General features: G+C 49.7%; 4 protein-coding genes across 6 annotated transcripts; 3 read left to right on the forward strand and 1 right to left on the reverse strand.

Annotated features, from left to right (window-relative positions):
• Positions 1–6,355: 6,355 nt before the first annotated feature.
• On the forward strand, positions 6,356–76,888 carry SAE1 (SUMO1 activating enzyme subunit 1; the record flags this gene model as incomplete). Of its 3 annotated transcripts, XM_084257476.1 has the most annotated exons (9): positions 6,356–6,453; positions 23,443–23,554; positions 29,022–29,195; positions 31,309–31,451; positions 34,116–34,215; positions 44,468–44,573; positions 62,720–62,864; positions 73,302–73,371; positions 76,796–76,888. In XM_084257476.1, the coding sequence occupies 9 exons, from the start codon at positions 6,356–6,358 to the stop codon at positions 76,886–76,888; spliced, it is 1,041 nt and encodes a 346-aa protein (XP_084113602.1). The 3 variants fall into 3 exon arrangements, with proteins under 3 accessions (XP_084113602.1, XP_084113604.1, XP_084113603.1); XM_084257478.1 differs by lacking the exons at positions 62,720–62,864; positions 73,302–73,371 and having other exon boundaries at positions 76,796–76,842; XM_084257477.1 differs by lacking the exons at positions 62,720–62,864; positions 76,796–76,888 and having other exon boundaries at positions 73,302–73,369.
• Positions 76,889–85,075: 8,187 nt separating this feature from the next.
• On the reverse strand, positions 85,076–89,119 carry BBC3 (BCL2 binding component 3; the record flags this gene model as incomplete). Its single annotated transcript, XM_084257823.1, has 3 exons — positions 88,834–89,119; positions 87,177–87,367; positions 85,076–85,192 (listed from the first exon to the last, which is right to left on the reverse strand). Exons 1-3 carry the CDS (start codon positions 89,105–89,107, stop codon positions 85,076–85,078), a joined length of 582 nt encoding a protein of 193 aa, XP_084113949.1. The 5' UTR covers positions 89,108–89,119.
• A 20,443-nt stretch (positions 89,120–109,562) lies between these two features.
• On the forward strand, positions 109,563–118,971 carry CCDC9 (coiled-coil domain containing 9; the record flags this gene model as incomplete). The annotated part of the gene is given in 13 exon segments (XM_084257933.1): positions 109,563–109,649; positions 109,651–109,677; positions 111,209–111,307; positions 111,472–111,717; positions 113,012–113,095; positions 113,169–113,342; positions 113,869–114,050; positions 115,766–115,812; positions 115,973–116,105; positions 117,017–117,104; positions 117,190–117,586; positions 117,927–118,019; positions 118,868–118,971. Coding segments are annotated over 13 exon segments (1,761 nt in total).
• Positions 118,972–120,337: 1,366 nt separating this feature from the next.
• Positions 120,338–121,131, forward strand: INAFM1 (InaF motif containing 1). The gene has a single exon (XM_084256686.1). The coding sequence runs from the start codon at positions 120,412–120,414 to the stop codon at positions 120,826–120,828; it is 417 nt and encodes a 138-aa protein (XP_084112812.1). The 5' UTR covers positions 120,338–120,411; the 3' UTR covers positions 120,829–121,131.
• Positions 121,132–142,048: the final 20,917 nt, after the last annotated feature.

Consider the following 142,048-nt stretch of genomic DNA (forward strand, 5'->3'; position numbering starts at 1 on the left):
GATTGTGCTGTGCTTAACCCCTTGCACCACCAGGGAGGCCCCATCTTCTTTTTTTTTATTATTTTTTTTTTTGCATAGAGGAACTGGGGTGCAGGCCAGAGATGTGGGGAGATAGAGACAGAGTGAGGAGCAGAACATGTGGATCTGTTGAATACACTGCTGAGGGGAGAAGCGGGCAAGACAGGAGAGGTCTCCTGCACCATATGGGTCAGCTCCATGGCTGGGGATCGAATTCAGGTCATAGAGGTGATAGCGCTGAGAATTAACCTCTAGACCACCAAGGAGGCCCCTCCTATCATTTTCCTAATTTTGGAACATCATTGTTCTGGCTGAGGATTTTTTTCACTTAATTCCTGAGGTGGTTTTTGGGTGGATTCTTTACACCATGGATGAAGCTTGTATATAGTGTGGAATACTAGCAGCTGGCTCCAACCCCTGAAAACACCTGGGGAAGAAAGGAGGAAGACATTAGCTAAAAAAGAGGTGTTACTGTGTGTTGAATCCTGCTGACTGCCCAACCAATGGCTATTTCCCCTTGTTGATCCAACCCCAAATTTATTGAGGAGGTAGGGGATAATGAAGTCCAAAGTAGATGATCATGGGTCTACTTGTTTCTCAAGGACATGATGTCGCCCCCTAGAGGATATTTTGGAAATTATTGAGGTAAATTAATGAGTGTTTTGAGGTTGTCAACACGTTCTCAAGGGGAGAGCATTGCTCCCTTGGGGACGCTTTGGAAATTTGCAGGGACTTTTTTGAGCATCACAATAATGAGGAGGTTGTTACTGGCACTAAGGGACAGGAAACAGGGATGATAGAATGTCCTGCAATATGATATGGGTAACGATCACCAAATGAATGAAGTTACTTATTGTTCTTCTTTTTTTTTTTAATAGAGGCATTTTTTTTAATTAATTTATTTGTTTGTTTGTTTGTTTTGTTTATACATGCACTGGGTACAGTCAGAAGCGCGGGAGGGTGAGAGAATTCACCAGAGCCAGAGCGGGGAGCAGAGCAGGCAGAAGGACCGAAGTACACTGCTGAGGGGAGCAGCGGGCGGCAGGAGAGGTCTGCGCGCCATGTGGGATCCTCCTCCGCTGGCCGGGGAGCAGCCGGGGATCGAACCGGCGCCGCAGAGGCCGCGGGCAGCTTCGCAACCCAGTGCTCAACCGCTGCGCCACCGGGGAGGCCCACTTATTGTTCTTAAGTAATGGAAAGAAAGAAAGATTTACACTCAAGTATATTCAGCTTTATGGTTGAACTTCCCTAGTTCTTTTTGGAATTGCGTGCATAAAGTCATGGAAGACTTGGGAATCTGCTAATATCTGCTACCACATTTGGGGTAATGAAAGTGTTTTGGAATTAGACTGAAGTGGTGTTTGCACAACATGGTGAATGTACTAGGTACCACTGAGCTGTTCACTTTTGAAATGGATAATTTTATATTCTGTGAATTTCATTTTTTTGAAAGATTTTATTTATTTATACATATAAGAGCTGGAGTACAGACCAGAGGTGTGGGGGGTGAGAGGACTCACCAGAGACAGAATGGGGACCAGAACAGGCAGATTGACCCAAGTACACTGCTGAGGGGAGCAGCAGGGTGAGTCAGGAGAGGTCTCCTGCACCATGCAGGTTGCTCCCTGGTGGCTGGCCGGGGATTGAACTCTTGCTGCAGAGGCTGCGGATTGCTTCATAGTGCAGCGCTTAACCCCTTGTGCCACCAGGGAGGCCCTGATTCCAGCCTTTTGAGTCTGCCCCCCACTCTCTGGCTTACACCCCAGTTCTTGTATGCATAAATAAATCAATCTTTCTTTAAAAAAAGAACGAGAGAGCAAAAAAGGAAGAGGGCAAACAGCTTAATAAAGTACAACTCTATTATACTGCTTTGCAGTGTTATCATAATGAATAAAGATAAGTATTCCTCTTGTGAGCAGCTACCCACCAGGGATATACCTCCAGTCACACACTGAAAGGATATTTTGGTAAATGACAAACCCTATATCTTTTGGGGGGGGGCACACAGTTCCACCCATAATACCTTCTAGAGTAAAAATCCACCCATGTGCATAATTAAATTAAATCTATTTTACTATGGGTAATTATACTTGTATTATATTGCATTAGTTTTTATTTTATTTTTTGTGGGACCCTCACCGGTGGCCGGGGATCGAACTGGCACTGCAGAGGCTGCGGGCAGTCTTGCAACCCAGCGCTCAACTGCTAAGCCACCAGGGAATACAGGGGAGGCCCTGTATTCGTTTTTAAATTCCCACTTATCATGACACCCATCAGCTTTAAGCAGTCATCAATGTTGACAGAATGACTTAGAAAATGTGATTAAGGGCCTCCTGTAGTGCAAGGGGTTAAGCCACAGCACTATGAAGCTGTCTGCAGCCACTGCAGCATGAATTCAATCCTCAGCTAGAGAACTAATCTACATAGCACAACAGACCTCTCCTGTCTTGCCCGCCGCTCCACTTAGCAGTGTATTTCAGTCAATCTGCCTGTTCTGTTCCCATTCTGTCTCTGGTGAATCCTCTCACCCCTTGCACTTCTGGCCTGTACCCCAGTTCTTGCATGCATGCATAAATAAATCTTTTAAAAAAGAAAATGTGGAGCACTGTTCGTGACACATCAGCCTGGCTGTGGCTGGCGGGTTCCATTCCAGTGCCAGAGTAACCCCCAGGACTCGTGACTGGCTGCCTGGCTGGTGGCGCTCGGTCTCAGGTACTGGAGACAGCTCCCGTGGGGCTGCAGGGTGAGGGGGGGAAAAAGAAAAAAAAAAATTGCAGCTATCATAGTAAAGCAATACAAAAGAAAATTAAGTAAAAAAATAAATAAATAAAAATAAAAGAAAAAAGAAAATGTGATTAAAAGCTGTACAGAGGGCCTCCCTGGTGGCCTAGGGGTTAAGTCTCGGTGCTGTTACCACTATGGCCTGAGTTCAATCCCGGGCCAGGGAATTGACCCACATATGGCACAGGAGACCTCTCCTGTCTCACCTGCTGCTCGCCTTAGTGGTGTATTTCAGTCAGTCTGCCTGTTCAGCTCCCCACTTTGTCTCTGGTGAATCATCTCATTCCCCTACACCTCTGGCTTATCCCCCAGTTCTTCTTTAAATAAATTAATAAATCTTTAAAGAAAAAAAAAAAAAGGCTGTACAGAGTGACCAAAGTTACCCAGAGCACAATCCAGTGTCTTTGAGATTTAAGGGTAATGTGGGCCTAAAAGGAAGAGCAGGGAAATAATTAAAACTAGAATGAACCAACATACTGATCTTTGTTCTGTGTATCTCCACCCTAACCACCTTTTAGAATTATCTGGGGAGCATTTTGTAAAAACCCCAATGTCTCAGCTTTACCCCAGACCAATTAATTAGAGTCTCTGAAGGTGGGGCCTGGGCATTGTATTTGCTGCAAAGCTCCCCAGATAATCCTAATGGGCAGGTGGGGTTGAGAACCACTGCCTGGCAAACAGTCACCTGGGGGGAGGTAATTATGTAATCCTGAGAGCCTGAACCACTGAATGCCTGCTCTCCACCCCTTGGCAGTAACAAAGTCTCTGTTTGGGCAGCTGTTCTGGTTAGCTGTTACCCAAAAGCAGACAGCCCCAGGGGTTTAAGCCAAGACAGTTAAGAAAGGGGTCTCTAGTATTTGTACACCCGTGATCATGTCAGCATTACTTACCACAGTCAAAAGATAGATTGAAGCAACCAAAAACTCTCTAATTGGATGAATGGATAAATGAGATGTGGCAGTACTTACAGCGGAATATATATTCATCCTTAAAAAGGAAGGAAATTCTGATATGTGGAATTTAGGGATGAATCTCATGGACATTACACTAAATGACTCGCCCCCAACCCCACCCCATATCAGTTAAAAATGTCAAAGCAGGGTTTCCCTGGTGGTGAAAGGGGTTAAGATGCAACCTATGAAGCTATCCACAAGTTTTCGAGCCCCAGCCAGGGAGCTACCCACATGGCACAGCAGACCTCTCCTGCCTGGCCTGCTGCTCCCCTCAGCAGTGTATTTCAGTCAGTCTGCCTGTTCTGTTCCTCACTGTCTCTGGTGAATCCTCTCACCCCCCCCCCACAACTCTGGTCTGTACCCCAGTTCTTATATGCATAAATAAATAAAAAATCTTTAAAAAAAAAGTCAAAGGATTTTTGGACATGTTTTAAACTTCCTACAGTGTCTGGGGGTGACAGGATGAGGGGCTAGGCAGACAGTCTCAAGAAAAGTCAGAGAATAAACTTAAACTCTGGCTCTTGGCAGTTGCCATCCTCTCCTCCTGGGGTTCTCCTCTTACTTTGTTAGTTTTAACCTTTCTTTACTCTGCAAAGTTTAGCTGAAAGTTTACAATCTCAGAATGTCCTGTCCCAATCCCTACACTAAGTCAGATACCTATAGCTCCCTCCTCTCCCCCATAGCACTTCAACTTTCTATTTGTTCACATTTGTGCCATAATTTTCTCTCTCCCACTGGACTGGGACTGCCTCTATAGCAGGCGTGTGCCTGTTTTAATCATATAAAAAAAAAGATTGAGGGCCTCCCTGGTGGCGCAGCGGTCGAGCACTGGGTTGCGAAGCTGCCCACAGCCTCTGCAGTGCCGGTTCTATCCCCGGCTGCTCTCCGGCCACCGGAGGAGGGTCCCACATGGCGCGCAGACCTCTCCTGCCGCCTGCTGCTCCCCTCAGCAGTGTACTTCGGTCCTTCTGCCTGCTCTGCTCTTCGCTCTGGCTCTGGTGAATTCTCTCACCCTCCCGCGCTTCTGACTGTACCCAGTGCTTGTATAAATAAATAAATAAATCTTTAAAAAAAATTTATGCATACGAGAACTGGGGTACAGGAGGGGGGGCGAGAAGATCCACCAGAGACAGAATGGGGAACAGAAGAGGAAGATTGACTGAAATACACTGCTGAGGGGAGCAGCAGGTGAGACAGGAGGTCAGCTCCCTGGGGGTCAGCTCCCTGGCCGGGGATTTTTTTTTTTTTTAAGATTTATTTATTTATTTATTTATACAAGCACTGGGTACAGTCAGAAGCGCGGGAGGGGTGAGAGAATTCACCAGAGCCAGAGCGGGGAACAGAACAGGCAGATGGACCGAATTGCACTGCTGAGGGGAGCAGCGGGCGTGGCAGAAGAGGTCTGCGCGCCATGTGGGACCCTCACCGGTGGCCGGGGTTCAAACCGGCGCTGCAGATGCTGTGGGCAGCTTCGCAGCCCAGTGCTCAACTGCTGCGCAAACAGGGGAGGCACCCTGGCCGGGGATTGAACTCCTGCTGCAGGCAGCGGATTGCTTCATAGTGCTGTGACTTAAGCCCGTGTTTTGATTATTATTGTAGCCCCAGAGACCTGGCACAAAATCAAACGATAGGAAGAATGTAATAAATATTTGTTAAACACATGAATTAGTGAACAATTTTTTGAGTGATAAAGTAATGCCTGCCTCCTCTACTACACTGTCCCCTCACACAGGGTTTTCTTTTTGTTCACCTTATTTTCACAGGGCCTAGTGCAGAGTATGATAACCAGACTCCAAGATGACTCCCAAATGATCCTGGCCCCCTTGTGGGGTACAGGCCAGTGGTGCGTGTGTGTGAAAGGATTTATCAGAGACAGAGGGGTGAACGGAACAGGTGGATTGATTGAGACATACTGCAGAGGGGAGAAGCAGGCCAGTCAGGAGAAGTCTGCTGCACCATGTGGGTAGAGCCCTGGCCTGCGGGGATCGAACTCATGCTGCAGAGGCTGCAGATAGCTCTATAGCACTGAGACTTTAACCCTTGAGCCAGCAGGGAGGCCCCGACTTTTAGGCTTTAGATAAATCAAGAAGTTTAAAGTTTACAACAGGGGCCTCCCTGGGAACTAATCCACATGGTGCAGCAGACCTCTGCTGACTCCCCTGCTGTTCTCCTCAGCAGTGTATTTCAATAGATCTGCCTGTTCTGCTCCCCACTCGCTCTCTGGTGAGTCCTCTCACCATCACCCCCACCTCTGGCCTACACCCAGTCCTTCTATGCGTAAATTAAAAAAAAATAGCCGGCCCACAGGACCACTTGGGCATCACCTACGGGCCACATGCCGGGCAATTCCGGGCCAGGACTGGCTGGCGCCTGTCACGTGACCGTCAGTAGTCAGCCCGCCTTTGAGGCGCCGGAGGTCCACGTGGTCCCAGGCAGCTCAGACTGGCCGGGTCGCAGGGAATGGACTGCGCAGGCGCGGATCCTGGCGCAGGCGCAGGCGCAGACGCGGCCACGGGCGCGGGGCCGGCGGCGGTTGGCGGCGCGCAGCGCGGCAGTTCGGTTGGCTGAGCGGGATCAGAGCGGGGATTGCGAGAGCCGGCGCCATGGTGGAGAAGGAGGAGGCCGGCGGCGGCATCAGCGAGGAGGAGGCGGCGCAGTATGACCGGCAGATCCGTCTCTGGGGATTGGAGGCCCAGAAACGGTCAGGGCCAGAGCGGCTTGTGGGGCGGCGGGGCCGCCGCGGGCGCCTGGCCTGAGGCGTCCGCGGCCTCGGGGCGGGAGCGTCTCATCTGAGAGGCGAGGCGGGAATGTTGCGCCGGGGCCGGGAGCCCTTCGGCGAGGACTGCAGGGGGTGATTGGGGATGCTTCTGGAAGATTTCAGAGGCAGAGACGTGCCCCAGGGTGGTTCCGAGGGTCGTTCCCGGGGCTCGGAGGCTTCTGGAAAGGGGGCGGGAGCCGCGGGTCCTGAGGAGTCGGCAGGACGCTGACGCGGAGTCGGACGCCCGCGCGGAGCGGCGTCGGCGTTCGGGTCGGCGGGGGGGCTTGCATTCAGGGAAGGGGAGGGGCCGGGGGTGCGCGGAAAGGATGCAGGGCGGGGGGCGTCGTTCATTCATTCCGAGGTACTGGGGGTTGTTTTCTAGGCTGGACAGTGGGGAAGACTGGCGACCCTCACCGACGCGAGGTTCCATACCTGTGGCTTCTGAGGGGTGGGCCACGCTGAAAGAATGAGGGCTTTTGAAACGTTCTGGAGCAAGTTATTTCAAGTATGAGTCTCGAGAGGCTGGGGCGGGGAGCTCCTGAAGAGGTTGCTAGCGTCTAGCTGTGGGGGTGTGTTTAGAGAGGCCGGGAGACAGGTTGGGCGTACCCAACCTTGAATAGTTGCAGAGACTAAGTTTGTTTTTTTTTTTTTAATTTAAAAAAATATTTATTTGTGCATAGAAGAGCTGGGGTGTAGGTTAGAGGTGCGGGGTGGGTGGTGAGAGTATTCACCGGAGACAGTGGAGAGCAGAACTGAGGGGAGCAGCTGCCGAGTGGGGAGCAGTCATGAGGGTCAGCTCTGTGACCAGGGATGCGCTCATGTTGTAGTGGCTGCCGATGGCTTCATAGGGTTGAGGGTTAACCCCTTGCACCACCAGGGAGGCCCCTGAGACTGAGTTCTTTGAACGAGGCGATTGACTTGATCCAATGTTTACTGAGCACCTGTCTTAGCACTGTTCTGGGCCCTGAGCATGTAATACCAGGAACTAATAGACTCCTTGCCCATAGGGAGCTTACGTTCTCCTGGGGAAGACAATAAGCACCGAGAAACATGATGTTAGGTAATGCAAGTGCTAGGGAGAAAAATAAAGTAGGATAAGATTATCATTATAAAGGATGGTGAGGTGGTAGAGTTATTTCCATAGGGTGGCCAGGAAACGCCTCTGAGGGCATACTTGGAGCCTCAGACCTCCTTGAAGGGAGAAGAACCTTGTCACCACCTGGAAGAAACTTCCCAGCCCAGAGAAGAGCCAAGTGTAAAATCATGGAGGCCAGAGCCTGCTTTACAAATTAGCGAAAGGGTGGCTGGAGCCGAGTGAGTTAAGTTTTACATTTTAAATGTGCTGGAAAAGTCGATGATGGAGCATAAGAGTAACATGATCTAATTTGTGTTTTATTTTTAAATTTTTCCTTTTAAATTAAAAAAAAAATTATGCATACAAGAGCTGGGGTACAGGCCAGAGGTGTGGGGGTGAGAGGATTCACCAGAGACAGAGTGAGGAACAGAACAGGCAGACTGACGCTGAGGAGAACAGCGGGCGAGTCAGGAGTAGTTTGCTGTGCCATGTGGGTTGCTCCCTGGCCAGCCAGGGGATTGAACTTGTGCTTCAGTGGCTGCGAACAGCTTCATAGGTTGCGTCTTAACCCCTTGCACCACCAGGGAGGCCCTGATTTGTGTTTTATTTTATTTTTTTTTAAAGATTTATTTATTTATGCATACAAGAGTAGGGGTACAGGCCAGAGGTGTGGGGGGAATTGTCTGGTGAGAGGATTCACCAGAGACAGAGTATGGAATAGAACAGGCAGATCAACCGAAATACACTGCTGAGGGGAGCAGCGGGGAGACAGGAGAGGTCTGCTGCGCCATGTGGGTTGCTCCCTGGCTGGGGATTGAACTTGTGCTGCAGAGGCTGCGGACAGCTTCATAGTTGCATCTATGTTTTGTGTTTTATTTTATTTATTTATTTTTTAAGACTTATTTATTTATACAAGCACTGGGTACAGTCAGAAGCGCAGGAGGGTGAGAGAATTCACCAGAGCCAGAGCGGGGAACAGAACAGGCCGACTGACGAAATACAGGAGCAGTGGGCACGGCAGGAGAGGTCTGTCATGCCATGTGGGACCCTCGCTGGCGGCTGGGGATCGAAACGGCGCTGCAGAGGCTCAGCAGCTGCACCACCAGGGGCGGCCCTGTTTTGTGTTTTAAAAGGCACATTCTTGCTTGTGGAAAATAGGGTGAAGTTGGGCAGAAGTGGAAAGGAGTTCCAGCGAGGACACTGTTGGAATAATCCACTTGAGACATAAGTGGTCAAGTATGTATTCTGGATTTATTTGAAGGTAATGGGGACAGGATTTGCTGAAGGAATCAGTGTTGAATTTAATTTTAGATGTTTATTGAGATGTATGTTTATTATTATAGTTCCTCTAAGGGAACTCCAAGTGGGGTAGGGAAGATAACTGAGGACTGTGGTTCCTTTGTGAAGGGGAAGGCAGCCAGCCACTGGCAGAGAATGCTAACAAAAGTTTTTTTTTTTTTTTTTTTTTTTTTGGTCTCTGACTCTTTGTAATGTTGGACCAAATTGTCAGAACTGGGATGGAGAATAATAATAATAAAAGGGCCTTCAAGGGAACTTATGCAGTCTAGAGGTTAAAAACTGGGCTGAGGGCCTCCCCGGTGGCGCAGCGGTTGAGCGCTGGGTTGCGAAGCTGCCCGCGGCCTCTGCGGCGCCGGTTCCAACCCCGGCTGCTCCCCGGCCGCCGGCGAGGGTCCCACATGGTGCGCAGACCTCTCCTGCCGCCCGCTGCTCCCCTCAGCAGTGTACTTCGGTCCTTCTGCCTGCTCTGCTCCCCGCTCTGGCTCTGGTGAATTCTCTCACCCTCCCGTGCTTCTGACTGTACCCAGTGCATGTATAAACAAAACAAACAAACAAACCAGCAAAACAAATAAATAAAGCATGCCTCTATAAAAAAAAAAAAAAAAACAAAAAACTGGGCTGATCTCTTTACATGGTTTTAACTTTTTGAAATGAATTGCTAACACTTAAAAATCTAGAGAATTGGCCAGGTTTGGAACAATTTGAGCATCAGAAAGAAAGCCTTATTTAGAAATATTTAATAACATGAAATTCTCCCAAAATAACTTGGAATTCACAAGGCCAAGATAATATTCAAACAAGAGGTAATTATCAAGAATATGCCTTCTGAGCCTCCCTGGTGGTGCAGGATGTTAAGACTCAGCATCATGAAGCTATCCGCAGCCACTGCAGCACGAGTTTGATCCCTGGCCAGGGAGCTACCCATATGGTGCAACAGACCTCTTCTGTCTACCCCCTGCTCCCCTCTGCAGTGTATTTCATTGGATCTTCCTGTTCTGCTCCCCACTCTGTCTCTGGTGGATCCCCCACACCTCTGACCTACACCCCAGCTCTTGTATGCATAAATAAATAAATTTTAAAAAATGTCTTCTGATATGATGAAATAGGAACTTTAGTGCATCACCTTTGAAGTTTTCCTGCCTAATATCTTTTACCCTAAGCATGCTTTTACTTTTTTTTAAGATTAACCCATTTATGCATACAAGAATGGGAACACATGCCAGATGTGCAGGGGGTGAGAGGATTCACCAGAGACAGAATGGGGAGCAGAACAGGCAGATTGACTGAAACACACTGCTGAGGGGAGCAGCGGGTGAGCCAGGAGAGGTCTGCTGTGCCATGTGGGTTGCTCCCTGGCCGGGGATCGAACTTGCGCTTCAGAGGCTGCAGTTAGCTTCATAGATTGCATCTTAACCCCTTGTGCCACTAGGGAGGCCCCCTAAGCATGCTTTTAGAGAACAGGAATAAATTGAAGGACATCAGTGAAGTAATGATAAGCTGTGCAGAATGTCGGGACATTTTATAAGACAGCTGCATTGGTTCTCTTCCAAAAGTTAATGTCTTGGAAAAACGAAATCTAGATTAGGGGCCTTCCTGGTGGCACAAGGGGTTAAGCACTGCACTATGAAGCAATCTGCAGCTTCTGCAGCATGAGCTCGATCCCCGGCCAGGGAGCTACCCACATGATGCAGCAGACCTGTCTCTCCCACTGCTCCCCTCAGCGGTGTACTTCGGTCAGTCTGCCTGTTCTGTTCCCCACTCTGTCTCTGGTGAATCCTCTCATCCCCCGCATCTCTGGCCTGTACCCCAGCTCTTGTATGCATAAGTAAATAAATCTTTAAAAAAAAAAACCCTATAGATTAAAACAGTACAGAAAAAACAAACAAACAAAACAGCAGTACAGAAGGGAATCCAAAAGCAATGTATGAACTTTGACTGGATCCTGGTTCAAAAAGAACACTTTTAGGTACGTTAGGGGATATCTGAATACATGGTGCTATTAAATGTTACTTAGGGGTGATTTGTTATGGTTTGTTAGATGTGATTTTTTTTTTTTTTTTTTTTTTTGTGGGACCCTCGCCTGTGGCCGGGGAATGAACCAGTGCTGCAGAGGCTGCAGGCAGCCTCGCAGCCCAGGGCTCAACCACTGTGCCACCAGGGGAGGCCCATAGATATGATTTGTTATGGTTATGAAGGACAATGTCATTTTTTTTTAAATAGAGGCATGTTTTATTTATTTATTTGTTTGTTTTGTTTATACATGCACTGGGTACAGTCAGAAGCGCGGGAGGGTGAGAGAATTCACCAGAGCCAGATCTGGGAGCAGAGCAGGCAGAAGGACTGAAGTACACTGCTGAGGGGAGCAGCAGGTGGCAGGAGAGGTCTGATGCGCGCCATGTGGGCCCCTCCTCTGGTGGCCGGGGAGCAACCAGGGATCGAACCGGCGCAGCAGCTTCACAACCCAGCGCTCAACCGCTGCGCCACCGGGGAGGCCTGACAATGTTGTTTTTTTAGAAATGTGCTAAAGGTGTGGTGTGCCATGATGTAGCCGTATGGTTAGTGCCAATACGGCAAAATGCTTACTGTTTTTTCCTACCTTTATTTATGTTTGTTTTTTTTCCTTCATGAGAATTGGGGCGGAGAGGAGGATGCATCTGTCTCTTCCCCACTCCCCACACATACACCCAAATCTGGTAATTTCACATAGTTTCTGTTTTTTGTCTTAAAAAAAGACCTGAGATCTCACATTGGTTGGGGCTAAGTAGAGGCTACCTCTATAGAGTCTGGGTCCTCTAATTTACTGTTGTTTCTGTCAGCTCCACTAAGCTCATCCACAGAATTTTCTGGCCCCTGTGAGCGTGTGAGTTTGCTTATCTTGCTGCCTAGCCCGTTACATGGATGAAGTTCAAGAAGGGACCCCAAAGAAGGGACTCCAAGGTCACCCCAGTAGAAAAAGGACTTGATTCATTAACTTAGGGTTCCCTGCTGTTACTATGACAGTCCATTTTCCATCGTTGTTCATTGTTTCAGTCAAATTAACATAAAGACAAGCACTGAACCTGGTTCCTATGTGCGTTCTCAAAATGTGTGCTTCAGCATGCTTTTCACAACAAATACATGTCTTACTTTCCTCCACTCAGCAATAATTTCTCCCATGTCTAAAATTGAGGTAGGGGCCTCCCCGGTGGCGCAGCGGTTGAGCACTGGGTTGGGAAGCTGCCCGCAGCCTCTGCAGCGCCGGTTCGATCCCCGGCTGCTCCCCGGCCACCGGAGGAGGGGCCCACATGGCGCACAGACCTCTCCTGCCGCCCGCTGCTCCCCTCAGCAGTGTACTTCAGTCCTTCTGCCTGCTCTGCTCCCAGATCTGGCTCTGGTGAATTCTCTCACCCTCCTGCACTTCTGACTGTACCCAGTGCTTTTTGAATAAATAAATAAATCTTTAAAAAAAAAAATAGATGTAGGAAGAGCGACTAGAAAGAGGAGAGTAGATTATAAGCTCCCTGAGGGCAAACCTTTTTAAATGCCCGGTAATTAAGATCTGGGGTTTGACTAGTCTCTCTAATGTCCAGAGTTTGCCATTGTATAGACATTCAGGTTTTTGTTGAGTGAATGAAGTGACTGTACAATGTGAAGACCTAGAAAATCATGAAACCAGCATCCAATTCCTAGCTCTGCTAACTAGCTTTCTGATTTTGGGTGAGTCACACAGTTTCTTGGCCTTAGTTTCTACATCTGCATAAAAGAGTGATGAATGTGTCTAAATCTTTGAGGTCTCTTTCAGTTCTGAAATTTTGATTTTCAAAAAAGGGACTACAACTATTTTCCTATTTTAGACACTTCCCAGCACTGCACTGTTCAAAAGAACTTCATTTGCTTCTGTAGATACAAATTTGCCATAAAAGTACCACATACTAGAAGGGAGTCTTGGTTGTTTCATATTGGGGCCAATTTTATTGCAATGATTGTTAGTTATATATGACTTTCAGCTCCAGAACTTCTGAGTTATTTAACCCTGGGTACATTTCTTAACTTCTCTGTGCTTTAGTTTTGTCATTTATCAAGTGGAGGAATAGAAACTATTTTATAAGGTAATGGATGAACAGTGTCTGCACACAGAAAGTGTTCAGTAAATTATAGTTAGTTACTGACAAATATAAATCACCAGCAATAAAAGAAGGGAAACTGTAGGAAATAGGAGCTGCCAGAAGGCACACGTAAAGCAGGAGTCCAGATGGGTGAGGAAGACTGTAGGAAGAGCAGGTTTTCCCCAAGTAGATCACGCAGGGGCAGCAGCCGTAAGTTCTGTTTTGGATTCTGACAAGACATTACATAAGTAAATGGGCTGTTGGATGGGGCAAGATTGTATTTTGTATGGAAAGTACTGGACTAGTAGTTACAAGAGTGTTTCTAGAAGGAGAAAACAGTTAAATCTGACAAGTGGTGATGCTCCCACTGTTAATTGGGTTGAAAACACTAGAAACCTAGTTCTTTATTTGTCTCTGTCCCTTTGTCCACAAGTTGTGTCAGCTCCACTTACAACTCATCTGTCATCCACACTAAATATCAATTTGCCCTGTTTTTCACACTTTCATCCACCTTTCTATCTACATTTCTCACTTGAAGCCATACCCATCACATCTCATATGCCCTCAACAGTCTCTTTATTGATCTCTCCTGTTCCATTCTTTTTTTTTTTAAATGATGGGAAATAAATGATTCTTTTTTTTTATAATAGAGGCATGTTTATTTATTTGTTTGTTTGTTTTGTTTATACATGCACTGGGTACAGTCAGAAGCGCGGGGAGGGTGAGAGAATTCACCAGAGCGGGGAGCAGAGCAGGCAGAAGGACCGAAGTACACTGCTGAGGGGAGCAGCGGGCGGCAGGAGAGGTCTGTGCGCCATGTGGGCCCCTCCTCCGGTGGCCGGGGAGCAGCCGGGGATCGAACCAGCGCCGCAGAGGCCGCGGGCAGCCTCGCAACCCAGCGCTCAACCGCTGCGCCACCGGGGAGGCCCTCTTTTTTTTTTTTTAAAAAAAAGATTTATTTATTTATTTATGCAAGCACTGGGTACAGTCAGAAGCGCAGGAGGGTGAGAGAATTCACCAGAGCCAGAGCGGGGAGCAGAACAGGCAGAGGGACCGAGGTACACTGCTGAGGGGAGCAGCGGGTGGCAGGAGAGGTCTGCGCACCATGTGGGACCCTCGCCTGGTGGACGGGGATCGAACCGGCGCTGCAGAGGCTGTGGGCAGCTTCGCAACCCAAAGCTCAACCACTACCACGAGGGGAGGCCCTCCTGCTCCACTCTTGACTCCATTATGTATCATCCTCCACGAGGAGGCACGCTGACTAAAACAAGTATCATATGCTCTCTGCTTCAAGGGGTGTTTCCTGTTATACTCAGAATAAAAATCCATAGCCTTTTATGTCCTGCCTTTTCTGGCCTTGCCTGAATCTCTTCTGTTTCTCAAATCTGCTAAAGCGTCCTCGCTCCGGCCTTGGGGACTTTGTGCTTACCCTAGACCAGGTTTTTGCATGACTTATGCTCCACATTAGACTCTCGATAAGTGTGAATTGAATGTGAATGTGGTCGTCTTAAGAATTTTTAACCAGGAAAGGAATACACTGGCGTGGCTGATTTTACTGTGTATTGTCAATTCAAAGGTATGTGAAGGCAGGCCTCCCTGGTGGCCTAGGGATTAAGTCTCAGTGCTATCACTGTGACGCCCCACCACAGCGGCCTGAGTTTGATCCCCAGCCAGGGAGCTAACCCACATGGCACGGCGGACCTCTCCTATTTCTTGCCCATTGCTTCCCTCAGCGGTGTATTTTAGTAAATCTGCCTGCTTTGCTCCCACTATGTCTCTGGGGAATCCTCTCACCCCCCCGCACCTCTGGCCTGTACCCCAGTTCTACACAAAAATAAAATTTAAAAAAAGGGAAAATTGTAACAAAACAAAACCAAAGATGTGTGAACGCTCTGGTTCCTTCCTTCCCAGAGATTAAAAAGGTATTCTGCAGCGGAAGGTAAAGATAGGAGAGCAAGTCAGCAAAAATTTAGAATTGACTGTGTACAGGTAACATGGGGGAGGAAAAGTCATCATTTGTGGTCAGAACTGAATTATCATCCCAACTTTGGCTGCTCACGAGTTGTGAGAACTTGGCTGGATGCTTTTTTGAGCCTTTTCTTTTATCAAGGCAGGCATGGCCCCACCCAGCGTCTGTGGAGGCCCTTGGACTTTAGGGGGAGAACTGTGCAATGTAGAGAGTGTGTATGCTTTTTTTTTCTGAGAAAGAAACATGGCAAAGAACCATAATCAAGGATTCCATGAGGTGCTGCAGCTGTGTCATTACCTAGCTTTCTACCCTGGTACTCAGGGAGCCCTCTGAGGGGTAACTTTGCTACTGTTGTTACCCGTGGACTCTGTGTCCATACATCCTAATTCCTGGGACCTGTGAGTAAATCACCATACATGACAAAATGTACCTTTGCAGATTTGATTAAATTGAGGATTGTGCAAAGATGAGGGGTGTGATAGGGAGATTACCGTAGATTATCTGGGCGGGTCTAATAATCAGAAGGCCCCTTTTAAGAGGAGGGCAGAAGGGTCACAGTGTCATCTTATGATTATTTGTGATATTGAGGGACAGGTAACCACTTTGGAAAAGTCTTGTCTGGACGTATAATTTTTTTTAATGTGGTTTTTTTTTTTTTAAAGATTGATTTATTTGTACAAGAACTGGGGTACAGGTCAGAGGCGCGGGAGGGTGAAGGGATCCACCAAAGACAGAGTGGGGAACAGAACAGGCAGACTGACTGAAATACACTGCTGAAAAGAGCAGCAGGCAAGATAGGAGAGGTCTGCTGTGCCATGTGGGTTTCTCCCTGGTCGGCCAGGAATCGAACCTGTGTTGCAGAAGCTGCAGACAACTTCACAGTGTGGCGCTCAACCCTCTGCGCCACCGGGGAGGCCCTTTTTTTTTTTTTTTTAAAGATTTATTTATGCATACAAGAGCAGGTGTACAGGCCAGGGTTGTATGTGTGTGTGTGTGTGTTCACCAGAAACAGTGGGGAACAACAGGCAGATCGACTGAAGTACACTGCTGAGGGGAGCAGCAGGCGAGTCAGGTTAGGTCTGCTGTGCCATGTGGGTTGCTCCCCAGCCGACCAGGGATCGAACTTGTACTGCAGTGGCTGCGGACAGCTTCACAGGCTGCGTCTTAACCCCTTGCACCACCAGGGAGGCCTAAAAAAAGTGTTTTTTTTTTTTTTTTTAATAAAGTCTGAAGTCAGTTTCACTGAACTACAAGGTGTTGGTAGAGCTCTGCTCCCTGTGGAGACTCTAGGGAAGAATGTTTGCTTGGCCTTTGTAGTGTCTAGATGTCACCTGCCTTCCTTGTCATGGGGCCCTTTCTGTCATCCCCACAGTCAGCAGCGTAGCACCTTCAAGTCTGTCTTCTCAGACTCTGACCCTTCTGTCTCCCCTTTAGGACATTTGTGATTATTGGACCCACCAAGGTAATCAGGGTAATCTCCCTATCTCTTCTTCCATCTTTGGCAAAATCCTTAATTTAATCTAATCTGCAAAGGTCCCTTTTGTCGTGTACGATGATTTATTCACGGGTCCCAGGGGATAGTGCATGGAAATCTGGTGGTAGTGGCAGCATTTTTTATTTATTTATTTATTTATTTATTTTTATTTTTTTTTAGAGACGGGGTCTCGCTATGTTGCCCAGGCTGGAGTGCAGTGGCTATTCACAGGCCACTACTGATCAGCATGGGAGTTTTGACTTGCTCCGTTTCCGACCTGGGCCGGTTCACCCCTCCTTAGGCAACCTGGTGGTCCCCCGCTCCCGGGAGGTCACCATATTGATGCCGAACTTAGTGCGGACACCCGATCGGCATAGCGCACTGCAGCCCAGAACTCCTGGGCTCAAGCGATCCTCCAGCCTCAGCCTCCCGAGTAGCTGGGACTACAGGCGCGCGCAGTGGCAGCATTTTTTGTCTACCCCACTTAACTTCCTTATCTGTGAAATGAGACTACTAATAGTACTCCACAGTTAATACATATAAATTGCTTAGAACAGTGCTTGGCAAACAGCTATTGTTTAAAGTGTTAACTGTTATTTAGCCGCTATTATCTATTCTTTTTAATGGCTGCCTAGTTTTCTATAGTGTGTTTACCACGGCAGTGTGGCCTCAGAGCCTGTCATTGTAACCGCCCTACCTTATTGTTGCCCTTATATTCTTGCTGATTATCAGTTACTTTCTAGTTGTATATCCTGGAGCAAGGTTTCTTTTTTTAAATTTTATTTTATATATTTTTTACATCATTCCTCATTTTTTTTTTTTAATTTCATTTATTTATGCATAGGGCACAGGCCAGAGATGTGGGGGGGGGGGTGAGAGAATTCACCAGAGGCAGAGTGGGGAACAGAACAGGCAGATTGACCCAAGTACACTGCTGAGGGGAGCAGCGGGCAAGTCAGGAGAGGTCAGCTGCACCTTGTGAGTTGCTCCCTGGCCAGGGATTGAACTTGTGCTGCAGAGGTTGTGGATTGCTTCATAGTGCTGTGCTTAACCCCTTGTGCCACCAGGGAGGCCCCTCCTCATTTGTTTTTTTTAAATGTATGCTTTCTCATCTCGGTAGTTAACTTCTTGAGCCTTTTTTCTCAGCTGCAAAATTGGGATAGCAAGGTAATCATAGATTATCGTGAGCACCAAATGACATAATACAGTACAGAGCTTAGAGCTTGCTTGCCACATGGTGTTCAGTGTTAGCTGTTATTATTTTATGACATACCAGATTTGCATAATTCTGCTGAAAGACACTGGGTTTCTTCTGGTGTATCTATTAACTCAACTGCTATTTGAGCAACAGTATACTAAGTGTCACACGCAGTCATAGATGCTAGGGAAACAGTGGTTTTTGGAGCTTACATTGTAGTGGAGGACAGGGACGTGAACATATAAACAAGTAGCATGATTCCAGATAGAAGAGGGTGTCCTGGACCTACTTTGGATGAGGCAACCAGTGTGGACTTAAAAGGAGGGGAGAGTTGAGGGATTTCCTGGTGGCTAAGGGGTTGTCCCAACACTATGAAGTTATCCACAGCCACTGCAACACTAGTTCCATCCCCGGCCAGGGAGCTGACCCACATGGCGCAGCAGACCTCTCCTGTCTTGCCCCCTGCTCCCCTCAGCAGTGTATTTCAGTTGATCCGCCTGTTCTGCTCCCCACTCTGTCTCTGGTGAATCCACCACCGCCCTGCACCTCTGGTCTGCACCCCAGCTCTTGTATGCATAAATAAATAGATTTTTTTTTGAAGGAGGGGACACTTGAGATATACAGAATGGATTATGTGAAAAGTTGGGGAAAGAAGTAGAAAACAGCTAGTGCCAGTGTCCTGAGGCAGGATTGAATATGCTGTTTTCTGTGGGCAAGTTACCAAGGAAGACAGTAGATGAGATGGGAGTGGTACATAGATCTTTCAGGAAGAAACTTGCATAGGGAGCAATTGAAGATCTGAGGAGAGTGCTGTAATCTTTTTAAAAAGGTCTCTCTGCCTGAGGTGGGGACAGTGGGTTGTAGGGGGCAAGAATGAAAACAGGGACACCAGGCTGTTGTAATTTTGTGGGTGAGAAATGATGGTGACTCAGACTAGGGTGGTGTCTGTGGAGGAGGATGGAAATAGATGGACGATGCTGTCATGAATGTGTGTAGGTGGATTTTTGTGCCCACTCGAGTCTTCCTGTAGGGTTGATTCCTAGAAAGGGAATTGCTGCACCAGAGAATGAATAATAATAGCTGGCATTCATTAACTGTTGACTATGTGCCAGGTACTATTTTAAGTGCTTTTCATGTAATTGAGTCATAAATAAGCTTGTAGTCTTAGGGCCCCTAGCATGGCTAAGGATTTAAAAACTTAAATTTGATATTCAGTGTTGATGGCAGTTGAATAAAAACCTCTCAAGCTGTCTGAGCCTGTAGAGCTCTGTAGGAATGTAGGTATCGTGGAGTAGCCACATGGCTAGCTTTGACTTATGTCGGTGGCGTTGAATGTGCAGTTGCACTAAGAGTTCAGAGGATGGAGTGCTTCCTTGCATCTGCCCTGATAAAGGATTTTCTGAGAAAATCGCACTGGGGGGAGATTTTGAAGTCTGGGACAAAGCCTGGCTGGGGGTCGGGGGGGCAGTGGTGCTTTCAGGTGTGCAGAACGTTGCAATTTGGAGTTTGCAGGTGGGCAGATGAAGCTTTTGGGAGTGAGTGTTCTGGCAGTAGTGGGAGTTCAGGCTGGTGATGTAGCATAGAGCCAGTATTGAATGGCCTTAAATGCCAGTGATAGATTTTTTTTTTTTCCACTGTTGGGTTTTTTAAAAATCAGAATCAAATTGCTGAACCCCCCCCCCTTTTTTTAAAAAAACCGATTTATTTATTTATTTATACAAGCACTGGGTACAGTCAGAAGTGTGGGTGGGTGAGAGAATTCACCAGAGCCAGAGCTGGGAACAGAACAGGCAGACCAATGAAATACACTGCTGAGGGGAGCATTGGGTGGCAGGAGAGGTCTGTGCGCCATGTAGGACCCTCGCCCGGCGGCCGGGGATCGAACCGGGGCTACAGAGGCTGCAGGCAGCTTTGCAGCCCAGCGCTCAACCGCTGCGCCACCGTGGAGTCCCTGAACCCTTTTTATATTTAAGTAATGGGGATTGAAGAGTTTAGTAAGCTCAAGTAACTGTTGTCTGTTATAGGCCAGCATTATGCTAGATGGTTTTGCACACACATTTTACCAGGTTCCAATGGGGTTAAATGGCGTGAAGTCAGAACTGGTACCTCCTTTTTAATCATAGATAAACTGAGGTTTAGAGAGATTATGCAGTTTGTCCGGTTCACCCACTTAGAAGTAATAGAGTCAGGTTTCAAACTCAGGAGTCAAACCTAGAAGGCATTTATTAGTGATCGCAAGTGCCCATTACTGAAGGAAATTCAAGGAGAACAGAGCCTGAGAAGTTAGTGGGGTTGGACATTAAGAGACCATTGGTAATGTTTGAAGAGGCAGGTTTGCAGAAGAGAGCTGGGCCTTTCTAGCTGTGTCCTCCAGGTACTTGCGTAGCCAAAAGGAAAAGACCCACCCGTTCCGAACAAAAGAGAACTTGGAAGTGTTAGGGCCAGGTGAAGGGAGAGCTTGTAGACCGAAAGTGGCAGCAGACCTCTGGCATCAGGGCACTCAACCTTTCTGATGTCAAAAGTTTAATATGCGTGCTACATTCTCTTTGGAAACACTGCTTATTATATGTGCTGTTTCAAGGAATCCTAGCCTGGGCAAAGCAGCATACTTTCCTCCTCTTACTTGCTGATACAATATTACAAATCTGATAAGAAACCTGCTGTTCCTTATCTCTGTTCCTTACCTTGCCTGTGTGGGGTAAGCCCTGTCTCTCCTGTTCTAGCAGGGTTGTCACGGGAGGGAAAAAAGGAAGACTTGAGTCTGCTTGCCTGTGGTTGGCAGGGGGAGGGCCCCCTAGAAGAGTAGCAGTAATGGAGAAGCTGAGATCAGATGTAATGCCTTTGAGGGAAATACTGTCGGTCTTCTCCCCCTCTCTCCAGGTTACCCGTTGGTGGTATCAGTGCAGGACATTCCAAATCTGCTAGTATCAAGCAGTGTGGGGTTCTGTTTTATCAGTCAGCATTCTCATTAAAGACTTCTGGTCTAATTACAGGCAAGTGTCCATAATTACTCGAACCATTTTTGGAAGAGAGTTTCTCCATGTTCTCCCTGTTACTGGTACTGGTTGAGATAGACTTATTTTATAATGAGCAAATAAGTAACAAACTTATTGGTCAGCGGAACTTGAATTTATGTGAGACTATTCTTAGTTCTTACTAATTCTTTTCACTGTGAATAATAATACATTTGCTGCAGAAATATTAATGGGTTTGATTATAGGGTACTGTAGCCTATGATCCTGATGCAGTCTCCTGACATACAATGCAAATGCTTTATTTCCATTTGCAATTCTGAAGCATTCTGACTCTGAAACACTTCTGATACAGAGGATTTCAGACAAGATAGTTGTGGACCTGTACTGCCGCTCACTGACCTCAGAATTAAGTCCAAGCTTCTTGGGATAGCCCAGCTTCTAACTGCCTCATCCACTGCCACATTCTAGACATAACAAACATTTCCTAGCTAGACCCTTTTTTTTTTTTTTAAGCAGTAATGATGCTCTTTTTTTTTTTTTTTTTTTTATAGAGGCATGCTTTATTTATTTGTTTGCTGGTTTGTTTGTTTGTTTTGTTTATACAAGCACTGGGTACAGTCAGAAGCGCGGGAGGGTGAGAGAATTCACCAGAGCCAGAGCGGGGAGCAGAGCAGGCAGAAGGACTGAAGTACACTGCTGAGGGGAGCAGCGGGCGGCAGGAGAGGTCTGCACGCCATGTGGGACCCTCCTCTGGTGGCCGGGGAGCAGCCGGGGATCGAACCGGCGCCGCAGAGGCCGCGCGCAGTTTCGCAACCCAGCGCTCAACCGCTGCGCCACCGGGGAGGCCCAACTAGACCCTTTTTTGTGCTGCCATTTCCCCTTACATATTGTAGCCTAAAAAGTATCCTCCTCACCACCTCTTCGCTTATCACACTTATCCAGTTCATCATCATCTCATCTTACTTGACTCCCACCCACCCGGTTGCACTCCCTTCCCCACGCCTTTCAGGCACACTTAGAATAAAATCCAGACTATTCACAAGGTCAGGGAGCCACTTTATGATGTGAGCCCTGATCTGTCTGCAAGTCTCCTTGCTGTTTTGCCCTTTGCTGACTGTTCCTCAGCTACTCTGTCCTCCACGTGCCTGCAACTTGCCTGATGTGCCTCTGCTTCAGGGCTTTTGCACTGGCTGTTTTCTCTGGAATACTTGTCTTCCGAATATATACGTTAGTACTTCATTTCATTTTGATTTCTGCCCAGCACCTCCTCAGTAAGACCATTTTGATCGGGCATCCCTGGTGGCGCAAGGGGTTAAGACGCAACCTATGAAGCTGTCTGCAGTCACTGCAGCACAAGTTCGATCCCCAGCCAGGGAGCTACCCACATGGCACATCAGACCTCTCCTGACTCGCCTGCTGCTCCCCTCAGCCGTGTGTTTCAGTCGAAATGCCTGTTTTGTTCCCCACTCTGTCTCTGGTGAATCCTCTTACACACTCACCCCCACCTCTGGCCTGTACCCGAGTTCTTGTGTGCATAAATAAATAAATCTTTAAAAAAAAAGAAAAGACCATTTTGATTGTCCTGACTAGAGTAGCATCCTCCATCATCTCTATCCTTATGCTTCATTTACATCACTTCTTCGCATGCTTTTGCAACAGGGTGGTCCCCAGGAAAGGGGGAGGTTCCCTGCCCCACCCAAGGGAGGGTGGAGCTGAGCAGGAAGAGGAGAAGCTGCAGAAGAGACTGAGGAAGGAAACAGGGTGGAGCCAGGAGACCTGGAGGAGGCACATGGAGCCTAGAGACACGTGAAGAAACTGCGCTTCGGGCCTCCCCGGTGGCGCAGCGGTTGAGCGCTGGGTTGCGAAGCTGCCCGCGGCCTCTGCGGCGCCGGTTCGATCCCCGGCTGCTCCCCGGCCACCAGAGGAGGGTCCCACATGGCGCGCAGACCTCTCCTGCCGCCCGCTGCTCCCCTCAGCAGTGTACTTCGGTCCTTCTGCCTGCTCTGCTCCCCGCTCTGGCTCTGGTGAATTCTCTCACCCTCCCGCGCTTCTGACTGTACCCAGTGCATGTATAAACAAAAAACAAACAAACAAACCAGCAAACAAATAAATAAAGCATGCCTCTATTAAAAAAAAAAAAAAAAAGAAACTGCGCTTGTCTTTTGGTTGTGGACTGGGTGACACAGATGTGGGTGAGACCCATGGGGAGGGGACAGTGGCAGCTTTTATCTTGATGTTGATTTTGCTCCTTTCCTTCCGGGCTTGTCTGGTTGTTTCTGGCCCTTTTCTGTGGGTCCCCACTGGAAGATGCTTTAGACTTGTGGCAGGCTTTGGGGCCTTGCTCTGGGCCAGTCCCATTTGGATGGACTTTTACCCACGAGGGGACGGGTAACTTTGGGTGCTTTATTTAGAAACTAGACTCTGCCTTACCTGTATTGTTTCCTAGTTTTATTAAAGTTCCTTCCCCTTAAAGTCTCCTATGTTTTCTGTTGATGCGGCGGATGGCAGAACCCATTTAGAATAGGCAGGTTTGCGGGGTTTGGGCTGCCCCTCTCCCTGTCCTATAACACTTTCTTGTCTCTCTGTTTCCTTCACAAAGTGTGACCCTGGGAGGGCAGGGATTGTGTCCATACTGTACAGGGTGCCTGGCACCATAGGTGCTCAATAAATATTTGTTGAATGACTGGTTCTCTGCTGGAAGGACTGGGGCCTGTCTCCTAGATTTGTGGCCATGGTGCTTCAGGGCTCTTTGTGAAAACCAAAAGTATTTCCCAGTTACTTTATCTTATTCTGTTTTTCAGTGATTCAGTAAACTTCCTCTGTTTCTGTTTAATTGACACTACTATCTGCCTTACAGGTTGCGGGCCTCCCGGGTACTTCTTGTTGGCATGAAAGGACTCGGGGCTGAAATTGCCAAGAATCTCATCCTGGCGGGAGTGAAGGGACTGACCATGCTGGATCATGAACAGGTTAGATATTCAGCCACCTCATCAGTCCCCTTCGATCTCTCCTCTTCAGTATAAACATGTGGTGATTGTGTGAGTTCTGCTTGAACTGTTGGAGCCTCTGAGAGGAAGGGTGGCTTTGATGGAGAATGACAGTGTGTGGATTGGGCTTGAGTCCCAGTTCCTCTGCATCCTAGGTGGCTGGCCATTGGCGATGCCTGTCATCCTGTTGAGCTTGCCTACCTGTGTAGAGGGTGTTTGTGAGGACTAGAGGAGTGATTTTCCAATTCGTGCCAATAAATCGCCTGAATAATTTTTTTTAAAAGATTTATTTATGCATACAAGAACTGGGGTGCAGGCCAGAGGTGCAGGGGGTGAGAGGATTCACCAGAGACAGAGTGAGGAACAGAATAAGCAGGCAGCTTGAAATACACTGCTGCGGGGAGCAGCAGTCAAGTCAGGAGAGGCCTGTTGTGCCATGTGCGTCAGCTCTCTGGCCGGGGATCGAATTCATGCTGCAGTGGTTGCCGATAGCTTCATAGTGCTGAGACTTAACCCCTTGCGCCACCAGGGAGGCCCCCTGGACCGTACTTTAAAATAAAGTCTAGAAATCTTTTTTTAGGTAAAATACTTCAGAGATTGGCATGTGACATATTAATGATGTCTGTTTGACAGTGAACAAGGTCCTCACTGAGTAGAGCACTGAGTGAGGTGTAGATTGAACAAAAGTAAACGATAATGAAATTATAACAGTGTACCTTAAGTTCCACTGCAAGATGAGGAGAATCATTGGTGGTTCACTTAATATCACAGTTACAAGTTGAGCTTTGATATGAATTTGAAACTTCCGAGGAAAAAATTCCTGCAAGCTAGCTGCCCTGTTAACAGCCTAAGCGCTGCCTGCTTTGACATCTCCCTAGCCACACTGCCCCCTAGAGGCAGGAACACTACACAGGAGGGAGAATTTGTAGTGTAAACTGGGAAAGAGCAAGACCTAAGCAAGAAAGGTTCCTAAACTTGGAGACATTTGGCTGGAAAATGAAACCACATGGGGGCTGGGATGTCCCAGCTGGTTGGGGGAGTCTGAGAATGGGGAATGGCCAAGTAGCAACCTCGAGGGCTGTGTGAGGCCTTTCTCCCACTGCACCAGTACAGCGATAATTGCCACTCAGGGTTGTGTGAATGGACACCTTGAGGACTTAGTGTGCCTTCTTCTGTGAGGCCTAACTTGTTCTCAATCCCTCCTGCATTTTTTTTTATTTTTAAAAAAATATTTATACAAGAACTGGGGTACAGGCCAGATGCATGGGAGGGTGAGAAGTTCCACCAGAGACAGAGCGGGGAACAGAACAGGCAGACTGATGAAATACACTGCTGAGGGAAGCAGCGGGCGAGACAGTAGAGGTCTGCCTTACCATGTGAGACCCTTGTGGGCCGGCCGGGATCAAACCGGCACTCCAGAGGCTGCAGACAGCTTCACAGTGCTGCGCTCAATCGCCTGCGCTACCAGGGGAGGCCCCCACTCCTGAAATTTAGTTTTTTTGGGGAATTATTTGAAAAAAAAAAAAAAAAAAGTTTTCCAGGTGTATCTAATAGGGAGGGTTAGGGCCTCCCCAGTGGCGCAGCGGTTGAGCTCCGGGTTGTGAAGCTGCCCGCAGCTTCTTCAGTGCCGGTTCAATCCCCGGCTGCTCCCTGGCCACCGGAGGAGGGTCCCGCATGGCGCGCAGACCTCTCCTGCCGCCCGCTGCTCCCCTCAGCAGTGTCCTTTGGTCCTTCTGCCTGCTCTGCTCCCTGCTCTGGCTCTGGTGGATTCTCTCACCCTCCCGCGCTTCTGACTGTACCCAGTGCTTGTATAAATAAATAAAAATAAATCTTAAAAAAAAAAAAGCAAACATTGTACAAAAACAAAACAAAAAAATAATAGGGAGGGTTAGAACCACTGTTTTCATGTAACCTGGTCTAGTCATTACTCAGCCTGACTCCCTTCTCATAAATTGACTAGTTCATCAGCACTTGTGGCTGCTCTGCCCTTTGCAGTTTGCTTGTACTTTCCCCCCTGACTGGAAACATTCCAGGGAGACAACGCTTCCTTATTGCAGAGGCTTTGGAATCATGCAGGCTTGTGCTTAAATTGCGTCTCCTCAAACTGGGCAAAGGACTTTACCTCTTAGAGACTGTTTGTTCATCTGTAAAATGAGGATGTTGATAGCTTGCCCCACCTTTAGAGTTTTTCATTTTGTCTACATCAACAAGTGTCTGAGAGCATATTCTGCCGGCTACCCTGCAGTATGCTAGGTATTGGTGATGCAAAGTTATACAAGATTTGGTTCCCGTCCTCAAGTGTTTTTCAGAAACTAGTACAGCCCCCCGATTCAGATTTTGGCAGGGAGACAGGAAAGGCATCCTGGAGTTCTGACCTGAGCTGAGTCTTAAAGAACAAGGAGAGATTGGGCCTTACTGGTGGTGCGAGGGGTTAAGTCTCAGCACTATGAAGCTATCCGTAGCCACTGCAGCATGAGTTCAATCCCCAGCCAGGGAGCTGACCCACAGGCACAGCACACCTCTCTTATCTTCCCTGATGCTCCCCTCAGCAGTGTATTTCAGTCAGTCTGCCTGTTCTGCTCCCATTCCCCTGTTCTGGTGAATACGCCCCCACCCCCCCACCTTCCCACCTCCCCACCCCCCCACCTCTGGCCTACACCCCAGCTCTTGTATGTATAAATAAATATTTTAAAAAAAAAGAACAAGAAGAGGTTTATCAAGTTGAGGGGCTGTTTTAGGCAGGGGGCATTAATACAAATAGCATGGCAGATATAATAATTAAGAAGCAGTTTGGTGTTTTTAGAGGTTGAAATCCAGAGCATTGGGGTGGGGCGGCTTGTGGGTAAGAGCCAAGTCATGAAGGGCTTGCTGGTAAGCTCTGCCATAAGTTTTTACTTAATCCTACGGGTGGTGAACATTCATTGACCAGAGTCAAGTGGTGGCCTGGTTAGCTTTGTCTTTATGTAGGTCACTAGTTATTGTGTAAACTATGGTTGGTGCCAGATACATGGTAGAAGACCACGTGGATGGTTGCTTTGGTGACTTCACTGAAGTCATGGTCTTTGGTGATAGAGCTAGACATGTACTGAGGTGAGAAAAACTTAGGTGGGTACAGTTGTTATGTGGGCATAAGGAAAGTGAGGGAATAAGGACAGTAGCTGATGCTTACTGCTGGGTGCAGAGCAAGGTTCTAAGAACTGTAGTCGTAGTGACTCCTTTTGTCCTCACAACAAAAGGTGTAGGGATTGTCCTCCCTGTTTTACAGATAAGAAGATGGGAAAAGTAAAGTGCTGACTCTCCCGATGTCTCCATAGTTACATGGTACAGACAGGCCCAGGTCGTCTGACTTCTGGCAGTCACCTGCTATGGAGGAAATAGCAAAGATTTGAAGACCAGGTTTTTGGGATAGGTGATGGAATGGGTGGTGGATGGCCTCAGCAGTGGACAGCAAAAGTTGGAGACCTGTGGGGACCCAGAGGAAATGTCTATAGGCAGGTTGATATAAGACACAGATGGGTCAGAAAGCAGCCCATCCGTGCCAGTCTGAGTAATTAGAAAAACAGCAGATTTTGGTCGAAACTAAAAGTGCTTGTGTGTGGGGTGTGTGTGTGTGTGTGTGTTAATAGGAGCTGTACATATTGGTACACAAACTGGTAAAAAGGAGTGATTCTGAGCTGGAATCTTGGGGATAGCTGTACCTCGTGGGGCTCATATAGAGAGTGGAATGTCCAGCGAGGGAGGAGGAGAGGCAGGAACTAAGAGGCAGGGGAGCAGATAGTAATAGTCAACACTGACAAGAGTGAAGTACATTGTTTTAACATCCTCATTCTACATGTGACCCCCGACCTCGCTCAAGGTCACGCGGTAAGTGATTGAGCCAGGATTGGAGTCAAAGATTTGAATCTAGCCTGAATCAAGTCTGAATTGTCCTTAACCACTGTGATATACAGCCTTTTGCTGTATATACAGCCTTTTGCTACGTAATAGGATCCCTGAAGAAGCGGGACAGGACAGGTCGAGGTTGGCCTTGAATGGGAGCAGAACCCGTTCATTTTCTTGGAGACAGGTTACTAAGGATATGTGTGTTGTCAGTAGTGGGCAGGAGAGAGGGGAGATTCCTTCTGTTGAACAGTTTTATTTATTTTTTTTAAGATTTACCCATCTATGCATACAAGAACTGGGTATAGGCCAGAGGCGCGGGGGGTGGGAGGATCCACCAGAGACAGAGTGGGGAACAGAACAGGCAGATTGACCAAAGTACACTGTTGAGGGGAGCAGCGGGGGAGTCAGGAAAGGTCTGCTGTGCCATGTGGGTTGCTCCTTGGCCAGGGATCGAACTCGTGCTGCAGTGGCTGCGGATTGCTTCATAGGTTGCATCTTAACCTCTTGTGCCACCAGGGAGGCCCATCCTGTTGAACAGTCTTAGTGAAGGTGGTGAGGTCATAGGTAGAGATGAGTGGTTCAATTTGACAGTTTTAGTGTGTGAAGAGATACTTCATCTGTGTGGGATCTGTAATCCTACTGGTTGGTCAAGTGATTCTTACTTTTTTTTTTAAAGATTTATTTATTTATTTATACAAGCACTGCAGTCAGAAGCGCGGGAGGATGAGAGAATTCACCAGAGCCGAAGTGGGGAGCAGAGCAGGCAGAAGGACCGAAGTACATGCTGAGGGGAGCAGTGGGCAGCAGGAGAGGTCTGCGCGTCATGTGGGACCCTCCTCCAGTGGCCGGGGAGCAGCCGGGGATCGAATCGGGCGCTGCAGAGGCTGCGGGCAGCTTCGCAACCCAGCGCTCAACTGCTGCGCCACTGGGGAGGCCCGTGATTCTTATTTTTGGGGTTCTGCGCTGCTGACAATCTGTTGTTAACATCATGCCCCATTCATCTCAGAGGAGAGGCCTGCTGAGCCATATGTGGGTAGCTCCCTGGCCACGAATCAAACTCAGGCAGTAGTGGTGACAGCACTGAGACTTAACCCCTATGCCACCAGGGAGACCCTGTGTTTAATTTTTTGCATTGGTCTGATTTTAAATCACTGGAAGGCCAGAGGGCTACATTCTTTTAAATTATGTGTGTTTTCCTCTGAATGCTTAAGACACATAGTAGATGTGTTGGACACATAGTGGATATCACTGATGGTTACCAGTCACCTTGTCAGCCTTTACAAATTTAAGTGAAAGAAGAAAACATGAACTTTTCTCTTTAGAATGCATTTTCTTTATAAACACAAGGGGGTGCTCTTTCACCATCAATGCCCAGGAACATGAAATAGTTTATCTCTATTGTAAAGCCTCAGAAAGGAAGCATATAGGCAGTCTGCATTAGGCAGATTCCTGCAGCAATAAATTAGGTTACAGGTAACTTAGTAACCTTTTGAAATGGAAAAGCTTGTCGTTGTTAACAATTGTTTTCCCCAAAATTCAAGTATTGAAAAAAAAAAATTATCCGTAGGTATCTCCAGAAGATCCCGGAGCTCAGTTCCTCATCCGTACTGGATCTGTTGGCAGAAACAGAGCTGAAGCCTCTTTGGAGAGAGCCCAGAATCTCAACCCCATGGTGGATGTGAAGGTGGACACTGAGAATATAGAAAAGAAACCTGAATCGTTTTTCACTCAGTTTGACGCAGTAAGTTTCACAAAGAGTGTAAAATCTACTGTGGGAATTAAGTAAACCAAAGCATTAGTTTTGTGTATATTAGGTGCATTTGAAAGCTCATATTCTAAACTTTATTCCACACAAGTTTATAAACGGTTCTGTTCTGTAGGCTTAGAATATTGCCTTAGTAGATTGAAATATATATTGCCGTCGTATGTTGTGTTGGTCTGTAGATCCAGTCTGTTGGATCCGCTGTATCTGTTTGTGACTTGCTGCCTGTCTGCTGGTTTCCTTTGGGCATATGTTCCCCAAGCAGGTTTCATCATTGATGTCTTTGCCTTCCTTCCAGAACCTTTGCACATAGCCTTGATGCATTTTTATTGCAAATGTTTTCTCCCCAAACTTAACAAGTTGGTGATTAATTTCTGTAGCAGAGACTTTTTTTTGGTTAGAAATATCAAACTACAGCTTGTGTTTTGTCTTAAAAAAGAGCACACCTGATCTTAGTCTGTCTCTGTCTCTTTCACACAGCCACTTTGACCATGTTGCCATGGATAACTAGACAGAATCACTGTAGTCATAAGCCAAATGAGGCATATCCAACCTCATTTGGTTTCACTGCCAAATCTATGCAGAGGTGAAAGGATAAGTTAAATTCTATTTCAATGTCTGTGACCTTTCAGACATGGTTCCCTGTACCCTGGAAAAGCTTAACAAATGTTGGATAACCGTGAAACAATCACAGATGATATACTTGTTTTTTAAATGAAAGGCCCATTACATGAGAGGTTAGAATTTGGGCTGGGTAGTTTGTTTTTCACACTGTTATATTTCATATGTGCATCTGTTCAAAATGGGTTGGTAATGATGAATCGTCTGTGCATTTTGTCTTCTTCTTTTTTTTTTTTTTCTTTCCCTTAAGTCTGTTTTGTAATTCCAGGTATTGGAACATTTTCGATTTGGATATAAGTCTTCATTTCTTTATCCATAGTAACTACATTTGGTTTATTTTAGGTGTCCCTTGAACGTCTAGCAATTAGAGAGAAGGCTGAGAGAAGTGGGAATTGGGGCTTATATAATGCATGTGCACAGGCCACAATGATGGCTCCTGTTTGACTGGTGCTTGTAGGTTTTACTCTCACTTTTGACTCTACAGGGCTCCACTGGTGAGTTGGTGGTGTGTTCAACTGTGACTTTCTTGCCCTTTAGATTTGATGTTTCCTTGGGTGGCTGCATCATTTGAATGACAGCAGGGGCACACATACTCTGCTAGTGTTAGTTCAACGTTCAGGATGCCAGATGAGCAAAGAGGTTCTATCAAATGAAAAAATCCTTTTGTGATTTCTTTTCCAACTCTATGTTCAGAAGAAAACATATTCTGTTTAGAAGTTGTCTTCTTGGCCCCGATCACAAACCCTTTCTCAAAAAGATGGTGTTTTGTGAGCAAAACGTAACCATTTCAATACCTCTCTACTTACTGGGAGACAACCTAGAGGCCCCAGAGAAACATCGATAAGTCCACTGAGTGAATCACGGGTTCATTGTCTCAGTCTCAATGGAAGGTCACTGGTCTGTAACCTTTTCTTTTGTCCTTAAACTCAGATAAAGTTTCACATTGAAAACTGTGGGAAAATAATCTCAACAGGACTTGTTTATCATCTTTATCTTAACGTATCAATCAAAAGAAGGGGGAAATACCCCCTTAAAAAGATGTGACGTTTGGATAAATTTAAAAAAGTTTGCTTCTCACCATGGCTTATTCAGAATTTAATAGGTTTAATAATTTAGAAATAACTTCTACTAAGTTATAGCTGTTTTTTCCTTTTCATGAAAAGTATGAAATGTGTTTTTTTGGTATGTTCATGCGTTAGGAGAAACAAATTCAGTGAATGACTTTTACTTTCCAGCTAAATATAGTTCGTTTTGTTTGCGGGATGTGGCGGTCTCATGATTTACATCTTCTGCACACTGAGACCTCTAAGTTTTCCTTTGTCTTCCAACCATAGGATCCAAAGAACCTGTTGTACCAGTTTGAAACTGGCTTTAGACATGCCCAGAGTGACTTTTCATTAAGATTTATTTAGACATCAGGGCAGTGATTCACAGTTTGCAAAACTCACACCCAGCCAATTTCTTTCTGCAGGTATGTCTGACTTGCTGTTCCAGAGATGTCATAATTAAAGTTGACCAGATCTGTCACAAAAACAGCATCAAGTTCTTTACAGGAGATGTTTTTGGCTACCATGGATACACATTTGCCAATCTTGGAGAGCATGAATTTGTAGAGTAAGTGTTGGGAGAGGCTGGAGAAGAGAACATTTCAAAATACAGTTTTTTCACTGGTAGGAAATGAATCTTTTTTTAAAAAAGATTTATTTTTATTTACGCATGCAAGAACAGGGGTTCAGGCCAGAGGTGTGGGGAGGATTCACCAGAGACAGATTTGGGAGCAGAACAGATGAATTGACTGAAATACCCTGAAGAGGGGAGCAGTGGGGAGACAGGAGAGGTCTGCTGCGCCATGTGGGTCACCTCCCTGCCCGCGGATCGAACTCATACTGCAGTGGCTGGTGATAGCTTGATAGCACTGAGACTTTACCCCTGCACCACCTGGGAGGCCCAGAAATGAACCATTTAAAGGAGGCATTTTATTGCAATACTTAGAACATTCAGAAGCCAGTTCATTAATAGATTACTGTCTATCATGTGTTTAGAATTGGAGGGTATTTGATCAGTTTGGACTTCAGGTGAAGCCTCACTCTCTGTTTAGGGGGATATCTTGCTTGGGTTTTAAAAATGTGTTACCCGTTTGGGCTTGCATGTTTCAGGTCAATAGATAGTAAAATGAGTACAAAAGTTTAGCAGTTAGCTCTGGAGCACAGTGAGCCAGAGTCTACCCTGGAAAGGTTCCAAGGTCCGGAGACTGCTCTGATGGAACAAACAGACCGTGTCTTCTCATTTTGAACACTGGGGTTGCAGACCTTGGTGATTCTCACATGATGGGACCTGCAGTGGTTTGAACTTGTAGCTTCTAGATGATAGATGTCAGATTATCCCAGTATTGTAAAACTATATGGGTTGGTATTTTTGGCTGTATTTTCTGACCACCCTTATTGCTAATGAAAAATCGAGACCCTTTGTGGTAGGTGACTCTTCCTACTAAGAGTCAAGAACTGCTTGTTTTGTTTAGCTTCTCAGGCAAGTAACTGATATTTCCCTGGTCTGCAAGAGTTTTGCCTATAAAGTCAAGATGGGGGCAGGACAAACATGTTCAAGATCTCTAGTAATACTAGCGTGTTGGGTTTTTTTTTTTTTTTTGTTTGTTTTTGCTTAGAAGAACTGGGGTGTGTGATGGTGGTAGGGTTTGAGAGGATTCAATAGAGATAGAGTGGGGAGCAGAACAGGTGGATCTACTGAAATACACTGCTGAGGGGAGCAGTGGGCAAGACAGGAGAGGTCTGCTTTGCCAGATGTGGGTTAGCTCCCTGGCCAGGGATCCAACTCAGGCCCCAGCAATAATAGCACTGAGACTTAATCCCTAGGACACCAGGGATGCCCAACACAAGTGTTTTATGGGCAGATTATTTTATTTTTTTTTATTATTTAAAAAAAATTTATTTATCAACACAAGAGCTGGGTTACAGGCCAGAGATGTGGGGGATGAGAGGATCCACCAGAGACTGAGTGGGGAGCAGAACAGGCAGAGCGACTGAAACACATAGCTGAGGGGAGCAGCGGGTGAGACAGGAGAGGTCTGCTTCACCATTTGGGTTTCTCCCTGGCCGGCTGGGGATCGAACTTGTGCTGTAGCGGGCTTCATAGTACGTTGCTTAACCCCTTGCGCCACCAGGGAGGCCGTGGGCATATTATTTTAATGTGAACTCCCCGTGGCAGTGGAATTGAATTTGACTATTTCCTGATTCCAGTGAAAAAAACAAGGTTTGTGGAGCGCTTACTTTATGCTTGTTAGTGTGCTAAGTCATTTATTTATTTTAAAAGATTTTATTTTTGTGTAGAAGAACTGGAGTGCAGTTCAGAGGTGCAGGGGTGGTGAGAGGATTCCCCAGAGACAGTGGGGAGCAGAGCAAGCGGATCTACTGAACCACACTGCTGAGGGGAGAGGTGGGGGAGACAGGAGAGGTCTGCTGCACCATGTGGGTCAGTTCCCTGGCCTGGGATCCAACTCAGGCCATCGTGGTGGGCCTGTTCGGTGGTAGTGTTAGGGGGAAAGGATGTCCTAAAGCTAATTCCATACAGGCTTTGTGGACTCCACCCCCACCCCAGGCCGAAGCCAAAGACACTGGGAACTCCAAATCCCATCGCCACCAAAGGAAAGGTGGCTGGGACCTGAGGGTGGAGTTAAGCAGCCAGGTTGGTATAAAGCCAGACACGTGGGCTTTGGAGGGGTTCCCCCATTTTGGCTCTCCGCCAGCTCGCAGCATCCGGCCAGCTCTGAGAGTGCCTTTGGGTTTCCAGGTCGGCGGATCGGGTAGGACGCATTAAAGACTTTATTTCCCTATTTTCTCCCTGAGTTGTACATTTTCCTTATTTCCTTTTCCCTTGTAAATAAACCTTTTATTAACCTTTTGTGTGTGCCTGTAGTGGAGTATTAATAAGTCCCTTTTAAGCGCGCGGGTAAGGACCCACAGCCAGGCACCCCATTCAGTATCGGGGCTGCCCTATAACAGCAGCACTGAGACTTAACCCCCGGGCCACTAGGGAGGAACCTGTGCTAAGCCATATATGTTATTTCTTTTGTAATAGTGCTGTCAGTGTTATTCCTACATTGTGGGTAACTGCCTCATCAGGTGATCAGTGATGGAGGTGGGATTTGAATCCAGATCTGTCTGACTGCAAAGCTTTTGCTCTTAATCATCACCTTGTACGGTGAGCTGGTGATGGTCTTTGTGTTAGGGTAGAACTCGATTTCCTTCCATTGTTATCTTCTAGGGAGAAAACCAAAGTTGCCAAAGTTAGCCAAGGAGTAGAAGATGGGCCTGATACCAAGAGAGCAAAACTTGATTCACCTGAGACAACCATGGTCAAAAAGGTATGTATGCAGTGTGCGTGCAGGCATGCGTGCTTGAGTGCACACAGAAGTAATACACGTGAGACCTGTGAGTTTACAGGCAATCCCAAGGGCAAAGGATAGAAGATAGTTCCTTTTGAAAGGAGGGACCTCAGCAGACTGGGCCAGCCTTGTCCCATTAAAGGGGGGTGGAGGGGCAGCTGCTGCTTAGTGCCAGCCAGCTGTTGCCAGGAAGGCATGTGGACCCAGATGCCAGATGTGATTTTTCAAGATAATCTGATATGTAGGCTTTTTTTATATACTCGGTCCCAAATTTTTAACTCCCTTGGTTTTCCTGCTTGCCTTGGTTTGAATGCTGTTCTTGGCAACACTGTGAGGGTTAAAAAGAATTGGCCTGTGGGACTCAACTCGTGGCCACCCTTGGACCTCCTGTATAGGGAGCAGAGTCAGACTGACAGTTTATCAGCATTGTACAAAAGGCCATTACTTTTTGTACAAAAAAATTTTCATTTCTGATTGATAGACCGTTTATGAAGGTCTTTAGGGGGCAAGAGAGAGTCCAACTTGAATTGCTTTTGTTCTGCTTTTTTTCAAAAAGTTTTTTCCTCCCCACCAAGAAGGCCTTGATGTTGACCAGTCTTGTCAGGTGTGTATTTTTTTTCCCCCCAATAGTTTTTATCTGGGGCTTAGACTATATTCCGATTCAGTGCAGTAGTTTCAAGTTATTCTGTAGAACGGAGTGGAAGGGAATTGACAAGACTCCTGATTTCGTAGCTGGCCAGAATCAGTGTTGTTGAACTGAAAGGAGAGACATGACCAAGCCCTATTTACTCTCTGCTTTGTAGATTTAATTGTTGAGAAAGAAAAACAGCTGGTCAGAGCTTGGAGTTAAAATGGCTCTAAAGGGGGGATTCTAAGAGTGCAGAAACCACAAAAGAGACTGCAGAAACCACAAAAGTGGAACTCTTCAAGTTTCCAGCAAGGCTGCTTGGAGATTTTCTTTTTATGTTTGTATTGGAACAGTTCGATGCTGTGAGTGTGATACAGAGGAATTATTAAACCCTAATTTTAGTGTCTATTCACAGGACCATAATTATCCAGAGTGAACATTGGTGTTTTGGCCAAAACTTGGGTCCTTTTCTTTTTTCCTTCCTTTCTTTCTTTTTGAGGCCCAGTCAAGCTTTATCTGAATAGCTCCGTGAGTTTGGTGGTGGGGTGGGGGTGGGGGGGGTGATAAATTGTTAACTGAGGAGGAGTACAAAAGCAGCTTTGTGGGTGCTGTCAATTTATAAATCACACCCTCTTACAAGTGTGACACTTGGCCTTGGTGTGAAGGGTTTTATGGCTTAAGGGCCTTCTCTGATTGAGGCGGGTCTTTCACATTCAAATAGAGAGAGCCCTAGCTTTGTTAGCCCTTCACAGCTGGAAGTTTCCCTTGGAGTCAGTTCTGATGGTGCTCACTGGGGTGGATCTGGAAACCTCTTTGGGGAGCCACTTTATCTAGCTATGAGGAGAATGTGGGCAGCCCGGCAGGCACTTGCGTACCATTCCTAGGGCTCTCCAGGCACAGAGCTCTTTGTGCAGCCTCTTCCTACATGGGCCCCGATAGGAAGGTATCAAAATATTCCCCAGCTGACATTGTTAGTCAGCTGTTTCCCCTGGACAATTCAGGCTTGGATTCCAACCCCCAGCCCTTAAAGTTGTGAGGCATTCAGTGCATTCCTGATGACAATCTGTGGGATTCCAAACCTTGTCTTTGTGCGGCCTCACCAAGAGCTCTGTGGAGGGACTAGACTGAACTGGGTTGGGCCATAGCTTGGCCACCTTGTGACAAAGCACCTCCATTTTGCCAGAGACTGCACCATGATTCCAGAATTTCCTTCCAATTCAAAAAATCCTTGATTCAGATTCTGTCCTTTGACCTAAATTGTACAGAATAACTTCATGGGCTATGCTCAGCGTGCAGGATGGGGGTGGGGAAGCAGCCACTTCCTGTTTCCTGTGAAGGTTTCTGGTGAGGGTTCCCTTCCCCTCCCCCTTTCCTTAGGTTCAACCAAATGTTGTAAAGCCACTTTTGCTTCAAGGTACACATTGTGCTCCTAAATTAGAAACGTTAAAAAACAAAGAGGAAAAACAGAGCTGTGGTTTTCACACCGTCTAGGAAGACACCGGCCTTTCTAGCACAGGTGCCATCGTGATAAATAAAGCAGTGGGAAGAGGCCTAGCCCAGAGACAGAGGCTCAGCAGCGGTTTGTTTGCTTCCTTTGGAGCCCAGGCGAAGTCATGAGACAGATTTCATCAGAATGAAGTCTTGGGCACAAATCTCATACAGACACTAATGCACAGTAGATACAGGAGGGAGCGGTGGTTTTGTGGTGAGGAAGTATCCAAAACAATTTCCCAAAGGAAGGATTGTTGAGAGTTGTCAGGTAAAGGACAGTTTATTAAGCGCCCAAGCCCTGACCAGCATTTGGTCACAGGAACTAGGGTTAACTGAAAGCACAAATGTTAAGGATAGAGTGATTCTGGCTGTGGCACCCCCCACTTAAGACGGCCAGTTCTTTCTACATCTACAATTTGCAAAATGCCTACTGTGTATAAGGCGCCGTATTTAGTGCAGGGGAGCTCTTCCAGTCCTGGTGTCTCTATTTACGGCTAATGCTGAAACTAAGAAGTTAAATGACCTGCTCAAGATCACGCAGTTGCATAAAAGAAAGTAAACAGGAGGGCAGAGACCTTGCACCTGGCTAACAGCACAGACTCACACCATGGCTTTCAGAGTGAATCCTCTTGGAGTTTCTAGAATGATTTGAAGTGTTATGAGGCTGGTGGGATGAAATATGTGAAAATTGGGATCATTTTGGGAAAACCTTCAGAATAAAAGGCCAACAACGTGCTCACATGTGGTTATTGCTCGTGTTTCATAGATGTTAGGGTTCCAGACAAGGATAGGTGCCTGGTGAGGGTTGCTCCCTGTAATAGCTCTTGAAAAATGAAACAAAAAGTATTTGTTCGTGATGTGCTAAGAAATAGATTTACTTTTTTTTTTAGAAATAGATTTACTTTTACCTCTGCTTCTGAAATACTAGGTGGCTAATTTGGGCTCTCGTAATAACTTTTCATGAATTAGTTGTGAAATTCCACAGTTGGGTAGTGATTCATTATTTTGATTTCCCCCCTTCTAAGCAAGTTGTTAACATTTTTATCCTCTCACTCCTATCCTTGAAGACACATTCCTGATGACTAGTTTTTCTTTTACATGGTACCTTGACTTAAAACACTGATTGCCTTTGAGGTTACTTGTCAGTGTCTCCCATTAGAGTTTAAGCTTCATGAGGGCAGGGCAGCTTTGTTTCTGTATTCCCAGCACAGTGCCCAGCACAGTCATATTCAAGAAATGCTAATTTGGTGTAGTTGTGGCTATTCCTGCAGCATAATGTGACAACTCTGCAGGTTCTGAGGGGAGAAGGGGGTGGGACAGGAGAGGTCTGCTGTGCTCTGTAGGTATCTCCCTGGCCTGCTGGGGTCGAACTGGCACTGCAGAGGCTGCAGACAGCTTCCCAGCACTGCGCTTAACTGCCTGTGCCACCAGGGAGGCCCTGTAGTTCAGGCGTTTGAGCTGAGCTAAGAACAGTTCCAGAGAGGATGAGGGGCTTGCTGGGGAGTACTTAGAATTGAGGTATCAAATTACTCATTGAGTCTAGACCATATCCTTCAGGCCAGAGAGGTTCAAAACCCTGCAAATTGTCAGGATCACTTGATTTGGGGGAGGGGTGCAAATCGAGGAGAGCTTGGAATGCTAATAGCATGTTTTCTAGATAGATAGAGGTGGGGTTTGGAGTGGGTGCTGTTGGTGCCTTGCCTCACAGTGAACAAGTTCTGAGCTCTTGGGATGAGGGAAGGGGAGTCCCTCTCTGCATCTCAGCACTGTCCTGTCTGTATTTTTTTACTGTGATATCTGCTATGTTAAGAACAAATTATGGAACATAATATTAAAACCAGCATCATCCAAATGAAAAACAAAGGCATTCCAAGCATTGAACCAGTCTGTTCTGTGCCTTCACCCCTGGGCTTCAGGTATAGCTGAGTGAATTTAAATAGGGTACCTTGAAGGGGCAGATACAGCCCTGCTTGGCTTAGTGTTTTATAATGTGTTGGTAAATCCAAACAGTGAAATAAAGCTTCTGTGATGTTGCAGGTATTCAGTATGATAGTGGTCACCACCGTGGACCTGCCACCGAATTGAAAACATGAAATAACACTGGTGTGGTGGAGACCCCTAGGCTACCCATCCCCAGCATAAGCACCAGTATCCTTAATTGAGGTTCTCCTTCCACACATTTCTTCTTATTACATATGTCCGTATTTCCAAGTAATATATGGAATTGTTCTGTATGATTTTTAACTGCTTAAAAATTGATTTCATATTGTATGTGTGCTGCCACCTGTTCTTTAAGAACAATATTCTCTTTGTGAGACCATCTATGCTTGTATATAGTTCTAGAGCTTTGCTGTCCGTTTTGGTAGCCATTATCCACATGTGGCCATTAAAATGAAAATTAAATAGAAATACAAAAATTCACTTCTTCTCAATAGCCTCAATGTGGTCTCAATAGCCACATTTCAAATACCACATGTGGCTATTGGCACAGGTATCGCCAAGCGCGGACACAGCGTTTCCATCATCACAGCAAGTTCTCTTGAACATCTCTGCAGGACCTCCTTTCTGTGTGAATACATTACTGTTTATTTATCCATTTTTGTATTGATGGCATTCAGGTATGTAAGTTTTTGCTATCAACACATTGTGCTGTGGTCAGTGTGTTTTCTGTGTGTGTGTTGGTATAATATCTCCTTGGGTAAAGTGTGATTTCTCTAGGCTACATGCTCAGGAGGAAAACTAGGGTATGTGTATCCTCAGCTTTACCAGACCCTGCTAAATACTCCCAAGTAGTTTGTCAACTTACGTTCCAAAACCAGCAGCAGTATGTGTTAGCAGCAACATTTGGTAACTTGGGGCTCACTTGCCACTCTGCTGAGTGTGAAAACCGCCCGGGATTGTGGTTGTCATTGTTAGAATGCTTTTGAAGACTATAGCCTCCTATGAATTGGTGTGGAAATTAGGACGAGAAATCTGTAGTTATGAAATTTCTTTCAATTTTGATTTCCATTCAGTTTTCCATCCAGAACTATATCTTTTGGGTTTTTTTTTTTTTTTAAGATTTATTTTTATTTATTTATTTGTGCATACAAGAGCTGGGATGTAGGCCAGAGGTGGGAGAGGGGGTTGGTGAGAGGAGTCACCAGAGACAGAAAGGGGAGCAGAACAGGTGGATCTACTGAAATACACTGCTGAGGGGAGCAGCAGGCGAGGCAGGAGAGGTCTGCTGTGCTATGTGGGTCAGTTTCCTGGCTGGGCATCGAACTTGTGCTGTAATGGCTGTTGATAGCCTCATGGTGCTGAGACTTAACCCCTGTGCCACCAGGGAGGCACAGAACTATATCCCTTGTTACAGATGTTAAGGCTGATTTAAAAAATGAAACATGTTCACAGTCCCAAATGTGGAAAATACAGAGCCCAGCGCTCAACCGCTGCGCCACCGGGGAGGCCCTGAAAGACCCTTCTTTCCCTGAGAGCTGTGTCAAGTGCTTTTTCTTCCTAAATCCAGTGCTAACGAGGTGGGTAAGGCAAGTACCTTTCTTACTAATTGCATCTGATTAGGTGACTTGATTGTAATTTTATTTTTAATTGTTGAATGACAAGTCACTCACAGTTTGAGGGAAAAAAAAGACATTAATTGGAGGTAAACTGGACTAGTACAGGAAGCATCGAATAACTGCTGCGATCTGAGAAGGGTAAAGACTACAGCAGTTGGGGAGCCTTAGAAGTCATAGGACTTGGACTTTACTGTTACTGTGTCTTCCTTTTCACTAATCTGGAATTTCCAGGAAGAATAATCCGGTTGGTCTGGGGCTCTCCTCTGTCCCCTGTGACTGGAGATGCTAGAACACATTGTAGCCAAGGTCACTGAGGCTTCCTGACCTTGAAAGTTGGCTGCTACACACAGGCTTCAGAGAGAAAAAGTCATTTGCTTAGGGTTATAAGTTAGTGGCAAGACAGTCAATCGTTACTTGGGGTGGAAAAAGGACTAAAAACTTTGACCTTCTTCCAAGTTAGTCTCCTCGAAGGGTGAGGACTCCATGGGATCAGTGAAATGTAGCTGCCTAGTCTTTCCGCCCAGTTCTAAACCACATTTTGGATACCTGGGATGCCTGTATTCCCGTGCCTGGACACCTCTCAGCCTCCTTGGGCTTCTTCCCTGATCTGCCTCGAGAGTGTGGACCTCGCCACAGCACCTGCACGCCTAGGCCGGAGGGGTAGATGTGGCGGTGGCGAAGGAAGGAATGGTGGCCTCACTCAATTGCAAAGCCTTGTGCTTAATAGGACAGCCAGAGAGGGGAAAGGTGGGGGCCTGCTTTCCCAGTACACCTCATTGTGGCACAGAACTCTCCAGGACTCTCACAGAACCATCAAGATTTGAACCTGGCCTTCCAGGTGGTGCTGAAGAAAGGTGTATTTGTCAAGGCGGAGAATACTTCAAGGCAGGAATATACTTTATTAAATAACTTGCTAGTATGATTTATAACTGAATATGTAGACTTGATTTATGAGTTTTCAATTGTGCTCTTGCCCCAGGCCTTGAAAGTATTCAAGGCTGGGCCTCCCCGGTGGTGCAGCGGTTGAGCGCTGGGTTGCGAAACTGCCCGCAGCCTCTGCAGCTCCGGTTTGATCCCCGGCTGCTCCCCGGCCACCGGAGGAGGGTCCCACATGGCGCGCAGACCTCTCCTGCCGCCCACTGCTCCCCTCAGCAGTGTACCTCAGTCCTTCTGCCTGCTCTGATCCCCGCTTTGTCTCTGGTGAATTCTCTCGCCCTCCCGCACTTCTGACTGTACCCACTGCTTGCATAAATAAATAAAATAAATCTTAAATAAATAAATAAATAAATAAATTAAATAAATCTTTAAAAAAAAAAGAAAGTATTCGAGGCAGACCTGCCTGGGATGGAAAGTCTGAAACACAACTTCTTCATTTGCTCTTCATTTGTTTTCTGATGGTCTAACAAATTAGTACATTCTTAGCATGACACTTAGCCTGACAAACTACAAAAACTCTGAATTAAGATATTGGTAGTTTTTTAAATCTGATAAGATTTTGTTTGCTCACTCTGATGTGTTCTTCCCTACACTGTTAATGCATTGATCTGTATTGTAAGTCTTGTTCAGAAAAGGGGACCTGGCAGTATGTTACCAGGCGTTAATGGCACTAGGATGTCTAAATAACTTATCTTTTGAGGTCAAACAGACCCCTTGGCCAGAAGGTTTGAGGGCAATAGAAACGTCTTGTATACTAGCTTTTACAGTGGACCCCAATCCCAAGGGGATAATTATGTGGAGGCAGACGGCCACCTCAAAAACCGTGACTGTTTCAGCTTTCGCTGGCAATTTATGTTTTCATTTTTCAGATCCATTTCAGTTTGTAGCAAGCTATGTAAGCTGCCTGGTAGCTGATAGAGCTTGGTTCAGTTAACCTCCTAGATGATACCATTGTCGTCTTTCTTTTTCAAATACCTGTTTGTGTGGTCTGAGTGTAGAGTGAGAGAAGAAAGGAAGAGGCACACCTTTGTTAGTTTGAAATTATGTGTGCACACACACCATTTTAAACTTAGCAAAAGTAGCTAATACTGAGAACCATTTTTTCCTGAACCATTTGAGAGTAAGAGGCCAACCCATGCCCTGTCACTCCTAAGTTCTTTCAGTCTGTGTTTTCTTAAGGCTTTCTGCATAAAACACACCAGCCCTCAAAATCAAGAAATTCACATCGCTGTACCAAGCCTTCCAAGTCCTCACTTCCCTTTCAGGTATTAGCATTTGTTCCAATCATGCTCTTGATGGCAAAAGGTATCTAGTGTATCATGATTTCTGTGTATCATGATTTCCGTGACACTTTTAAGGATTATTAGCCAGTTATTTTGTAAACTGTCCCTCAGCTTGGATCCTCCGATGTTCTCTCATGATTAGATCCCAGCTACACATCTTTGGCAGAAATATCAAGGCATGCCTGCTGCTCATCACATCCTGGGGTCTGGTATGTGGCTTCCACATGCCCCTTTGATCACTTGAGTAAAATTTCTGTCTGACTCCTTGGATAACAGTCCCTTTTTTCCCTGTGTGAAACTATAACATTTTGTGGAGAAGTATTTTTAAGATGTGTAAATATCTCTCATTCCTCATCAAATTTCATTAGTTAATTCTCACTGCCCCAGCTTTGAAATCTGCTATTTCTGCAAGGAGAAACATTTCTCTTAGTGAGGAATGGTGATTAGAAACCAAGGTAGAGGTGTTAGGTGTGCTCGTTGATACCAGACTATCACGCTCAGATCTTCTCAGTGGATTTAGCTAAAGTTTGTGTGCACACACCTACACACACAACTATACTTACTACTTTCCTTTTTTTTTTTTTTTTAGATTTATTTTATTTTTTATGCATAAAAGAGCTGGAGTATAGGGTAGAGGTGTGGGGCAGTGAGAGGATTCACTAGAGACAGAGTGGGGAGCAGAACAGGCAGAACTGATAGAAACAGCAGAACTGATAGAAATACACTGCTGAGGGGACCTCCCCGGTGGTGCAGCAGTTGAGCGCTGGGTTGCAAAGCTGCCCGCAGCCTCTGCAGCGCTGGTTCGATCCCTGGCTGCTCCCTGGCCACCGGAGGAGGGTCCCACATGGTGCGCAGACCTCTCCTGCTGCCCGCTGCTCCCCTCAGCAGTGTACTGCGTTCCTTCTGCCTGCTCTGCTCCCCGCTCTGGCTCTGGTGAATTCTCTCAACCTCCCGCGCTTCTGACTGTACCCAGTGCTTGCATAAATAAACAAACAAACAAATAAATAAATCTTAAAAAAAAAAAAAATACACTGCTGAGGGGGTGTAGCAGGTGAGACAGGAGAGGTCTCCTGCGCCATGTGGGTCAGCTCCCTGACCGGGATTGAACTCGTGCTGCTGTGGCTGCAGATAGCTTCATAGTGCTGCTAAACCCCTTGTGCCACCAGGGAGGCCCTACACTTATTTCTTAAGCTGTCTGATGTACTACTGAAAATTGAGCTCAGTTCTTTTCACATTTTGAATTCGATTCTTGTCTCATTGCAAGGGACTCGATTCTTCCTGAGCCTCAATTTATTTACTTCTTTCAAGCCTATAGCTGTTAGCACTATCCCATTGCTACTCCCTGGGGATGCCCTTTGTACCTTGTCTACTCTCTCCTCCAACCAGGCTGCCCAGCTCACATCCTTCTCTTCCCTTCCTCAGTCCCAGCAAATGGCTTTTGAACTGAATTATCTAGAACAGGGAATGGCAAGCCATTTTCATAGTTATATTCAGTTATTAATATTTGCAAATACATGGGCCTCTCCTGGTGGCGCAGCGGTCGAGCGCTGGGCTGTGAAGCTGCCCACAACCTCTGCAGCGCCAGTTCAATCCCTGGCCACTGGCGAGGGTCCCAGATGGTACGCAGACCTCTCCTGCTGCGCCTGCTGCTCCCCTCAGCAGTGCATTTCGTCAGTCTGCCTGTTCTGTTCACCGCTCTGGCTCTGGTAAATTCTCTCACCCTCCTGCACTTCTGATGTACCCAGTGCTTGTATAAATAAATAAATCTCAAAAAAAAAAAAAAATATTTGCAAGTACAAAGGTGTCATGGCAATTTTCAGGATAATTTTTCGATTTAACTTAATGGTTTTAGTCATACTTCCTCCTACCATAGGACATTTGTGAACACTCATTTCCACAGCCTGGAACTTTCATTCCATCCCCGTTTACTTATTGTTTTTCTTGCTATTTTTTGGTATTGCCCATCATCATCACCAAACCATTGCTTTTTCCCCCTACTGTTACAAAAAATATTTCATTGAATATGTTTAGACACACTCTTGCTCACTCGCCTGGGTATTTCTGGAGAGTACATACAGCCAGGATAGAACTAGGTCTTTGGAGGCTATACTCTGTCTTCTTCAGCGCAGGGAGGATGTGTCCTGCCTTGCTATGTCTCCAGTGGTGCCCATAGTAAGTACATAATAGGTGTTTATTGCATTTGAATGGGCCTCCGTTTACATTTATTTTAATGAACAATAAACCTTAAATCATGACATCTGCTCTGCCTTGTGATTTCAAGCCATTGTGTTTTATCGCTGCTAAGCACTTTTGTCTGTGTCTCCTTTTTGAAACAGAAGGTGGTCTTCTGCTCTGTTAAAGAAGCCCTGGAAGTGGACTGGAGCAGCGATAAGGCAAAGGCAGCTCTGAAGCGCACAACTTCGGATTACTTTCTCCTTCAAGGTGAGCAGCACCTGAAGCAGAACCCCCTAGTGAGGTCTTTGTCTGTGATGCTGTGAATGTGGCTGCAGAGTCCATAGGCTTCTAGACATTTGCCCTGAGTTGAGTCCCGCATTAGCTATTCTAGTGGCCAGCAAAGTGGGTGGCTATGAGACTCATCCTTGAACTCTGTTTTTTGTTTTTTTTTTTAAAAAAAAGATTTATTTATTTATGCATGCAAGAATTGGGGTATAGACCAGAGGTGCAGGAGGTGAGAAGATTCACCAAACAGAGTAGGGAGCAGAACAGGTGGATCGACTGAAATACACTGCTGAGGGGAACAGCGAGCAACACAGGTGAGGTCTGCTGCGACATGTCAGTCAGCTCCCTGGCCGGAAATTGAATCCATGCCGCAGCGGCTGGCGATAGCTTGATAGTGCTGAGACTTTAACCCTGCGCCACCAGGGAGGCCCTAGGTACTGTTATTATCCATGTTTTACAAACAAGGTACTGAAAGTTTATTTACTCATGTTCTCAAAGTTACATGGCAAGTGAGTATAAAATTAATACTGGTTTGCTAATTAGTGTAAAAATAAGCCATGTTTGTTACAGAAAATACCAGAAAAGCTCAAAGAAAAAATTGTGGCATTTTTGTGCCTCTAGATGTGTGCTTTCCAACTTCCCCTGCATCACAGTGCATGTAGCACAGTGTTTGTACCAAATACTGGGTTTACTTACCCACCTGTCCCCAGTGTCTGTTTCATCACCTGGTTAACTCAGAATCTCTGCACAACTATATCCATCCTCAGGGAAACTTAGAGAAAGAGTGATTTTTTAAAAAAAATATTTATTTATGCATATAAGAGCTGGGGCACAGGCAGGAGATGCAGGGGGTGAGAGGATTCACCAGAGACAGAGTGGGGAACAGAACAGGCAGACTGACTGAAATACACTGCTGCGGGGAGCAGCGGGCAAGACAGGAGAGGTCTGCCTCGCCATGTGGGTTTCTCCCTGGCCGGCCGGGGATTGAACTCGTGCCGCAGAGGCTGTGGATTACTTCATAGTTCAGTGCTTAACCCCTTGCGCCACCAGGGAGGCCTTGTTTTTTGTAAAATTTGCAAAGCACTTTTGGGTCGCATTTGGCCTTCTTGAGCTGTCCTTTCCCCAGGGCTGAATTGAAGCTGCATCCCCAACTCCTTTCTTCCCTTTGTGCAGACTCCAACCCACATCCTTGCAAGTGTAACCCTCAACCCCCTTCCATCCTTCTCCACCCCTAACCCCTCAGTTCGGACAAATGGTAAGTACTCTGGTAGTTTTGAAAATATTCTCCCTCTCCAGACCTTTTATATATCAATTCAAAGGGCAATACATAAAACTGTATAAGATTTCTTTATTAATTAGTCAGAAGCTCAGTGAAAGTTAAAGTTTATGCTCTATGAATAAAGATTTTCCCAGATAAGTATTGTTAACCAGACTGAGGACAGAGAAAGGAACAACTTTAAAGCTCTCCGTTTGTTAGAAATAATGAAGTGGGTCAAATAGAACTGAGTCTAGTGATGCTCAGAAACACCTCCTTGAGGGCTTCCCCGGTGGCGCAGCAGTTGAGTGCTGGGTTGCGAGGCTGCTTGTAGCCTCTGCAGTGCCGGTTTGAGCCACCGGCTGAGGGTCCCACATGGCGTGCAGACCTCTTCTGCCGCCCGCTGCTCCCCTCAGCAGTGTACTTCATCAGTCTGCCTGCTGTATTCTCCCCTCTGGCTCTGGTGAATTCTCTCACCCTCCCGCTCTTCTGACTGTACCCAGTGCTTGTATAAATAGATAGAAAGAAAGAGAGAGAGCGAGAGAGAAAGAGAGAAGAAACACCTCCTTGATGGACTAGGCCGGGACAACCAGGCAGTGCCTGCTGGTGTTAGAGCAGCTCCCCATGCCGTGAGGGTTCAGTGTGAGCAGGGGACCTGGGCCACTGGGGGAAGCTAATGGCTCAGCGCCTGTCACTTAGAGAGCCCTTAGTGAGAAGTAGACAAGTAGACATTAATTTGCAAACGTGTTGTGTATGACCTGAGAATTTCTAGGTACTGTGTGTTAAAGAAGTTGACTGACTTTTAAGTTTAACAGAATTCCATGTTCTCAACAAGGGGCAGTTTTTCCCTCCTGGCACACTGACAGTGTCTGGAGAGATTTGGGGTTGTTGATAGTTGGAGATGAGGTAAGGAGAGGTGTTCTGGCTTTTAATGGAAGAGGTCAGAGACTTCACTGAGTATTGCATGGCACATGGCACTGGACAGGGGCCCTCCCCCTATGATGGAGTTATCTGCCCCCAATATTAGTGGGGCTATGGTTGAGAAACCCTGATAACCCTTTGTAATTTCCAGAGTATTTTCTTGTCACATCACTCTTAAAGAGGTGTTTGGGTAGGAATTATTATTTCCAGTTTGGTCTCCTGAGATGAGAAAAAAATAGACCCAGAGAGACTTGGGATTTTGTTTTGTTTTAAAGATATATGCATATAAGAACTGAGGTGTAGGCCAGAGGCATGGGGCAGGTGAGAGGATTCGCCAGAGACAGAATGGGGAGCAGAACAGGCAGATCTACTGAAATACACTGCTGAGGGGAGCAGTGGGGAGACAGGAGATGTCTGCTGCGCCATGTGGGTCAGCTCCCTGGCTGGGGATTGAACTCATGTTGCAGTGGCTGCCTATAGCTTGATAGTGCTGTGTCTTTAACCCCTGTGCCACCACGGAGGCCCAAGGCTCTGTGTTTTGTCCAAGAGGACACAGGTTATAGATGGGGAAGGAGGTTGGGCCTCAACCGCTCAGGTCATTGAAGTCTATAATCAGTGAAACGCTGTGAGAAATGCCAGGCAGTTATAGCATCAAGGCTCTGTTTCCTCAGCACAGGGTGGATAGTAGCACGTTGGATCCTTACCTGTTCATAGAACTAGCTAGTAAAAAACAAAAAGAAGACTATAAAGAAAAATTAAGAAAAAGACCAAAGGGGTGTGTGCATGTGTGTGTGTGTGTATGTGTGTATGTAAAGCAGCAGCAAAAGAAGTAGCTGCTGTTCCCCATTTTTAGGTATTTTAAAAGGCACAGACTGGTGCCCCAGGCCTGTGGCTGTCCCTGCCCTCAGGATCCCATCCTTGAGATGAGAGTCAAAAGCCACTACTTTGGAAACAGTGTTGGGAAAAGTGTATTTAATCCGGATGTCTCTGGTACCATCAAGTTACCGGGGTCAGGGGCTCATGGTCGTGAGGAAGGTGCAGTAACTATAATGTTGTGACTTGTGTGACAGGCAGTGGTACACAGTTCTTTAGAACAGGAGCTTTAGAATCAAAACAGATTTGGCCTTCAGTGCTGCCTCTGCCGTGTTCTGAGATAGAGGCTGAGCCACTAGCATGAGCTCCTCGACACCATCACATCCCCACCTGCCGGGCTGTTAACAGCACTTGCCTCAGAGGGCTTTTGTGAGGCCTGCGTGGTACAGATGCACAGTGCTCGCACACAGCACATCCTGCAGACCTGTGTTCTTCACCACGTTGTGTTTGGGGGTTTGGCAATGAGTGTGTACTTGGTAACTATAGAAGTTACAAGATTGGCCCAATTTCCCCTAAATTCCATACTTGAGTAGGTGTTATCATAGCAGCAACAGTCCTGTTGGGCTTTCATTCTCTGCCTGCAACAGTTTGTTGATAGTACAGCATATGTTTACTTCTCTCTTCTATGTGGTACTAATTATCTTTCAGTTTCAAGTTTCAGAGCTTTCGATTCGGTGATTAAAGCTGTATGTTCATTAGTTAACAGTCATGGACTTTTTTTTTTTTTTTTTTTGATAAAAGCCACATACCATAAAATGTACCATCTCAGCCCTTTTTACACATATAGTTAGTTCTGTAATAGTCTCACACACACATCCTCCAGCCAAGGAGGACAGATAAGTGCTTCCTACTCTTCCTCCAGTCCTCGCCTGTGGCAGACGTGGCTGAAGGAGCCTTATTGTTGGCTGGCACGCCTGAACCATCAGGCCACTTTCCCCAGAGCCTCGAAATCCTTTGAACAGCGCTGCCTGTGGTCACTCTGACTTGGCTCGCAAAAGGAGCCCACTTCTTATTGTAATTAGACTTTATGATAAGAATGAGGCCTAGAAGGGAAGTGACTCACCACGACTATACAACATATGGTTTTAGGTCTAAACCCAAGTCTCCTACTTAAAGTTCTTTTATACCACATTCAGTGCTCATCCCTGATTTTTTGGTAAGCAATATAACCTTCCCTCAACCTTTCTCTGCAGCAGAGGACAAATCCTAAACTCTCTTGTGTGTTGCCACATGCACAGTCCTGATGATTTTTGTGCTCCCTTCTGAGCTCTGCTGTCTTTCCAGAGGTGCTGCAACTAGAACCCCAAGGAGTGTTCCAAATGCAGTGAGCTTGGGAGGGTTGCTTCTGGGAATTTCTCTCTTGAATTTAGGGTTGTGCTGTCTGCGGGACTAAGATTCTGAGGCAGAGAGAAATGGTTCTTGTGACCTCTGTCCCTGGTTATTGGGTCCTCAGAAACCCTTGCTTGTATTAAGCTAACTCTTTGTAGGTGTAGCATCTTGTTCTTTTATTTTTTTTTTTTAATTTTTAAAAAAATTTTTATATTCCCCATACAATTGCGACCCCCTTATTTTGACCCAATCCCTCCCCTTCACGCCCCCCACCCCCCATAGAGTGTCTCTGGTTCATAGTTGTTTGTTGATTTTGATTTTTTCTTTCTTATATTCTTTTTCCTGGTCCCTTATTTAAGTTTTCTAGATTCATGCTATGAGTGAGACCATTGGTATTTTTCTTTTTCTTTCTGTGTAGCATCTTGTTCTTGAATATACCCAGAGGAATACTTGTTTCAATTTTCTGCTTGGCCATTCATATAAATTGAATTTTTTTTTTATAATTTGACATCATTGGATTTTTCCAGGAGAGATAGTGGCTTCCACATGTGAAGTTGCCTTCTGTCCACTGTACTGACTCTCACATGTCTTTGTGACCTGGGACAAATAAATAAGTCAACTTGCCTCTCTCAGATTTTGTTTTCACACCTATAAAGTACTAAGACTAAGCTGTTTTTAAAATCTCTTCTCATTGTTAATCATGAATCTAAAAGAATACCATTTCTTTCTTGTGTCTTCTGATTCTGATTTTTGCTTTTATATATACTTTTTTATTGAAATATGATTTGTACCCAACAAGCCGCCCATTGTATTTCTATTAAAGTTATGGAAATTATTTCATTAATTATTATTATTTAATGAATTATATCATTAATTCATTTCATTAATTCAATATCCTTCAATTAGTCCTGAGGTTTGATATTAAACTTTCTTTTTGGGCAGTCTGCCATACCAGTCAGTGTGCGATCTGACTGGAGCAGTGGACAGTTTCATGACACAGAAAAAGCACCTCTCTGATGGCGCAAGGGATTAAGTCTCAGCACTATAAAATTTGATTTAGATCATAAGGTATGTTTGACCCATGGACTGTGCTCTATAAGACACCCCTCTAAACTAGGGGGTGTTGTTCAATTTCAGATCAGGAAACCAGCACATCAGCACCGCTATGCAGAAACCCTGCTTTGAGGCTGTCACGAAGGGCATCTGAATTCTGACCCAGACAGTCATCTTTTTCCTCCCTAAGAAACATTTGAATTTTTTTACTGAAAAAATACCATAGTAAAAATTTTCAAATGGTTCACAAGGATGTAAAAAATTTTTTTCTTCATTAAATCCTTCCCATTTTCCCCTCTTCGAGTTTTCCAGGAAACTACATTAAGAATTTCTTGAGTATATTCTTGAACCATGACTAGCAGTTATAATCATGCTTGCGTGTGTGTAACTGAACTGATGGTATTTTTTTTTTTTCCATTTGATGGCCGAAAGTGATGTGGAAAGATTTGGGGCATGTATAGTGTGACCTCATCTGTCTTGTTGGCTGTGTGCTGTCATCTTCCTTGGGGTGTACATTATCTGTGGCCAGCCGCATCTTGAAAAGAATGCCAGGTGCTTTCCGTTTTTCCCAGTCCTTGCTTGGCCCTCAGAGCCTTTCTAGGAACATGACTAATGCCAGACGATGCCTTTGGAGCCTAGTGGGACAGGGTGCCTGGCTGTGGTGCCTGCCTGAGAAGGCCTGCGCAAACCGGGCTGTGTCTTGCCATGCCTGATAGAGTACATGGAAGGTGCTCAGTAAATAAATACCGAACATGTGTGACCAGTGGATGCTTGTCTGCGTCTTTGCTCCACTTTAGAGGATAGCCACATGCCCGCTGGCGACCCCTGCAAGTCTTGCCTACGTGCTCCCAGGGCACCCACCAGGCTTTATGCCAACTTTCCCTGTTCCTCACATGCGGGTGTTCCTTGCTGCCGCATTCCCAGTTCTGCCTCCTGTGAAGCAGCTGCCTTACCGGTCAGTGCGTGTTTGCCTTGTTGGGGTGTTGAGTGTTTTTCCAGTTTACTTAATAAGATAGTGGCCAGACTGAATGTTTCCTGCTGCATTTTTCCACTATCTTGAGAGCTGGCCTTGCCATGTGTGAGCAAAAGGTCTCATCTTTTTATTATTCTCCCATGGCATGTTGCAAAACATTAAGTGTGAGCTGATTTCCTGTGGCAAAAAGTTGACTTTGATTTGTTCTTTTTGAGGTTACAGTGAGTTTATCATAACAGGAGTGCTAAAAATAATCTGGTCGAGTATGGAAACAGCATTCAGTCACCAGCCTGAACAATAACATGCAGGTTTAGTCCAGAGCAGGAAGAAACGGACTTCATCTCAAAATGAGAGTTGCTTAGCAGAGAACCCTTGGCAATCTTCATTTGTCAGTTGCTGTTCTGATAAGTGGTGGAAAAGTACTTGGGTCATTTTTGAGCTGCGGATTAAAGCTGAAATTATCTCTGTCCAAACACTTTTTGAGCACCTGCTATGTGCCACATCCCATGCCTGGGATCCTCAGAGGATTTTTCATTTGCCAATGAAAAATACAAGCAAATAATTCTGCTCGTTGTGAGGAGAGCTATAACAGAGGGGCATTGAGAAAGCTGTCATATCGATTGAGCTGGTTTTCAGTTTGTGTGATTCCATAATAATCAAAAGCAAACTTACAGAAGCTTAGGGAACAAGGGCCATCTCTTGGGAGTTGGGAAGAGGAGACAAAAAGGAAGAGACACCCAAGATAGATTTGGAAGGGCAGGTATCTGCTCGATGGTAAAGAGATAAGACATTTGCAGGCAGAGGAGAAGCGTGTACATGGAGCCAGCAGAGCACACACGGCGCAGACCATGTCACAGCCAGACAGGTGTGGGGGCCGACCTGCCGTAGCATATCCAGGGCCCTGACTTTTAGGCTTTTATTCTTCCAGTCAGTGCTTCCCTAACTGGTAGACTAGCAGAATCACTCAGGGAGCCTTTGAAAAATATAGATTCCCTGGGTCTAGCCCAAATTTATTGAATCAAAATAACTACATGTGTCTCTGTGGGAGTGGATCAACCAGATGCCTCCTCTCTGACCATGAGTTCCGCTGTATTTCTCTCCCACAGCCATCCCTCATCCCTCGCTTAGCCCCTTTGCCAGCTTCTGCTGGTCTTTTCCTTTTTTTAAATTTATGCATTCAAGAACTGGGGTACAGTTTAAAGGTGCGGAGGGGTGTGTGTGAGGAGATTCACCAGAGACAGAGTAGGGAACAGAACAGGCGGATTGACTGAAATACACTGCTGAGAGGAGCAGCAGGAGACAGGAGAGGTCTGCTGTACCATGTGGGTCAGCTCCCTGGCCGGGGATTGAACTCATGCTGCAGTGGCTGCGGATAGCTTTATAGTGCTGCGACTTAACTCCTGCACCACCCTTTTCCTTCTTTTAATCTATATTCAATTACCAGGCTGATCTGTCAAAAAGCTAAAATCCTCCTGTGATTCTCTCATCTTCAGGGGACAATTTACATTTCTGGATTGGTGTTCAGACCTACAGCCTGCAGATTGCCTTTACTCCTTCCTGCCTCTGTCTACTCTCCTAGAGCCCTACATTTATATTGAACTACTTGCTGTCCACCAAATATCTGTCACCCCAGTCTTTTCTACACATTTCTGTTCCTTTCACTTGGAATATCCTGCTTCAACCATTTCCACTTGCCTTCACTGCTCGCTCAGCTCCACTGTCCGCTCCAGGAATCCAACTCCCCATATCTGAATCGGCTTTCTTTCCTCTGTAACACCAAACTATCTTCGGGGCAATGGAACTGACTAGAGGGCAGGAGCCCCTGCCTCCTCCTGACGGTTAGCATAGGCCTGGTGCAGAGCAAGGGTTTTGGCAAATGTGGGTTAATTGATTGCTACAGCCACCTACCCCATCTTTGAAGCATCTTGAAGTTCTCACCTGCACCTTCATTCATTTCTTTCTTTCTTTTTTTTTTTTTTTAAATAGAGGCATGTTTTATTTATTTATTTATTTGTTTGTTTGTTTTTTTGTTTATACATGCACTGGGTACAGTCAGAAGCACGGAGGGTGAGAGAATTCACCAGATCCAGAGCGGGGAGCAGAGCAGGCAGAAGGACCGAAGTACACTGCTGAGGGGAGCAGCGGGCGGCAGGAGAGGTCTGCGCGCCATGTGGGACCCTCCTCCGGTGGCCGATGAGCAGCCGGGGATCGAACCGGCGCCGCAGAGGCCGCGGGCAGCTTCGCAACCCAGCGCTCAACCGCTGCGCTACTGGGGAGGCCCTTCATTCATTTCTTTAGACCTATGTAAAGCCATTGAGGTGGTACTGATTTGGATAGCTGGCCTACGCCTTTTCCCATTGTGCCACAAGACAGCCCCAGACTAGCCTGCATCACTGTGCCGAAATCATACAAAAGATCGGGGCGTGCACCCACTTTTGACTACCGAGTCTGGGGCACAAGGGCTTATTAATAACCAGTTGCTAAAATCTCTGTTAGGACCTGGTGAGGTCAGACATAGGACCCTCCATGGGGGAATTAGTCATTTTCCTAAGGTGGCTAGTCTTGTTTCAGAAATCTGGCCACATGTGTCTGGTGTTCATATCTGCTTTATCCCACCGTCAGTCTCTCCCAAGCCTTGATTCGGATTTAGAAGAAAGAAGTTTTAGGTTTATTCTCTGCCATATATTTCTGGCCTTGTGAGTTCCCTTCCCTGTGTGACCTCTGTGTTCTCACTTTGAAATGGAGGAGGTAGTGGTTGTCTTCCACTCCAGTGGTCATGTAGAGGACAGCAGTGCTTTAGGGGTAGTTGTCTTTTCCCTTTTTTAACTGTACAGCATCTTCTTGGAACGTTGGTCAGATGCCTCGGAAAAAACTGCCATTTCATGTGTTCTTCCAGAATTTTCTAGTATTTTTATACCTCTTCTTTCCTTATTACTACGTGGAATCTTTTGTAAGGTTCCTTAACGATGGACACATTTTTTTTACTGTTAAAGAAAGATTGTAGAAAACTTTGTTCCCTTGATTCCGCCTTCCTCTATCATATCCCAACCACTGTGTTCTTACTACTTTTAGAGGACTTTGTCTCTAGACTTCAGCGGGACTTGGTGATCTGTTGTCTTCAGAAGGAACGTCTAATTTTAGAACTTGTAACCTTTGCCAACCAGACTGGAGGCAGCCGTTGCTGTTTGGGCAAGGTGTCCCCAGTGGGTGTTTGGTGTCTTGCAGTGACAGGAACTACCAAGGAGGCTACAGCCACGGGGCAGTATGTTCTGATAATGGTCAGTAGCCAAGAGCATGTTGATTTGCTGCTGTCATGACCACAAATGTTTAAAAATAATTCATGGGGAGGGAGAAAGCAAAAACCAGTGGGTTTTGTTTTTCTTTGTTGTTGTTATTTGGGGGTTTTTGGGTGCCACTGCCTTATCAGTGGTAGAGAATACAGACCACAGTCATTCAGAAAGGAAGAAGCTCTGCCATGCAGCAGGGAGGAGGTGAGGGGAAGGGCAGGGGTGACCCATAAGTGCAGTCAGCAGAGTCAGCTGTCAGCAGAGTCTGGTGAGAGAGCAGACTTTGCTTAGGCCTCTGTTCCCCTTCTCAGTCTGAACAGTTGACCTCCCCCATAGGCTCTTGAGGCCTAGGCGGGGGCCTGGTGCACGTTGTGCTTTAGTGATTGTTGAGTGGATATTTCCATGCATCACAGTCACATCAGATGTCCACAGCACCCCCAGGAAAGCAGTTCTTACTACAATCATCCTATTTTCATCCCAAATTGAGTCTTGGAGAGACTAAGTCCTTTGTCCAGAGTTGCCAAACCTAGTAAGTGTGTCAGCATCCCCCAACACTGCATTTCTCAAAGTGCTCAGACTCTGATTATTAGCATTACCAATAATAGCATTATGTCCCCTTTCTAAATCTGAACTCACAAGAGCCCCGTGACACTTTCTTAACTCCATCCTTGCAGATGGGGAACTGAGGCCCACCGAGACCACATTGCAATAATGGACAACATTGTCAGCAACCTGCCTTGTTTTTTTCTTTGCAGACCCACATCTCCCCACCCCCGGTTTTTAGCCTGTGTTTGAGCTGCTCTCGGGCCCCAAGCCCAGCTGCAATTCTTGTTTAAAGCCTCACATCTTTTCTCTGACTGTCAGACAACAGTCACGGGGATGTCCTGTGCCATCTTCTCTGGGGAAGAGCGGTTGGCAGAGAGCAGCAGATGCCCAGAGTCAAGGTCATGTGCCACTCAAGTGCTAGGCTGGAGAAAAGACCCTCTCTCCCTGCTGCTGGTGACAGGGCACGGTGGGTCTGAATGGAGAGGGCTCTGTCAGAACAGCTCTGTGAGTCGGGGCTGCGGTTGACTGGGCTGCTAATAAGTGGCCATGCAGAAGTCTCTGGAGCTCTATCCTTGTCCTCTCCTTCTGCATTTTAGAATTGTTTTGTCCCTACCTTTTTGTAAATTACAGTCTTTCCATCTGTTCAGAACGTTCCACTTTAAAGGTGAGAGTCAGGCTCAGGAATGAATCGACATTTTTGAGAGGAGATGCTGAATATTTTGCTGGGCAGTCTAAGTGAGTGGTTTGCATTATTCTAAAGTGGTGGGCTCTGGAATGGGGAGCCAGATCTGTCAGACTTTTCTTTTTTTTTAAAAAAAGATTTATGTATTTATTTATTTATTTAATTTTATTCTTGGTACAGTCAGAAGCGCAGGAGGGTAAGAGAATTCACCAGAGCCAGAGCGGAGAGTAGACCAGGCAGAGTGACGAAGTACACTGCTGAGGGGAGCAGTGGGCGGCAGGAGAGGTCTGCGCGCCAGGCGGGACCCCTCGCCGGTGGCCAGGGATCGAACCGGCGCTGCAGAGGCTGTGGGCAGCTTCGCAGCCCAGAGCTCAACCGCTGTGTCACCGGGGAGGCCCTCCATTGTGATTCTTAACCTTGTTCTGTTGTATTTGATTTTTACATAGTAAAGCTCATTCTAAATAGTGGATATTATATACCCTTTTTTGAAATCTCAGTGTTGAAAAAACATGATTAAGGTCTACTAAAGCATAATTTCAATATTCCACTTGTAGTACATATCATACTTTATGTAGTCACCCTGTTACTGGGTGAGATTATTTTCAGGTTTTCTGTGATATAAATAATACAATAGTGACCTTTTATATCTGTACCACTGGTTAGGGGTCAGGGCCTTGTGTAAAGGTCCTTGATACCACATTTCACATGGTTACTGAGCGCTCGCGCCTCCTCAGGGCTGATTGGTGCCGGTGCTTCTGCCTTTTTGCTGAGGTTGAGTCATCTGGCTGGGTCTTGAATTTGTTAGGCAGAAAAAAATGGCATTTCATTTTCAGAGCAATTCTGAGAAATGATCCTCTCGTTCCTCCCCCATCAACAGCTTTTATCTGGCTGCCTAAAAATCTTTCCAAAAGAGTATGAGGTGAAAATAACCAGAGATAGTTTTTCCCTCTGTTTTCAGCTGTTATGTGCTGAGGTCATCGAATAGATTTCATGGGGGAGGTTAAAGGGTAGCTCAGAAAGACACCTTTCAGCCTAAGTGTTCAGGGGAGGCCACTCTTGAGGTGAGGCTCTCTGGGAAGAGATCAAAGCTATGTGTCGCTGTGGTGACAAGCAGGGGCTTATGCATGTGCCCTCTGGATCGTGAGGGGGCTGTCTGGGTCACTGGGTACCCAACACAGCTCAGCAGGGGGTAGGGATAGAGAGAAGGTGCTCAGAAAATGTTTGTGGGTGAAAAGAAAGAGTGAATGAGCACATGCACATACATGCTTTTAAGTATCTGGGTTACGGAGAAAAACTAAGAGCGAGGTGAGTGCAGGCAGGGAGGGGAGTGGTGTGGAGCTGCTTTAAGGGACATCTGACCAGGTATCATGAAAGGCCAGAAGCTGGTGGTGCTAAAATCCAAGTGGCTCCCTGAAGAGACTGCGCCTTCCCCAGCCCAGCTCTTCCTCTTTCAGTTGTACCTCCGGCTGCTTGTTCTGCACCTCCGTCCTCAGGTATGGGCTTGAAATCAAACTTCTGTCTTGTTTCTCTCATGACAGCAGGCACGGTGTGATGTTTTTGTTTGTTTCTTGCTCCATGTTCTGTGTGTAGTATGTTTGTAAATACTTGATAAGAAACAGATCCATTCTGGGTATCTTGAAAACAGTATATAATTCAGTTAGTAAAAGAGCAGGCTTGCTTGGGATCTGTGATAGGAGGATCTCTTGTCACTTTGTTGTGAAAATTCTTCCTCTCATGCAACTTTTCCTTCTTTCCCAAACATTGAGGGTTCCCATGGAATGGATATTTTCTCAGTGTCTACGGTGGAGCAAGCTCTGTGTTAGGCATTAAACAGGTAGTAATGAACATAGGGTCTCTGCCCATGGAGCTTAAAATCTAGCAGTGACAGTCAGTCCTGGTACAGATGAATTTTCACAGATGCCGGTGAAATCACAAACTGAGATTTAAGAGCCATGAACAGAAAGAGCAGGGAGCAGAGAATTAGGGAGACTGTGCAGTCTCCAGAGCTTACAACAGAATTAGTTGTGGTAACACAGTAAAATATGGAATTCCAGTATGAGTTGTTGCAGGACACACAGGTCACCAGAGCAAGTATGTCAACCTCTCTAGGGGACGTGTGTGCCGGGTTTATGGCAACCGGGAGAAAGGGTGACTGTTCTGGGGTGCCATCATTCCCCTAGCACTTATGCTGTGCCCGGCGCTGTCCTAGGTGCTTCCCTTAAACACCCCTGTAGGTGCTCTAATGAGCCCCGTTTAACAGAGGAGGCTACAGTCTGTTGGCACTTGCCCAAGGTCACAGTAGGTGGCAAAAGGGCCACAGCCCAGGCAGTCTGACTTAGAGCCAGGCTCCTCATTGCCAACTTTGAAACTGCCCAGGACCAGCAAGGGCTTTGCAGAGGGGACGGTCTAATTAGCCCTAGAGAGCTGCTGTCCATGTGCTGTGCTGAGGGCCAGTTGTTTGGGACTGGCGTACCAGTGACAGTGAGGCAGCTCCACCTGATGGTGGGGAACTGTCTGATGGGCCACCCCATTCCTTCCTCCCCCATAATTCTCTCCCAGCGTTTTTTTTGTAGTTCACTCTCCCTGTTAACTCGTTTGTGAATTTCTTCATGGCTCTCACTAACTGCCCTTGAGAGGGCAAAGTGTCCATTTTGTTCTCCCCTGCCCAGCTAAGGGCCTGGCACAAAGTCAGCGGTCAGCTTATAGTTACAGAATGAGCTGTGCATTGAAAGTGAGACCCTAGTGCTTTGCCTTGGAAGCTGGGCTATTACTAAGAGAATAACTAACTGTACTGTTGGTTTTTCTGGACGTTCAAGTAATCCAGGAGTGGAACCAAATTCCAGGTCATTCCAAGAGTTAATCATAACATTTAAATGTAACAAGTTAGTAGAAAGAAACACAGTTGATTAATAATACTGTTTTATAAACTTGTAACACTAATCTGATACTGATTCGGATTGAATTTGGGTTTTAATTTTTTTCCCCAAAAGTAGCATGTTCAGTTGTGCAGTTTTTCTTTTAACATATGAAAAACTGTTTTTCTTTTTCAATTTGCTTTTCTGTTAACATGGGCAATTCTTTAACTCAAGCAGAAATACCAACTGGCCGTCGTCTCTGGAGATGAATGTCATCCCCCTGGACTGAGCAGCCAGAGTTAATGCAAAGGTTCCGATGGAGGTGATCAAGCCAGGGCTCTGCTCTGTGCGGCGTTCTGATGCGATTCCATGAGTCATCCTGCCAGAGCAGTTCTCCTTCCTTGACAGTGTTGGGTCTTAGCAGGGCAGTTTTAGACTCCGGAGCTGGTGGGAGTGCTTTTCAGAAGTGCCGAGTTAACAGTGATGTGTGTGTGTCTGGCTATTTGGAAAGGGCAGAAAGCACAACAAAGAAGAGAATTTAATAAGCAAGAAGTTGTCAGGGGCTAGGTCAGTTCTGAAGCTGCGGCCTGTCTAGAACACAGGCTTCCTGCTGCCCCTCCACCCCTGCGAACTGGAGTGCTGACATTAGAAGAGGAGTGAAAAATACAGCTTCTGTTTGCTTTTCTGCAAATGAGTGGCCGGACTGACTGGCCCCCTTCCCAGAGGCCCTGAGAGGACTTCAGATGTGGTCAGCGAGGTATCTGGACGGTGCCAGCCTGCCGGCCCTCATCCAGGCGGCCTGTACCAGGAGTAGGCAAGGGACCCAAAGAAACATCAGGGCCAGCTGCTGGCAGCCTTTGTGCTTGCGCTTAGTGCCATCTTATTTCTGCGATGAAACTGGTCTTAGTATCTGAAGATGGATGGCGTGGTTTTCTGTGGCCTCCGCCTCTGCTTCTTATCCATTGATCTCCTTAAGAGAAGGGAGGCCCATCTGGAAAATGCATCTCACAAAAGTGTGGTTGAATGCAAGTCTTCCTGAGGTTGAGGCAAGATGCCAGGCCACTTACAATCCTTGGGACTGCGTTCCTGATGGGCTTGCCATTTTTTTTGCATTTGATGAAGGTTAAGAAGCAATGATTATGAAGCCAGATTTAAGTGGCATTTCCATCCCACTCCTTCTTGGCAGTTACATTAAATAAGCCACTAATCTCTCTGAATTTCAGTTTCTTCACACAGTAGAAGACTAATAGTACCCAGCGACCTTGCCAGGTTACTGTAGAGATCGATGAGTGATGATGTGTGTAAAAATGTTTCAAACCGTGCCTGACACATAGTAGGCAGTTTCTTTTGCTGTTACTAATAATGGTTTGAGAATTGCTCCAAGAATTGTATTTTCTAATCAAGAGTTGAAAAACTTGGTGGTGAGGACTGGGAAAACTATCCTCTCTTCTACATCCCTCATGACAGTTGGTACTTCTGTCCCACTGACACAGAAATGAGAGGACTGCACAAGAGACAGCCAGCATGGGCCCCCGCTGCTGTCCACCAGCTCCGTGGCTGGAAGTCAAGCTTCCTGGCTCACATTCCACATGGTAGCCACTAGGCCTTGGCCTGTGCGGGAGTGGCTTGTACTTGGCATCGCCTCTGTCATCTGTTCAGGCAACACTGATACTCAGTACTGTTGGTCTGGAGTAGCCTCTGCTTCAGTTGGACTAGCAGATTTCCAGATCTCTTTGTCTTCACAGGACAGTGTTAGAAAAGAGGCTTGCTCTGCACAGGGATTAACGATTCCTTCTGCATCTTGCCCCCAAAGGCTTATTTGATTGCCTTTATTTACTGCAAGTTGGGATTCCAGCAACATATATGCAAAGTTAGAAGTTAGGCCTAGGTGGTGTGATGGCAGATTATTGTCAGCCAGGTCCGGACTGCCATTGGCTTTGAGCTGCCTGCCAAGTGGTCACATAGATTGAGGGTCCCAGGAGTTGTGCTCGTGACGGGAAGCAGAAGAAAAGTTCTCAGCAGAAAAGAATATTCAAGCAGGTGTTCTGAGGATTTCTTTGTGTGTTTGCTTGTTTGTTTAAAGGCTTCCAATGTGTGGAGCCCTGTCCTGGGAATGTGAAAGTTACCTGAGAACTACAGACCATGGGCCTCTCCCTGACGCTGGCAGTGAGGAAAGCACAGCTCAGAAACAGACCATGTCTTCTTTAACCTGGCCTCTGTGGTTTGTCCTCTTCTTGGGTCACTTGATAACTCACTCACAAGCTTCTCCTGGGCTTTGCTGGAACCATCTGTCATGGCTCCTTGTGTCCCCCCAAAACCTTTATGCTCAAAAGACCAAGATTCGTTTGCTCACCTGCCATCATGCTTTAGCACCTGGGTCTGCTAGGCACCCAGCAAGTGCTGGGTCAGCTGGTTGAAGAGGGAATTTGAGATACTTGTTGGAGAGTGGGCTGTTCATCGCCTGAACTGTGTGTAAGAATTTTAAAAAAGCAAGTAGAGGGCCTCCCAGGTGGCGCAGGTGTTAAGACACAGTACTATCAAGCTATCACCAGCCACTGAGGCATGAGTTCAATCCCTGGCCAGGGAGCTGACCCACGTGGCACAGCAGACCTCTCCTGTCTCACCTGCTGCTCCCCTCAGCAGTGTATTCCAGTCAGTTCTCCTGTTCTGCTGCCCATACTGTCTCTGGTAACTCCTTCCGCCGCCGCCCCCCCCCCCCCACCTCTGACCTACCCCTAGTTCTTGTATGCATAAGTAAATAAATCTTTCAAAAAGATAAGCAAGTAGAGGGCCTCTCCAGTGGCACAGTGGTTGAGCACTGGGTTGCGAAGCTGCCCGCGGCCTCTGCGGCGCCGGTTCGATCCCCGGCTGCTCCCCGGCCACCGGAGGAGGGTCCCGCATGGCGTGCAGACCTCTCCTGCCGCCCGCTGCTCCCCTCAGCAGTGTACTTCGGTCCTTCTGCCTGCTCTGCTCCCCGCTCTGGCTCTGGTGAATTCTCTCACCCTCCCGCGCTTCTGACTGTACCCAGTGCATGCGTAACTAACAAACAAAACAAAACAAATAAATAAATAAAACATGCCTCTATTTAAAAAAAAAAAAGATAAGCAAGTAGAAAGTCTGAGGGGTTTTCAGCTACTTGCCTTTTTAAAATTTATTTGTGCATACAAGAACTGGGGTGTAGGCCAGAGGTGTGGGGGGTGACATGATTCACCAGAGAAAGAGTGGGGAGCAGAACAAGCAGACCAACTGAAATACACTGCTGAGGGGAGCAGGGGCGAGACAGGAGAGGTCTGCTGCGTCATGTGGGTCAGCTCCCTGGCCTGGGATCGAACTCGTGCTGCAGTGGCTGCTGGTAGCTTCTTAGTGCTGAGACTTATCCCCTTGCACCATCAGGGAGGCCCCCAACTACTTGCCTTTTTAAAACTCAGTGCTGTCCTGAGTTTTCAGTTCACCTTAATTTTCAGGGATGGCTCCCTTGTACTGGTAGAATGTCATTTGCAGAGTCAGTTCACTTTTTCAATCAGCAGAGACTGAAGAGACTTAAATGGAAGCATTTGGTAAACTGTAAAGCCCCTTCCAGGTGTAAAGTTCTGCCCCAGAGCTCCCTGGGATTGATGTGTCTCCTCTCTGTTGGGAAGCAGTTTGTGATATGGGAGGAGTATTGCCTCTACTCGTGCAGGGGAACCTGTGGGGAACAAGAGTGCCACCTATCCAGCACAGGGAACATCGGGGAAAGTGTGTCGCGGTCGCCGAAAGGGCTTGTGCTTGGCCCACCATTCGCACTGTGTTTTTGGTTGGCAAACAACTGAAACCTTGTTATAAGGGTCTCCTTATCCAGTGGCTCTAATTTGCTGCCATATCTGAACCAAAATTCAATATCCGTTTCTGCACATAATTGTACTAAGGGAGGTTTCCTTTGTGAGTGTTTGGCTGACCTTCCTGCATTGCTGCCGAGAATGCAGCCTCCCACTGCTGACCTCCCTTCTGGGTCCTTGCAGGGCCTTCGTCCTCTGTTTGAAGCCCTTCCCACCCCCTCCAGACTCACACACTCTTCATTCAGTTGTTATTTCTTCAGGGAAGCCTTAGCTGACACCATACTACAGGGGACGTCAGGTCTTCTGTGATGTGTTCATGGCACTCATTGCAATAATTTTAGTCGTTTTTCTAATTGTTTGATTGCCTTTCTGACTATATTTGTTGAATAAATGAAAAGTGTATTCACTTTTTACTTGATCCACATTTTAATTAATGCACTATTTTCTGTAGAGTGAAAAGAAAATTTAGATGCTACAAACATCACTAAGCATCTATTACTATGAGATTTGCCTTTTAATGTGACCTCTTTCCTTTCCAGTGCTCCTAAAGTTCCGCACAGATAAAGGAAGAGATCCGGCTTCTGATACCTTTGGGGAAGATTCGGAGCTGTTGCTCCAGATTCGGAATGATGTGCTCGATTCCCTGGGTGTTAGTCCTGATCTGCTCCCGGAAGACTTCGTCAGGTTGGTCTCAGTATTCATCAGTTAGGCCTGGCTTGATAAATAGCTGTTTTTAGTATTCACCTTAATTTGGGAATCTCTTTATTAAGACCCAAAGCTCTGAGGATAGCTGCCTTTGTCTCATGCTGCTAAGTCTCCTAGGCCTCTGCTTCTCCCTGGTATAGTAACAGTATATGAAAAATAGAGAGGGGGGCTTCCCTGGTACCTAGGGGTTAAGTTGCAGTGCGACCACTGCAACAGCCTGAGTTGGATCCTTGCCAGGGAGCTGGCCAACATGGCGCAGCAGACCTCTCCTGTCTCTTCCACTGCTCCCCTCAGCAGTGCATTTCAGCAGTGTATTTCAGCTGCCTGTTCTGCACCCCACTTGGTCTTTGGTGAATCCTGTCACTCCCCGCACCTCTCTACTCCAGTTCTTCTATGCATAAATAAATAAAATCTTTACAGAAAAGAAAGGAAACTTCTGCATGGCTCTTTAAAGAAAAAGAGGGGGAGGTTCTGCATTTTATAGTCACATTGCTTAAAATTCAAGGCCATATGAAGTTTGTATGCTATTCTGTACTTTTTTTCACTTTACATTATCTTTTGGGAACACGGGCAGATCTGTAGTCTCCTCCCTCCCTTCCGCATCTCTGTTGTATTCCATCCCAAAGCGGTAGAGGTTATCGGACCTGCTGACTTGAGTGCTGGTCAGGCTTGTGTTTGCACCTTCGGCTGTTGTATTTGACCTCACGTGTGACTCAGTGAGTGGCAGGTTAGAAGAGCAGGGTTTGTCTCTTGTAGACACCGCCCAACTGCCCTCTGTTAATGGCTCCTCATCTTACACCCTCAGCAGTAGAAGCATCTCTTGTTCCCGCATGCTCGCCCTCCGGAACGGTCTTTTGCTCTTTTTTTCTTTTTTCTTTCTTTCTTTTTTTTTTTTTTTTTTTTTGATGTTGAACATTTTTTCATATGCCTATTTGCCATTCATATATTTTCTTTGGTGAAGTATCTAGTCAACTCCTTTGTCTATATTTCTTTTGGTTTTTTTTTGTTTGTTTGTTTTCTTTTTTTTTTTTTTTTAATTTATTTATACATACAAGAGCTGGGGTACAGGCCAGAGGTGCGGGAGGGTGAGAGGATTCACCGGCGACAAAGCAGGGAGCAGAGCAGGCAGATTGACTGAAATATACTGCTGAGGGGAGCAGCAGACGAGACAGGAGAGGTTTGCTGGGCCATGCGGGTATCTCCCTGGCCAGCCGGAGATCGAACTTGTGCTGCAGAGGCTGCGGATTGCTTCATAGTGCTGTGTTTAACCCCTTGCGCCACCAGGGAGGCCCACCGGTCTTTTGCTCTTAAGCACGTAATCAGGTTTTGGATTTGATGGGATCCCCGTGCACATTTGCCATTCATTTCATTGTCTTTGGGCAACTCCAGACTGCTTTGCTGTGCCATCAGCTTGTAGCAGTAATGATGATGGCTGTGTTTATTGAGCAGCTACTGTGTGGTGGTAGTTGCTTTACATACATGGTCTCTTCACAGCTCCCTTTTTATAGATGAGGGAAAGTTAAGTTTAAGCTTGGTCAAATTAAATGACTAGCCCAAGGCCCAAACAATCACACAGTTTGTGGAAAACTTCTTGTGCTTGATGTCCACTCGCACATTTAAATGTCACAACCATCCCTTCAAGTGTGTATTATTATTTTCCCTTTTTTTTAAAGATTTATTTATTTATGCATACAAGAGCTGGGGTACAGGCCAGAGGTGTGTGGGGTGGGTGTGTGTGTGGGGGGGGGGTGAGTGGATTCACCAGAGACAGAGCGGGAAACAGAACAGGCAGATTGACCAAAGTACACTGCTGAGGGGAGCAGTGGATGAGTCAGGAGAGGTCTGCTGCGCCATGTGGGTAGCTCCCTGACTGGCCGGGAATTGAACTCGTGCTGCAGTGGCTGCAGATTGCTTCATAGTTTGCGTCTTAACCCTTGTACCACCAGGAAGGCTCCTATTTTCCCATTATTTAAATGAAGAAACTGAGGCTCAGAAAGTTGCCGTCATATTGTCCAGGTTTTGGCCTCAGTGCACTGCTACTCTCTGGTTCTCACAGTACCTTAGGTTCTCTTCAGCATCTAGTGACTCCCAGCCCCTTCCTCCCCTAATTCCGTCTGCACTGTGGCTGAGGCCCTCTTTAGACACAGGGTCAGCACTGGTCTTTGAATTGTCTACTGAACATTCAGCGAGAAGCAGGCAGTGGTCTTCAATTTGCTTTTGCAAGCTGCCCCAGTGACGCCTCTGGCTAAGGACAGTGCAGGCTGGGGCGGGGTACCTGCTAACATCCAGGCATGCCTCTCTTGGTGGAGGGGGCATACCAGCGGAGCCTGCTCTTGCCTCCCTGCTCTTGCTCTGCAGCAGGAGGAGAGGCTGACCCTGCTGGGCTCAGATTTCAGCAGCCCCTGCCAGGCATACCTGGTGCTCGGTGCCAGGCCTGCCAGGCCGTGGGTATGCAACCGAGTGGCTAATTTGGGCATTTAGAGTTTAGGGTGATGAACAGCCTGCCTCTGCCTTGTCGGCAGTGGCGGAGGCCTGGCTTCCCAGAAGGAGAAAGCCACAGCTTGACTGCTAACAGCCTAACTAGTGCTGCCTGATTTTCTCTCCAGTGTTTTTCTTCCCTTCTTTGCAGAAACCACGTTCTCATATCTAAGTCCTCGTGTGCTTAGGCGCTCCCACTGTATTGCCCTTTAAGTAAGAGGTGTCCGGTGGCCTCTTGAAGTCAGTCTGTGCATAGGTGGAGATGAGACTGGGTTGGGATAGGGGTGCCGGTGAGGAAATGAGCTGCCGTCTGGCAGCTGAGCTACCCTCACAAATTGCCCGCTGCCAGCTCCACGCGGAGTGTGCTCACTTGAGAGGAGCTGTGCACAAGTCTCCGTCTCCCTCATCTGTGATCGGCCTGCACTGTCCTTATGTTATGTTATTTACTCTCTTTTCAGAGAGCTTTATTGCTTTTCTGATTATGAAAGTAACAGACGCTGTTGCCAGGAAGTGTAAAAGAGAAGAAAAGGATCATCACCCACAGTCTCAGATTGAGAAGTAGCCATGGCTAGCATGGCAGGGTCTAGCCTTCCCAGACTTCTCTGTGTATATTTACTTGTATTTTTTCTCTTTAAAAACATGAAAATGAGATCATACTTTCCATATGAGAGCCTTCTTTTTTCAGCGTACCGTGGATCTGTTTGTGTCAAAAAAACATGGGTCCAAATCCTCACTCAGACTTGTTTCATTTTCTGATAGTTGTTTATTTATTTTACTATTACCTTATTGGTGGGTATTCAAATTGTTTATAGTTTTTCACAATTAGAAAACATTTATGATGAACATTTTGTAACCATTTTTTAAAAAGATTTATTTATTTATGCATACAAGAACTGGGGTATAGGCCAGAGGTGAGGGGGGTGAGAGGATTCACCAGACTGAGTGGGGAGCAGAACAGGCAGACCTACTGAAATACACTGCTGAGGGGAGCAGGAGGTGAGATAGGAGAGGTCTGCTGAACCATGTGGGTCACCTCCCTGGCCGAGAATCGAACTTGAGGTGAGTAGTGGCAGATTGCTTCGTAGTGTTGACACTTAATCTCTCGTGCCACCAGGAAGGCCCCCCATTTTAACCATTCTTAATGTATACTTTTGGGGCATTAAGTACATTCACATTGTTGTGCATCCATCACTGCATCCCTCTCCACAGCTTTTGTGTTATTTCAAACTGAAAACCTGTCCCTGTTAAACATGTTTCCCTTTCTGCCTTCCCTAGCTCCTGGTAACCTCTACTGTATTTTCTGTCTCTAAATTTGATTGTTATATTAACCCCATATAAGTGGAATCATAGAATATTTGTCCTTTTGTTTTTTAATTACAGAAACAATATATGTGCAATGCAAAATTCAGAGCACAGAATAAATTTGAGTATGAAAATTAAAATCATTTATAATTCCATTACCTGGAGAATACCACTGGCCATTTGGTATTATATCATCTTCTATGTTTTCTGTCATGGCAGATGTAAAATCAATAAAATCCTTTGTAGATTTTTGGAAAATACAATATTTAATATTTGATGTTAGCAAGGATGTTGGAAAAAGGTACAATCTTTTTAGGAAGCGGTTTAGAAATGTGTATCAAGAGTATTTAAATTCCCTCTTTGGCCCCATAATAAACAAATATTGTGTGCAGGGCCTCCCCTCAGCAGTGTATTTCAGTAAAATCTGCCTCTTCTGCTTCCCACTCTGTCTCTGATGAATCCTCTCACCTTGCACACCTCTGGCCTATACCCCAGTTCTTATATGCATAAATAAATAAAAATAAATCTTTTTTTAAAGAAGAAATATTGTGTGCAAAACCTATGTACAGGAAATGCTCATTATCATATTTATGAGAAAGAGATTGGAAAGGCATTAAAGAGTTAATGATATATAGGGCCTCCCCATTGGCGCAGCGGTTGAGCGCGCTGGGTTGCGAGGCTGCCTGCAGCGACTGCAGTGCTGGTTTGATCCCCGGCAGCCCGGCGAAGGTCCACATAGGGCGCACATCTCTCCTGCTGCCCGCCTCTCCCCTCAGCAGTGTATTTCGTCAGTCTGCCTGCTCTGTTCCCTGCTCTGGCTCTGGTGGATTCTCTCACCCTCCCGCGCTTCTGACTGTGCCCAGTGCTTATATAAATAAATAAATCTTTTTTTTAAAAAAAGTTAATGATATAGTACAACGCAGTATGATACATAGGTTAAAAATGTTTATTAAGAAAAATGTCAAGCACAGAAAAATGGAAAGAAGACTATAGAAGTGACCGCCTTTAAACCACTCAGATTCAGTTAATACTTCACTGTTTGTTTGGGGGGAGGGACATAATGATGACATGATGCTTCAGAATGCATCTGAGTTCATCTGTTGCATTTGGTTCTTGCATCTTTTAAAATCTAGAATAGGAGTTGACAAACTGGCTTGCCACCTGTTTTTGTAAATAAAGTTTTATTCCACACCTACTCATTTATGTATTATCTGTGACAGCTTTTGTAGAATTTTTACAACTGTATGACAGCAGACTTGAATCGTTGAAACAGACCATATGGACTATAAAGCCAAAAGCATTTACTTTGTGGGTCTTTACAGAAAAAGGTTTTCTGTTTCCTGATCTAGAACAATTTACCACTTCTTTAAGAGTCCAAACCTCTTGTATTGTAGAATATCTCATATTCTTGATTTGTCTGGCTGTTTCTAGGGGTGATGTTTGTCTTGTCTTATTCAATTTTTTTTAAAGATTTATTTATTTATGCATACAAGCGCTGGGATACGGGCCAGAGATGCGGGGGGTGAGAGAAGTCACCAGAGACAGACTGGGGAACAGAACAGGCAGACTGACCGAAGTACACCGCTGAGGGGAGCAGTGGGCAAGTCAGGAGAGGTCTGCTGCGCCATGTGGGTTGCTTCCTGGCCAGCCGGGATCGAACTTGTGCTGCAGAGGCTGCGGACAGTTTCATAGGTTGCGTCTTAACCCCTTGCGCCACCAGGAAGGCCCTTGTCTTGTTTAATTTTTATTATTTAGATTTGAATAACATAAAATTCATTCTTGAAATATTTCCTCAAGGTGTATATTTTTAAAATAAAAAGTAAAATGTAGTCCTTCTTGTTATACAGTTTGGTGAGGGTATATTTTGTTTATGCTTTAAAGCTCCATGAATTTTTATGACACGGAGTCATGTGATCCCTACCACAACTAAGATATGATAATTTCATCACCCAAAAAAATCCCTTCATGACGCCTTGTTGTAGTCAGTCCCTTCCCCACACACAAGCAAGCATTACCAGTTCTTTCTCTCTACTTCTGCCTTTTCCAGTAACGTAATGTGAATGGGTTCATCCAGCCTGTGTGCTCTATTGAGGCTGGCTTTTTTCACTTAGTGTATTTAAGACTCCTCCCTGTTGTGTGAATCCACAGCTCTGCTCTTATTGTTGAGTCGTATTCCGTTGTATGGATGCACCACAGTCAGCAGACGGATATTTGTGGTGTTCCCAGTTTTTGACAGTTATGACTGAAAGCCACTCTAAACATTAATTGTGTGTTTCTGCGTGAACTTGTGTTTTCATTGCTTTTGGGTGAGTATACATGAGTGGAGTTGATGGTTCATACAGTGACTCTGGGTGAACATTTTGAGGAAATGCCAAGCTGTCTTCTACGGTGGCCTCACCACTTTACTGCTCCACTAGCACTTTATGTGGTTCCAGTTTTTCCACATCCTTGTTTTTGCCTCAGTGGGCAATAACTTATATCTCATTGTGGTTTTGATTTGCATGGCTCTAGTGACTAAGGACATCCAGCCTCTCCTCCTGTGCTTACTGGCCGTTTGTATGTGTTCTTTAGAGAAATGTCTGATTTGATCATTTGACAATTTTAATTTGGATTATCTTTTTGTTCTTAAATTGTAAGAGTTCGCTATATATTCTGGATACAAGAATATTTGCAATTTTTTTCTCCCATTCTATGGGTTGCCATATCACTTTCTTGATGGTATAGCCTTTGAAGTTCAATTTTTTAGTTTTTATGAACTTTCATTGTCACATCTAGCAGGCCATTGCTTCATCCAAGGTCATAAAGATTTATTTTCATTTTAAAACTGGTTTTGATTTCTATACTTAGGTCTCTGATCTATTTTTTGGTTAACTTTTGCACCTGGTATAGGATAGGTGTCCATGTTAATTCTTTGTGTGTGGAGATTTAGTTGTTCTGGCACCACTTATTGAAAAGACTTTTTCTTTCCTCATTGAATGGTCTTGGCACCCTTGTCAAAAATCAAATGACTGTATATGTAAGGTTTTATTTCTGCACTCTGTTTGGTCTATGTATCTGTCCTTAATCCAAGACTACACTCTCTTGCTACTATAGCTTTTACTAGTAAGCTTTTTTTTTTTTTTTTTTAAGATTTATTTATATAAGAACAGGTTACAGGCCAGATTTGTGGGAGGGTGAGAGGACTCACCAGAGACACAGCGGGGAACAGAACAGGCAGACTGACAAAATACACTGCTGAGGGGAGCAGCGGGCGAGGCAGGAGAGGTCTGCCGTGCCATGTGGGACCCTCACGGGCAGGCGGGGATCGAACCGGCACTGCAGAGACTGCAGATAGCTTCACAGCGCTGCGCTCAACCGCCTGTGCCACCAGGGGAGGCCCTATTAGTAAGTTTTGAAAGTAGAATATGTGAGTTTTCCAACTTGTTCTTTTTTCAGGGTTGTTTTTGTAATTCAGTTTCTTTTCATGCACATACGGCTTTTAGAATTTTTCCATTTCTTGGGCCTCCCTAGTGGCGTGGGGGGGGGGTGGTTTAAGACACAACCTATGAAGCTATCTGCAACCACCGCAGCATGAGTTTGATCCCCGGCCAGGGAGCAACCCACATGGCGCAGCAGACCTCTCCCACCTTGCCTACTGCTCCCCTCAGCAGTGTATTTCCATCGATCTGCCTATTCTGTTCCCCACTCTGTCTCTGGTGAATCCTCTCACCCACCACACCTCTGGCCTGTACCCTAGTTCTTGTATGCATAAATAAATAAATATTTAGAATTTTTCCATTTCTATAAAAAAAGGCAGCTGGAAGGGCTCCCTGGTGGCGCAAGGGGTTAATTAAGTTCGGCACTATGAAGCTGTCAGCAGCCACTGCAATATGAGTTCGATCCCCAGCCGGGGAGCTGACCCACATGGCGCAGCAGACCTCTCCTGTCTTGCCCACTACTCCCAACTCTGTCTCCAGTGAATTCTCTCACCGCACCTCCCCTACCCCCCACCCCCAGTCTATACCCCAGCTCTTGAATGCATAAATAAGTAAAATAAATCTTAAAAAAAAAAAGGGCAGCTGGAATTTTGATACAGTGATGATTGCAGATTAGTTTTCGAAGTATTACCATCTTGACAATATTAAGATCTGACACATCAACATGGGCTATCATTCTGTTTATTTAGGTCTTTCATTTCTTTCAGCAGTGATCTTCAGAGTATAAATTTTACACATCTGCTGTTAAATTTATTCCTAGATGTTTTATTCTTTTGGATGCTATTGTAAATGAAACTCCTGATTTTTGTTTTAAAATGTTCATGACTATGGAAAGAAATAGAATGGATTTTTTAAAAAGACTTAATTTATTCATGCATACAAGAGCTGGGGTGCAGGCCAGAAATGCAGGGGTGGGGGTGTGTGTGAAAGGATTTACCAGAGATGGAATGGGGAGCAGAGCAGGCCAATTGACTGAAATACACTGCTGAGGGGAGCAGTTGGGAGACAGGAGAAGTCTGCTGCGCCATGTGGGTTAGCTCCCTGGCTGGGGAGTGAACTCATGCTGCAGTGGCTACGGATAGCTTCATAGGTTGCATCTTAACCCCTTGTACCACCAGGGAGGCCCACATGATTGTAATCTTAAATAGGATTTATTGAACCTCCCCTGGTGGCGCAGGCGGTTAGCAGCGCACTGTGAAGCTGTCTGCAGCCTCTGCAGCGCCGGTTTGATCCCGGCCAGCCAGCGAGGGTCCCACATCGCACGGCAGACCTCTCCTGTCGTGCCTGCTGCTCCCCTCAACAGTGTATTTCGTCATTCTGCCTGTTCTGTTCCCTGCTCTGTCTCTGGTGAATCCTCTCACCCTCCTGCGCATCTGGCCTGTACCCTGTTCTTGTATAAAAATAAATAAATAAAAATAAATAAATAAGATTTATTTAAATATCTAGCTTAGGTTAATATCCATCAGTAGGTTACAAAGCAGAATGAGTAATAGTTAATATTACTTGTGTTAAAAATCATATATGTTTAGGGCCTCCCCTGGTGGCGCAGGCGTTTGAGCGCAGCGCTGTGAAGCTGTCCGCAGCCTCTGCATCGCTGGTTTGATCCCGGCTGGTCAGCGAGGGTCCCCCATGGCGCTGCAGACCTCGCCTGTCTCTCCCGCTGCTGCTTCCTCAGCAGTGTATTTTGTCAGTCTGCCTGTTCTGTTCCCCGCTCTGTCTCTGGTGAATCCTCTCGCCCTCCTGTGCATCTGGCCTGTACCCCGGTTCTTGTATAAATAATAAGTCTTTTAAAAAATCATCTATGTTTAGATATATGTACTTTTAAAAATTTACAGGCATCTGCCCATCTGGGAAGATTGGGGGCAGTGTCCTGGTGTGTAGGGTTCCATGTCCCACTTTGCTTTCTTAAAAAAAACACCTTTGTCTTCAGGGGTGGGAACTGGCAGCAGAGAACACTTCCACTTGAGGAAGAAAGTCTTTTGTTCCCCAGAATTGTCCATTTCAAGGGCCTGGTGACAGTATCAGCTAAAATTTGCCCTCTGGATACCCTACCCTTACCAAGAAGGACTGGTATCTGTGGGTAACAGACCTTTTCTCCCCCATGCTTTGATTTTAGGCCCCAATTTCCCATGCCTCCTACATGTTAACACAGGCCTTCTGCTTGGCTTTTGTCTAGGAATAGCATATAGAACCCACTGCCCATTATGAGTAAAAAGAGAATTGAGAGAATGTGACCGGGGCACTGTAACACATCTGGTATTTGTAGGACCTTTGCTGCACCTCCCCCTGCAGTGACCTTTAGGGTTAACCGTCCCTAGGTCCGGCTGGGCAACCAGCGCGCAGGGGGAGAACAGCAAAACCCTACCTGCTGCACCTCCCCCCGCAGTGATCTTTAGGAATGGCTTTCGCTACGGTCCCTAGATCCGGCTGGGCAATCAGCGCGGGGGGGGGGGGGGGGGGAAGGAGAGAAACCAGCCTGAAAGCAGCGGAAGTTCCCTGAAAAGGCAGAAGCTTATCAAAAGATAACGACCACCACCAAGAACCACTACAAGAATGCTAAAAATCTTGTCCCTCTTCCTAGAACTACAAACTTTAATCCCTTATTTGTCTTTCTAAACTTCCTTCTTTCTTCTATAATGGTCATTGCTTGTTATGTAGATCACCTCCCTGATAGTGATAGACTGAGCCCATGAGCAAGCTGATTTCCTTGATATTCATTCCTGTGCTTTTAGAAAACATATATATACTAGTCACAAACTTAAATTACACTCAGATTTTCACTCTTGAAGTGTGTCTGTGTGTCATTTCTTTCGCCGACGCCCTGACCACCCTGCACGCTTCTCTCAACCCTGAGGTGGCCTCATCGTTTACTGCTGTGCTGGTCCGCGGCAGACCTTATTTTTAGGAAGCACAGATTTAGTCTTTCCTTAAACTTAAAAAAAAAGTGAGAATTCCTGGCTACCTCGGTTCAGAGGTCTTTCCCAGCCACCTACTAACGCCAGGATCAGATTTACTGCTCACACCTGGGTTAGTGTGGCTATCTGAACTGACTTCTCCTGGTAGAAGATGTTTTCATTTGGCCCAGCCTGCTGCTGCCCTTTTCCAGATGTCCTGCCGATTCTTGGTGTTCCAGCTCCATCTCGCTTGTCTTCTCTTGCAGGTACTGCTTCTCTGAGATGGTCCCAGTGTGTGCCGTGGTTGGAGGGATACTGGCCCAGGAAATTGTGAAGGTAAAAGTTACTGAGGAATATAGAAGAGAGCCGGCCTACTCTGTCTTAACCTTGTAGTTGTGCTCACAGGCAGAACCCAGAAAGCTGCCTGCTTCCTCTGGTCCCACTCATCTTTGTTTATGCCCCGCCCTTCTCCTACCTTCGTCCCATCCAGGGTGGGCATCTGGTGATCCCAGAGATGGGCACAGTGCCCCACAGGCACTATGTTGCTTGTGCTGTTGGCCAGGTAGTCTCCTCACAGCGCTGGGGTACAAGTCCTAGCCCTGCGCCCATCTAAAGGGAGGACACTGAGGCACTGAGAAGGAACTGCAGAACCTGGGCTATTGTCCTCAACTTGCGCAGTTCTCTCCATGGCCATGATGGCAGAACTCCCTCCTGTAAGTGCACCCATTGTGGCTTTATAGAGGAGGAGGAGGAAAGGCAGTGCCCTCAGATCCTGTGCTCTCTGCTAGGAGCCCAGAAGGTTCTATGCACTGTGCCCTATGACCGAGTTAGGTAGGATCGCTGTTCCTCTCAGAAGGGGAAGTGTCTCACCAGGCGTCACTCAGCCAATAACTAGCACAGCCTTGTGAGTCTCTCCGAGAAGAACGTGCAGGTTGCTAAAACTAGAACATAGCCCCAAATATATTTTACTTTCTTGGGGGCGCTTTGGTATTTGCCCCAAGCGTGTTCAATTCGCCTTTCACACATGCTTAACTGCTTTGGCGGGCTTACAGTGATGGTTTGTCCCCTTCCTTCATGGGGCAGAGTTCATTGGTTTTCCATGTCCATTTGCACATCAATGTCGAGCTTAGGAGGATAATTTGGAGACCAAGTGCTCACTCCTTTGTTTTCTGGATCTGTAATTTGCTCTCTAGACATATGACCCAATTTGATAGTTCCTCCACATGAAGGCTCCTTTTTTTCTTTCTTCCTCTTTCCTGATCCTCTCTGGACCAAATTCTTCTTTCCCCAAACCTACCCGTCTGTGTCATGACTGTAGGGTGCCCCAAGGAGATAGGAAAGGGAGAGGAAGAAACACACACGAGGGCTACATATTCCTTGCTTCCATCTTCTGCTTATCTCAGAGTGATGTGAAAGTTTCTGTTCGTGTATGCCCAATCTGAGAAGCTGGTAGTGGCTGCCATGGGACTTGAGAAGGATTCTGAGACCGCCTGCAGACGGACTTGGCAGGAGAGAGTGCCAGGAAGGAAAAGCTCTAAGCCTTCGCGGGAGCAAGTGTCGTGCCCTAGAATGACAGCAGCAACCGTGGTCAGGGCACTGTCCTTGCCCACTGTGTACCACACGGAGGTCATGATTCCTGCGTGGATAAACTCAGCTTTATTCTCACAACTATTGGAAGTGGGAGCTCTTGGAACTCTTAATTTATCAAGGAGGAACTGAGGTGCAGGAAGTGGCAGAGACAGGATTTGAGCCCAAGTGGTCTGGTTTCTGAGCCTGCGATTGTCGCCATGAGGCCTCGGGGCCTCAGGTGCTGCTCCTTGACGGCATCCCCACCCCTGTCCAGCAGCTCTGTCTCTGCACACTTGCGGACACTGTCCCTGCACCCTTGACCTCCCTTTTGTGCATCCCACAGAGAAGCTGCTCTCTGGGTTCATGGAGAATGGAGTTGGGGTTGGGGGCAGGTGGCCTTAACCTCATTGTTTGTAGTGGGTCCTCTGCGTCCCAGTTCTGACCCTAATGCAGCCCCCTCCTTCCTGCCTGCTGGACGCAGCTGTTGCCCCGCATCTTGTTTCTGTTTGTCCCAGATAGCCAGAGTACTCTGCATTCTTGGTTGCTGGGTGTGTTTGGAATCTCCTCATCCCCATCTTGCTTGGGAAGCACTTTACCTTTTACCCCCAGCTCACCCCGCGCCCTGCTATCTTGTCCCTACCACTCCCCTTGCTTAACACAGTTCCACGCTTCAGCCAGCTGGCAGTAGGGTCCCTAATCTGAGGCCACAGACCTCCCTCTGCTCCCCAGGGAGGCCATCTGACCACCCTTGGAAAGTAAACATTGGAGATGGAGGGCTCACGTGGAAGTGTGTTCCCTTGGAATCATCTTTGTTTCCTTCTTTTTGTCATTCTGGACACCACACGTTATAGCTGTCTCCTGTCGCATCCTGCTTCCTTAAGTTGAAACCATCCTCTCTACAGACCCTCCCCGCCTACAGTATTAGATGTAACAGTAACAGCCACACCTCTGCTGAGAAAATGTGTTAAAACACATTTTTGTAACTTGGGGTCTAGGTTCTAGGAGTATATGGATCGGCTCTTTGGCCCTTTCACCTGAGTGGTTGGAATTCTCAGTTATTGGTAAGGGACCCCTGCCTCTGTCACCGGTAGCACTCACTTTCTGTGTTCCCTGCACATGATAAGCTTGATTGCAGTTCATTTTCACCAAAACTTGTAGCAGACACATGCTGTTTATGTGTAACCTCACACACATTCCCAGGGGGACAAACCTCTGCTCCACACTCCACATGGCAGGAACCTGCGAATCCTTAGTACAGCATGATGTCTGCCTGGTTCCCGAAGATGCTCACTACTTGTCCCTTGGGCGAATGAGTGAGTGACAGTCACTCAGAGTAGGTATGATTGTCTCCATTGTACAGGTGAGGACCTGGATGGCGTCAGTGCGCCCCTCACGAGGAGAGGTTCAGGGTGTTTAGAGCACATTCCTAATCTTGCAGCAGGGGTCCTTCCTGAAGATGACACACCTTCAGGGAACATGTGATCCCTGCCAGCAGCCTGCTTAGGTGATGGCCTCCTCTTCAGTGGTAACCCTTTTTGGACTAAGAGCCCTGTGGGGAACTCACTGGCATCTCTGAAGCCTTCCCCCAGATGACTTAGCATGGGATTTCAGGGAGTCTGACCCCCATCTCTAAATGTGCTGAACCCACAAGACAATCTCCATTTCCATGGCTCAGTAGCATGTCCCAGGTCCTCTGGCGCCCACCTTGGCCTGTCCGTGGAAGGCAGGCTGAATCCTCCCCTGCAGGAGAGTGTCTTCTGCATCCCCGTGTGCCCCTCAGGTGACAAAGGACTGGCTCGCTGCCTTTGTCAGTTGAACAGTCATTTGCTGAGCAGTGCTCCTCCCCGCTGGTGCTGGTGTAGGTATAGATAGCTGAGGCATGTCGCCTCCTGATGCCTAGGATGATACAGCTGTTAGTTTTGTTTTACCCGGGGAGGACAGAAGTTGAATAATGTGCCCAAGGACACACACACCTGGTACAGGGCAGAGCAAAGAGACATGGCTTCATTTTAAAATTATCTGTAGACAGAGCCAGACTAGCCCAGCGGAGCAGAATCAACCTCAGTTGAGAACCACTGTCCACACAGCTTTCAAGGAGCTGGTTTTGGGATGTTGTGTTTCATTTCTCTTTTTCTCTATTTTATCCCTTTTAAAGCACTTGAGCTGAACCCTCTTCTTGTTTTTCTCCCAGGCCCTGTCTCAAAGGGACCCTCCTCACAACAATTTCTTCTTCTTTGATGGCATGAAGGGGAATGGCATTGTCGAGTGCCTTGGCCCCAAGTGAACCCAAGACCTGGCAACCGGATGCGACCCGCCGTGTGCCCACGTGTTCCCTGTCCCCTTCTAGCCCCATAGGCATCTCCAGGCGAGGGAAAATTGAATATAGACCATTTCCTGCAAGCAGTGAGGTGTGCGGGGTTCTACTTCTAGCACTAGCGGCTGCTAAGCCTGGATGTGGCCACTGTTCCAGCCACTGAGTTCCAGCCAGGACTTGCCCACTCCACTCTGCTCCCCTCAGTGGCAGTCACCTGAAATGAAAGTCCCTGATGCCTCCCTCTGGTTCCTTCACTGTTGGGGCCGCCCCCAGGAGCAGCATGCGTGCTGCCCAGGGGCCTCTGCCACCTCCTAGGCTTTATTCTCCGCCTACTGTCAGGTAGAGGAGCTTGACTACAGGTGGGGACCAAGGCCCGGGCTGAGGAAACACTAGTGCGTGCAGTTCCAAGCACAGACAGGTGTTCTTAGAGAGGGAAAACAGTGGAATGTATTTCCTCCGAAGTCTGAAGTCCTGAAAAACAACAGGTGGCATCTGGTGCGCTGCTCTTGAGTTTTAGTTTAGGATTAGTTGAGTTCCAGCCTGGATTTTGGAAGAGAGGAAATGTTAGCAAGTCCCTTTGGGTATTAGGGCGAGACCTTGCAAATCGAGTATTAGTTGAAAACTTGTTTAAAAAGGCAGATTCCAGGGCCCGCCCCCGGCATGCTGATTCTTTGGGGCCCAGATAGGAAGGAGGAGCCTGGCCTTAGTTAGCAGAGCCCCTTAGCCATTGCGCCCAGACCGCTGTGGGAGGCTGTCACTTTAAGGGCTGTGTGGGTCTTTCATTTGTCCCCTGAATCGCAGATGTTTGTGTTTTTTAGATGTTTTAGATTTCCTTGGCTGTTTAAAAAGGAATAATAGAAATAAAGTTATTTGCTTTGGGATTTGTTTGTTTTTCTTTATGCTAGAAACCTCTTCCTCTGATAGGGTGTGATCCTACCAGATGCCCTTTTAAACCTGAAGAAATATCACGGACTGCTTTAACATGACTCAAATCTTCCTCCCCTCCGTCATCTTTGCCACCACTTTTCTGGGTGTTGCAGCAAGTTAGATTGCTCAAATTCTAGAATGTGTTGAAGTTTCTGGTTCCAATTGTTGACTAATTCAGTCCAATAATACCTGTCCTCAATGACAGGCATAATAATATTGGAAAAGTCGTGAATCAGGTGATGCTGATGCTGCCATCTATTTAACTAGGCAGGTTCCGCGTGAAAGTGGGTGATGGCCTCATTATAAAGTCATATGACACTTAAGTAACATCCTTCGAGTCCACAGTTGGTAGGGGTCAGATAAACACCAGATTTTCCTCCACTCGGTGGCCTGCGTGTGTCCCAGTTCTCCCCACCCTTGCTTGTTTCTCCTTGAAGTCTGGTCGTGTGTGCTTTGGCGCTGACCTATTGGTATGGATAAAGCAGCTTCTTTCTGTTTTAATCCTGCTACTGTCAGTGTGGAGGAACAAAAGGATTCCACTGGGAATAGGTGCTCCATTCCCCAATTCTCGGTCACCTTCACCTCTGCTCCTTCCCTAGGTGAAGCTAGACCTGCATTGCTGGAGGCCCTTTGTAGGCCCTGTTGGTGTGGAATCAGGGACACCAAAGTCAGCAGTTACCTGAATCTTACAGGGTCTTTGAAATTTTGTGCTAGTTGCATTGCAGTGAGCGGCCTTGGTCACAAGGGGGAGCAGGTGGGTCCGGATGGATAAAAACAATATTGTCAATACAGAGTCTTCGCTGAAGCTTTTCAAACTTTTCCACCCTGTTCCTCTAATGGCAGAGATTGAGTCATCCCGACAGGACCCCTTGGGAATCGGGGGTGGAGCTGGAAACTGCCAGCCGCAGGCAAGAAATGTCTTTATTCTCTTTTCTTCAGATTTCATATTCTCCCATATTGCATGTTGGTATTATCATAAAAATGGATTTCCCTAAGTCTTCAGGAAGTGTGCAGTGATAATCCTGTCATTTCTAGTACCTCCTTGGGAAGGAGGCGCTGATCTGTGCAGATAAGAAAAACGTTTGGGATGCTTGCTTTTACCCATTGGAGAAGGCACCGTCTCTGGGAATGTTAGGTCTCTCCCCCTCCAAACCCTGCTCTTGCTGTCTCTGGTATGTGTAGTAGGCAAACTTCATTAAGTGCTTAATGTGTTGAAGGCTCAGACCGAACATTTTATTGGAGCAGGTGCTACTCCCAAAAAAAGAAAAATACATGCAAAGGCAAAAAATTAAAACACATTTAAAAGTTCTGGGGCCCCTCTTAGCCCCACATTCTGCCATTTGCCTTTGCAGTGCAGACCATTCTTGCCAGATTCTTGCATATTTTTTTGTAAATATAAATGTGTGTGTTAAGCTGTGTCATATTGGTTCTGTGCAGGTGGGGCACTAGAGGCTTAGGTTCTCCTTGGCTAGTCAAAAGGATTTAACAATAATAGTAACATGCTACACTGCCTGCCTCTAGTACCTTTCAGAATGCTTATATTTTAGGTTATTTTAACTCTCATAGCAACTCCACGCGAGTAGATATCGCCGTACCCGATTGTATCTGAGCAAACAGCCTGACTGAGGAAGTCAGGGATGCAGTATAGGCCGAGGGGGAACTTCTAGGTGGGGCACTTAGTAGACATTCATTTAGTGGCACTGCAGCTTGTCTCAGTGCTGGGGGTGGGGGGGGGCGTCTTCTGCTGGCTCCAAGAGGGCAGGTGCATTTGATTTCTTAAGCTCGTAGTAAAACATTCAAGCAATACATCAGTGTAAGAGCGAAATGATTCCTCCTGCTTATCATATGGAATGGCAGCTCAGTGTTGGCAGTATAACCTGAGTAGCTGACTTCACAATTAAACTTGGGATTTTGGAGAGAAACAGGAGATGCTTTTTGTATGTTTTTAGTTGTCTCTACTTTCACATAGCCTCGTAGAGGTCATTCCTGGCTGCCATTGAGAGTAAATCCGCCAGGCTGTCAGATTCGAACCCAGACGCTATCACATAGCTAAGTGACCTTTTGTGCCTCAGTTACCCCATGTGGAAAATGGAGATAATCATAGTATATTACTGATATGTGGAGATTAATTGATTGAATACGTTCTGTGAGTTGAAATTGCTCAACCTTACCTACTATGATAGTCATAAATAACTATTTGTACACAACTTGCCTTTTCTCACTATGTCTTGGAGACTCTCATCAGTGCATCAAATTCCAAAACTACAGCCGGACCATAAATTGTCTGATCAGTCCACTGTTGAGTGATGTTGAGCTTGTTTCCTTTGTGCGCACTGGGAAAAACTCCCCCAAGCTTGATGCCAGGGTTGTATTTTGAGTATGCAGGTGAATTTTGAGCTGTTGATCCTTTCCAAAAAGCTGTAGGGTGGGAGCATTTCATGTTTCATTTGTTGTTTGGATAGATAATACATGCTTGTATTACAAAGTTGAAGTTTACAAAGATACGCAGTCCTGTTTTTTAAGGAAGGAAAAAACTACATAAACAATGGAAAGTAAGTCTTCCCTTTCCAGAAGCAACCATTGCAGGATGGGAGCATTGAAGGTGGGTGGGAATGCTGGTCAAGTTTGGGATTTGCTTGCTACAAGTTGTGTTTGCAAATGATGGTGGTTTAGCGGAGGCTTTGTTGTCAGGTCCTCTGAGTCCCCAAGAGTCACCACTCTGCCAAGTGGTGGGCCATCTTGGCACCTTGGTTCCAAGAGCGAAGGCCACAGAGATGACTTTAGGCGTTTCCTTTCCTTCTGGAACAAGAAGTTCCTTTTGTTCTTCTCAGAGCCCTTTGGACATTGCTAACAGAATGTGACCTTCACTAGACTTGACTGTCACTGAGTCTCTGCCTCTGTTCATGTAGAGGCAGTGGCGTAGGATTCCATACTTTAAGCACTAAAAAAAAAAAAAAAAAAAAAAAAATGGGTTTAGTTCTATGAGAAAGTCAGAAGTTCTGTTTCTATTCTGGCATACATTCCTGATAGCTACCCCGAAGCCCTAAGTAACTAAGTTCTAGACAAAATGGGCCGGGGAATTGGGGGGGAAGCTACATTGAGGCCCTGGAGAGTGAACAGAAGCTGATAGGTTTTAGAGGGGCATGGAGGATGCAAGTGGAGCCCCCCCATAAGGTGAGTTCTCTGGTGTTTGGTTTTTCCATGGCTTTAACTAGAGCATGGGCTCTTACCCCTAGCACTGCATCTGGCAGCTAACACTCAAGAGCCAGAGGACAGAGTCCAGAAATCTGGCAGCCTAATCTGGAAAGGACAGCTCCAGGGAAGGGAAACCCCAAGTTGTGTGTGTGAGTTCAGACCAAAGGCTCCTGATGACCCTTGGACTATGAGTGTGTGGGGCAGACCCAAAGCAGGACTGAAGTGAACTGGATCCAGGCTGTCCACCCAGTGAGACAGTTAGAGTTTATGAGTTTGAGTCATTGTCCTCTGAAGCAAATACATTCACACCCTTTGGAGGAAAGTAACTGAATCCAGAGGGTCTACAACATGATGTTCTTATATCTAGGACATGATCCATGATTACCTAATATACATAGAATCAGGAAAATGTGACCCATTTCAAGGAAAAAAGACAAGATGCACTGGTATACCTAATGCAGATATGACAGAGAAAGGATCCAGTGAAGAGGGAGTAGATTGATGGAAATTATCCAGTCCAAGAAATGAGGGACTTTTTCTTTTTTTAAAATAATGGAACTTGTGGAACACTGTCAAAATCTACTCATATACAAGTAATGGGAGTCCCAGGAGATGAGAGAATGGGGAACAAAAAAATATTTGAGTAAATAGTGACCTGAAACATTGAAATTTGATGAAAGATAATTTAAGGTTCAAAAATGCAGCAAATCCAAAAGGGATACCTGTGAAGAAAGTTGCCTAGATGTAATCAATATGAAAATGAGACATGAAAAATCTTGAAAGCAGCCTGACAAAAACAATACATTACAAACAGGGGAAAATGCTTCAAATGACACCCTGGATTTCTCATCAGGAAGGACAGAGGCCACCAGTCAACCAATATCTTTAAACTGTCAACCCAATGCTCATAATCAATGAAAGTAGCCTTCAAGATGTTAAAATAGATCTTTTCAGATAAAAGGAAATGAAGAATTTGTCACTGGCGGAAATAACACTAAGAAATGCTGATGGAAGTTCTTCCGACTTTAGAGGGAATTATCCCAGGACAAACTTGGAACCTCTGATACACTGGAAAACTCGAAATGGTAACTAAGTGGGAAGGCTTTTCTAAAAGGTTATTTTTTCCTCTTAATTTCCTTAAAATAGATAATGACTGTTTAAAGCTAAAGTCATGACATTGCCTTGTGGAATTTATGATGTATATAGATGTGACCCAGATGACAGCTACAGCCATACCTAGCAGATACTGAGGGTTTAGTTCTAGGCTATCCCTATAAAGTGAATATCGCCATGAAGTGTGTCCTGTGAATGTTTCAGTTTGCATATAAAAGTTCCATTTATGGGGGCCTCCCTGGTGGTGCAGAGGTTGAAGTCTTATTGCTATCAAGCTATTGCCAGCCACTGCAGCACAAGTTCGGTCCCCAGCCAGGAAGATGACCCATATGGCGCAGCAGACCTCTCCTGTCTCCCCGCTGCTACCCTCAGCAGTGTATTTCAGTGGATCTGCCTGTTCTGCTCCCCACTGTGTCTCTGGTGAATCCTCTCACCCCTGCACCTCTGGCCTGTATCCCAGTTATTGTATGCCTAAGTAAATGAAAATAAATTTTAAAAAAAGTTCCACTTTCACTATGGTGTAGCCTAATGAGTGTGCAGTAGCCTCTGTCTAAACAACCTCCTACCTTAACAAAGGCAATAAGTGCGAGACACATAAGCATGCACTGTTGGAAAATAGCACTGATAGGCTTGCTCCATGCAAGTTGCCACAAACCTGCAATGTGAAGAAAGCACAGCCTCTGCGAAGTGCAGTAAAATAAGATGGGCCTATACAGTGCAGGGCCACACAGCTGCAGTTCCCTATGGCAAGTGAAGCAGTCCAGCGCTAACTTACAGAACCTTCGAGGAGTTGTGTGTGTGTAAGCTGGTGCTAACAAAGTCCTGAAATACCAAAAGACAAACTAAAATGGAATTCTAAAAAGTACTCAAATCTGAGAAGCCAGGAGAGGGGAAACGGGAGCTAACAGGGCACCAGTGGAAGACAGCAGACCTGATTCCTCTAGGAAAGGGACAAGCTTGTTCTAGGAGGCATCCCGGACCACAGTGAGAACCAGAGCTCTGCTGGCAGACAGCTGGTGTGAACACACCCCGGGAGGCCTTGGACCCAAGTACAAGCAATTAAGTGTGAAGAAAAAGACAGAAAATAATACCACAACACCCAGTCACCCCATCATTTTACCACTTACTCACCATTCCCTGTTCTTTGTTCAGATCAATACAGTTCTAGTTCATTCCAGGGAACTGCTATTATCCTGTTGTGTGGCTGGAGTAGATCAACCCTTTCCACTGCCATGGGGGTGGGGGGGCAGGTAGTGTTCTGTGTGTTACCAAATACAAGACATTTATGCACCTCTGCTCCCAAGGGAGGCCCTTGGGCCGGCCTGTGCTGGCATCAGGTCTGAGGACTTTGTGTCTTCCGCTTGACACAGTTTTTGCCAAATACCAAATGCCTCTCCAAAGTGGGGATTCCATTTTAGGATAAGGGCCATTTCCCAGTGAGGACAGCCAGGAAAGGGCAATGCTGGGATCTGAACCTGTGTCCCCAGCAGTCCTGTTTGGAGGAGTGCACCAGGCAGTTGCCCTTTGTGAGAAAGGGTAGCAGCAACACCCTGTTACATTGATCCAACATAGACTTTCTGTGTGCCCGGGCAATAAGCTAGGCCTTAGGGAGCCTTCCTAGTCTCTGTTCCAGGTTCTCTCCCTATGTACATGCCCCTCTGCCTGAATAAGCTAGAGGTCATTCATGAGTTAATATCAAGCCTCCAGGATGTGCTTTATCTGGTGGGAATAAATTCCACATGGAGCACCACAAACCCTTTACTTTGGATGGGTGTTGCATTGGGATGTGTGAAACTGGGCACGGTGGTGTCACCACACCCCCTAGCCTTCCTGGAGGGCATAGTTCTGCCACCCAGAGGTGCTCTATATATCAAAATAGGATCACAGAGGCTCACACCAGGGCCCACAGCGGAAAGGGAGAGCAGAAAGAGTATCCACTGTTCCAATCTGATTTTATTGAAAAGGAAACATACAAAAATCATGTACAAAAAAAATTAACCAAACATGTACAGAAAATTCATTCCGGTATCTACAGCAGCGCATATACAGTATTTTACAGGCTGGGCCATCCCTCCCCGCTCCCAGACTCCTCCCTCTTCTGAGATCCCCCCTCCCTGACTCCCCGACTTGCCCCCAGCACTTTGTCCTGGGGACTAAGGCTGGGGTGGCTTCCGCCAAAATATCCCACCCCCCAAATGAATGCCAGTGGTCACGCGTGCTCTCTCTAAACCTATGAATGGGATTGATGGGGGCGAGGGGTGGTCGCGGGCAGAGCACAGGATTCACAGTCTGGGCCCCTCCTGGCCACCCCCAGATGAAGGTGAGACAGGCATGCCCACCACCTGCCAGCTGGCTCAGGGAAGATGGCTGGGCGCTGGGCTGGGGCAGCCATCAGACGCACCCCATTCTCTGGCTCCAGGAGGCTAGTGGTCACGTTTGGCTCATTTGCTCTTCACGGGCCCCCTCCCGGGAGGAGGGGGGGAAGCACCAGGGGCCTGTGGCCAGGCCCAAAGTGAAGGAGCACCCAGAGGGAGACCCCCCGGGTGTCACCTGCAGCTGGAACGGCCAGCCAGCACCAGCAGCCTTTCCTGAGATGGTGGTGGGCGGCAGAGGCAGGCGGCTCAGTCCCCACCCCCTCGGTCACCGCTGCCTTCAGACGCCAAGTCCAAGGCTGAGTCCGTCAGCCCTCTCTCCCCTGGCTTTTCGGCCAGGGACCCAGGAGTCCACATCTCTGTCCGTGCCCCCAGGCTAGGCCAGGGCTGGGTCTGGAGTGGCTGCACTGGCCCGCCCCTGGGACGGGCAGGGCTGGTCGTCCAGTATGCTACATGGTGCAGAAAATGCCCCCCGCGCTGGCCAGGGCGTCAGGAGGTGGAAGGGTCCTGCCCCCCAAGTCCCCAACGTCCACTGGGTGGGTGCAGGCACCTAATTGGGTTCCATCTCAGGGACTCCGTGGCCCCTGGGTAAGGGCAGGAGTCCCATGATGAGATTGTACAGGACCCTCCAGGGTGAGGGGCGGTGTCGCTGCTGCTCCTCTTGTCTCTGGGGAAAGAGAGAGAGAGGAGGGAGTTAGAGTGGGTTTGTGGCCCAGGTGTACAGTCCTGAGGGCCAGCTACAGCTACACCCTCTGCCAGCCCTGTGGTTAGGTACCACTAATGGGAATTGGGTCGGAATCCCAGTTCCTCCACCATGCTGGGCCAGTGACCTCACTTCTCTGGAGGTCAGCATCCTCCTCAGGAACCGGAAGATAGGATGAGAAGGTGTGGACAGACAGGGCCCGGGTACAGAAAGATGCTCAGCGCATGAGCTACGTTCTCCTCTCCCTGCTTTCTCGAACAGTCAACCGAAGTCACAGGGCAAATGACTCGGGCTGGTCGTCCTTCCTATCCTCCTCTAAAAGGCAGTTGAAGGGGAGAGAAGAGAGCAGGGAGTCCAGTCTTAGCCATTCTGGAACAATCTGTGGAAGGGGAACTTGGAAGTTCACCCTCTACGTGTTGGCTTTAGGGAAGTATGTCCCAGCCAAGGCAGGTTCAGTGTGACCTCAGTGAAATCCTGCCCTCTCCTAGAGGCAGAAGGAAAGCTAAGGGAGGCCTCTTGGACCTCTCTGCTCCAAAATACTGGGAAAAGTGGGAAGGAAGAAAGCTAGATACCATTAAAGTCCTCCTACCAGTAAAAATTAAAGGCAACACTAAAAAAATTGTGAATAGCGATTGCCCTCTGCTGCCTCTATGCTGAGGGCAAGGGCTGGCCCTGTGCTAATAAGCAGGGTCTGCCTAATCTTGTCCCCATAAAATGGGAAAGAAGAAATTCAGAGACCAAGGAAGTCTGATAAACGATTCCCCCAGTGATCCCAAATGTGGGGGGCTCCTTATTACTCCCCATCAGCTCTTACAGCCAGGAGATGTGGGCACAGCAGACTAGCCTAAATTCAAAAGGCGGCCACCACCACCAATGCAGTGGGGGACGGCTGGGCCCAGCCACCGTGGTGAGCAAGCTAGCAACTTCCTAGGAAGGCTCAGGGATGGATTCTGGAGACACACAGGCTGGGCACCTGCACATGTGCATCCTTTGGAAGCAGAAAAAGTCAGTCTATAAAACTGAAGACATTAAAAAAAATAAAAACTTCACTCTCCAGGGAAAGGGCCCAGGGATGCTATGTTGATCATGGTGGGTGGAGTGAAAATAAAGCTCCTTTCTCCACGTGGATAAATCTCAAGCCTGATACCGAGAGGGGGGAATCTGGAGAGGAACACACTACATGTCACTGAGAAGCTACATATGCCCGCGAGCCCAAGGATCGTTTAGGGCCTGGCAAATGCACAGTAAACTAATCTACACCCGCAGAGGAACGGACAGGCCAGCGTGAGGTTTCCTTGGGAAGAGGGCAAAAGCGAAGGGGCAGGGAGGGAAGCAAGGGGCTTCACAACTTCCGGTTTTTGTTTTTCTTTTGAAAAAGCCAGCAACGCGGTGTAATGTGCAGATTGGACAGCGCCGGGTGGTCGGTGCCCGCATTTTGCGATGCTCTAGTCTCCGCTGTAGGCTTCAAGTATTTTGTTTCCACCAGCGGGCGAGCGGCGGGGCGCGGGGCGGGGCCTGGCGCGGGGCGGGGCTCCCGGCCCCGCCCCTCCGGCCCCGCCCCTCCCGGCCCCGCCCGGGAAGCCGTGTGGCGCGCGGCGGCCGCGCGGGCGGCTGGGAGGGGCGGGCGCGGCCGCGCCGCCGCTGCTGACTCACCGGCTATAAATAGCCGGGGATATATGAGCCGCTCCGCCGAGCACCGCCCTCAGTCCCCGCGGCCGCGGGCCGGGCGCGCCGCTGCCTTCCCCGCCGCCCTGGAGCTCGGCCGGCCCGCGCCAGCACCGCTGCGGGCCCTTCGGCGGCTCCGCGGGCACGCCGTCCCCCACCTGCCTGTCCCCAGCGCGACCCCGCCGCGCAGGACAGCAGCTGCCGCACATCTGGCGGGGCCGCCCGCAGCCCCCCCCCACCCCGGCGGGAAGTCCCACCTGCCGTCTACTCCCCCAGCACTCACCCGCCGCTCGTACAGCGCGTTGAGGTCGTCCGCCATCCGCCGCAGCTGGGCCCCGATCTCTCGGGCCCACTGCTCCTCCTCCCCCCGGACTCCCGGGGCGGCTTGGGTCGGGCCGCCCGCCAGGGCCCCTGGGGCGCTGGGCACCGGCGACTCCAGGTGCTGCTCGGCGAGCGACAGTGAGGGCTGAGGACCTGAGAAAAGCCAGGGGCGTGGTCAGCACCCCAGCCCTGCAGACCCAGAGGTGTCCCCGAGGAACCACTAGCCTAGCCCTGCTTCTCCCCTTTCCAGGCGCCTGATTTCTCTTCTCTGCCCCCTCCCCTCATTTCCAAGGATTGTTTTCCCCTCTTAGAGCCAGATTTTTCAGCTCCTGCCGCCCCAGGCACTAGAAAATGAAAAGTGGTCCTGGGGAGCCTCTCTGGGCTCATGTATCTAGCCACTCCAGTCCCCACTTAGTCTAGAGGTCCTTCCTCTTTATCTGACTTGTGTCCCTCTATGCAAAAACCGGGCCAAAGTTTGCCTGCTCCATTTGACAGATGCAGATAGTGAGGCCCATACTAAGTAATGTCCAAGGTCACATAGGGATACAGCAACGGACTACACTAGAGTCACAAGCCTCAGGTCTCCTCAGGTCTCGTGTCCAACCACAGTGAAGCCACACCTCCGGATGTGGCAGGGGCCTGGAGACAAGAAGGCCAGACTGGCTGCCTCTGAGCCCTTGCCTGGGGGGGCTGGGATGCCTGAGATGCCCGGTTAGCCCCCACCCCCTCCTGAGCGCCTGAACTCTCTGCAGCTCTCCCATCATACCAGGTCCTGGCTGGAGGGTGCCCTAAGGTCTACAATCAGGGCCTCAGTTTCCACACCTGTGACTCTGGTCTTGAGATGGGGTCCCCTCTTCCCAGGCTGCAAGGAAACTGAGCCAGGGAAGTTTTCTCTCTCCCCACCTCCTGGGCTGCAGGGACAGGATGGGGGCGGGGTGGAGAGGGAAGCCAGGACTATCCTTCCCAATCCACCAAAGGGCTAGCCAGGCACCACAGGGTTAACAGTCCATCGGGCAGGGGACCTTTAACCCTTCCCTCCCCAAGACTCACCCCCCCACACACTTTCCCAACACAAAGGCCCCTCCCCCCTCCTTCCCCCTCCTAGGACTGCAAAGTGGGCGGCTCAGGCCTAAGAGATGCAGATAAAGGCAAAAGGCCACCCCCATCTCTCCCCCAAAGTCCCTAGGTGACTGTGCGCCTGCTCTGCCCACTTCTTCTCTGACTGCAATCTTCAGGGGGCTCCAGGGGACCCAGACTGGGTATGGAGGGGGGTTGTCTGGGAAACAGCTGTTGCTCCAGGCCCGGAAAAGGCTGTGGGCTGCAGCTGGGGGACTGCAGTCAGATTCCAGGAGGGACTTCCCACTCGGCCTCCCCCCACCCCCAGCCTCCCACTCCGTCTTCCTGCCTCTTGCAACACAAAGACCACACTGGCCACACCCTCCCAGTGGCCCGGCCCGGCCGGCCATTTCCCCCCCACACACACCACACACACACACACACACACACTCATATTCTCTCTCTCTCTCTCTCTCTCTCTCTCTCCCCCCCCCCCTGGCTCCCACTTCTCCAGCTCCTCTGGGTCGGGGCATCCATGATCCCTGGTTCCTAGTGGCACTCACCGTTGGGGCGCGGGCCTCGGGGCCGGCTGCGGGGACCCCCAGGCCAGCGGGGGCCCCCCAGGGTGGCGGTGACAGCGGGTGGGGCAGTGGGGGCACAGAGGTAGGCGGCTGGCAGCAGGGCTGGGGCAGCGGGGGCTGCCGGGAGGCCAGGCTCACAGAGGCCACAGGACACGGCCGAGGGCACAAGGCGGCTGAGAGGGAAGGGTCGTGGACTATCGCGGGCCAAGCCCTCTACGGGCTCCGGGGAGCTGCCCTCCTGGCGTGCTCGGGCCATGGTGCTCCCTGAGGCCTGCAAGACAGGGGAGAGGGCTGCGGTCAGCCAAGTGCCCCAATACACAACCCTCCCCGGGTCCCCATGCTTGCACCCAGCCATGAGCACACATGGGGGGGAGGGAGCCCAGGATGGCGCCCACAATACACCCAGATGGCCCCATAAGACACACACCCAACCAGGGGCTGGCCCTTGGGTCAGCCTTCCCTGAACATGGTGATGGGCACAAGGAGGACAGGGAAGCCACCAGAGTTCTCACAGCAAGTACAGGGCTCCACGGGACCCAGGTGGAGGGGTGTGCCTGCTGTGTGTGGGTATGACAGCCTCCATCACAAACCAGACTTGACGGACTCACACAGGGCAGGGGCTGGTGGGGTTAACTTCGAAAACAGTGAGAGACGGCAGCCAGGCACACTGACCACCGCACAACTCACACAGCACCCAGATGGAGAAGACTGGGGAAGGGGTGTGAAGGGGACACAATACACACTCATAAGGGACTCATACAGGACTGGCCAACCCATCACTCATTTGCACACAAACACTGAGCTGGGTCCCGTCTTGGACACTGCCACTCAGTTCACAGGACACACACACACACTTTGACCAAAACATGGACATACACATACACACAGCCCATCAAAGGAGCTCAACACACAACATATACTGGCTGACAACCTACCCCCTCCAATCCCGCACACACACACCATGTCAGAATCTCACACCCTGACCCACAAATGATGTAGTCCCCCCATACACACACACAGGACAGCCATTAAAAGCACAAACACACAAAATGGGCACTGCCACACTTCTCAGACACGTGCCCCTCCCCCCCACATACACACCCCCACGAGATGAGATCCACACACTTTTCAACACAAATCCAGCCATCTGTGGACATCCACCCACCCATGCAACCGGAACACACCTACTTGTCACCAACTCTCAGACCCAGGACATGGATATCACGCACGCAGGGACCCATGTCATCAGACCCAGATGCATCAGCACCCATGGCAGCAGTGACACAGACACAGCAGCAGACAGCACCCAACCTCCCCCACCCCAAAACACCATCACCAACTGTCAGTCCCAGAGCGCACACGCACACACCCTGCACCGCTAACTAATCCCACACAGCCCCGGCAGCACGCACACCTAAAGCACCCACAGAAAACACTGGTCTCACGTGACTGACATAAACACTACACACACGCAGCCCACATGACACACATGAGCCAGCCGATGACAGAGACGAGCCCCTCAGACCTAACACACACACACACACACACACACACACACAGAGGCTCAGACACAGCCGCATGCAGGAGGCTGCCAGCAACATCCACCGAATGCACTGCACAGACCCCGCGGAGCCCGGTCCTCCATTCCCAGACAGCGAAGCCAGACACACAAGCCAAACACAGACTGAGCCAGCCCCTTACCACACACACACACACACACACACACACACACATGCTGAACTCACACAGACACCTGGACAGAAAACAAATCCGGGCATCCAAGCAGGCACACCAACACAAACGCTTCCTGAGACACATGCCCTGGAGATAAACACAGACAGTCGCAGCCAGTCTACACTGGCAACACACACGGGATTACACTCAGACCGCACATCGGGCAACACACGCAGATAAACACACAAACACAGCTCACTCAAGCAACACACAAGCCCACTACAACCACACACTCCTTCAGGCAGGCAAAACAGACCCAATGGATCACCCCCCAAACAGCACACACGGACAACTCTCACAGAGAACCTGCGCGTGCGCACACAAACAACTACACACACACACACACACACACACAGGTACACCACACATAAACAGCACCCACCCCTCAGGCTTGGCATCCCCAACCAGAGCCCCACACAAACACAAGGGGGGACTCACGAACACACCCCGACGGGCCACAGCCCCAACATTCCCCTGGACTGGCACCACCTCTCCCTGCAGACCCCAGCACAAACTCGGAGGCAGACACACGCACACACCCAGGCGAGACACCTGCAGATCCACCACCCCGCACACGCGCGCTCCCACGGCGGGCCCAGACGCCCCCCTCCGCTGTCACAGCCCCCCCTACCCCGCCGCCGCCACGTGCGTCCGCCCCGCCCGCCAGGCGAGCGCGGGGCCAATAACCGGCTGTTGCTGGGGCGCAGCCCCCGCCCGCAGGAGCCGCAGACTCCACGGCCCGCGAGCCGCCCCCTGTCGCCGCCCCCAGCGGGCGCGCGCCCGGGGTGTGGCCGCCCCTCCACGCCGTGACCCCCCCCCGCCCCTCCCGGACTGCCCCGGCCAGGGCAGCCTGGGTCGCCTCTCTTCCCCGGGGCCGCACTGGCCGCCAGGGGGCGCTGCTGAGTCCTCACCCCATTGTTTGTAAACAAACCCGCCAGACCGCTGAGGCACCTGCGCTCCCGGACCCCGCGATGGCCGCCTTAGTGCCCCCCCAGTCCAGCAACCCCAATCCAAAGCCCCTCAAGGGGGTGAAGGGACAGAGGAAGGGAGGCCCTGATTGGGAGGCAGCGCGCCTCCACAGTTCTCCGAGAGCACTCCCGCCACCTCCTCCAGGGAGCCCACCCGGCCTGGCCAATCACCGCGGGCGGGAATTGGGGGTGCGCACACTCACCCCGGGGGCATGAACACGCCAGAGGGGGCGGTGAAGGGGGCGGGCGGCTTCCTTCAGGAGGGCGCGCCCGCCGAGCGCCGCTCGCTGCGGCGTCTGCTGTTGTGGCTGCTGCTGCTGCTGCTGCTGCTGCTCTAACTGCAGTGGCGGCTGCTGTGGCGGCGGCGGTTGCTGCTGCTGCTGCTGCTCGGGCCGCAGGCGCGTCCGCCTCTTGGCCGCCGCTGCTGATTTTGGTACCGCCGCCGCCAGGCGCCCGCTTGCATGTGGCTCGCGCAGCGTCTCAGGCCGCCCCGCGGATCCCGGCCGCTTGGCGGCCGCCCCGCCCCGCCCCCGCCCGGCGGGTCCCACGCCCCGCCCCCGCGTGACGCCGCCGCCCCGCCCGCCGCGGACAAGTCAGGACTTGCAGGCGCGCGCCGCGCCCCCTACCTCCGCGCGGGGGGTTTCCCTGCAGCCCGGGCGGGGCGGGGCCTGGCCCCCGGCGCGGAGCACCAGGCGCGCAGGGGGCCGTCCGGAGCGCGGGACAGCCGGACACGCTCCGTGACACACTGACACACTGACTGGGGCCCGCGCGCACACCCCGGGATCGGAGTGCGGACTGACCGAGTGGCGCTCCCGGGGACACAGAGTCACGTGCTGACAGGGCCACGGGGACCAGGCGACACACTGACACAAGGACACAGTGGCCAGATGCACACCCTGGACAGGGGCGTGGACACGTCAACTCACACACTGATGGGACATGCACACCCCCCCATACGCCCCCAAACCTCGATACAAGCACAGAACTTGCTCACTGGGTCACCGGACACACAGACTGACTGACACAATGACACACACACACACATACACACGAGCGCACACACCCCTACACTGATGAGTACACGTGGACCCACAAGCCCAATAAGTATTTCTTTCCATCCACACCACACACCCAGTGACAGGCACCCCCAGAGAGAGGCTGAAGGCATCTCACAAAATACAAACTTCCTGATAGCAGACACACACACACTCACACTCACACGTCACAGGGACATCTGGACACGCTGCTTTGTCTAGATGCACTCCCAGAGGCACACAAACACACCCGGGCCAACTCACAGCCGGCGCCTTCAAAAAGTCCAAAATTGACTTCACAGACAAGGATCACATCAGATAAAAGAGAAACTGACCCCTACACACAGCCACGAAGTCACACCTGTGACAAGTTCTGGTGGTTAGCTGGCTCCCTGTCTGGACACACTCCGGAGCATCCACAACTGACCACAGGCGCCACCAATCTGGTGGGGGACTTGGAGCGAGAAGGAACCCCCAGCACCTGGCACGGACATGCCCGGGCAGCCCCTGCACACAAGCTCACCCTGGCTTCTTGCTTTCAGTTCCCTTCCTCTTCTCAGGGTCCCAATGTCCCTCCCTCCTCCTCACTGACAGGGTGACCCTGGGGTCCTTCCTTCCCTCAGGCGCCTGGGGCTGTGTCCCTTCACCTTCCCTCTCCGCTGTCACACGCCACACCTGACCCTGTCACCTGAGTGCCTGACCCTGAGTGCTGGGAAAGTAGTCTGGACAGAACCAAGGGGAGATTCTCAAACTCTGCTCCCTACTTTAAATACTGATGACTAATACAACCTCCTTCCTTCCTTCCTTTCATTCATTCATTCCTTGATTCATTCATTCCCAGTCCTTCCAGGGTTTTCGAGCTGTGGTTCATGAGCAAACCATTGGATTTGAAATCACTTTCATGGGTCTTACTGTTTTTATTCAACTTTATTGAGATATATTTACACTTTATACAGTCCACTCTGAGACCTCCCTGGTGGCACAGGGGTTAAAGTCTCAGCACTATCAAGCTATCACCAGCCACTGCAGCATGAGCTCAATTCCTGGCAAGGGAGCTGACCCACATGGCGTAGCAGACCTCTCCTGTCTCCCTGCTGCGCTTCTCAGCAGTGTATTTCAGTCAGTCTGCCTGTTCTACTCCCTGCTCTGTCTCTGGTGGAATCCTCTCACCCGCCACACCTCTGGCCTAGACCCTAGGTTTTGTATGCATAAATAAATAAAAATAAATCTAAAAAACAATACAGTCCACTCATTTTAGTTGTAGAGTTTTGTAGACAACTGTAGGCAATCTGGGACACCACCATAGTGGAGATTTGGCACACTTCTATCACCCGAATTTCTTCCCACAGATTTCTTTATTGTCTATTTCCACTACTTGCAACTTGAGTGGCTCTTGACCAGACTTAAAAAAGAGAGAGTGCATCATTTTATTCATTTATTTTTAAAGATTTATTATATTTATTTTTGCACACAAGAGCTGGGATGTAGGTGAGAATTGTGGGGGTGGGGTGAGTGGACTCACCAAAGACAGCGTGGAGAACAGAACAGGCAGATGTAGTGAAATACACTGCTGAGGGGAGCAGCAGGGAGACAGGAGAGGTCTGCTGCACCATGTGGGTCAGCACCCTGGCCAGGGATCAAACTTGTGCTGCAGTGGCTGCCCATAGCTTCATAGTGCTGAGACTTAACCCCTTGAGCCACCAGGGAGGCCTGAGAGCATCATTTTCAGAAATTCATGAAGTCCATGGGAAGTGCTATTTTGTGAAAATTTTGTTTATATATTGTGAATATATGCCAAGTCACAAAGAGTGTATTTTGTATCAAATCATCTAGTATGGTATTACGTGTTGATTATACCTCCGTTTTGAAAATGTATATTTCTGATTGTCAACTGAATGTAAAGATGTTTGCAAAATGCTTTTTTTCCTAATTTTATTTATATTTTATTATTATTATTTTAATTTTATATATTTTTACATCATTTTTCATTTTTGCACAATATATGCATTTTCATCTTGGTTATAGTCCCCATACAATTCCCACCCCCCCCCGCCCCCTTTCTTTGAGAGAAATGCTGTTTTACACATTTATTAAAGGTGATTGTGCATGGAAACCATTGAGTGCCAAGTCTGGGATATAGTATGTGCCTAATAAATGTTAGCTGTTATAACTAGGATAACCCATTATTGTCAGTGTTTGCTCTATGTTGACAGTGATGAAGTTGGAGAAGAGATCATGGTCTAGCCTGTGCCCCTTAAATCACGGATCAGGGACCTCAAGTTACCCCATGTAGGATTGTACACCAGAGGCCAGCTGTGCTGGAATGTTCTGAGAAGACAATGAGTGCAAAGGTCAGCAGGAATTTGGCTTCCTGCGTAGTGGTGGGGGAGGGTTAATAGTCTACCAGGTCCTAAACATTGTCACCAGTCAAGATCCTTCCCTCTGCCTAGTTGAGATCTATCATCCCAGATTAGGAGTCTCAAACTCAAGAGCCATTATTAAATATATCAGAGAAATTAATCCACTGAGAGACAACAGGGAGAGGTGTGGACTGTGGCTAATGGAAAGTTTGTTTCTTCTAGAGGCAAATCAAAATTAAAAACTGTGGGAAAAGAAAAAGAAAGTTTGTGCCTTTTTGAGACCTATCCTGGTGGCATAAGGAGAAAGTCCTATCTCCATCTTCCAAATTACATCCTTCCTCACCCTCCCACCCCCAATAAGTTTAATCAAGGGATGCCCTCCCCTAAGTTCCTGGAACAGCATTGTGGGCATCCCTCCAATCCTGCCTCTGGCCCCTGCTTCCTGGAGGGGGAAGGGACTCTGAAACTTTGTAGGGTCAAGATACCTCTGATAGAGGGTGAGAAGCAGAGGTCAACAGAGATGCAGAAAAACTGGGAGACTCATATCAGGGAAGTGGAAGGGGTCTGAGAGAGACTGAGGGAGAGACCAGACAGAGAGCAAATGAGAGGAGTTGGTGGGGTGATTGAGAGGAGGGGTCAGGCTTGGTTTAGAGGAGGTGATTCTGAATCTCTGCTCTTTTGGGGGCCAGATCATCCCTTGTTTTGGGGAGGGGCTGTCTTGTACTTTGTGGGATGATTGGCAGCACCTTGGATCTCTACCCATTAGATACGGTAGCATCCCCTCCTATTGTGACAACCCAAAATCATCTCCAAACATTGCCACATGCTCTCTGGGGGAGGCAAAATACTCCCTCCCCCTTTTGAGAACCACTGGCTAAGTGAAATCAGGGCCCCCTACGGCAGTGGCTGATCCTCCCAAAGTCTGCATGCCCCCCCCCCCCCCAGAGAGCATGGACTATGGGTCTAGATGGCCTGAGATAGAACCCCTAGCTTGACCACCTGGCTGTGTGTCCTTGGGCACTTGTCTCAGTTTTCTCTTCTGTGAGTCGGGACAGTAAAGGTCGCTGTTTCATAAGAATTGGCAGTGAGGTCCATAAAACCAAAGCATGGGGCCTAAGAGGTGACTAACTCATACCCCCCGCCCCCCATCACTAACTCAGAATCCAAACAAGGACATCCAGTTAAGACTTTCAGGTGGAGGCAGAAGTCTCAAACCCCAGCCCTGGGTCCATGCACTAAAATGTTTTGTTTGATCTGCAGTTTCTCATTTTGAATGTGAAAGTCTCTCAAATGGACATTGGCAGTGAAATGATAAAGCAGCCAGACCCGGGAAAGGGGCGTGTGTGTGTGTGTGTGTGTGTGTGTGTGTGTGTGTGAGAGAGAGAGAGAGAGAGAGAGAGAGAGAGAGAGAGAAAGGATGACCTTGCCCAAGTGGCTTCCTCTCTCTGTGCCTCAGTTTCCTCATTGGTGCAAAGGACCGAGTATATGGGGAGTCAACATAATGAGTGAACACTGATAACGCGCTTAGGACAGTGCCCGGCTGATGGAGGCTCCGCGTGAAGTGCTGGGGAGAGAAAAGAAACGTCCCGGCTACTTTCCTGCAGACCCACACCTTCCCTATAGCCTTCTGCCATTCTGGGGAAGTCGATTTCTCAGCTCGCAGGCAGGGAGTTGGGAAGGACTTAACTTTTCACTGCAGGGCCTGAGTCCTGGATTTCCGCGGTGGGGAAGGGGCCTCCTGTGTCCCCTCGGTGCAGCGGGCCTTTCAGCCCCGGCGGCTGGACCGGAGCCGGGTGGGGGCTGGGCGGGGGCGCCGGCGTCCGCAGGGTCCGAGCGGCCGGCGCGTGTGAAGGTTAGGCTCCCCGGCGGGGCGGGGGCCGCGCGCTGTTGCTGGGGTCTGCGGGGCCTGCCTGCGCCCACGCCCCCCCTCCTTCCCGGCCAGCCAGTGAGCGGTACCCGCCGCCGTTGCCAGGGGAAACTCGCCGCCCCGTTACCCAGCAACAAGCCTGGCCCAACCAGGCGCGAGGACCCCCCAGGCCCCGCCCGCCGCTGCCCACCGCGTGCCCAATGCCAGGCGGGCAGAGCCGGCCCGGCTCCCGGAGACGGCGAGCGCGCTCATTGGTCGCCGCCGCGCCTGCCCGCCCGCCCGGATCTGGGGGAGCCCTCGGCGCGGGGGGCGGGGAGCCGGGCCCCGGGGAGCTGCCGGGCGCGCGGCCGGCGAGCGTGCGGCCAGCTGGGGTGAGGCCGGGGCTGGGCAACGACCTTCCCCTCCTCTCCGCCCCGCTTGGTACTCGGGCAAGGATGGGCACTTGGGGATGGGCTGGAAACCCGGGCGGCTCATCCCGTCCCTTCCCCCAGGACGGAACGCTGCAGTTGGCCTGATGAAAACAGGGACCAAGCGTTCCCCTCCCAGAAAGAGACCTGGACGACCTGACCACATGAAGACGGGCTGGCTGGCCACTCCTCGATTCCGGCATAGTGGTTTCTAAGCAGGATCCACTCCCCCCGACCAAGGGTCCGCGTCCTCATTCCAAAAAATAGGGGTGTCCCTGCCCCTCCCCAAAAGACCTAGGCATGCCCAGTTCTGTGACTGCAGTATACAAGCTCCCTCCCCCAGGGGGCTTCAGTTTCCCAACTTCAGGAAACAAGGGTTGAGGGTGCCCCCAGATCCTGGAAAGTTAGGAAACAGGAACAAGGTTCTTTGGGCGCCCAGGCCTGGAGATGCCTCAGCGCCCCTGGGTTACGCTCACTCGCCCCAGCGAGACTGGAAGGCCCTGCCCTCAACAGTCATCATCGACCTGCAAATGTTCAGTTTATCCAGAGGGTCACTACCTACCTGGCCCGGGGGTGCAGCACTGCCAGGTTCCCTCCCCTCCCAGTCCTTTTCCCCAGGGTCCAGCTGGGTATCTGCCAGGACCCAGGCATCTGATGCCACGCCAGGGCCCCCGGGTCTCACAGTGCCAAGGATCCTGGAGTCTCTCTCCAGTCTCTCAGACACCCTCCCCAAGACACCTGGCAAGCGGCCCCAGCCCCTCAGAGTGATGCAGGGGTTCTGGAGTCCCTTGGATGCCCTGCCCCCCGCGTCTGGAAGACCAGCCTCCCAGAGCCTTCAGTTGGCCACCAGAGATCCAGGGCTGTGGGGTCCCAGAATCAGGGGTTCTTGTGTAAGCTCCCAGGCCACGCCAGAGAGGCTCAGATTCCTCAGTCCCCTCCCCGCTGGGAGACCAAGGCAGCTGAGCCCCCAGATCCGGACCCCTGCGAGCCCAGGTGCGGCCCACCCCTACCCTGGTACCTGGGGGGGGGGGGGCGGAGTCGAGGATTACTCAGCCTCCAGAATGAGGCGATGACATCATCCTGGGGGGGGTTGACTAATGGCCGCGGTGGGGGGGTGGGGAAGTTTACCCGGTAACAGCCGCTGCCGCGCGGCCCCGCCCCTGGGTAGTACCGGGAGGGGGAGAGGCATAAGCACACACACACACATACACAAACACAAACACACACACACAAACCCATTCAGCATCTCTTCCCAGCATCCCACATGGCACCTCTTTCTGGGTTAAGGACAGGGATGGGTGTGTGTTTGCTGTGTGTGTGTGTGCTTGTGCTGTGTGTCCAGGGGTCAGCATGTAAGGGTGGTAGTTGTGTTAAAGTGCACTGTGTGTGGTGGTGTCAATGTGCTGTTGTGAGTGTGGGTGTCAGTGTGATGGGGTTGTGGCACCAAGCCACACTATCAGAGATTCCATGTGACTGTGTATTGGGCTGTCTGTTGTGTGATGTTGTGGCCGAGTGAGTGTGATAGCATATCTATGTTGTTTGTGACCATGTGCTGTTGGGGGCAGGGGATGGTGTGTATCTGTGTGATTGTGTTTGTGTGACACTGGGATCGCATGTGTCAGAATGTTGTGTGTTAGCAGGTGGGTTTGTGAACACACTCTCATTGTCCTGTTACAATAGTGTTGTGGGTATCAGTGTCATGCTGTGTGCCCATGTGGTTGTGTCTGTGGTTGTGTGTCTGGGCTGTGGTGGTTGTATCCCTGGGCTTGCATATGCCCTTGTGTGTCATTGTAATTGGGTGTTGCTGTTGTCAGTGTGCTTTTGTGTATACATGGAGCTGTATGTATACGAATGAGATTTTGTGCGTGCAATGGTGTGTGTCACTGGGATGTGTCCTTGTTGTGGTGTGCCACTGTGATAGTGTGTCAGGACCCATCAGCTGTGGGTAATGTAGGTGTCACTGTGACTGTGGGTGTCACTGACATTGTGTGTCCTAGGGACTAAGCCGTGCACATCGCATGTGGCAGGGCAATGCTGGGCGTCAGTGTGGCCGCGTTTTCGGGTAGTGCCAGGGCTCCCCGTGCAGGCGGTTCGCGCAGGGTTGTGTGTCCCGGGACTGTGTCTGTGTCCCTGAGATCTTGCGTGTCCGCGTGCTCCTGGGCGCCGTGGGTGTTTGTCACTGTGTATTGCACTGGAGGTGTGTGTGTGTGTTGGGGGGGCTGCCGTGCGTCCCTGGGCCCGCGCGTGTGAGCCGCTGTGATTGTGTGTCAGCCTCCTCGCTGGGTGTCGGGGGAAGGTGCGCGCGGCTCTGCGCCTCCTGCCCGAGAACAGCGGCGCTGCGCGCTGATTGGCCGCCGCCTCGCCAGTGAGAAGCTCGCGAATCCTGCGGTAACTTGGTAACTCGGGAACCGACCGCCGCCGCCGCGGGGCTGGGAGCTGGGAGGGCCCCGCCCGCCTCCCGCAGGGCCCGCCCCGGCAGGCCGCCCCGACCCCAGTGCCGCTCTTGGCTCCCCTCTGCCACTGACTCCCGCACCTCGTCTCCACAGCTTTGTCCCCTTAGCCCCAGCTCCTTCACTTCTGCCTCTGTGCCTCAGTTTCCCCCATGTCTCCGCCTCTATCTCCCCCGAACTTGTCTCTCCCTATCTCTGTCCCTGTCTCCATCTCTCCCGTCTGTCTCTTCCCGTCTCTGCCCCTCCATGTGACTTCCCTGGGTTGTCTCTCCTGGTCTCTGTCTCCTCGTCCTCAGTCTCTGTCACCCCATCTTTGTCTCTCCTGCCTCTAGTCTCTGTCTGTCTCCCTACCCCCCCTTCTCCACTGTCATGCTCAGAATGCACTTTGCATTCTGCTGAGACTATCGGGGACCATTTGCTGCTTCATCGCGCCCCTCCCCGCGGGCTCGGGCCTCTGGCAGCAGGCCCCACGCAGGGCAGACTTCAGGAAGGACTTCCCGCCTTGGTTTAGCACCGGAGCTTTATCGCTCTGGCCAGGCGGAGGCCGGACGGCCCTGCGGCTTCCGGAGGCGCCCGGGCTGGATGAGCTCACTGCAAGTTGGCTAGGATTTCATCAGCTTCCTCCGCCGGAGTTGCCCCCGCTGCTCGTCCCGCGCGGGCTGGGCAGGCAAATCCTCCGGGCGCCTGCTGCCCCCGGGCGGCCAAAGGCGGAAGCGCAGGCGCCGCGCAAAAAACCCACCTTGGATATTGACGATGTCACCAGCTCGCGAAGGCTGCAAATAGGAATGCGTGTAAACCTCACAACAACCCCATGAGACACAGACTATTTTAAATCCCATTTAAAACTGGGAAACTGAAGCCAGAGACTTGAAGTCGGCCTCCTAAGGTCGCATAACCGGTGAATGGAGTCCTTCCGGACTTCGTGGAGAGAAACGGAGGCTTTTAACCATCAAGACGGCTGAGGTCATTTATTTTCGTATTCATTCATCCATCCATCCAGGCAACCATCCATCCGTCCATTCAAGCACCAGAGACTTCCCGAAGTCCTCTTCTGTGCCGGGCAATGTTGCTGGCACTGGGTATAGAGTAGTGAACAAAACAAACAGAAATCCCTGCCCTTGGCTGTTGATACTCTGGACAATGGACATAAATAACACTGTACTTAAGTTAAAAGGTGCGAGGGGGGCGCGAGGGTGTTGACAGTAGCCCTGATCACTGGGGCGACCAGGGAAGGTCTTCCTGGGAAAATGATAGCTGAGTAAGAAGGGCAGGTGGAAGATTCTGAGGTCAGAATGGGTGTGTCCAGGAGGAGCTGAATTGCACACAGGAAGGACTGGAAGAGAGTGAGCAAGAGAAAAGGGGTGGGAAGTAAGGCTCGAAAGGGTTTTAGATCCTGGTGAGGACTTCAGTTTTGGTTCTGAATGAGATGGAGCCACAGGAGTGTTCTGAGCAGTAGGGAGCTGTGAACTGACTTAATTCTCACAGGCGTCCTCTGGCGGTCAAATAGGAAGCAGGCTGAGAGTAGAGTGCAGGGTGTTTAGGAAGAGGTGGAGAAAAGATAACTTCCTAAGAGCATAGGGGCAGGCAGGGGGGCAATCCGCAAGTCCTGCCTGGAGGAGATGGCTCAAGACCTAAGAATAAGACTGTAATAACTCAGGGTGGGGGTGCTGATAACTGGACCAGAGTGGGGGCTTTGGGATCTTATTGAAGTTGGAACTGATTGGACGGAAGAGGAATCTAGGGGGCCCCACGTTTTGGCATGAGCGGCTGCAAGAATGAAGGAAGCAGAAACACATCATCATCATCATCCTGGCAGTCTCGCATACCCCATCCTACTGTGTGCCAAGCTCTGTGCCTCTTTCCATATCTAACCCTGTTGAATATGGAAAGGACCATCCCGAGAGAGAGGAGCTGGAGGTGAGAGATGTGGTAGGAATTTGAACTTAAATACAGTACTTGAAAAAATAGATTTACTTCTTTTGAAAGCACAATCTGCATCATTTGCTCAGGAGCTCTTTGTGGATTCGGTGATACCAGCAGACACATGTAGTGTGCCTGGCATTGTTCTCCGCACATATTTGATCCTCATAATTAGCACCATATTACATATGGGGAAACTGAGGCACAGAAAGTGAAAGGTTAGGTGCCTTGCCTCACCATAGCATTGCTAACAATTAATTACAGAAGTGGTCTAGTGGGCTCTGGGTGTCCAAAAGATCTTTCAGAATTTAAATCGTGACTGGAAAGGTGACTTGAGGTAACTCACTTAACATCTCTGGTGTCATACATTGTAAAACGGAGGTTTTAAGAGTCCCATTGGTGGTACAAGGTTAAGTCGCAGCACTGTGAAGCTATCAGCAGCCACTGCAACATGAGTTCGATCCCCGGCCAGGGAGCTGACCCAAATGGTGCAGCAGACCTCTCCTGTCTCGCCCGCTGCTCCCCTCCACAGTGTATTTCAGTAGATCTGCCTGTTCTGCTCCCCACTCTGTCACTGGTGAATCCTCTCACACCCTCACCCCACCTCTGGCATACACCCTAGCTCTTGTATGCATAAAGAAATAAAAATAAATCTTTAAAGTTTTTTTTTTAAATTTATTTATTTATTTATTTATTTATACAGGCACTGGGTACAGTCAGAAGCATGGGAAGGTGAGAGAATTCACCAGAGCCAGAGCGGGGAGCAGAGCAGGCAGAAGGACCAAAGTACACTGCTGAGGGGAGCAGCGGGCGTCAGGAGAGGTCTGCGCGCCATGTGGGACCCTCCTCCGGTGGCCGGGGAACAGCCGGGGATCGAACCGGTGCTGCAGAGGCTGCGGGCAGCTTCGCAACCCAGAGCTCAACCGCTGCGCCACCGGGGAGGCCCATAAAAATAAATCTTAAAAAAATAAAAGGTTATGACAAAACAAATATTCATTCAATCACCAAGAGAGACTTTTAAGCTTTCAGTCTTGTGTTACCTCCTCCAGGCAGGACCCAATGATTGCCTCCCTGCCTGCCATAGGAACTCATTTTGTCTCTACCTCAGTCTGAGCTGCTTGTGTCACAGAATGTGCTGCCTTTTGCCTCCTATCCAAACTGGCTGGGCCTGGGACATTACAGCTGGTAAATGCAGTCATTATTTTTTCTTTCTTCACCTAGAACACCCCCTTATTCACTTGAATTGCCCCAATCTTTCCTCTGATCTCATTTTATGTAATTTATTTTAAAAAAAGATTTATTTATTTATTTATTTATGCACACAAGAACTGGGGTTCAGCCTAGAGGTGCAGGGGGTGAGTGGAAAGAAAAAATAATGACTACATTCACCAGCTGTAATGTCCCAGGCCCAGCCAGGTTGGATAGGAGGCAAAGTGCAGCACATTCTGTGACACAAGCAGAGACAGAGTGGAGAATAGAACAGACTGACTGAAATGCAGTGTTGATGGAAGCTGCGGAGGCGACAGGAGAAGTCTGCTGTGCCACGTGGGTCAGCTCACTGGCCGGGGATTGAACTCGTGCTGCAGTGGCAGCTGATAGCTTCATAGTGCTGCGACTTAACTTAACCCTGTGCCAACAGGGAGGCCCCTCTGGTCTCAGTTTAAATGTCACCTCCTCAGAGAAGCCTTCCTGGACTGTCTGTATCTGTCCCTTCACATGGCCTCATTTGTTTAGCTACTTTTTGGTCTCTCCTTGGAGAAAGTGAGCTGCATCGCAGCAGGGACATGCTTGCAGCACAGCTGTACATTCCAATCCCCATTTCGCAGAGTGGAAAACTAGCAGTTGGCCCCTACAATTTTGCTTGTTCAAGGACTAACTGTTCAATGAGCGCTTATCCAGCGTCGGAGCGGCAGGAGTGCGCCACACCGCCCTCTGATGGCTGGTGTGAAACACGCAGCGCGAAAGGCCGCCCGCTTGGCTGTCAAATTTCTTACCAATCTGATAATTACGGAATAAAGGCAGAACTTAACTCCATATCACATATAAGCTCAAAGTGCTTTTAAGATTACTTTTTAAACTTTTAAATTTTTTTTTTATAGAGGCATGCTTTATTTATTTGTTTGCTGGTTTGTTTGTTTGTTTTGTTTATACATGCACTGGGTACAGTCAGAAGCACGGGAGGGTGAGAGAATTCACCAGAGCCAGAGCGGGGAGCAGAGCAGGCAGAAGGACCGAAGTACACTGCTGAGGGGAGCAGCGGGCGGCAGGAGAGGTCTGCACGCCATGTGGGACCCTCCTCTGGTGGCCGGGGAGCAGCCGGGGATCGAACCGGCGCCGCAGAGGCCGCGCGCAGTTTCGCAACCCAGCGCTCAACCGCTGCGCCACCGGGGAGGCCCTAAACTTTTAAATTTTGGTTTCTAAAATCCCTTCAAACATTGTTTAACTAGAGGCATCACTTACATACTTTGGTAAAACTCACGAAGCCCAACGAGAAGGCAGGATGGAGTCTAACTCCCTGGAAAGAGATGGATGGACTATTGCAAGCCCCCCCACCCCCCACCCCAGGAGCTCCCTTCAGGCCCCTTTCGGGTCACTTCTCTTTGGATAATCATTATCCTGAATTCTAACAGCAGCAAGTCTTCTTACTTGTTGTGGAACTTCGAATATATGTTTCTTTGTGTCTGTCCGCTTTGATGACTCAGCATAAAGTCTGAGATTCCTGCACATGGGTGGTGAAGGGAGAGGCCCTTCATTTTCATGGCTCTCTAGTATTCCTCCATAGGAAGGAAACACCACGTGAGTCTGCCTGTTGACATGCATTTGGAAGTTTCTGATTTGGGCTGTTATTGTTGGCCATGGCTTCCAGAACACAGTAGCACCGACGGGGTTGGCTTCAACAACAGAAATTATTTTTTTAATAATTCCAGAGACCGGAAGTCTGAGATCAAGGATCAGTAGGGTTGGTTTCTCTGCCATCTCTCTCTCTCTCTCTCTCTGGCTTGTAGATGGCCCGAAGCCATCCTGTTTGGGGAAGTGCCAATGGGCACAATTTCCGTGCTGAGCTAGTGCCTTCAGGGAAGCATTAGGGGAAGCCGATGGCATAGAAGCCTGGGCCCCTCGCTTCCAAGGTGTTATCCCCATTTGGCACCCTGAGACTACTCTTGGAGTCTGTTCTCTTATTTATTTATTTTTTAGAGGGTTTCCATCTTTGTATAAACTTCAGGCCTGTTGGACTTAAGTCTGTTAGGGCAAGGAGTTTATTAAAGAATTAAGATTGAGCCTTTGGAGAGCTCTGGGAAAGCTCCTTGAACTCTGAGCTTCTCAAGGAGGATATTATATGATTTGCAAGACAATCATTTCAATGATGGGCAGGTATGGGTTATTGTATCTATTTGATGTCTTTTATGCCTGAGAAAAAGGAGAGTTGCTGAAAATTACCCTATATATTGGTGGGAGCCCTATCTTCAGGGAGCTGGGAGTTTTAGCAATGCCATAAACCTTGAAGATTGTCTTTCTTGGAAGTTCCTGATTTACCCAGAGGGTACTTCTTGTTGTGGATGCCTCTTTGCCCGGCCAGTCCAGCTGTGTCTTGACTGTTGGCTTGAGCCCCTTAATTGGAGCCGGAAGAGGGTTTCCCACTTCACTGTTTGCTTTGGTCAACAGGCCCAACACAAGCTGGGTACCCCTTGGTTTCTTTTTTTTTAAGATTTATTTTATTTATTTATGTACACAAGAGCTGGGGTACAAGCCAGAGGTGCAGGGGTTTGAGAGGATTCACCACAGACAGAGGGGAGAGCACAACTGGCAGACTGACTGAAATACACTGCTGAGGGGAGCAGCGGGGAGATAGGAGAGGTCTGCTGTGCCATGTGGGTTAGCTCCCTGGCCAGGGATCGAACTCATGCTGCAGTGGCTGCCGATAGCTTGATAGTGTGAGACTTAACCCCTTGTGCCACCAGGGAGGCCTCCCTCGGTTCCTTTTGACTGTAATTAAAATTGTGAATTAACCTTTGGTCTTGCAATATTTCTTGGAAAAGTCATACTAATAGTCTTTTTATTTTTTGCATAGAACTGGGGTGCAGACCAGAGGTGTGAGGGGGGTGAGAGGATTCACCAGAGACAGAGAGGGGAGCAGAACAGGCAGATCTACTGAAATACACTACTGAAGGGAGCAGCAGAGAGATAGGAGAAGTATGCTGTGCCTTGTGTGTCAGCTCCCTGGCTGGGGATTGAACTCGTGCTGCAGTGGGTGCAGATTGCTTCTTAGTGCTGAGACTTAACCCTTTGCACCACCAGGGAGGCCCCCCCACCCCGGCATTTTTTATGGTCTCCACTGCTATCTCCATGCTGAAGAGATCATAGACACTTAGGACTACAACTCCCAGCGTGCTGGGAGCCTGACTTCTTGATTTGCGGTCCTTGGGAATTAGGGGTAGAATTTAGCAACCATCCTTGCCTTATAACTGAATACATGAAAGCGTGGGGTTCTCCTGATTTTCTGGATTCAGCTTGCACTCTGGTATTGCTGAGAGGAGACATTTGGAAAGAGAAAAATGTAGAGATATTGGGAGGAGAGACTTGAAAAAGAGACATGTGGGTGAGAGACATGTGGAGAGGCTGCTCCTGGTCCTTGACAGAGACAATAATCTGAAGCTGTTATCTTGACCTCTATTGTGGGTTATGTGGTATATTTCAAATTTTGACTTTCTTCTTCTGTCCCAGCTTTCTGGGACCCGACTAACCCCTTTCTTGTGGTTCTTTGCCAGAAGTTACTTTAGACTTGTGGCAAGCTTTCAGATTGCCGCAGCTCTGCTTCAGACTGAGCCTGTTAGGCTTGGCGTTTGCCCACAAGGGGACGGGTAATTTTTGGAGTTTGCTGTAATTTGAAATCCCTTTTTCTTCTCTTTTCTTTCTCTTTCTCCTCCTCCTCCCCCTCCTCCTTCTCCTCCTCTCCTCCATCCTCCTATCCTCTCTGCACACCAATTCTATTAGAAATCTTTCACTGAGGGGCCTCCCTGGTGGTACAGGGGTTAGATTCTCAGCTCTATCAAGCAATCACCAGCCACTGCAGCACGAGTTCAATCCCTGGCCAGAGAGATGAACCACATGGGCAGCAGACCTCTCCTGTCTTGCCTGTTGCTCCCCTCAGCAGTGTATTTCAGTGGATCTATCTGCCTGCTGTGCTCCCCACCATGTCTCTGGTGAATCCTCTCACCTCCTACACCTCTGGGCTACACCCCAGTTATTGTATGCATACATAAAAATAAATCTTAAAAAAAAATCTTTCCTGAGAGTCTGCTTCCTTTGCCTTTGTGCATGTTGAGGCCAGATCCCTTTTAGAGCATGTACCCCTTAACGGGCATCTGGAATGTACCAAGTCCACTCACCACAGGACCTTTGCACCAGCCATCTGTCTTTTTCCTGATCAGCTGCCTCCTCTCACCTTCAGGCCTCTTCATACCCTCTCCCAAGGCATCTCTCACATTTCTGTTATTTCACGTTCATTTGTTTTCCCTCTTGAGGACAGGGACAGGGTCTGCTTTGCCATGGCTCTGACAAGCCTCCCCTTCATCATCCCCCTCAGCGCAGAGCCTAGCATTTAGAGAATGAAGGAACCATTTTAGTGGTCGAAAAATTTAACCTTCTAAAAGTAACTGCAGGTTTCATTGGCTGGTGTGTTGTGTGTGGCTGAGAGAGAGAGAAAGAGAGAGAGAGAAACCAAGTCAGACTTCCAGGAGTCATTGCCCCAGAACCTGACACCTATTTATTGGAAGCAGGTAGAGAGCAGAGTGCCATGGTGTGTCTCTTCCCTGGAAAGCAGCATTCCAGGTGCATTCCAGCAATTCAGGAACACCCTAGGGGACCTGCGGGACCCATTCCCGCCTCCGCCCGTGGGGTGCGGCCCCTTTAAGGCTTCCGGAAACGGGTGGGCAGGACCGGAAGTGACCCTCTCTATTTCCCCTCTTCACGTGGTGCGGGCGGGAAGTGACGCGCGCGGCCCGGGAGCTGTGGACGCGGAGGCCGAGAGAGCTGGAGTCGCGGACGCCGCGGGGTCCCCGGGACAGGTGACCGGGGGAGAGGGACGGGAGCGCGCCCGGAGAGGGCGGGGCCTGACGCTTCACGTAGGGGGAGCGGGAGCAGGCGCGGGCGGGGTGCGAGCAGCCCGCGGGGGCGGGGTCAGAGTACTCTGCGGGGGGCGGGGACAGGACGCCCACATGGGAAGCTGGAGCGGCGCTGGCGGGGCGGGCCGTCGGCGGGTGGGCAGAGCCCGAGCGGGCCGGGCCGCGGGAGGAGCCGGAACGAGACTGGACGGCTGGGGGCGGAGCCGAAAAGTTGCCTTGGGGCAATGGGCGGGGCCAAAAGACTGCCCGGCGGGCCAGGGGCGGGGCCGGGATTGGGCTGAAAACGTTAGGGGCGGGGCCAGAAAGTTTCGCCTAAGCTGGAAATTGGTCCAGGTCGTAGGCTGGGAAGTCAGGGGCGGGGCCAGGGGCCGACGCGACGGCGGGGGCGGGGCCAGAGTGGCACCAGGGGCGGGCGTGAGGCTTGGCGGGAAAAGCTGGGCGTGGTACCAGAAAGTTTTGCTGGAGCCCCAGGTGCAGCCCAGAGCGTTGCTGGGGAAACCGGCTGCGGAGTCCGAAAGCGCGAGACTCCAGAAGCGGGGCCAGAAAATGGACACGATGAGGCGGGGTGGGGCGGGAATCAGGGGGCGTGACTAGAAGATGGGCCTGGGCACGTAGGGGCGGGGCCAGAAACTTTACCGGCGAGCCCGGGGCGTGGCCGTATAGCCACGAGAGGAGGGGGCGGGTCCTGCTGTTGCCTGGATCCCGGAGGTGGGGCTGATGGTTGGCCGGGAAACTAGGAAGCGGCCAGATGAATGACGCGAGAAGTCTAGCGGGAAAGGCGGGACTTGAAAGTTTGCCCTGGCCGGGGGCGGGGCCGTGGCCTTCACTGCCGGACGGAAGCTGGACATCTTCCCTGGAAAGCGGCGGGCCGGCCTGGAAGTTTCGTCCGCGCAGGGGAGGCTATCCACTGGGGACGTGGAGCTGGGCCCTGGAAGCCTCGCCAGTGGGTTCCGGTTCTGGGTTCGGAATCTTTGGAGGTGGGGGGAGACTGTGGGGAGGCACTGGTTCCTTTCTCGGGAAGTTGGGGGCCGGCCTAGGACGTCTCTGAGGGAAGCTTAAGCTTAGAATGTTCTGTGAGTGTTAAGACAGCAAAAGGAGTGCAATACAAACTTTTTTCTTTTGCATGTGTAGTTGTGGGATGTTTCTGAAACTTTCCTGGAAAAGAGGCGGGTTTTAGAACGTTCAAGGGGATGTGAGGGACGGCAGAATGGGCCCTGGGAGTTGAATCTAGAATTTTCCTGTAGCAGTGTGGGGAGGGGATGTATCTAAACTCCAAGTACATGCGTGTGGAGGTGGGCCCAGTCTTCCTTTGAGCACAGTTCAATGTTTCCTTCAGTGGTGGGGCAGGCCCAGAACTTTCCCATGGTTGCTGTGACTCCAGTGTCTACCTGGGAAATAGGTGAGTCTTACTAGTCCAGGAGCAGGTGGAATCTAAGTTTTTTCTGTCTAGGGTGACACTAGCATTTCCAGAGGGGGAGTGAGTGAAGACCAGAATTCTCTTAAGGTGCATGTGTTTGTGTATATGGGAGAGGAGGAAGCAGATTGCTGGTGGTGGAGGGATGTTGTTGTTAGTCCTTCTGTTTCCTCTGCCCTTAGGAAGCCCCAGTGTGAATCCAGATTCTGCTGGGGAGATTTGCTGGGGTCCTGACCCCACCCACCCAGTGAAATGGTGAGATGGAAAGTGGGGGGGTCTCTGGAAACCTGAGCTTTGGGGCAGGGGACTTGGGAGGAGGACTTGCCGGACACTCAGACCCTGGATTGAATGGGTCTGAGGTGGGTAGAGGATTCCCCTCAGTTGTTTCTCCATCCCAGGCAGCCACGCTGGATCTGAAATCGAAGGAGGAGAAGGATGCTGAGTTGGACAAGAGGATCGAGGCTCTTCGTCGGAAGAATGAGGCTCTCATCCGGCGCTACCAGGTGCCCTAGCCCTGCCCTGGGAGACCCCATCCCCTCTCTTCCCCGCAGTGAGTTTCCCTCACCTCTGCCTTCCTTAAAACTTTTTCATGGCTCCCCATCATTATCAGGATAATAAGCCAAAGGCCGTAGCCTGGCAGTCCTTCATTCCCTCATTCCATCATCCATTCGCAAATACACGGTGTTCACTGTACCAAGCCTTGTGCTGAGTGATACTGGGGAGACACCATGACCGAGCAGCCTTGGGCCTGCTTGGCCAGAACTGCAGCCCGGTGGGGCCCACACTTGTCAGCACTTGTCATCGATGACCCAGAGAGGTTGTGATGGGAGACTTCAGGGTACTGTGGGAGCCCCGAGGGGGCTCTTGACCCAACCTGGGAGATAGTACATATCTGCTCGGAGCGGGGGATTCTGAGAGCTGAAGAGTAAATAGATGTTGGTCAATGAAAGTGAGAGCAGAACGTGTTTCAGGCCGAGGGAACAGTTGGTACCAAAACTCAGAGCTTAAAGTTGAAGGGTCAGTGGGGGAGACAGACCTGGAGAGGTCAGCAGGTGTCTGGACACGCAGGGCCCAGAATGCCACCACCAGACTGAGTTTGGATGTTCTCCTGAGGGAACTGGGGAGTTGTTCAGAGCTTTGAGTTGGAGTGGACCCAGGTCAGAGCAGCGGTTTAGGAAGAACCCTCATGGATGTATGTGGTGGGTGGGAGGACACAGTACTGGAGACCAGAGACCAAGGAAGGGCTGAGCGGGGACAGTGTACCAAGTGACTGATGGGCAGTGGTGGGTGGTAGGTAGGGGGAGGGAGGGCCCAGGCTGAGGCCCAGGTCCCCCTGTCAAAGATGGCAGGGTCGGTGGTGGGACTGACTCTGAGATAGAACCCGGGAGGAGGAGTTGGCGTCATTTATTCATCTTTCATGCATTCATTCATCATAAAAAATAATTTTATTGAGTTTCTTTTGTGTGTCAGGTAGTGTTGGGCTCTGGGTATATATCAGTGAGCAAAGCAGACACATATTCCTGCCAGATACCCAGATTCTGGTGTGTGTGTGGGGAGACAGACAATAAAATATATGTAATGTCAGGTAGTGAGGAGGGGTGAGGGAGTGGCAGGGTAGCCGGTTGCTGTCAGCTGGTTAGGCAGGCCTCACTGAGAAGAGGCAGCTGAGCAGAGCCCTGAGGAGGGACTGAAGGATCACTGGGGGAAGGGTGTTCTCTGCAGCGGGAACAAGTGCAAAGTCCTGGAGGTTGGTCTGAGGCTGGTATGTACTGGGAACAGTGAGGAGGTCAGGTGAGCAAGGGGTACTTGGTGGGAGTGGGGTCAGGCTGGTAATGAGGCCAGGCCCTTAGGCCCCAAAGGCTGAGGGGAAACCCTTGGCTTTTCCATGGAGATGGGCCCCTCAAGAGGGTCCTGAGCACAGGACCCCATGGCATAGCACTTCAGATGCTGAGTGACCAGCTCTCTGGTCTTAGAGTGCAGAGGAGGGGCCTGGGCAGGGCCGGATGAGGGAGAAACTGGCTGTGGGACTCCAGCTGGCAGATGGGACCCCCTGACGTGCCTCTCCCACTGTTTGCTCCCAGGAGATTGAGGAAGACCGCAAAAAGGCTGAGCTTGAGGGAGTAGCAGTGACCGCTCCCAGGAAGGGCCGCATGGTGGAGAAGGAGAATGTAGCTGTCGAGGTGGTGAGCTCGACCCCGGGCTGGGGATGCATGCTGATGGGGTGGGCGGGGACATGGAGGCCTGAGAGCCCTCCTGGCTGCCCCAAATCTGTGGGTGGCTCAGGCTGGGCAGCTGTCCTCTCTGGGCCTCCCCACCCCGGTGACTGTACTTTCTCCCTTTTCAGGATAGGAACCTCGGTCCCTCCCGGAGGTCTCCTGGGACACCTCGGCCCCCTGGGCCCAGCAAAGGAAGCCGACCTCCCCCTCAGCTGGGAGGCAGGGCAGGCATGGGCCGGGCATCCCGAAGTTGGGAGGACAGTCCTGGGGAGCATTCTCGAGGATCTGGGGGCCGCGGCCGGAGGGGCCGGGGCAGAGGGTCCCCTCATCTCTCTGGAGCTGGAGATGCCGCCACTGCTGACCGGAAATCCAAGGTAGGAGAGGTGAAGGGGCTGGAGTCTCCTGGCTGAGATGCTTGTTGTCTGGACTGTTCCCACTCTCAAGTGGGTTGTTTTGCACTTAGCTGTTGGTCCTGTTTTTCAGATTTCCCCCCATCCGTGCGTTTCTTTCCTTCTCTTCCCCGCTGACCAGGGCTTGGATGTGCTCGCCCTGCTGCCTTTTACCTTGTCTGTGTGGTACCTGCTTGTCCACTCTCTCCCCAGCTTTCTCTTCTGTTCCTGGCTCTCTGTCTGTCTGTCTGGCACATTTTGTCCAGTGCATGGGCTCTGTCCCCATCCCTGGGTTTTTGGGGTGCAGTGACAGTTTTATGGTGTGTGCTGCCACTGTCCTGGTCACCCCTTCAGCAGGGTGGGGGGGCTTCCTAGCATAATGGCTTAGAGGGCACTGTAATTTGCTGTCAACCTGGCTCTGTCAGTTCCCTGACCTTTGGCAGCTTGGTCTCCTCTGAAAGCTTTTGGGTTCTCCCTCTTAGTGGGGAATGCTAATCAGATTTAAAGGTGACTGTGTGACTTCTGGGACATCAGGCATCCATCGAGCCCTAATGTTTATTTGTACATTTTGAGGCTGCTGTAACAAAAAGACCCCAAACCCATGGCCGAAATCTAGTGGAAGTTTATTTCTCTCGTATGCTGTGCCCTGGGAGTGAAAAGTGAAGCCGTCACTTACGGCCGCTTGGCCGCGTACACGTCTAAACCCCTGTCTCCATGGGGGCAGTAGGAACAGCTCGTGGGCTCACCCAGCCCCCGGCCACATTGCCTGCTTCTGTTGTGGTTACTGCTGGGGCAGTCATGGTGTGTCGGGGGCCAAGCCCCACTCAGGTTCAGGGTTTTGCTAGAAAGATTCGTACCTGAAGAGACACAGTGAAACCAACAGAGGGGTGAGGGGCATGGAGTGAATCCAGGAGTCCTTCCCCTCTGGAGTTGGGCGCTCACCTCCTCAGTACGAGTCCTGACCACCTGTTGAGGGTTCCGACCAGGACTGCTCCCTTGGGACCCGTATCCAGGTGGTGGCGGGTCCCCTCAGCCCCCTCTGTCTAGTGCACACCCAGAGTCTGGATTTCAGGGGGATGAAGGCACTCAGCATCTAACTGTAGAGTTGGGGAGTCGAGATGTGACCTTGGTCCCTTGCTCCCCTCATCAATTAACTGTCCGCTGGGGACACCCAGAGTCGAATTCCCAGATGTCAGCCAAGGCCCGAGGAGAGCAGTCTCCGGCCTGTGTGTCAGAGCTACCACAGGGTTGGCTGATGCCTGTGTGTCTGTCTCCCCAGGAGTGGGAGGAGCGGCGCAGGCAGAACATTGAGAAGATGAATGAGGAGATGGAGAAGATTGCCGAGTATGAACGCCACCAGCGGGTCAGTGCCTGGGCGGCCCTGCCCTCCCCAGAGTAGGGGGTAGAACCCCTGACCCACCAACCCTTGCCCGCAGGAAGGTGTGCTGGAGCCTAACCCTGTGCGCAACTTCCTGGATGACCCCCGGCGGCGTGGTGGGCCCCTGGAGGAACCAGAGCGTGACCGCCGGGAGGGCAGCCGCCGGCATGGGCGCAACTGGGGGGGCTCCGACTTTGAGCGGGTGCGCTCTGGTCTTGAGCAGGAGCGGCAGGTAGGTATGGGCAGGGGGTGTCTCCTTTCACCAGCCAGAGACAGGAGGGAGAGGCAGTGTCCCTGCTTACAGCCCTTCACCCCCAAATTGTCTGTGGGTTTTGTGCCCCTGCCACACCACTATCGCTTTCATACCTGTAGGGTCTGTTCTGATGTTGTCTGTTGTCCCTGACCTTAGTAATAGGGATGCCTGTGGGTGCTGGGTACTGTCTTAGCTGCTGTGGGGATCAGAGCTGTGAATGAGGCAGGTGCCTGCCCTGACTGCGTCCTGCTGTGGGGCCGTGAGAAGTGCATATGTGCTGTGATAATATGGCAGGCGATAGTGAAGGTGAAGAAGGCCCCAGCCGGGAGAGCCAATCAGAGCCCAGACAGCTGCTTAGGAGAGGGCGCTTGCGCCGACCTGGTTCTCATCTCCACGCTGCCCTTTCTTCGTGTGTGTGGCCTTGAGCAGGCGGTGCCTCCTCTGAGCTGATGCTGGAGGGGGTGGGGCTTGGACAGGGCCCTGACTACCTGTCTGCTGTGGGCAGGGCCGCCGGGCCGGCCTGGGCGGTGCCGGGGACATGACACTCTCCATGACGGGCCGGGAGCGGTCGGAGTACCTGCGCTGGAAGCAGGAGAGAGAGAAGATCGACCAGGAGCGGCTGCAGAGACACCGCAAACCCACTGGCCAGTGGCGGCGGGAGTGGGATGCTGAGAAGACCGATGGGATGTGAGCCTTCTCTCCTTTGATCTTTTTTTTTTAAAGATTTATTTATTTATGCATACAAGAACTGGGATACAGGCCAGAGATGCTGGGGTGAGAAGATCCACCAGAGAGAGTGGGGAACAGAACAGGCAGAGCGACCGAAGCGCACCACTGAGGGGAGCAGAGGGCGAGTCAGGAGAGGTCTGTTGCGCCATGTGGGCTGCTTCCTGGCCGGCTGGGGATCGAACTCATGCTGCAGAGGCTGTGGACTGCTCCACAGTGCGGTGCTCAACCCCTTGCACCACCAGGGAGGCCCTCCTTTGACCTCTTGACCTTAGCCCTGACGTCTGATTCCTTGACGTTGGTGCCCCTGTGTCTCTGATCGCTGTGGTAAGGTTGCATGAATCCAGCACCAAGTGTAGTGTGTCGCAGGTCGGCCTGGCTCACTGACCCAGGCTGGAATTTAAGCTGGGGTTTCAGCTGGGCTTGAGTCCCCCATGTGTGTTTGTTCTGGGGTCCAGACTGAAGGGCAGCAGCTACTGGGGAAGCCCTGATCATGGCATTGGCAGAGATGGAGGGTGAGCGGAAATGCTTCCCGTTGAGTTAGGCTGCAGCCCTCTTGCTGGGGTGGCAGTGACTGCGAGCTTCAGCGGGTGGTGCATCCTCATGCGGGGCAACACAGGCACTGCCAGTGGCCATTAGACCTTTGTTTCTGCCTTTACTCCTCTCACCTGTCCAGGTGGCACTGTCATCTGAAGTCTGCCTTTTTTTCCCTGGTAACAGCCCATCAGACCTAAAGCAGAAGCCTCCGGTGTCCTTGATGGGCTGCCAGTTTCCTCAGCAGACAGTCCGTTCTGAGAGTCGAGGAGGGAAACTCAGTTTTTCATGCCACCTCTGTCCTCGGCGGCGTGGGGAGCTTTCTCACGCCTTGACTTTGACCATTGGCTCTGGCTAGAGAGTAGGGATGGGTCTGTGTGCCTGGTGGTTGCAGTGTGAGCTGAGCCCAGGGAGCATGAGGAATATTTCACGCAGATGTGGTAGCTGCTCTCGGTGTGCGGACCGCTGGGCTTTGGGGGAGATGTTTTCAGGGTGAAGAACGATGGAGTGATCGCCTGCACTGTCCGTGTCTGATTAGCACATGTCTGTGTTGGTTTATCAGTAGACACTGATTGACTCCCTCCTGTGAGTCCTGGAAGCTTCTAGGTGATGGGGATACAGCAGAGTGTGCCTTCAGGGACCTCAGAGATTCAGTGGGAAGGATGGGTGGTGAAAAGAGCTCACGTCTGCGGTGGTGAACACCTAGCAGCGTGCAGGGCAGTTGTTGGGAGATGATACGGCTAAGGCGTGACTGTTTCACTTGGGGGTTTAGGAAAGAGCTTGGAGCTGAGGCCTTAAGGAGGTGGGGGAAGAAGCCACTGGAAGCTCTGAGGAGCAGTGTTTCAGGGGTTGCCAGCCAGGTGCAAAGGCCGTGAGGCCAGAGCTGGGTAGAAGAACCCACCTAGTTGGGGAGGTGAGAAAGACTGATAGGCAGGGAGTTGTTTTGGGGCTCAAATACTGAGTTTGCTGTGATTTTTACTACCATGTGAAATTTACTCTCACCCATCCCCCAGTCCTGCTGTTCTTCTAATCAGTGGCAACATTCTGATCAGACACAGTTGTCAGTGATCTTCATTCTGACCCTGCTTCTTCCTCTCCTCATGCTCCCCCAGCCACCTGCTTACTCTTTTTCCCTTTCCCAGGTTCAAGGATGGCCCAGCCACTGCCCTGGAACCATCACACCGCTATGGTGAGTGGGGAGACCTAGGGTGGGGTGAGCAGCTGCCTGCAACAGCATGGGGTGCGGTTCCCCAGTGCCTGCTGGTCACCCACACTCCCCTCCACGCCTCTCCTTCTCCTCCCAGTTGGTCATTCCCCCCAACTCTGACTCTTCCTGGGTTCTGTTGCAGATGATCAGGCCTGGGCTCGACCTCCCAAACCCCCTACTTTTGGGGAGTTCCTGTCCCAGCACAAAGCTGAGGTCAGCCGCAGGAGGAGGAAGAACAGCCGACCCCAGGCCAAGGCAGTCCCCCGTGCCTACAGGTGCTGTTGTGACTCTGTCACTGGTAGTTCTCTGATGCGCGTGCGCGCGCTTGCGTGTGTGTGTTCCATCTGTCCCACCTTGGCCCTGTCTGCCTCCGGTACTTGTGGCTCAGGCACTTGGTTGGGAGGCTTGGGACCTGGTTCTCTGCTTTTCTTTCTTTCTTTCTTTCTTTCTTTCTTTCTTTCTTTCTTTCTTCCTTCCTTCCTTCCTTCCTTCCTTCCTTCCTTCCTTCCTTCCTTTCCTCCTTCCTTTCCTCCTTCCTTTCCTCCTTCCTTTCCTCCTTCCTTTCCTCCTTCCTTTCCTCCTTTCCCTTTCCTTTCCCTTTCCTCCTTTCCCTTTCCTTTCCCTTTCCTTTCCCTTTCCTTTCCCTTTCCTTTCCCTTTCCTTTCCCTTTCCTTTCCCTTTCCTTTCCCTTTCCTTTCCCTTTCCTTTCCCTTTCCTTTCCCTTTCCTTTCCCTTTCCTTTCCCTTTCCTTTCCCTTTCCTTTCCCTCTTTCCATACCAGAGGTGTGGGGGGTGACAGTACTCACCAGAGACAGAGTGGGTAACAGAATAGGCAGCCTGACTGAAATACACTGCTGAGGGGAGCAGCGGGCGAGACAGGAGAGGTCTGCTGAGGTCCCTGCTGTGGGCTGCTTCTTGGCTGGCTGGGGATCGAACTCGTGCTGCAGAGGCTGTGGACTGCTTCACAGTGCGGTGCTCATCCCCTTGAGCCACCAGGGAGGCCCCTGCTTTTCTTTCTCTGTCACTGACACTGTTTGCTCCTCAGTGCTCCTGTGTGCTGGGTCCTCGGGAAGTTCCCTGGCCTCTCTGTCCCCCCAAGTAGAATTTTGCTTTCAGAGGAGGAGCTGAGGTGAGAAGCCCCTTCCACTGGTCCCCTGGGCTTTACCCCCTTCTTCTGTCCCCTCCAGTGACCATGATGACCGTTGGGAAACGAAGGAGATAGTGTCCTCAGCCCCTGAGGCCCCACAGCCCACCCCTGAGGAGATGCCCACGCAGGTACAGCGGGCTGTCATCTCTGGGCAGAGGGTGTGGGACACTCGGGACCTGCGCCCTCCCCCGACCTGCCTTGTGTTCCCCACAGCCTCCCGAGACCCCAGCCCCTGCCCACCGGCCTCCTGAGGATGAAGGAGAGGAGGAGGGGGAGGAGGAGGAAGAAGGGGAGGAGGAGGATGAGGATGAGGAATGGGAGGATGTGAGTGAGGATGAGGAGGAGATTGAGGAGGAAGAAGAGGCTGATGAGGAAGAACCAGCCCAAGATCACCAACCCCAAGAAGCTGAACCCGCCGGGAGTCCCGCCAGCGAGCAAGTGGACAAAGTGCCCTCCAGACCCGAGGAGCCCCTGGTGCTTCCCCAGGCCCCTGCCACGCCTTCTAGCCCCTTCTCGCCCCCCGGGGGCCACCAACCAGTGTCCGACTGGGGTGAAGAGATGGAGCTGAATTCTCCCCGGACCGCCCACCCGGCGAATGTTCTCTCTCCGGGTGAGGCCTGGCCTTTTGAAAGTGCATGAAGCTGCTGCTTGTGTGTGTGCTGGAGGGTGCACGGGCCTGGGAGGCTGGGCCCTGGGACCCGGTGTGCCCACCCTGGTGGCTGGGGAGGACTGACCTCGTCTCCTCTATGTACCGGCCACACCATCTCTGCAGTGCCTACCCCAGTTCCTGCCCCTGCTTAGACCAGCAGCCCCCCCCCAATAAAGAGTTGGCGTTCTCTAACATTCCCCCAGTGTGTCCTTGAACCCCCTCACTCCCCAGGGCCTTAGATCTCGTGGTGGGAGAGGTCTGTTTGGAGGGGAGGGGCTTGACTGGGCCTCCCCCTTCCCAGGAGGTGACCGGCCAGCCCCTGCCTCCCCGGAAAGTGGACCCAGCCTCCCAGGATCCCAGAAAGCTGAAGAGGAGGGGTCTGAGGTTGCTCCAGGTGGGGGAGTAGAAGGAGTTGGTGGAGGTGGCCTGTCTTCCTCTTTCTCTGGGGCTTTCTGGGAGGAGGGGTGCGTTGTCTGCCATGGTGGTGGTGAGGGTCTGCCATGCTGCTGAACCTGGGGGAGGCTCCAATGCTGGGTGAGGGTGGGGTGGAGCCAAGGTTGGGTTGGAGCTGAAGGAAGGACTTTCAGAGCCAGGCACATTGCCAGGGGCTGGCAGGTGGATCTAGGATGGGATTAGAGTTTAGAAGCCAACCCCCAGGTAAAACGGAGGAGGTAGGGCAGAGTTAAGGGCAAGATTAGCTATTTAAATTGGTCTGGAATAAGAATAGGGAAGGGCTGGAATGGATTTAGGGTGGGCTGGGTGAGATTAAGAGTTTTATGGAGTCAGGGATGGAGTAAATTAGAAATGCAGACTCAGAATGTTGGGCCCAAGGAACCTGGAGCAAGAGGCCAACCCTTATTTTCCAGAAATGGGAAGCCAGGTTGCAAACCATGAATTTGGGGGCAGTCAAGGAAGCGGACCTGAGGAAGAGGGGGCGGTTGATAGCAGGGCAGGCAGATAGCAGTTGGTTAAGGCAGCTGAGCCGGGACTGGATCCATTGGGCAGATTTAGAAGGCGAGTGAGGTGGAAAAGTGCTTTGCCCTTTGGGCCAGGTATTGGCTAAGTGCCCACTGTCTTTCTACCAGATTATTTCCTCCGTTGTAGACAGTTACAGTGTATGTATTGATACTTTGTGGACCCACTGGTCAGGCTCTGCATGAGGGCCACGACCAGGGGTCCAGGTGACTACTGGGGAGGGGGGGGTTACTCTTCCCAACCATTAACGGTCCCTTCTCTTCCCAGAGGCGGTCCCTGAGGGCCAGGAGACAGCTGAGATCACTGACTTCCAGAGGGTGCGTTTCTGCAAAGTGGTGGTGGTTGCTGAGCCACCTGGGGCTGCCCGCTGACCGAGTCTGCCGACTGTGGCCTCCGCGCTCTGCACTAACCTCCCTCCATTTCGCTCTGTCTTCTGCTCACACCACACTCCAGCCAGGAGAGGGTTAAATGTAAGGGGGGAGGAGCCAGGGACTGTGAACCCAGGTCCAGTCTCACAAATAAGAGAGCCAAGGAACGGGGTAGCTGAGATGCTCCTCCCTTCCCCCCTCACCCCAGTTATCTGCCTATGGAGGCCATGGGAACCTCGGCGCCAGTCCCGGGGCTGAGGCTCCGACCTCCAGGAGTTTACATCTGGGGCATGGCAGATAGCCAGTGACTTTTCCCAATGACTTTAATTACTGGGCCATAGCCCGTGTCTATTAAATTCAGTGCTTCCGCTAACCTTTGAACTGTGTTTCTGGCGGGTGCAGGTCGGATTGCTGTGCTTGGTGGGCTTTGCCTTGGCGCACGAGGTGGGTGAAAGGGTTCTTAATTCCTCCGCCCCCCTGATATGTCTTCCCTCCCCCACCCCCCTTGCAGGCTTCCCCGAATTCATGAAGACTCTTCTGGGAGGGGACTGAAGCTTCCCCACCGTGATGGGCAAGGGGCGGCAGGAGGGGTTAGTCTAGTCTGGCTCTCCAGGCAATGCTGTCTCCTTCCCGGAGCCCACTTGGACCCCATGGCATTAGGGAGAGGGAGAAATCGAGGGTGGTGGGGGAGGAGCTAGGGAAGGGGTGTGGTTGAGGCGTGGGGCAGAGCTGGAGCTTTAGGGCGTGAGCGTAGACGTCCAGGACGCCAGTGAGGAAAAGAAGGCCGGTCCCGAGTGGGGCGTGGCTAGGGTGCCTAGACGGGACCAGCATTTTGGTGGACGGCGTTCGCGGTGGGGTGGGGTCGGGAGAGAAGGTTTGGATGCAAGTTCGCCCTGTGGGGTGCTGCTACCGGGGTAATCGAAACCTGAATTAGAATGCAATTCGGAGAAAGGGGATTTAGTGCGGTGGGGAGGGCGTCGGGGAAAGGCTGCGGCTAAGGGGGTTCGGGACTTAGAGTCTGGCAAATGGGTGGGGCTCGGAGGCGGGGCCGTTTCCCTTTACGAAGGGCCGGGGTAGAGGGTGTGGAGGCCAGAAAAGAGGAGGATGGAGTTAAGCGCTGGGAGGGCTGGGCTTTAAGAGACGTAAGTTATCCCGAATTCGGGCAGGAGTGGGTGGGCGGAGACCAGCCGCTGAGATGGTGAGCGGCATTGCAAAGCGGGGCGGGGCCAAGGCCAAGTGGGGTGGGGTCAGGGCGCTGTGCTTCAGCCTTCGCTTGATCCTGGCTGGCCGGAAACCGGGGGGGGGGAGGCCGGGGCGTGGCCATGCTGCGGGGGCGGGGCTGGGCCCGCGAGTTTCACAGCGCGGGGGCGGTCCCCGTCGGGGGCGGGGCCTCGGGGGGCGGGGCCTCGCGGACCGCGGCGCGGGGCCGAGTGGGCTGCGGGGATGCGGGGCACGAGCTGCGTGGGCGGCGGTGGCGAGAGCCCGGGTGGCGCCGGGCTGAGCGAGGGCCCGCGGGGCCGCTGGCTGCGCCTGGCCCCGGTCTGCGCCTACTTCCTCTGCGTCTCGCTGGCCGCCGTGCTGCTCGCCGTCTACTACGGTCTCATCTGGGTGCCCACGAGGCCCCCGGCCGGCCCGGCCGGCCCTCCGCCCAGCGCGCCGGCCCCTCCGTGCGCCGCCCGCGCGGGCCCGCCGCCTGCCCCGGCGTCCGCCGCTGCCTCGGTCTCCTGCCTCCCGGGAGCCCCCGGTGAGCCGCGACCCCAGCTCGAGCTGCCGCGCAGCCGCCGCCGCCGCCACAGTGACCCGGGCCGCCAGCCGCCGGGAGAGACGCCCGAGGCCGCGGGAGGCCGAGGACCGGGGTAACCCTCCCTTTCACCCCAGCCTGGACCACCGGCCCTCCAGGGCCCGGCACCCCCACCGCGGATGCGCCCTCCCCCGTTGGGGCCGGGCTGCCTCTTCATGACGTCGCCCAGCGTCTCCAAACCATCACCATGAAGAATGGGGGGCGAAGAGAGGCTGACTCGGGGCCTCGCCCCTCGAAGCTTCTCCACTGTCAGGCGGGTCCTCCACCATCTGGCGACCCCATCCTGACTGCTGCCTCGTGATCTTTCCTCCGTAGAATGTTGAGCCCACAGGCCGCCACCCTCCTAGAATCTCCATGTCCGACTGTCCATCTACAATAAACTCCAACCCCAACTGCCTTGTGCTGTTGTTTTTCGTGTTGTCTGCAGAGGTGCCTCCCTCCTAAGTTTGTGAGTGGAAGTCCTTCCTGGCGTCTGATCTTTGTCTCTCCTGCCCTGGGTAGGCTGTGTGGGCTTCTCCCCTTCCCTGGGGCGACGGCGTGTGTGTTTCTTCCATCACTTTCATGTGGCTTTGGGGTTGGGGTGGGAGAAGAACCTTCTCTGCGACAGGGCAGTTGAAGGTCAGTGAGAAGGGCCGCACAATTCTTAGCATGCTTGGGCAGAGTTCTTCTGGAGAGAAGCAGAGGGTCTGCCCTTCTGCTGCACCCCAGGAAACAGGAGGGGGTAGATGATTTCCAGCAAGAACTGGGGTCCTAGGAGTTCTTAGTAGACTTAGACGTTGAGGGTAGGCTGTTAGCCTGAGCTGCCAGGATGCAGCTGTTAGGGACTCTTCCTCGGGGGGCCAGAGAGAGGAGGGTGCACAGGGTGGCAGTGGGTCTTCTCTCTCCTTGGAAAACAAGCTGTCAAAGCACTTTGTCTTCTTTCAAGACTAATGCAAACTCTCTGGTCTGCAGTGCTGTGGTAAAGGAAAATGGAGAACCTCAGGTCTAGGTTCTGAAAAAATCACATGTAGGTGAGTCTTTTTTTTAAATTTATTTATTTATGCATAGAAGAACTAGGGTATAGGCCAAAGCTGCAGGGGGTGAGAGGATTCACCAGAGACAGAATGGGGAGCAGAACAGGAGTATCTACTGAAATACACTGCTGAGGGGAGCAGCGGGTGAGTCAGTAGAGGTCTGCTGCGCCATGTGGGTAGCTCCCTGGCCGGGGATTGAACTTGTGCTGCAGAGGCTGTGGATAGCTTCACAGTGCTGTGCTTAACCCCTTGTGCCACCAGGGAGGCCCTGCAGGTGAGTCTTTTCCCACCTAGAAGACTGGGGCCACTTCCTGAGCTGGGCATGAGAATTCTACCAGCAGGAGGCAGTTTCTCTGTTCAGTCTCCTCCCTCCAACTAGAGGCTTTTTCAAGGGAGTGAAGCTAAGCCTCCTCCCTCAGACAGGGTCAAGTGGACATGGACAGCTGGGAAAGGCGGTCACTCTGTCTCCTTGCCCTCTTCTACTTCTCATAGGGTGCCTCCGGACTTAAAGGGAACACCGGAAACAAGCAGCCCAGTACAGTTAGTACAGATAATTAGGGACACTGACTTTGGCACCAAAATCCCAGGTTCAAATCCCAGAGGATCCTCTCACTAGCTGTATGACTTTGAGCCAAAGACTCAACCTCCCTGGTTCTGTAAAATGAAGATAATCATAGTATTTGTTTCACAGTGTTACTCTGAAGATTAAATAAGCCAGGGACTTACAACCCTTAAAACAGCTTTGCATGTTCTCTTTCTCCACCCATCTCTGTCCCATCTCTCCTTTTTTTAATGATTTATGTGAATTTATTTATGCATGCAAGAATTGGGGTGCAGGCCAGAGGTGCAGGGGGTGAGGGGATTCACCTGAGACAGAGTGGGGAGCAGAACAGGTAGACTGACTGAAATCCACTGCTGAGGGGAGCAGCGGGGAGACCAGAGAGGTCTGCTGTGCCATGTGGGTCAGCTCCCTGGCTGAGGATCGAACTCGTGCTGTAGTGGCTGGCAATAGTGCAATAGCATTAAGGCTTAACCCCTGTGCCACCAGGGAGGCCCTGTGCCTCAGGGTTTTAAAAACCATAACTTGGATCCACAGGGAGATCAAGTCAGCACAGAGCCCTGGACACCAGCAAAGGGTGAGCTAGAGTGGGGGCTCCCATCTGTCTTCACACTGGCTCCCTCTTTCTAGTTTCTGGCTCTCTTCTCCCAGCCCTATTTCTCCTCATCTCTTTCTTTGTCTTCTTATCTCTGTGGTGCCCTCTCCACCTTCTCTCCCCCTTTCTCTTTCTTTCTGTATTTGTCTTTGTCTCCTAATCTGTGTGTGTTTCTTGTCTCTCCTTGATGTCACTTGATACTGTCTGTCTCTGTCCCTCATTCTGTATCTCTCTGACTCTCATCTCTGCTGCACTTCACCCCAGATTTCTATTTCTTCTCTCCACTCTTCTCCTCCCATCTTGCTCACCCCTCCCCCCGCACCTTGCTTTCTATTTCCTGCCCCACCTTCCTTTCCCACATCTCCCCCTAGGCTCAGCCTCCCTCACTTTCCCATCTCCTTCCTTTTTTTTTTTTTTTTTTCTTCCATTCTCCCTGTTTTTCTCAGCCTCTCTTGCTTACTTTCTTTTAGGCTTTCATTGGATAACTTTTTTTTTTTAAGATTTATTTATTTATACACACAAGAACTGGCGTACAGGTCAGAGATGCGGAAGTGAGGGAATTAACGAGAGACAGAGTGGGGAACAGAACAGGCAGACTGACTGAAATACACTGCTGAGGGGAGCAGCAGGGAGACAGGAGAGGTCAGCTTTGCCATGTGGCTTGCTCTCTGGCTAGCCGGGGATCGAACTTGTGCTGCAGAGGCTGCAGATTGCTTCATAGTGCGGTGCTTAACCCCTTGCATCACTAGGGAGACCCTCAATGGATAACTTTTTTTTTTTAATTTTACTTATACAAGCACTGGGTACAGTCAGAAGCGCAGGAGGGTGAGAGAATTCACCAGAGGCAGAGCGAAGAGCAGAGCAGAGCAGGCAGACTGACGAAGTACACTGCTGAGGGGAGCAGCCAGAGGCAGGAGAGGTCTGCGCGCCATGCGGGACCCTCCTCCGGTGGCCGGAGACAGCGAGGATCGAACCAGCGCTGCAGAGGCTGCGGGCAGTTTTGCAACCCAGCGCTCAACCGCTGTGCCACTGCCACCGGGGAGGCCCTGGATAACTTATGGAATAGTTAGGTCAGATAATAATAAGCACAAAGGAAAAAATAAATCAGAATAAAGGTGATAGAAAGTGAGGAATTTGCTGGTTACTGGGTAGAAGGCCGAGAGAGGTGAATGTGGGGCATAAAGACCTCCTGGGCAGTGCTCCAGGAAGTGGGAGCAGCAAGTGCAAAGGCCCTCATGCTGTAGGTGCTTGGCAGTTGAAGGAACAGTGGAGGCCAGAGTGGTTGGAGTGGAATTAGTGAGGAGGAGAGTGCAGGAAGTGAGGCTGTCCCTCTCAACCCCTCACACCCTCTTGGGGTGGGAGACTTACATTGAAGGCAGAAATATTTATAGATTCTCTGTGATGGATTTGCTAATAGAATCCTGTATCTCTTACTCGTGATTCTGAATTCCAAAATGTTCCGACAACCAGAAATACTTTTTTTGGGAGGGAGAAGGGAGGCAGTGTTTTCATTTTGACTCAGTCTCACATGGTGGCAAGTCCAGTAATAATGTTATTTACACTATTTCTTTTGGTGTGAATTTTCCGTGCATTTTACTGCAAGTACATTAACAAGTCTGAGGCGGAGGGTGCTGTCTCAGGTCCCTGGCAGTGTTATGTAATATATGGCATTGGCTCCCAATCACCGTTCTATAATTGTAACTATTCTGAGTTCTGAAACCCATCTGTCCCCAAGGACTTCCGTTAAGGGATTATGGACCTCTTATCGGGCGCTCTGCCAAACCAAGATTCATCTTAATTATTTGTTCAACATTTATTTAATGACTTTGGGACCAAACGTATTTTCCATTACAGTGTTTTAAAAATAGTGGCGTTCATCTGCTAAGTCCCCTTTGTTAATGATTTGCTGTTTTTAGTGTTGTGTGTGTGTTTCCTGTGTGAAGGTGTCCCTGTGTGGGGCTGTGTCTCTGAGTGTGTGACAGTATCTGTGTGTGTGTGTGTGTGTATGTGGGTTTGTGTGTGAGTATGTAAGGATGACTGATCGTGCCTGTGTCTCTTGTGAGCGTCTAGTTGTGTCTGTGTGTGATTTGTGTGTGTGAGTGTGCATGAGAGGAGGGATGGTTCAGTATTTAAAGTTAATATGATGAGATAAAGCCCTCCTTTCAGGCAGGGATGTCTACCTATGTTTTATCGATAGAATTCCAGTGGACTCAATCAAATTACTCAGCTGAGAAATTTGCGCTGTCAGGCAATACCTTATATCTCCACTAGAGGTCGCCTATTTATTTTAGTGAGAGGAAACTACATTTTTTTTTTTATTTTTTTTTAAAAGTAACCATAGATTGTTTTTAAAGATTTATTTATTTATTTATTTATTTATACAAGCACTGGGCACAGTCAGAAGCGCAGGAGGGTGAGAGAATTCACCAGAGCCAGAGCGGGGAGCAGAGCAGGCAGAAGGACTGAAGTACACTGCTGAGGGGAGCAGCGGGCGGCAGGAGAGGTCTGCGCGCCATGTGGGACCCTCCTCCGGTGGCCGGGGAGCAGCCGGGGATCGAACCGGCGCTGCAGAGGCTGCGGGCAGCTTTGCAACCCAGCGCTCAACCGCAGCGCCACGGGGGAGGCCCGGAAACTACATTTTTGAGAATCAATTCCTGGGAGTTTGCAGATCTTTTTTTTTTTTTTTTTTTTTAAGATTTATTTATGCATACAAGAACTGGGGTACAGGCCAGAGGTGTGGGACGTGAGAGGATTCACCAGAGACAGAGTGGGGAACAGAACAGGTGGATTGACTGAAATACATGCTGAGGGAGCAGTGGGTGAGTCAGGAGAGGTCTGCTGTGCCATGTGGGTAACCTCCCTGGCCGGCCAGGGATTGAACTCATGCTGTAGTGGCTGAGGATAGCTAAATAGGTTGTGTTGTAACCCCTTGCACCACCAGGGAGCCTCAGTTTGCAGATCTTTGCAGAGAAGTGTGGGGCCAGCCTAGTTCAAGTTCACTTCAGCTGTACATACATGAGTGGTTCTCAAGTAGTTGGTTGTTCTAAACCTTTAGAAGTTACTGAGCATCTCAAGGAATTCTTGTTTGTGTGGATTCTATCACTATTAAGCTTTCCAATGAACACGGACAGATTTCACAAATATTAATTCATTTGAAACATAGCCACAATATATCTATTGCAGTATCAGGTGACTATTTTATTGTATATACATAGCATAAATACTTTTTTTAGATTGATTTATTTTATACAAGAACTGGGGCACAGGTCAGAAGCGAGGGAGGGTGAGAGAATTCACCAGAGCTAGAGTGGGGAGCAGAGGAGCAGAGCAATGAAGACACTGCTGAGGGGAGCAGCAGGCGAGGCAGGACAGGTCTGCTGCGCCATGTGGTGTTCTCCCTGGCCAGCGGGGAATCGAACTGGTGCTGCAGAAGCCGCTTACAGCTTTGCAGCATGGGGCTCAACCGCTGCACCACCGGGGAGCCCCAGCATAAATCTTTTTTTTAAGATTTATTTATTTATGCATACAAGAGCTGGGGTACAGGCCAGAGATGCGGGGTGGGGGGGAGGGGGTGAAAGGATTCACCAGAGACAGAGTGGGGAACAGAACAAGCAGACTGACTGAAATACACTGCTGAGGGGAGCAGCGGGCAAGACAGGAGAGGTCTGCTGCACCATGTAGGTAGCTCCCTGGCCAGCTGGGGATCAAACTCGTGCTGCAGAGGCTGTGGATTGCTTCATAGTGCTGTGCTTAATCCCTTGCACCACCAGGGAGGCCCATGGCATAAACATTTTAATTTTTTTAATAATAAAGATTTATTGGGCCTCCCTGGTGGCACAAGGGGTTAAGACGCAACCTATGAAGCTATCTGCAGCCACTGCAGCACAAGTTTGATCTCGGGCCAGGGAGCTACCCACATGGCGCAGCAGACCTCTCTTGACTCACCCACTTCTCCCCTCAGCAGTGTATTTCAGTCAGTCAGTCTGTTCTGTTCCCCACTCTGTCTCTGGTGAATCCTCTCACCACCCACGCCTCTGGCCTGTACCCCAGTTTTTCTATGCATAAATAATTTTAAAAATCTAAAAAAAATTTATTTATATACATACAAGAACTGGGTACAGGCCAGAGTTGTGGGGGTGAGAGGATTCACCAGAGACAGAGTGGGGAACAGAACAGGCAGACTGACTGAAATACACTGCTGAGGGGAGCAGCGGGCAAGCCAGGAGAAGTCTGCTGTGCCATGTGGGTAGCTCCCTGGCTGGGGTTCAAACTCATGCTGCAGTGGCTGCACTGACTTTCATAGATTGTGTCTTATCCCCTTGTGCCACCAGGGAGGCCCCATTTCAATGATTTTTTGGGTACAATTCAGAGACATTAAGTACATTCACATTGTTGTGAATTTATATCTGTCTCCAGAACAATTATATCTACCCAAACTGAGACTGTTTCATTAAACACTAACTCCCATGCCCCCTTCTCTCAGTGCTTGGTAACTTCTTCCCCACCCCCAACTCCCTTTATTTATTTATTTTTTTTGTGTGCTTGGTTACTTCTTTTGTGTTTTCTGTCTCTATGAATTCGCCTATTCTGTGTACCTTGTGTAAGCGGAATCACATAATATTTGTCCTTCTGTGTCAGTCTCATTTCACTTAGCCTGGTGATTTCAAGGTTCATGCACCTTGTAGCATTTGTCAGAGAGGTAAAGTAACTTGACCCAGTCACACAGTGGAAGCTCAGCAGAGCTGGGATTGCATGGAGGCTGTCAGACTCCTGAGGCAGAAGCAGTGAACCATGGCCGCAGAAATCTTTTCTGGAGGCTCCTGACTAATCTCCCATCCTGTCTTTTCCAACTCTGTGACCTATAATGTGTGGACCCTAAACATCTGCCTGACTGGGTCAGAGCAATGATCCTCAGCCCTGGCTACTCTTGGGAGTTGGGAGTTACCTGGAGAGTGATTCCAAGTCCTGCACCCGAGCTTCTAATGTGAGGTCCTTCAGTGGGTGTTGGAAGCACCTCCAAATGGTGTCAAGTCTTGGTGGGCAGGGGTGGGTGGGCAACAGCCGGTTGGGGGGCGGGCGGCCAGAACTGCAGCTGCCCTCCAGGTAATGGCTAGGTGAGCGTGTGCCCTGGGACACTGGCTGAGCCCCCAGGCTCACTTAGCTTTCTTCTCTCGTGGTGACACAAGCCATCAGGCCAGCCTTGCCTTCACCCACTTGTGCTGCTCGCTTCCGCCAGGCCTGAAACGGAGCACATTTCACTTCTTTCCCCCACAACCTGCTGTCCTGAGGCCTCCAGACTCATCAGGATTCTTGGTTGCCAGCGAGGGAAGCCCAGCCCAACTATATCAGCAGGAAGGGACTGTGTGTCCCTATGGGAGGAGGTCTGGCTTAGGAACGACTTAAAGATGTCTCCAGCTGCTGTGGATGGGAGGGCTTCCAGGTAATGGAAAAAAAAAAACACCACAGCTCTGGGCAGCCATCCTGGCCCCTTCCAACTGGAGTGGACTAGGACTTCTCCCTCAGCTCCAGGCTGCAAAGTCCCAGGAAAGGATTCTGATTTGTCCAACTCAGGTCACGTGCTCACTCCTGAGTTGGTGTGACCAGGAACGGAGAACCCCAGACTGGTTCAGCTTAGAGCCTGTGCTTGTTCCTCCATCACCAGGACCTAAGGGGAGGGTTGCTGGGCAGACAGACTGACAGGCAAGGCCCCCCTCCCCTGCCTCTGCACAAAGGACCTTGACACTAGGGATTTTGACTATTATGGGGGGGGGGTGTCTCCCATCCAAGTACTAACCAGGCCCGACCCTGCTTAGCTTCCGAGATCAGACGAGATCGGGCGCGTTCAGGGTGGTATGGCCGTAGACATTTTGACTATTATGTTTTGTGACCCTTGAGCACTGCTCCGCCCATCCTGCCTCCCCGCCCCCCTCCGCCCCCACACAATGCTCCGTGCATTGTCGAACTTAGGCCCCTCACTCCAGGGTGCTGGTTTTTATTCCAGATGAAGAGCATGAGCGTGGACCTTCCTCTTCATTGAGTCCCCACCACCAGCCAGCCTGGAGAGCCCAGTTCCTTCATCAGGACCTCCCAGTCAGTTCAGGGCTTCCTAGCTCCTCACTGCACCAAAGAGCATAAGGCTTCCGGTGACACGCATGACATTCACATCTGTCTCCAGCAAACCCAGAGGGTCCCAGAGCAGGAGCACAGCTTCAGAGCCTGGCTCCGCTTTCGGAGCTCCCTCTGCAGCAGGCAGGTGAGTGGACACATGGCACAGGGGCTGCTATTAGGTGACCTGGGCTGGGTTTAAGGCTCTGCTGCTGCTGTTGTGTGTTCATCAATTGTGTCTTCACAGCATGTCCAGTGTCAGAAGTGTCATCGCCACCTCCACCGCCACCTTGCACTTGCAGGATTTCCTATTTCCTCCTGAGCGCAGGAAATGGTCTTCTGACCCCCTCCCAACATTCATCACTTCTCCCCTCCTCCCAACAGACAAACAAAAAGGCTGTTCCCAGCACAGCCGCCTCAGTTCATTATTTAAAACCTCATTGAGTCACCAACCTTTCCTGCTGACAGCTCCCTCAGTCACCCCAAAGGTCCTCAAAAGCTGGACACCATGTCATCTGACTCTCCTATCACCCTCTCATCTCTCACCTCCAAGCACACAACCTGCTCCAGCTGCTCAGACACTCCAGGCACATCCTTGCCCTCAGGTTTAGCGTCTGCTGTTGCCTGGAATGTTCTTCTGGCTTATGCTTTGTCAGTTCCCTTCTCATCCAGTAAATTGCAGTTTATCTAAAGTACCCCATGATATTATTTCCTGGGCTTCCATTTTTTGTGCCTGTTGGGAACTGCCACACACACTTTCTTTCCCACAATCACATGACCGACTTAACAGTCTGTAGAGTTACAAGCAAAGTTAGGTACCTAATATGCCTTTCTCAGCTACCCTTGTGATAATCAATCTCATCTACCTCCTGGGACCTTCACCTTACCTGCTCCTTAGGTAACATTGTCTCCCTTCACCCAATGCTCATCATGCTCTTTGTCATTTGAATTGACCAAGTTTGCCTGGGAACCCCAAAGCACTTCCAACAGTGGACCCTTATGATGGTCCTGGGCGCTAGGTCCTTCCACACTATCTCTGACTGCACCCCGCATTGACCCCTTGATGGCCTCTGGAGTGTAGGTACCCGGTGTAGCTCTTCTAAAAGCTGTGTTGTCTTTTGTTGAGCTGCAGCTCCCCCTCTACCCGCCAGCCACGGACATAAACCAGATGTTAATTTTGCAGTCACAAATTGCCATACTGGTTTACGTAGTTTAATGAAAAGCAGACAGTGTGAATTTCACCAACCAGACTTTAGTTGACAGCAGAAAAAGATGCGGGTTCTAGAACCCATTACCACTAGCAAAACTGAAACAATTAGGTCACATTTAATATGGAAGTTCATCGCAATTCTAACTGTCGCTGTCACGCACATTCTCTTTCCGTGGGTGAAATCAGGATTTAATAATGAACCAGGTTGAGGCGCTCATCCGTCAGCTCAGATCCACAGAGCGCTAGGTTGACCGGCTCACAGTAAACAAAACTTCCCCTTTCGCGCCGGCGGGAACCGGCGCAGAGGCTCGTGGGAAATGTAGTCGGTGCGGCGTAGGGGTTCCCGCAAGGGGTTCTGGGAAGACTGCGGCCAGATTCCTTCTGCGCAGGTGCAGCCCGGCCTTTGCGGTTTCCCCCCGGAAGTTGTGGAGTCCGCGGCTCTTCCGCCGTAAATCAGGGCTCCTCTTGCGGAGTCGGGGTTAAGGTGGGTGCGGGGTGAAGGAGGCTCCCTCCCCCCGCGCTGGACCACACCGCGGAGGGAGCGGAAAGCTGCGTGAGGAGACCCGAGAGTAGCCTGTGCACTGGGCGCGGGAGGGCGGGAGCGCAGAAAAAGGCGGTGACGGGTAGGGGGACCTGAGTGCACCTGGGGCTTTCGCGGGAGAGCCCACGACGCGGGTTCAAAGGGCGGCAAGGGAGAGGAAAGCCCGGTGCGTGTCGGGATGCTGGAGCTGGGAGCAGGTGGGAGCCAGGGATCTGGGTGGGTCAGATGGATGATCGGAATATTGAGGCCACAGTACCTGGCAGAGGGCGGTCCAGTGCGCGTTCTGCTTTTGATGTCTGGACAGTCAGCCGCCACCGTCTGCTCCACGCACTGGGGGTAGGAGCGATGGACCGAGGGGTCCCGCTCCCAAGTCTGGGAATGGGCTCTGGAGACCCTCTGGTCAAGGATGAAAAGAGGGGCCTCCCTGGTGCCCTTAGGGGTTAAGTCTCAGCCATCCCCAGAGAGCTGACCTTCGCCCGCTGCTCCCCTCAGCAGTATATTTCTGTCAGTCCGCCTGTTCTGCACCCCACTGTCTCTGGTGACACCTCTCATCCCCTTTCCGACCCGACCTACACTCCAGTGCTACACACACACACACACACACACACACACACACACACTTTCTCTCTCTCTCGCTCTCTCTCTCTCTCTCTCTCTCTCATCCCTCAGACACTGAGGAAGGCAAGGAGAATGGACTTGGCTAACTAATTTATTGTTGCCAGGTGTGGGCTCCCATCAGCTGTAGCTCAGTGGCCAGTCCAGGGCCCTCGCTGCCTCTACAGCCTCTACGGTGAGCAGCTCTTGGAGTCTCGTGCTGCTAGGCAACTTTGAATTCAGCTGGTCTCAAGTTGTGTGTCTCCATTTTCTCCATAAGTTCTAAAAGACAGCGATGGTCAAATACCCACTAAATTCTCAAACAAAAAAAGCAGTGCACCAAGGAAATTTTTTTGCAGTAAGTGTTTCCAGGTAAGAGTCCACTGGATTTTTTTTCTTAAAAACTTTTAAAAATTTATTTATGCATACAAGAACTGGGGTTTAGCCCAGAGATGCGAGGGGGTGAGACAGAGTGGAGAGCAGACAGGCAGACAGACTGAAATATATTGCTGAGAGGAGCAGCGGGCGAGACAGGAGAGGTCTGCTGCGCCATGTGGGTCACCTCCTTGGCCGGGGATTGAACTCGTGCTGCAGTGGCTGGTGATAGCTGGATAGCACTGCAACTTAACCCCTGCACCAACCAGGAAGATGTCCCCGTGCATTTAACACCTCAGCAGGTCACCTCCCTCTCCAGCTGAGGACCCTCCCAGGGTAACCATACACTTGGTGGCCCCAGGGCCCTACAGGCCAGGCCCCACATCATCTGATTCTCCTCTCTCCCTTCCCTCCAGCACACCTGTCCTCAGGCTCGGGACCTACCATTCCTCACCCAGGATGCTCTTCAAAGAGGCTTCATCACAGCCCACCTCCTTAGAGTCTCCGCCAAGCTGCCCCTTCTCAGTGAATAAGCGCACTCAACATGTGGTTCATCCCTATGCCGACTAGCTTTTCTCCTAAACAACAGCCACATGTGTTGATTCCTGTGTTTACCATCCGTTCTCCCTTCCCTAGAATGAAAACTACACAGGGTGGGTTTTCCTTGAAGCAGGAAGACCCAGGACCCTCCTTGCTCGACTGCCTGTAGCCCGCGGGGCCCAGTGGGCGTTTTGGTCAGTGTGGCAGGTGGCCTTTTTCACTGGGGTCTGCTGGGTTGTCGGAAAAGTCTTGGCGCATTTTTGAACAGGTGTCACTTGCACTAGTTCATTTTTGGAAGTACTAGAGTCATTCTCGTCCATGTTATTGCTAGTCATTTGACTGTTGACAGTTCTAGCTTCATTCTAAAATAAAAAAAAAAAATTGAGCAATTTGGTTGTTTTGGAGATTTAACACCGAGTTGAAGATGGAGGACCAAACTCTGCATTTTCGCCATATTTTACTGTTTTACTTCCGTAAAGGGAAGAACGCGCGTCAAGCTTGTGAAAAGTTGCGTAAAGTGTATGGTTACAGTGCTCTGCAGGAACGTCAGTGCCAGCGATGGTTCACGAAATTCCGTGCTGGTGATTTTGATCTCAGTGATGCTCCTCGATCAGGGAGGCCCGCTGAGGTTGATGACGACAAAATAAAGGCATTGATCGAGTCAAACCCACGTTACACGACACGAGAGATTGCAGAAACATTGAACATCCATCGTTCAAGCGTTCATGACCACTTGAAAAAGCTGGGGTACGTAAGCAAGCTCGATATTTGGGTTCCTCATGAACTCAAAGAAGTTCACTTGACGGCACGTATAAACATCTGCCATATGCTCATTAAACGTGAGGAAAACGATCCTTTTTTGAAGCGACTGATAACTGGTGATGAGAAGTGGATTGTTTACAGCGCTATGGTGCACAAACCGTCTTGTTCCCAACGTGATGGTTCCCCACAAACGACATCGAAAGCAGACGTCCATCAGAGGAAGCTCATGCTCTCAGTGTGGTGGGATTCTAAAGGTGTTGTGTTTTTTGAGCTCCTCCCAAGGGACCAAACAATCAATTCAAATGTGTACTGTCGGCAGTTGGACAGTTTGAATGAATCCATTATCCAGAAACGCCCAGAGCTAGTTAATCATAAAGGAGTCGTGTTCCATCACGGCAACACGGGACCACATACGAGTTTGATCACCTGTCAGAAGTTACTGGAGCTTGGGTGGGATGTGTTGCCACATCCTCCATACTCGCCTGACCTTGCTCCGTCAGACTTCCACTTGTTTCGCTCCCTTCAGAACTCCTTGCGTGGTGTAACGTTCAGTTCGGATGAGGCTGTAAATCAGCACCTTGTTCAGTTTTTTGCCGATAAAGACAAGTCCTTCTATGAACAAGGAATGATGAAGCTCACTGAAAGATGGCAAAAGGTTATTGAACTAAATGGGCAATATGTCATGGATTGATCTTTGTCCTTTATATAAATAAATGACTCTTGAAAAACAGAAAAAAAAGTTTTTCGACAACCCAATAGTTTTCCTAGTTTCTCAGCTGACACTTCTGTCTGGAGTAAATGGTTAGATGACTGGATTCAGAATTGTGGGGTCTGTGTAGGGAAGAGGTTGTGTGTGGGGGACTTGGGGTTCATTTGGTCTGGTTCCCTTTCTCTGTTGTAGGAGTTTTGATGGGCCAGGAGACCACATAAAATCTGATTGTCTTTATGTTAAATTGTTTGCATTAAGAGAACAGATGTCACCAAACAGATTAAGACAATGTGTGAACACCAGGAGCAGTTTTTGTGGGCATCAGTGGGAAAGAGCATTGGAGGCACCCAGAGGCTGGGGGTGGGGGTTGGGGGACAGAAGCCCTAAATCAGCTCCTCCACCCCACCCAGTTCCCTGTCTGGGGCAGAGGCCAGGTCTGATCCCATCAGGGCTTCTCCCTTCACTGGCCAGATCAGGGAGATTAGTTTGGGAGTGCTCCCCTCTACAAGGCTAGTGTTCACAACCCCAAAACAGAAAAAGCAGATAAATGGGAGCAAAGGACTCTGTAGCTGGGTGTGTTAATTTCCATCTTTTTTTATTAAATCCTGTGTCAAGAGCCTTCCACCCAGCTCTCTCTTTTCTATGCAGGCACGGTTTCCACTTTGGAAACTCAAGTTACCAAAAATAAAACTTTACTTTGTGAATGTTTACGACAAGCTGACGAACACAGCCACCTCCTCACATAGAGCCGGTTTATTTGCTTTGTGGGGGGAACACTAAGGGCTACACTCAGGTGCAATGTCTGCTGTAGTTAGCTGAAGTCCCCTTACTGCACTTTGGGTCCCCACACCTGAGTCACCCTGAGTCACTCATCTTTCCTCTGCCTGACCCCACCTCCTGCCTCACAGCCAGCACCTGGGGAGGCATTTCTGCTCCACTTTCATGCAGTTCACCCTGTGGGGCTGACGGGTAATGATACGGTGTTTGCATCTCAGTGTTGGCCTGTTCCACTGAACAGGATTTCAGGTGCTGCCTCTTCTCAACTGGAAGGGCGTCCATTTTCTTAAAGGCCGAATAATATACCTATAGAGCTCACATTTTCTTCATTTTTCCCAGATTACCTGGGAAAAACAGTAATATGCCACTTCATCCTTCAAGAAGCATTCAAAAACATAAGCCACACCAAAAAACCTGGTAATAATTTTAGCAGAATGTAGGGAAATTGAAATTATATTACTAATGGTAATGTAACAAATATGTCGGTTAGGGTAACTGTTGGCTTATAAACTTGAACACTTACCTACCCTTTTTTTAAAGATTTATTTATTTATACAAGCACTGGGTACAGTCAGAAGCGCGGGAGGGTGAGAGAATTCACTAGAGCCAGAGCGGGGAGCAGAACAGGCAGAAGGACCGAGGTACACTGTTGAGGGGAGCAGCTGGCGCGGCAGGAGAGGTCTGCGCGCCATGTGGGACCCTCCTCTGGTGGCCGGGGAGCAGCCGGGGATCGAACCGGCACTGCAGAGGCTGCGGCAGCTTCGCAATCCAGCGCTCAACCGCTGCTTCGCAATCCAGCACTCAACCGCTGCGTCACTGGGGAGGCCCAACACTTACCTACCCTTTACAAAAGAAAGTAATTGTACACAGGCTATGAAAACTCGACACCGGGTGTACCTGCCTTTCTGGATCCTCCATCCGTGATTCCTTCCTGACAGCCCGTGCCCCCTCCCAGGGGTTGACCACCCCCCCCCCCCATCATCTATGTGCCATTTGCGGGCACATAGTAGAAGCTCAGTGAACCCAGGTCAGTGAGCGCAGACTCCTGGGTCCGCCTGGAGACATGACCCCCAGTCTGTGGACACGGGAAGGGCCAGCAAAACCTGTGACCCTTGGGGACGCTGGGGGCAGACAGCAGTTGTGCTGCCATGAGAGGGGGTGGAAGGTGCTCCTGTGTGCTTTCTCCACTGTGGTGCCGCTGAACACGGGTCTGGGGGCCACATCGGCCTCACAGGGAACTCACACAAGAGGCTGATTCCTGGCCCCCCTAAACCTGCAGGATCACAGCGTCTTCAGGGGTCCGGGGGGCAGCAACGACTCTACCCTTATTCACGTTAAAGCTGGAGACCCAGCGAACACGGGGACCCCCCCCCCCCAAGGCGACGGCGGGGGAGGGGGGTTCCGCGCGAACTGGGGGGCCTTGGACAGGGCTGCCCTCAGTTCCGTGTCCTCACGCCAGACGCGCTCCCTGAGTGTTGTGCGGGCGCGCAGGAAACCGGGCTGGGGAGATCATGTTCTCGCCTTCTCTCATGTTCTGCCCTCTCTTGGGTTGCGAACGTAGAAACCCCAGCGAGAGTCAAGCGCCCTTCTCTGCGCAGCCGGGCTCCCCGTCTCCAGCCTGACCCGTCACCCTTGGGAGCAGAGGACAGAGGGAGGGCTGTGCCGGGACAGCAGCCGCAGCCCAGGTAGGTGGGGACGAGGGAGCTGGGGCCTGGGGAGGGTCCCGGTCCGGGGGAGCCAGACCAGAGCATGAGGGTTGGGGGTTGTGCTTCAGGGAATGATTTGGGCGGGCAGTGGCTTGGGTTGGCCTTTCTCGCTGTAGCAGGGGGTCCTCTCCCTCCCACTCTTGGCCTGTTCCCGGCCCGGGTGGAGTCTCCTGCTCCTGCGCAGTGAGAGCCGCAGGCCTCCCGGGACCTGTGAGGGTCCCCAGGATCTGCCTGCTCTTCCATTTGCTCAGGTGGAGGGGAAATACCCACATGCACGCACACACACGGAGTTCCTGGGTGGAGTTTCTTCCAGTGTGAGTTTCCTCTCCCACTTTGGGGCCCCTGCTTCCTGGAGTCACCCACAAATTCTCCATAAATGGGGCTGAGGGATAGACGGAGGCCATGGAGGCCTCCCCACTTCCAGACCCTGTACTCAGTCCTCAGCATGGACTTGGGGCCCTCACAGTGTTTGCCGCAGCCTCACATAGAATAACCTGGGCTGCCTCTGTCAGACACCACGGTTGTCAGACATCCATCTTTGGGGTAAATGTCCTGTAGTGGGCCCCCTGTATTTCCCTTCAAGCACTTTATGGTTTCGCTTCTTAGGTCCAATCTTTAAGCCATTTTGAGTGAATATTTCATGGATGGTGTTATATATGGGTTTTGCTTTATTTGTTTGCATGTGACCATCGTGATCCCCAGTTACCATTTATTGAAGAGGCTCTATTTTCTCCACTGTATGCTGTTACTCCTTGACCAAAAATTGGCTGTCTATATGTACAGGACTTTATCTCTGGGCTTTTAATTCTGTTACCTTGTTCTGAGCGCCTGTTTGTTCCCATACCACACTGTTTGGTTGCTGTGTGAGACTGTTTGAAGTCAGCAAGTGTGAGGTCTCCATTTTTCTTGTCTCTCAAGATTGTTGTGGCAATTTGAGGCCTTTTGTGGTTCCATATAAATTAGATAATTGTTCTAGTTCTTTTAAAAAAAAGTCGAGCCTCCCTGGTGGCGCAAGGGCTTAAGGCACAGTACTATGAAGCTCTCTGCAGCCACTGCAGCATGGCAAGAGTTCAATCCCTGGCCAGGGAGCTATCCACATGGCGCAGTAGACCTTGTCTGTCTCACACGCTGCTCCCCTCAGCAGTGTATTTCGGTAGATCTTCCTGTTTTGTCTCTGGTGAATCCTCTCACCTCACCTCCCACCTCTGACCTGTACCCCAGTTCTTGTATGCATAAATAAATCTTTAACAAAATCAAAGTCATTGGTATTTTAGTAGGTATTACATTAAATCTGTAGGTTGCTTTGGTTAATACGGCTGGTTTAGTGATGTTAATTCTTCCCATCCATCACATGGGCTCTTTCCGCTGATGTGTGTCGTCTCTAGTTCCTCTGATAGAGTCTTACCGCATGACGATACAGGCCCCTCACCTCCTGTGTTGTTTATTCCCAAGGATTGCCTTCTTTTTGGTGTGACTGTAAGTGGAACTGTGGTGTTTATTTCCCTTTCTTCTGATGCTTTACTCACATATATAAATGCCAGAAAGGATTTTTGTGTATTGATTTTATATCCTACCACCTCTGTACCTGTTTATTATTTCTAGAAGCTCTTTTGTATTGTGGTGAGCTTTCCACATAGTACTGCTTTTAAGGTGTCCCAGAGTCAGTAGCTTGCCTCTTGTTTTCATGAGTCTTAGATGCTTTTTAAATCCCTTCTTTGATTCTTCATTGACGGATGAGTTGTTCAAGAGCATTTTGTTTAGACTCCATCTATTTTGGTTTGCTCTAGGAGTCATTTCATGGTTAATTTCTAGCTTTACAGCATTGTCTGTGAAGACGTGATAGAATTTCTATTTTCATATATTTGAGATTTGTTTTATGTCTTAGTGTATGGTCTGTTCTTGAAATGTTCCCTGTACACTGGAGAAGAAAGCGCATTTAACTGCTTTTAGACAGAAAACTCTGTAACAATGTCCAGTAGTTCCATCTGATCTAATACTTCAGCCCAGCTGCAGCCTGGTCTCAGACCTCTGACTTCTAGAACTACAAGAAGACCTGTTTCTATTTGTTTCGCCCCCAGTGGGTGATAAGGAGATGGTGGCTCCAGGAAGTCTGCTGCGCCCTTGCGCCCTGGCACCCCATGTCCTCGTATCCCCAGACCCTCACAGCTGTGTCTGGGCCCTTCATCCCCCTTCCCTGCACCCTTTTCCTAAGTCCCCTACATCACTCACCATCTCTTCTCCAAACGATCCCATCTTCCAATGCCCTGACCAGGGAGGGGGGCCCTGAGCTAGCGGTCTTGTCATGGGTCCACGTGTGCCCGGTGTGAGCGGGGTCCTGGTGAGTCTGGTTGTTTTGGAAGTTGTGTAAAGGCAATAAGAGCTTGTGTGTGAAGCGCCCAGGGGACTGTACTAAACACTCTCTGGTGATGCGTGCCCTCCTGGGCGGGAGTGAGGTCACAGACACTGGTGTGACCTGTGTGTGTGCATGTGACTGTGAGTGAGCGTGTGGTTGTGTCTTAGATGAGTGTGAGTGCATGTTTGTATCTGTAAGTGCAAACTAGCGTGTGTGAGTATACATGCACAGAACAAGTTGCCCACTTTGTCAGCTGCAGTCCATGACTTGGAAAACGAGGGGGCACTGAATAGTGGACGAATCAAATGTGGATGACTTGCTTGAGATGGGAAGATTGATCTGCAGTCCTAGATTTCATAATTATGAAATAACTGTTTATGCAGTATTGGGCAGGGTAACATGAGGCCTGTGGGACCTTTCAGTACTCTTGAACTGAGTGCAGCTGCCTTATAAGGTATTTTTAAAATATGGTAAATATGCTTATTGAGCCTAATCCTGGTCTTTTTTCATATATATCAATGTTATTCTGTTAAGCTTTCCTATGAATGCTGGGATGAGTATTTTCAGATTGTAGTTTTCTACCTAATGTTTATATTTAATTTTAAGCTAATTTGAATTGAGTTGTACAAACCTGCCTGATATAATTGTATTATAACTTCATTGCAATGGCTCGATCATGGGAAATCCTTATTTGTCTGGCTCATGTGTTTGTCTGATTCCATTTCTGCTCATCAGTTGAGGTGGAGTTCAGTGGTGTGAAGGTTGGGGAAAAGCTTGGTTTCAGGCAGAAGCACCTCCCAGGGACACAGACACAGGGACACGTGGGTCTGGCCCCTGCTTCCTCGCTTTCAGGCCCCTCCTGTCAGAGCCTTTCTGCCTCCAGAATTGAAGGGAAAGTTTCTCCTGAACACTCTAAGGGTCTCTGGAGTTGTATGACTTCCTAAGAGACGTTTGTAAATCATAACAAGGAAAAAAATGAAAAAACAACTGTTTTAAGACGTAATTTTTTTTTTTTTTAGAGGCATGTTTTTCATTTATTTATTTATTTTGTTTATACATGCACTGGGTACAGTCAGAAGCGCGGGAGGGTGAGAGAATTCACCAGAGCCAGAGCAGGGAGCAGAGCAGGCAGAAGGACCGAAGTACACTGCTGAGGGGAGCAGCGGGCGGCAGGAGAGGTCTGCGCGCCATGTGGGACCCCCCTCTGGTGGCCGGGGAGCAGCCGGGGATCGAACTGGCTCTGCAGCCGCGGGCAGCCTCGCAACCCAGCGCTCAACCGCTGCGCCACCTGGGAGGCCCCGTAATTTTTTTTTTAAAGACATAATTCTTGCTCCTCCCAGCTGCACCCTCACTGTGTGTCCACACGACAGGGCCAGGCTCAGTGAGGACGCGGTGACATCCACCAACATCTGTGTCACTGGCTTGTACTAGGTGTTTTCCTGGTCTAAAATGCTTAATATTGGAATCAGAATTGGAGTGCTACATTAAAATATTTCCTAAAACTGAGGAAATGGTCATTCTATGTAGAAATCTGAAAGTCACAAACGCCCTAGAAGTAACTGCAACGTCCTTTCCCCAAATGGCTATTTATGACTTCTCTAATACTTCCTTCTGTCCTTTTACTAACTTACACTCTGTTCTTTTCCTAGACTCTTGAAGTGTAAAGTTACGATGTTTGAGGTGTTTTTTCTTTTTCAAAAACAATATTTATGCATAGAACTGGGGTATAGGCCAGAGGTGTGGGGAGTGAGAGGATTCACCAGAGACAGAGTAGGGAGTAGAGCAGGCAGATCAAGTGAAATACACTGCTGAGGGGAGCAGCGGGGAGACAAGTCTACTGCACCATGTGGGTCAGCTCCCTGGCCGGGGATCGAACCCAGGCCATATGGTGAGAATTAAGCCCCTACACCACCAGGGAGGCCCCAAGATACTTTTTTTCCTTTTTTTTTTTTTAAAGATTTATTTATTTATTTATATAAGCATTTGGTACAGTCACAAGCGTGGGAGGGTGAGAGGATTCACCAGAGCCAGAGCAGGGAGCAGAGCAGGCAGAGGGACTGAAGTACACTGCTGAGGGGAGCAGCGGGCGTCAGGAGAGGTCTGCGCGCCATGTGGGACCCTCCTCCGGTGGCGGGGGAGCAGCCGGGGATCGAACCAGTGCTGCAGAGGCTGCGGGCAGCTTTGCAACCCAGTGCTCAACTGCTGCGCCACCGGGGAGGCCCCCCTCTTTTTTAAAAAAAAAATTATGCATACAAGAGCTGGGGTACAGGCCAGAGATGCGGGGGCTGAGAGGACCCATCAGAGACAAGAGTGGGGAACAGAACAGGCAGATTGAGCGAAACATACAGCCAAGGGGGGCAGCGGGTGAGATAGGAGAGGTCTGCTGCGCCATGGGGGTTGCTCCCTGGCTGGCCGGGGATTGAACTCATGCTACAGAGGCTTCAGACTTTGGATTGCTTCATAGTGTGATGCCCAACCCCCCGCGCCACCAGGGAGGCCCGTATTTTTTTTTCTTAACATAGGCATCGATGGTTATAAATTTCCCTCTTAGAATGATTTTGACACATCCTATAAATTGTGGCATATTGTTATTTTAGATTTCTCAAAAGACATTCTAATTTCTAATTTGATGGCTGTTCAGGAGTGTGTTTAACATAGTTTTGAATTTTTCAATTTCCCTCTTTTTTTTTTTTAATTTTCTAGAGGCATGTCTTATTTATTTATTTATTATTTGTTTGTTTGTTTGGTTTATACATGCACTGGGTACAGTCAGAAGCGCGGGAGGGTGAGAGAATTCACCAGAGCCAGAGCGGGGAGCAGAGCAGGCAGAAGGACCGAAGTACACTGCTGAGGGGAGCAGCGGGCGGCAGGAGAGGTCTGCACACCATGTGGGACCCTCCTCCGGTGGCCGGGGAGCAGCCAGGGATCGAACCGGCGCCGCAGAGGCCGCAGGTAGCTTCGCAACCCAGCGCTCAACCGCTGCGCCACCGGGGAGGCCCCTTTCAATTTCCCTCTTGTTATTGATTTCTAGTTCCATATCACTGGGGGGACAAATGATTTAATCCTAAATTTATGGAGGTTGGCTTGTTTTATATACGCTGGAATGTCAAGCTTCACCAAAACTTCCTCACTTTGCAAATTTTTTGCCACTCAATTTGCTAGTCCCATTTTTAGCAATGCTCATGATGATCAACATGTTTAGCATCTGGCTAAGGATTCAGTGTGCTTGGAGTCCTCTCTAGGCCCTGACCCCTGAGGGTTGCCGGGAGAGGTGGTGATGGCCTGGATGACACCCGGGAGGCAGGTGTTACCAGGGAAACAACGCTGCCCACTGTCAGAAAACAAGTTTGCAGCCAAACTCATTGGGGAAATCGTTCAACCCCAAACCTGCCAGTCTCAGTGACCCCTTCAGAGGAAGGACCGAGGAGTTGGCCATGGTC

This window comes from Talpa europaea, assembly GCF_964194135.1.
Source record: "Talpa europaea genome assembly, chromosome: 16".
Lineage (NCBI taxonomy): Eukaryota > Metazoa > Chordata > Mammalia > Eulipotyphla > Talpidae > Talpa > Talpa europaea.

What these genes read in the sequence shown, in the direction of transcription:
- INAFM1 (XM_084256686.1), top strand. Translation starts at nt 120,412, where the DNA reads ATGCGGGGCACGAGCTGCGTGGGCGGCGGTGGCGAGAGCCCGGGTGGC.